The 109,344-nt window shown below is 51.6% G+C and overlaps 9 protein-coding genes and 1 long non-coding RNA gene across 17 annotated transcripts; 6 read left to right on the top strand and 4 right to left on the bottom strand.

The window, feature by feature from the left end:
• The first annotated feature begins 9,551 nt into the window (after positions 1–9,551).
• Positions 9,552–18,814, top strand: CDC37 (cell division cycle 37, HSP90 cochaperone). Its single transcript, XM_037505765.2, has 8 exons — positions 9,552–9,750; positions 14,466–14,747; positions 15,054–15,162; positions 15,269–15,384; positions 15,470–15,592; positions 16,103–16,285; positions 16,377–16,448; positions 18,243–18,814. Exons 1-8 carry the CDS (start codon positions 9,649–9,651, stop codon positions 18,396–18,398), a joined length of 1,143 nt encoding a protein of 380 aa, XP_037361662.1. The 5' UTR covers positions 9,552–9,648; the 3' UTR covers positions 18,399–18,814.
• Positions 18,815–21,469: 2,655 nt separating this feature from the next.
• LOC119240945 (uncharacterized) lies at positions 21,470–28,392 on the bottom strand. The gene is made up of 3 exons (XR_008551101.1): positions 28,215–28,392; positions 25,103–25,251; positions 21,470–22,378 (listed from the first exon to the last, which is right to left on the bottom strand). It is a non-coding gene; the product is annotated as an uncharacterized LOC119240945 (long non-coding RNA).
• A 6,764-nt stretch (positions 28,393–35,156) lies between these two features.
• On the top strand, positions 35,157–55,628 carry TYK2 (tyrosine kinase 2). Of its 6 annotated transcripts, XM_054693269.1 has the most exons (26): positions 35,157–35,382; positions 35,838–35,891; positions 36,104–36,262; positions 36,565–36,783; positions 39,691–39,814; positions 39,948–40,095; positions 40,443–40,606; positions 43,369–43,735; positions 44,163–44,354; positions 44,433–44,590; positions 46,555–46,663; positions 46,754–46,943; positions 47,030–47,133; positions 47,230–47,391; positions 47,474–47,561; positions 48,614–48,741; positions 49,593–49,728; positions 49,811–49,965; positions 50,634–50,784; positions 51,198–51,292; positions 51,565–51,757; positions 52,104–52,222; positions 52,584–52,756; positions 52,981–53,098; positions 53,922–54,032; positions 54,115–55,628. In XM_054693269.1, exons 4-26 carry the CDS (start codon positions 36,585–36,587, stop codon positions 54,247–54,249), a joined length of 3,519 nt encoding a protein of 1,172 aa, XP_054549244.1. In that variant the 5' UTR covers positions 35,157–35,382; positions 35,838–35,891; positions 36,104–36,262; positions 36,565–36,584; the 3' UTR covers positions 54,250–55,628. The 6 variants fall into 6 exon arrangements, with proteins under 6 accessions (XP_054549244.1, XP_037361660.1, XP_037361658.1 ...); XM_037505763.2 differs by lacking the exon at positions 35,838–35,891 and having other exon boundaries at positions 36,165–36,262; XM_037505761.2 differs by lacking the exon at positions 35,838–35,891.
• Positions 55,629–65,776: 10,148 nt separating this feature from the next.
• Positions 65,777–66,981, top strand: ICAM3 (intercellular adhesion molecule 3). Its single transcript, XM_037505757.2, has 2 exons — positions 65,777–66,579; positions 66,701–66,981. Exons 1-2 carry the CDS (start codon positions 66,288–66,290, stop codon positions 66,919–66,921), a joined length of 513 nt encoding a protein of 170 aa, XP_037361654.2. The 5' UTR covers positions 65,777–66,287; the 3' UTR covers positions 66,922–66,981.
• A 550-nt stretch (positions 66,982–67,531) lies between these two features.
• Positions 67,532–80,741, top strand: RAVER1 (ribonucleoprotein, PTB binding 1). Of its 3 annotated transcripts, XM_037505756.2 has the most exons (14): positions 67,532–67,787; positions 69,588–69,654; positions 70,438–70,907; positions 75,135–75,326; positions 75,512–75,641; positions 75,970–76,064; positions 76,533–76,620; positions 76,920–77,131; positions 77,228–77,321; positions 77,397–77,521; positions 78,218–78,292; positions 78,728–78,868; positions 79,202–79,285; positions 79,388–80,741. In XM_037505756.2, the coding sequence occupies exons 1-14, from the start codon at positions 67,569–67,571 to the stop codon at positions 79,532–79,534; spliced, it is 2,139 nt and encodes a 712-aa protein (XP_037361653.1). In that variant the 5' UTR covers positions 67,532–67,568; the 3' UTR covers positions 79,535–80,741. The 3 variants fall into 3 exon arrangements, with proteins under 3 accessions (XP_037361653.1, XP_037361652.1, XP_054549242.1); XM_037505755.2 differs by having other exon boundaries at positions 77,228–77,521; XM_054693267.1 differs by lacking the exon at positions 78,218–78,292 and having other exon boundaries at positions 77,228–77,521.
• Positions 80,742–80,926: 185 nt separating this feature from the next.
• Positions 80,927–85,032, top strand: FDX2 (ferredoxin 2). Its single transcript, XM_037505758.2, has 5 exons — positions 80,927–81,114; positions 81,200–81,254; positions 81,447–81,553; positions 84,354–84,441; positions 84,617–85,032. Exons 1-5 carry the CDS (start codon positions 80,973–80,975, stop codon positions 84,771–84,773), a joined length of 549 nt encoding a protein of 182 aa, XP_037361655.1. The 5' UTR covers positions 80,927–80,972; the 3' UTR covers positions 84,774–85,032.
• A 326-nt stretch (positions 85,033–85,358) lies between these two features.
• On the top strand, positions 85,359–88,237 carry ZGLP1 (zinc finger GATA like protein 1). The gene is made up of 6 exons (XM_037504363.2): positions 85,359–85,665; positions 85,908–86,273; positions 87,147–87,232; positions 87,537–87,630; positions 87,801–87,926; positions 88,066–88,237. The coding sequence occupies exons 1-6, from the start codon at positions 85,532–85,534 to the stop codon at positions 88,076–88,078; spliced, it is 819 nt and encodes a 272-aa protein (XP_037360260.1). The 5' UTR covers positions 85,359–85,531; the 3' UTR covers positions 88,079–88,237.
• A 2,564-nt stretch (positions 88,238–90,801) lies between these two features.
• ICAM5 (intercellular adhesion molecule 5) lies at positions 90,802–97,321 on the bottom strand. Its single transcript, XM_037507922.1, has 11 exons — positions 97,240–97,321; positions 96,034–96,303; positions 95,515–95,835; positions 95,015–95,302; positions 94,398–94,652; positions 94,024–94,272; positions 93,277–93,513; positions 92,909–93,187; positions 92,587–92,826; positions 91,917–92,183; positions 90,802–91,210 (listed from the first exon to the last, which is right to left on the bottom strand). The coding sequence occupies exons 1-11, from the start codon at positions 97,319–97,321 to the stop codon at positions 90,936–90,938; spliced, it is 2,763 nt and encodes a 920-aa protein (XP_037363819.1). The 3' UTR covers positions 90,802–90,935.
• Positions 97,322–98,118: 797 nt separating this feature from the next.
• On the bottom strand, positions 98,119–100,047 carry ICAM4 (intercellular adhesion molecule 4 (Landsteiner-Wiener blood group)). Its single transcript, XM_037505754.2, has 3 exons — positions 99,628–100,047; positions 99,205–99,510; positions 98,119–99,070 (listed from the first exon to the last, which is right to left on the bottom strand). Exons 1-3 carry the CDS (start codon positions 100,001–100,003, stop codon positions 98,946–98,948), a joined length of 807 nt encoding a protein of 268 aa, XP_037361651.1. The 5' UTR covers positions 100,004–100,047; the 3' UTR covers positions 98,119–98,945.
• A 132-nt stretch (positions 100,048–100,179) lies between these two features.
• On the bottom strand, positions 100,180–109,058 carry ICAM1 (intercellular adhesion molecule 1). The gene is made up of 7 exons (XM_037505753.2): positions 108,851–109,058; positions 106,966–107,217; positions 102,969–103,274; positions 102,400–102,681; positions 102,067–102,321; positions 101,645–101,893; positions 100,180–101,553 (listed from the first exon to the last, which is right to left on the bottom strand). Exons 1-7 carry the CDS (start codon positions 108,915–108,917, stop codon positions 101,378–101,380), a joined length of 1,587 nt encoding a protein of 528 aa, XP_037361650.1. The 5' UTR covers positions 108,918–109,058; the 3' UTR covers positions 100,180–101,377.
• Between the last annotated feature and the right edge of the window lie 286 nt (positions 109,059–109,344).

Raw genomic sequence — 109,344 nt, 5'->3', positions numbered from 1 at the left:
GGCCTCCGGTGTGCTAGCTCTGATTGTAGTGCCATGGTTGGGGGCTGGAGGGCTGAAACCCCTTTCCACAACTCTCCCTCTTACTGACTCAGATAGTTGCAAAATGAAGAAGGGGTGCCTAGAAGTTGCAAGGGGGATGCTTGGGGGAGGGCTGTCACACAGCCTGGCCGTCCAGACTCCAAAAGAAATTTCAGCAGGTTTTGCAAAACACATGCAGCCTGGAACATGGAACTGGCTGGTGGTTGGACCTGGTCCAGCTGGCCCTGTTCCTCCATCCCACCTCCCAGCCTTGTTCTCCCTCCTGCCTACCTGTCGGCTCTGGTGATGGAAATCCGAGGAGGGATCAGCAGTGGCAGCGTGGTGGGCCGTGGTGGAAGAGGGACCCCAGGGCCGGAGTGTTCAGGGTCAGCCCAGCCCAGCCCAAGACCGGTGGAGAGGTGACGTTGAGGGCGATGGAGTTCAGCCCCCAGCATACTGGCACCGCTGGGCTCCAGGTTCTCCCGTGGCCTCTGAGGAAGGACAGGGCCAGGATGCAGCAGGGTGGTCTGGCTGGGCAAACAATTCTGAGACCTTCCCCTCCAATAACACCAGTCCCTAGCCACCTGAGATTGTGTCCCCCTCACATCTGAGCCACCCGCTGATTCCTACCACAGAAAGTGCTCTCCCACCTGTTACATATGAGGGGTGCCCCTTATCAGCCATAACTTTGTGGGGCTCCCTCTGGGTGTCCCAGTCCTGGGACTCTGGGTCCTCATGCCTGTACACTCTTATCACTGTGAGGCCCTTATAATACATCTTTTAGGGTGTCTTCCTCCCTCCACTTCCAAGAGGTCTCTTCTGAATCTGGGGGTATCAGCTGCGTGCAATGTGCAGAGATAGAGCATCCACCAGCGAGGCACGGGAGCTCAGTACAGTACCCCCTCGCTATGGTGTTGCCCTTCTCATATATGAGAGTCAGAATCTCACCCCAGTATCCCTTTCTATCTCCAAATCCTCACCCCACTAGGAAAGCCCCTTGAAAGGCCCTGTCTTCTGCCTCTGATCAGGTAGCAGGGAAATAATGAAGTCAAGAAAGTAAACTGAGACCTGAGAGAGTCAGACGCCTCACGACTTCGAAGAGTACGCTGAGTGAACAGCTGTGGTCACTAGAGGGCGATCGTCGCCCCGCGGCTCAAGCCTGGCCCCCTGCCCGGGCCCCGCCCCTCGCACCTCGTCCCCAGTCCCCGCCACGACAGAGCCCTGCGACTCCTCTTCATCCCGCCAACTTAGCGTGCCTGGAGGCGGCGGGGTCCAGTCGGCCCGTGCCAGCACCTTCTGCAGGACCAAGCTAAAGGCATCCGCCATTAGTGCCCTGGGGCTCCCTCTACCGCCTGGACTGGAAGCCCCCCCCCACTAATTGCCTCTCCTAGGGCATGACGTCAGCAGGCGGTTGACGCACTGCCTGTTGGTGACGTCGTCCGTGCGTTGCCAGAGCGACAGCTGACGCACGGTTGGGCTCCAGAGAGAGTCAGTGCGGGAGTTGGCCACTGGGGGGCCGGGAGCCTGAGGGCCTGGGTCTTCCCAGCCCCCACCCCACCCCCGCCCTCCCGCGTGGGCTTCCCCGGCCTGGGGATCCCTCGGAGAAGACCCGGAGCTTCCCGCGCCGGCCGCGTGAGGCGCGTGGTCCGAACCGGGGGCCGCAGGAAGCGTCTCCTCCGAGTTGTTAGGCTTTTATTCCTAAACCCGAAATAGCTCCTGTGTGCGGGGGCCGGACGCAGAGAGACGGCGACTTGGGCACAGATGGGGGACGCACTGGCAGAGGCGCGCAGAGACAGACAGGGACGCGTGGAAATAGAAACAGACAGACAGGGACACAGACGCAGCTCCGGATGATGAGTGTGCTTGCTGAGGGAGATCCTCCTCTAAAAGCTTGGGGGAAGGAGAGGCTTGCTTCACCTTCACAGCCAAGCGCTGCAAATTATTGCTGTGTGACTGTGGCTCTGTCACTTAAAGTATCCGAGCCTCAGTTTCTCCTCTGTGAAATGGAAGGATAATCCCTACGGAGTCCCTGTGAGAATGACTTGATGTCAGACCATATTGCATGCTCATGGAACAGCGTCTGGTACTCAGTAAGTGCTTAATAAATGCTACTAACATCTGAACCTGTGGGGCCCTGTTAGAACCGAAGTGAGATTATGTTGTTCCGCTGCTCAGAGTCCCCAGTGGCTCTTACCTCACACAGAGGAAAAGTCAGTTCTCAACCATGTGCCCAGCCACCCCCCTGCTCTCACTTCCTCCTACTTTCCCTTGGATTCATTCAGTTCCTGCTACCCTGGCCTGTTGGCTATTTTTGGACACACCAGGCAAGCACCAGTCTCCAGGGCCTTTGCACTTGCTGTTCCCTATGCTGGAACTCTCTTCCTCCAAATATCAGGTCCTTCACATCTTTATCACTCCTGTATTACATCTACTATCTGTTTATTCCCACATTAGAATATCACCACAAGAGGGCAAGAATATTTTATCTATTTTATTCATTACCATATTTTCAGTGCCTAACACTGAGCATGGAACATAATATGCTCTTTATTTTGAGGACTTAATAGCATATTTATGAGGTTCCAAGCAGACTCCAGAAGCAAAGAAAATGGAGGAGAAGATAAACAGCTGAGACTAAATCAAACTAAATACCTTCTGTACAGCAAAGAGACAGTAGCCAAAACAATGAGACATCCTACTGAATGGGAGAAAATATTTGTGCACCATATAATCAATAAGGGACTGATATCAAAGATCTACAAAGAGCTCACACACTCAACAAAAAACAAACAAATCAGTCCAAAAATGGGGAGAAGAGCTAAAAAGACACTTCTCCAAAGAAGAAATACAAATGGCTAACAGGAGTATGAAAAAATGTTCAACATCATAATGAGGGAAATGCAAATCAAAACCACAATGAGGTACCACCTCACACTGATGAGAATGACCCATATTAAAAAACAAAACAGAACTAGCAACAACAAATACTGGCCAGGATGTGGAGCTCCTGCTGGGAATGCAAACTAGTCCAGCCACTATGGAAATCTCTGTGAAATTTCCTCAAAACACTAAAAATGGATTTATCATATGATCCAGTAATCCCACTCCTAGGAATCTACCCAAATGACACAAAAACTCTAATTCAAAGGAAACCTGCACCCCTGTGTTTATTGCAGCATTGGTTACAATAGATAAGATATGGAAACAACCTCAATACCCCGAAACAAATGAATGGATCAAGAAGATGTGGTTTGGGCCTCCCTGGTGACCCAAGGGATTAAGACACAACCTATGAAGCTATCCATAGCCACTGCAGCACAAGTTCGATCCAGGCCGGCCAGGGAGCTACCCACATGGTGCAGCAGACCTCTCCTGACTCACCCGCTGCTCCCCTCAGCAGTGTATATTTCAGTCAATCTGCCTGTACTGTTCCCCACTCTGTCTCTGGTGAATCCTTTCACCCCCCCCCCGCACCTCTGGCCTGTACCCCAGTTCTTGTCTGCATAAATAAATAAATCTTAAAAAAAAGGTGTGGTCTCTATACACAATGGAATACTACTTAGCGATCAAAACAGATAAATTCATGCCATTTGCAGCAACACAGATGGAGCTATAAGGGATTATGCTAAGCAAAATAAGTCAGAAGGAGAAAGAAATAGCTGATGGTTTCACTTATAGGTGGTATATAGGGAAACCAAACAAAGGGTCAGAAAAAAGACAAAACTAACAAGCTGACCATAGATCTGAAGCATACAGCAAGGTAGGGGGAAGAAGAGGGGTCAACATGGGCAAGGGAAGAGCCCAAGGGACTATGGTGATGGTTCATGGGTGTCATGGTGGTGGGAGAATGTTAGGGGAGAAATCAAGTATTGTACAAAATGAATAATGATGTAAAAAAAAATAAATTAAAAAAAATAACATTCCAAGCAGAATTACTATACTACTTTGGCTTATTCCTTTTTCTTGCCTTGTTACATTAGCTATTACTTCAGCTCAATAGCAACATCATCTCACCAACCTAGTACTTATCACCAGGTGAGTTGAAGATAGATAGTTTTTTTTAACAAACTAATGAATATATAAAGATAGCTTAAATATCAGCTCCCCTTCTCAACCAGATTGAATCAGTCCATGTTCTGGGTTCCCACTGCTGCTTATTCAGCTTTCATTAAAGTACTCATCATTCTGGGGTATAATTACCTGTGTTCCCCATTAGACAGAGCTCAGTGACGATAAGAAATGACACCCATTCATTATGGTCTGCCACACATAGACTCAATGAATGTCGAATGAATAAGATAGATACCAGAAGAGAGAAGCACCTTCTCTCCGTGTATGCAGACAGGCAGAGAAGGGCCTTACAGTCAGGGCCAAGCTCAGGTTCCATAATTACTCTGACAGACCTGCATGAAGTCCTGGTCCTGCCATGTAATAGTAGCACACCCTTGGGCAAGTTGCCTAGATTCTCAGAGTCTGTTTTCTTATCAGTAAAATGGGAATAATATTCATTCCTGCCTGAGGGGTTTGTCAATAAGGATGAAGTGGAGCAATAATGGGAAGTTCCAAGCCCAGGGCCTGGCACATTTTAAGTGCTCACAAAACAGTAGCCATTATCCTAGTAATAATAATATCACTCTTATTTTATTCTTCTTGTTGCTGACTTAGGATTATAGCAATATATTCACATGGACCGCAATTCCTTCAACCCTCTGTCTTGCCCCACTACCCTCCTGGATGTTTTTGAAATATTTCCAGCACATCAGACTTCAGGGCTTTTGCACTTGCTGTTCCCACCCTGGGAACTTAAACCTCACATATCTTGTGCTCCTTCCTCTACCTACTGCCGTAATCTCCTGGATTCTGCTCTCCTTTTGTTATTTTTGACTTATACCATTATAATAATATTCATAATTTTGAACAGAGGAATTGCATTTTCTTCTTGCTGATGTCTCCACAAATTCTGTAGTCGGTTCTGGCTATATCCTCAGGGCCTGGAATAGCATGGTAGGTATTTGAGGATTTGTGGAATGAAAGAAAGAAGGAAGAGTGGATGACCAGCAGAGCGCCACAGATCAGTGGGGGAGAGTGCCACTACTGTTTGAACATCCATGCACTTTTACAGAAATCAATCCTGGCAGAAACCAGGCGTTGGAGACAAGGTCTCCAGAACTGGACTGAGTGCCCAGGAGGAGAGGTGCTGCTAAGCCTTTGCCTTCCCCTCCCCTGGGCAGCAGGCTGGCTGGGGAGAAGGGTCCAGATGGTTGAGCAGGCACTCTGGACAGCTGGCACCAAGCTCAGATTGAGAGGCCTCTTCCCCCATCTAGTACGTCACTGTGATTGGCTGCCAGCCCAGCCTGGGAGCCCCTGGTCTGGTTTGACAGAGGTGTGCTGGCTCCCAATCTAACATCCTGCCCATCCCCCACCTCCCTCAGAAGAATATGGGGACAGGTGGCCAACAAAAGGGAAGGATAAATGCCCTTGTTCACATCTTGACCTGAACATCCAGGCCTCACAAGCTCTATGCCCAATGATGAGGCAGGCTGGGAAGAACTGTCAGGGGCTACACATGTGTGTATTGCATGCATATATGTGCATCAGACTTTGTATATATGTGTATACATGCAACTGGACAGTGCAACTTTCTGTAAGTCTGTTAGTTGAGATCAGACTATACCTGCAAGAGTATGTGTGATAGGGTGATACCACCTCAGTCACTGTGGGCGTGAGGTTGGATGTGACTCCATGTGATTTTAATATGAGTGTGTGTGTTGGGGGAGGCGTCCATGAATATGGAGAGAGCAGGAAATATTCTCAGTGGTTAGAAATGAGATTCCAGGGCCTCCCTGGTGGCACAGGGGGTTGAGCGCAGTGCTGTGAAGCTGTCCGCAGCCTCTGCAGCGTGGATTCGGTTCCCAGCCAGCCAGGGAGAGTCCCACATGGCGTGGCAGACCTCTCCAGTTGTGCCCACTGCTCCTCTCAGCGGTGCTTTCGGTCTGTCTGCCTGTTCTGCTCCCTGCTCTGTCTCTGGTGAATCCTTTCACCCTCCCGCACATCTGGCCTGTACCCCAGCTCTTGCATAAAAATAAATCTTTTTTTTAAGATTTATTTATTGATTGATTGATTGATACATATAAGCACTGGGTACAGTCACAAGCGCAGGAGAGTGAGAGAATTCACCAGAGCCAGAGCGGGGAGCAGAGCAGGCAGAAGGACTGAAGCACACTGCTGAGGGGAGCAGCAGGTGGGAGAGGTCTGCGCGCCATGTGGGACCCTCCTCCGGAGGCCAGGGAGCAGCCAGGGATCGGACTGGCCCTGCAGAGGCTGCGGGCAGCCTCTCAACCCAGTGCTCAACTGCTGAGCCACCCGGGAGGCCCATAAATCTTTTTTTTTTTTAATGAACATTCCAGGTTCGGATCTCTGCTCAGTCACTCACTAGTTATGTAGTCCATTTGTTTGAATTTAAATGTTTGAGTTTGAAAGTAATTAAGCTCCTCTGGGAGGTCTTCCTGGATACACAAGCTGTAGTGTACCCTTCCATTTTTCCGTCATCACAAGCTATTTCTATCACATTCCTCATCACGGTTTGTTGTTATATATTACTTGTTTGCTTATGCTGTTTCTTTTCTGTTTCCTCCACTAAATGTCAGTTCAATCAGGGCCAGATTTTGTTCTGTTCATTGCTGTGTCTCCAGCACCTGGTATATAGTAGCTACCTAATAGGTACTTGTTGGATGCATAAGTTAGGGCTGTATCTGTTCTATGAAGGAGAGATGGATGCCAGCTAGGTGTCATAGGTTACTAGAGGTGTCTACTCAAGTCTGGTCTGGTGTCTACTCCCTCCCATTCCCGGCTGTTTACAACCATTCCTTCAGCCATTCTCACTTTTATGGTTACAATGACACCTCATCAGTTCTCTGTGTGGCCACTGACAACATCTTTCCCCTTCTCTAGAGACTCACTTCCCACATCTATAAAATGGGAGTGGGGAAAAATTGGTTCATGGTAATCGCCTTCCTAATTTAAAGTGCTATGAAAATAGTCTTAATATAATCCTCTCTTTAATTCATTCAACATTTATTGAGCATGTATAGTGTGCTGAGCATTGTTCTAGACCCAGTTCTACCCTCATGATGTAGATAAACACCAAAAATCTCAGCTATCTTGAGTGCCCTACCCTCTTTACTCTCTATGCCTAGTGAAATTTTAGTCTTCGGTCTGAAATCACCGAAGGTATTTGTCCATTTACACACTGATCTTGCTCCTTTGCCTGTTTTGAGTGGCAGCAAAGCAGGTACCAGGCTGGGCTTGTTGGCTAACGCAGCCCCACAGCCTGGTCACCGTGCTCGACTTACAAATAGTGAGCGCTTGGGAAATATATGTGAAATGAGCTAAGAAAGAAACGATGGAGCAAAGTCAGGCTCACGTGCAAAACCTCTTGGAATCCTCAGTGTGTCATTACCCACTTTGCAGATGGGGAAATTAAGGCCCAGGAAGGCAAAGCCGCGACTGGGCACCCCCCCGCAGCTGAATAGTGAGTGTGGAGCTGTGGGATGCAGCAGAGGATGCTCAGGTAGTCCAGAGAAGCGGTCCCAACTCCCCACCCCCACCTCACTGCAACAGTAAAGGATGAGTGGCTGAGGCAGAGTAGGGAGGTGGGCGGTGAGAGACAGAGGGACAAGCGCAAAGCAACTCAGGGGTCTCTCTGTCTCGGTCCCCAGAGCTGGAGATGACGCGTTGGCAGATTAGAAAATGACTGGTGTTGCTGGGGAGCTTCTGGCTGGGACCAGGGAGCCGCAGTCTCCGAAGCCAGGGAGAGAGACCCCTTCCCCCGCGTTTATTAGGGAATCCCCGGCATTCCGGGTCCTCCCCACACGGCCCCCGGTCCGCAAGCGGGTCTGAAACCCTTAAAGGGTGTATGGGGGGACCCGGCTTTCTTGGGGAGCGGGGGCAGCTCCTACCAGGAGCTTCAGGTACCCTCCCTCCCGGGCACCGGGTCCCCTCCCCAACACCGCTCACCTCCCGAAGCTTACCTTGCAGAGGGGCTGGGGAGGGGATGCCCCGCCCTCTCCAGCCTAGGGGGCTGGAGGGCACAGGGGAGTCCAACCCTTTGTTTGCTCGTGTGTGTGTGTGTGTGTGTGTGTGTGTGTGCACGCGCGATTGAGAGACCCGCTGGGGTGTGGGTCCGTGCGCGCGCGTGCCCAGGCCGTGACCGCCGCCGAGAAGCCGGACAGCCCGGGCTGGAGGGGGAGGGGGAAAAGGGGGACTCCTCCACCCCCGCCCGCCCACTCACCCGCAGGTTTGAATGGAGGGGCGGGGGAGGGGCGGCAGCGGGCGGGCGCTTTTGTGGAGATAGCTCCGCCTCCTCCCGGGGCCGGGAGTTTCCCGCCTCCCCCACAACTGGAGACCTTTACTCGCTTCCCTCCAGCCCTTTCCCCGCCAGCACCCGCTCTGGGGGAGTCTAAAAAGAGACGTCCCTCACCCGAGTGGCTGAAGCTCCTCCCATCCCGCCGCCCCCCAAAAAGCGCCCATTAATCTGAGATAATCCTGGCCTTAGGCTGCAACACTGCTTTTATTCCTGCCTCAAAGCGTGGGTTGGGCTGTATCAAAGGGTACATTTGGGGTCTCCCCAACTCAAAGTAATGGTGTCCTTAGAGCCCTGGCGGAGGAAGGACCCCCAGACGGAAAAGGAGGGTCTGCGAGAAGTCCTAGAGTAAATCGACTAGGAAAACCCCCCTTCTCACCTCCACGACCCTCCCCATGGCTGTCCACGCTACGAAGCTGCGCGGGGCCAGGCGCAGCGGCCGCCGGCTGGACATTAGCGACACCCAGCGGCCGTCCAGGGAGTCGCTGCAGAGGGCGCCGGAGACGCGCTGGGGGAGGAGGTTTTGGCGATTCCAGGTGGGGCAGTTGTGCGCAAATCCCCGCGCAAAAGAGGCAGATGATGGGGGCGGGAGGGTAAGGGTACGGTCGGAACTGGAGAAACACCAGCCTGCAAGGCAGGGCCACACCGCCCCAACTTCCAACCCCCTCAAGGGCAGGCCCGGTACCCGTTTAGACCCTCCCAAGAGCAGGGCCTGGTACCACTTGGGCTGGAAAGATTCCCCCCAGATCAGACACCCCCCCTCCCCAGTGTAGAGTTAGGGCCCCCTTCTCAAGGGGCAGGGAGCAAGTCTTCTCGCCGAGGCCCCGCCCCTGCAGTGTGTTCAGGTGACGTCACTGCGGCGTGGCTAAGGGAACAATCATTTCCCTCAGTCTAGCCAACAGCCCCCAGTCGCGGTTGCTTCAAATGTTCACTGTGGGGTAGCGGGAGATGAGGGGAGCTCAAGGTTGGAGTGCCCATTTTTATAACCCTAGGAGGTGCCTAGCGGAGGTCCCCCGCGCGATGAGGTGGGTCTTGGCGGGGGACCGAGGGGGAAAATTCGGAGACCCGGAACACGTGAGCGGGGCCCTTTAAGGTCGCCAGTGCCGCTGCCGCGGTTACTAGGGATGTGACGTCACGTGAGGGCGGGAGCGGCCCCCCGGGACGGAAGCGGAAGGGGCGGGGCTCCGCGGGGCAAGTCTAAGCGCTGCTGCCGCTGCCGCCGCCGCCGCAGCCGTCTGAGCGGGAGCGGGCTGGGCCGCCTAGGCAAGATGGTGGACTATAGTGTGTGGGACCACATCGAGGTGTCTGACGATGAGGATGAGACGCACCCCAACATCGACACGGCCAGCCTCTTCCGCTGGCGGCACCAGGTACGCGCGTGCGTCCACCCCCTTCCCCCACTCCCGGGACTCTGCTCCAGAGTTCTGACCCCTGATACTGCGGGGGGCCTCGCCTTAACCTCCCGGGATTCCTGCTCTGCAATCTGGACTTTCCGGATCGCCTGGGGTTCCTCGATTCAGCTCCGGGACCCAAGAACTGCCCGGACCCAGACTCCCTGCCTTCGATCCAGGCCTACCCCCACCCCCTCGGATTTCTGCATGAAACTCCCAGTTGATTACCTAGGGCACCTTCTTAAGCGGCTAGACTTCCAAGACAAACTTTGGGGGTGCCCCCAGATCTGTCTGGGGAATTCCGTTTACACCCAAAACTCTACGTCAGTGTCTGTACCTGATTGTACCATGCCCACTTCTGTTCTTGGATTTCCCATGGCCTCCTCCCTGGTCCCTAGAATCTGGACCCCTAATACCTTGATCCTATTCTGGGATGTGACCCCCTGAATCTTGATGGGGGTTCCCATTCAGAAATCCCACTTCTTACCCAAACATAACAAAGAACTGTGTCCTCCCCTCAGATTTCTGTCCCTGATCTTGGGGCCCTTTTCTCATTCTCCTCAGCCCCATCTAGTACTAGTGTTTTAGAATCCTATTCCCTTCCAAACCGAACCACCAGCTCTACCCCGATATAATCTCAAATTCTAGTCCTGCTCCTTTCACTGACCTACTGTAGATCCCATTTTCCGTTCTACCAGGAAACCCTACCAACGTGGTTTGGGGCCTTGCCAGAGTGCCTGCTCTTTGTAAGCAGACCCAGACACCACCCCAAAACAGGCTACCTGTATGAACCTCTGACACATTGAAACAACTCGTCCAAACCCACTCCACCATCTTCCTGATCCCAGCCTAATCTGCTCTTCTTCAACCACAAATTGTCCTTGTTCACACCAGGGATCCTCCCAGTGTGATTCCATACTCACTGCCCCACTTTTATCTATTTGCCCCCAAATTCAGACCCCAGAATTCAAGTCTACATGTCTTTCTACCTCTTCCCCTGTCCAGCTATGCTCGTAACCCAATAAACCTAATATTCTAAAACCTAATATTCTAACCTCTCATAAAATCTAATATTCTAACCTCTTGCTCCCCCAGATCTGAACTTCTGTACCACATACTTATGTCTGTAATACTCTAATAAACCTAAGGGCTACACTTCCAAGAAACTTCCAGTTGGGAATTCCTCACTTTACTCTTTCACATGGCAGCTTATATACCCAGAAACTCCTAGAAGGAACTCTTTGTCTTGCCAAGACAGCATTAGTCCCTACATCTGGTTCCCAGTCCCATTTCCAATCCATTCCTTAAGGCAGCGGTCTCTTGGGTAGTGTACCTGCCAACAAGCCATTGCACTGTAAGAAGAAAGTTCTAGCACTTCTCTTCCTTCCTGTGTGTAACATTTTGTTATGGAATATTAAAGTTCTCTGTAGAGCTCTAAAGAACATTCTTGGCAATACCTATTTCTGTCACATTAAGAGGTTCATCTAAACCACTGTGTAGAGGATAGTTTGACTCTGCTGAGGCCGGTACCCCTTGTCCTGCAGCACCTTCTCCACCATACCTTCCTCCCTCCTAACCCTAAATGTTTTAGTGTCCTGCTGTGAAGAGCCCTTGTAGAGAGTGATGGAGGCAGGGGGCCTCAGCATCTCAAGCATCTGGTACAGCGACAAGCAAGTGTGAGTTCTAATCCGAGTCCTGCCACTTGCATTTTACTCTATGGGGTACTGAGACCCCTGCCTCCACAAGACCTTGTTTGAATGAAATGACATTAGGTCCAAAATGAATTTGACCTGTGGGGAAGGGAAGGGAGTATTTGTAGGGAAACTATTAGGAGGTATTAGTAAAGAGATAGAGAGATGTGCTTTGTACAGGGACCCTCCCACTTGGGTTCTCTGCAGGCTCCTTCTGAATCACTGACTTGCCACATTACCTACAGTGAATTTTTTTGATCTTTCCCTACTTGTTTCCCCAGCTGGGAATGTTAACAGTAACTATCTCATGGGGTTATTTTGAGGGTCAGCTTGTTTATTTAACATCTGTGATGTTCTTGGGACACATCTAATGTTTAACAAGCTTTCTAAACTTTTACCACTATTACTGGTATTGTTTAGGTAATTACAGTCGTGGTAAAAAAAAAAGATATTCTAGAAGTAGACATCCTCCAGCTTCCCCACTCTCTGACCCAGAGATAGCTGTCAGGACTATTTTTTTGTGGTTCCTTCCAGTAGACTGAGTAGCATCCAGATTCTGTAAGCCTCAGTTTCCCTTTCTGTAAGGCAGTGGGGAAGTGACAGCTATGGGTCCTTCTCACCACCCAAGTTTCTTGCCCTGCCAAGCCAGCTCCAGCCCCTCACAGTGGTATCCAGCCCAGAACAGGCAGGTTGCTGCCACCACCTGTTCTAAGAGACCTTTATTTAGCTTTAGCCTTCCTGGTGGCCCTGCAGGGGACACCAAGAAGAAATTGATGGCTGCCTAGCAGAAATAAGCATGGTAGGTGCCTGCTGTTCCCTGAGGCAGCTATGCTACTGAAACCCATCTGGAAAAGGGAAGTGGCAGAGGTCTTATTGGCCCCTTATCCACGGGGGAAAAGTGAGGCTCAGGATTGGCTGTGTCAGTCCCATGGACATTAGAGAGGGGCTCAGAACTCCTGCTTCTTGCTCACCATGTGCCTGATCCTATGACAGAACCTGGAACTATGACTTTGAATAAGACCCAGAAGCAGTTTAGCAGACCATTCTCAGTTGTCGAGCTTTTACTCTGGGCCAGAAATTCAACTCACTGCTTCACATACATTTTCTTGTTTGAGTCCAAGAGCTGTCTGCCAGAGAGAGAGAGATGGTCCCTTTGGACTGACAGTAATGACAGTCACTAGCATGGGTGTGGTGCTTGCTGAGTGTCTAGCATAGTTCTGGACCAGCTAATTTGTAATCTCCTTCACTTCCCCCAGCACAACCAGTGAAATTGGCATTGTTGTCTGCATTTGAGGAAACAAGTCCCAGAGATTAAGGGATTGGCCCCGGGGACCCAGCCAGAACACTGTGGCTGTGAAATATGTCCCAAGTCTGGAGCCTCAAGATTGTCCTCTAGCATTTTTATCCCATCTGATGATCACAGAGGGGCCTTTGGGATTCAGTAGCACTGGGATGGGCACTTGGGGAAGGTCCCGTCAAGGACTCGGGGGCAAGGCAGGTGGAATAAGGAGAACAGAGTTTCAGGTAGAAGGAACAGCATCTGCAGAGACCAAGAGACAGGTAAGGCCTGGTCCTTTCAGGGCACTGCCAGAGCCAGCATCTGTCTGGGACCCAGAGTTGGAGGAAGAGAGTAGAACCCAATCACCTCCGGGGCCTGGGTGACATCTAGGCAGCTTGGAACGAGGATCAGGGGTCCCATCTGAACCCAGACACCCCGTGTTGCATAGTAGGGATGCTTGCAGTCAACAACTCCTCTGACAGCCTGGAAAGGGGGAAAGCATACGAAGGAATTGGCACCTCTCAAGATTTGGTCAGTGGCACTGTTGGGAACCAGAGAAGGTGATGGTGGAGCCAGGCCACGGGCAGTTAAAGTGGGAGTAAGGACATGGGGTGCCATCACTGAGCCTGGAGTACAGTGGGAGAGGAGATTAGGGAGTGACATCTGGATAGAGTGGATACCAAGCCTGACTCAGGACAACGTGCTTACCTAGAGACAGAGCTGAGGGGCTCTCGGCAGTGATCCAGGGGTGGAATGGATTGGAGAAACATCTGGAATTAGAAACTGAGGACTCCGTGGCAGAGAGGATGAGAGATTGAGGGCCAGTGAGCAGGCCTTAGCCAGGGGCAGGAGGCAGTGTGGGAGAGGTGCTTCACTGAGGAAGGACAAAATAGAAAACCAGGTTTGTGGGGAGCTAAGATAGTGAAGTCAGTTTTGGACACAGAATTGGAGATGCCTGTGGGACACCTTGACCAGAGTGGTGCAGGGAGTTGGTGGGCAGGGTGGGTGCCTGAGTGTTGCTGAGGGTGACTCCAAAGAGGAGAGGGAGCATGAGGCCCCCATCCAGCGTCTGTTACTTTATTTTCCTGGTGCTAGAGGGAGAAATGTGAGCAGTTCCCCACCTTCTTAGAACCCAGTGTCCTTAAAGGGTGACAATGCCCAAAATGTGATAAATAATTGTCATGGGCTATCAGCAGATGACAAGTACTGGGGAGGAAGATAAAACAGAGTGAGAATAGGGGAAGGTTACCCTCTTCAGTAGGGTGGTTGGGGGTAGGCCTTGTCTGTAAGGTGGATTTTGAACAAAGATAATAAGGATGCAAGGAGGGTGGCGGGCATCTTGGAGAGAACCTTTCAGGCCTAAGAAACAGCCAGTGCAAAGGCTCTAAGATCTGAAGTGGGTTTAGGAAAAGGTGAGGCAGTCAGTGTGGCTGGAGGAAGGAGACAGACTGGAGGAGGGTGCAGCTGATGATACAGATCTCACAGGAACTTGTCAGCTGCAGGGAGGATGTAGGCTTTTGCCCTGAGTGAGGTGGGAGTCATGGAGGTTTCCAAGCAGGGCAGGGACCTGCCCTGTCTCAGGTGTGTGCAGGTACCTTGGGGGTAAGGGTGGAAGTTGGTGTAGGCGTTCCCTGGGTCTATCCCAGGTACAGTGGTTGGAAACCTTAGGCTCAGGATGGGACTGGATCAAGGAACAAAACATTCCTGACTGTCCCTGCCCGTAGGCCCGGGTGGAGCGCATGGAGCAGTTCCAGAAGGAGAAGGAGGAGCTGGACAGGGGCTGTCGCGAGTGCAAGCGCAAGGTAGCCGAATGCCAGCGGAAGCTAAAGGAGCTGGAGGTGGCTGAGAGTGAGGGCGGCAAGGCAGAGCTAGAGCGGCTGCAGGCCGAGGCACAGCAGCTGCGCAAGGAGGAGCGGAGCTGGGAGCAGAAGTTGGAGGAAATGCGCAAGAAGGAGAAAAGCATGCCCTGGAATGTGGACACTCTTAGCAAAGATGGCTTCAGCAAGGTGCGTGTACTTCCCCAAGTGGAAGCCCGCTCAGGTCAAGGGAGGCACACAAGGTGGGTGGGGTGGGGGACCCGGTGAGGGGCTGGATGGATAAAGCACCCCACCGGTCTACCCCCTCTGATCTGCCCCAAGGCCCTAGTCCGAGGCCACACCTGCCACGCCCACGCTCCCGCCACCTTGATGTTCACGGCGCTGTCATCACCTCCATCGTACATGGGATGGGCATTGCGGCCGCGGCCAGCCCGACCATGTTCAAGGCACTCTGCGGCCTTGCCCCAGCCCACTCCCCCTCTTGCCCCACCACAGAGCATGGTCAATACCAAGCCTGAGCAGGCAGAGGAGGAGTCGGAGGAGGTGAGGGAGCAGAAACACAAAACCTTCGTAGAAAAATATGAGAAACAGATCAAGCACTTTGGTGAGTTGGGCATGTGACCACTGGTAGGGGGCAGGGGGCGCATGTGACACAGACTGGCTCTCCCTCTCTAGAGCCCTCCTAGCACTTTGCCAATACATTCTCACAGGCATGCTCCGCCGCTGGGACGACAGCCAGAAGTACCTGTCGGACAATGTCCACCTGGTGTGCGAGGAGACGGCCAACTACCTGGTCATCTGGTGCATTGACCTGGAGGTGGAGGAGGTGAGTGGAGCCTGCCCCAGGGCTAGAGAGAGGCTTTGTCCTGAGGCTGCCTCTTGGTGAAGCTTTGCCGTTTCTCTCTTGGCAGAAATGTGCACTCATGGAGCAGGTGGCCCACCAGACCATCGTCATGCAGTTCATCCTGGAGCTGGCCAAGAGCCTGAAGGTGGATCCCCGTGCCTGCTTCCGGCAGTTCTTTACCAAGATCAAGGTAGGGGCCCTGAGCAGCCCTGGGTGGCGGTGGCAGCGGCTTTTCTCAGGGAACCAGCCTACAGTGGATATATGTCCACTTGGTGGTCAGAACCTTGTCCATCTGGAGATGGCTGAGCCCTGGTGGAGGTGAGCAGTGTCAGGTCCAGATTGATTTTGAAAGCAGAGCTAAACAGATTCGGGTCAAAACTCCTGGGTTTCGTGCCTGAGTACCTGGAAAGTAGAGCTTCTGCTTGCTGAGCTAAGGACGAGGGTAGAGAAGACGGGGGCGGAGAGAGGGGGGGACAATCCAGAGCTCCAATGTGGCTGTCGTGAGGTGCCTGTCAGAGTCCCACGGGCTGTGGAGGAAGATGGGAGTCAGGACCTGTGCTCCAGGGGCACGGACAGGCAATCATTAGCAAATAGGTTGTCAAGTTGAGCTTCGTAGAGGTCCAGGTCTGCAGGGAGATGCGCAGAGCAGAGGAGGGTCTCCGGTCCCCCAGTGCTGCCCAGTGAATGCCCTGCCCCCTAGACAGCGGACCGCCAGTACATGGAGGGCTTCAACGACGAACTGGAGGCCTTCAAGGAGCGTGTGCGGGGCCGTGCCAAGCTGCGCATCGAGAAGGCCATGAAGGAATATGAGGAGGAGGAGCGCAAGAAGCGGCTGGGCCCTGGTGGCCTGGACCCCGTTGAGGTCTACGAGTCCCTCCCCGAGGTTCGGCCCCAGCCCCCAGCGGGTGGCAGGTGGGGTGGCCAAGGGGACCCAGGTGTCAGGGACCTGAGCCCTGACCCCTCTGCACCTGTAGGAACTCCAGAAATGCTTTGATGTGAAGGACGTGCAGATGCTCCAGGATGCCATCAGCAAGATGGACCCCACCGTGAGTACCTGCCCCGCCCACCCGCTGGCCACCTGGGTCCCGGCTGGACATGCCCTCATGTCACCGTGCGGCTGGCACAGGCGGCAGCCAGGCTTGTGCCCACACACTCACTCACCTTTGTCGAGCACCTGCAGTGTGCCTCACGGTCCAGTGGTGAACATAGGCTTTCCACGTGGGTGGCCTGTGATCGCCTCTGTCACTGGCACACCTGGCTGAGCCCACCCTTGCCAGCCACTCAGTGCTCCCAACTAGAGGCTCCTGAGCCCCAATTGCAATTATCCCCATCAAACTAGTGTTGGTATTAACTTTCAAAATGCATGGGGAGGGCTGAGCACATAGTAGGTGCTAGTAAACATCAGCTGTTATCATTTGTTTTTCTTTTTTTAATTTTATTTATTTTTGCTTAGAAAAAGTGAGGTGTAGGCCAGAGGTAAGGGGTGAGAGGATTCACTGGAGACAGAGTGGGGAACAGAACAGGCAGATCTACTGAGATACACTGCTGAGGGGAGCAGCGGGTGAGACAGGAGAGGTCTCCTGCACCATATTGGTAGCTTCCTGGCCAGGGAGCAAACTCCTGCTGCGGTGGCTGCCAATCACTTCATAGTGCTGAGACTTAACCCCTTGGAGGCCCCTGTCGTCATTGTGTTTTGTTTTATTTTTTTTAAACATACCCTGAGGTTTTCTGATTATTTTATTTATTTATTTATTTAATTTTATTTATTTTTTTTTGTGGGACCCTCAGTGGTGGCCGGGGAATGAACTGGTTCTGCAGAGGCTGCGGACAGCCTCACAGCCCAGTGCTCAACTGCTGCGCCACCAGAGGAGGCCCTATTTTATTTTATTTTTTAAAGATTTATTTATTTATTTATACAAGAACCGGGGTACAGGCCAGATATGTGGGAGGGTGAGAGGCTTCACCAGAGACAGAGCGGGGAACAGAGCAGGCAGACTGACAAAGTACATTGCTGAGGGGAGCAGTGGGCACAACAGGAGAGGTCTGCCTCACTATGTGAGACCCTCGCTGGTTGGCCAGGATCGAACCAGCGCTGCAGAGGCTGCGGACAGCTTCATAGTGCGGCGCTCAACTGCCTGCACCACCGGGGAGGCCCTGTATCATCATTGTTAAGAGCAGTAATGGTGCCAGTAGACAAGGACTTCGAGTTTCATTTATTTATTTATTTATTTATTTATTTATTTATTTATTTATTTATTTATTTATTTATTACATCTTAAAAAGACAGGTTTATTAGAAAAAGGAGAAAGCAAAAAAGAGACACCTGAATATTATCAGGAGGGGAGGGAGGAGAGCTGCCAGGACTTTGAGTTTTAATAAACGTTGGCTTCACCCCATCCCTCCCATTGGCTCACTGGCCACACTGGTTTCCTCATCTGTAAAATGGATCTAGTCATAGAATCTGGACAGGGTTTCTAGAAGTTTCCCTGAGAATGAGCTTCTAAACCAAGGGTCTTCAAACTGTGGCTTGCAGGCTCACTGTATTGCTGTAAACCGAATTTAATGGAATGCAGTGGCTACGCACTAACTATGACTAAAGTTGAGATGGGACGAGTGGAGAGGTTGCACGTGACAGACCATATGGGTTATAAGCCAAGAATCTTTACTACCTTACCCTTTAGGAAGAGTTTGCTGACATTTATCCAAGACATAACACTGTTAAAATTTGAGTTCAATTTTCCAACTGTTACCTGCACTGGTGGAGGTTAAGGTTGTGCTGGGGACAGGCAGGCCGCTGGACGTGGTGGCCCAGGCTCACCTGCCCGCCCTTCTCCCTGCAGGATGCGAAGTACCACATGCAGCGCTGCATCGACTCCGGCCTCTGGGTCCCCAACTCCAAGTCCAGCGAGGCCAAGGAGGGGGAGGAGGCAGGCCCTGGGGATCCCTTGCTGGAAGCCGTCCCCAAGACAGGCGATGAAAAGGATGTCAGCGCGTGATTCGCCACCACCGCCTGCCTGCAGGCCCCTGTGCACCCCTTTTCAGAAAAAAAAAAATAGACGCCGTCTCCCCAGCTCCTGGCTTCCTCCACTTTCGCTGCTCCTCTCCCAGTTCAGGGGAGCCTACCCCCTTACTCTGCTCTCCCCCCAGCACTCATCCAAGTCTCTGCTTTGAGTCAGGGGGCTTCACTGCCTGCAGCCCCCTCATCAGCATTATGCCAAAGGCCCGGGGGTCCAGGGAAAGGCCTGGGGGTCCAGGGAGGGGCAGAGGTTGCCAGGCTGGTCCACAGGGTAAGGGGAGGGTTCCCAGCTGAGGGGCCTGCTCCAAACACTGGGCTGTTTTCACTGTTTGTCCACTGCTGAGTCTTCTATATGGTAAACAGCAAAGATCTTCCAATAAAGGATTTCAGATGTTCCACAGGGACGTAGTGAGGGCTGTTGAAACAGCTCTTCTCTTGGGGATGGGAAGGAAACCTGGAGTGGCAGCTGTGCCTGTGACCCTCCAGCTGTCTGTGTGACTCCATCCTCACACCAGACTAGCACATGCTGTTCCACTGCTTGGAACATGCTTCCTCAGGACACCTTTACCTCAGAGTTCACTCCCCAGGCCCTTCAGTCTTTGGCTTATTTTGTCCCTACCACTGTCAGCTTAGGAGCCTCATCCTCTGAGTCACTCCTACATGACCAGCTCTCCCTCCGAAACAGGCCTGAATCTGACCACTGCCCTTTTACTCCCACAGCCCTGGTGCAGGGCCTCATCACCTCTGGCCTGGATACCTTCCCCAGCTTCCTCCTTCTCTCCCCCTTCCTCACCGGACCCCAAAACACAGCAGCCAGAGGGTACCCATGAACGTGAGTCTGAGCACATGCCACCCCCACAGTAGAAGGTAACGCCCTCATAAGCTCACCTGGTCTTCTACCATCTGCCCCATCACCTCCCTACCCTCACATCTTGTTCCCCCTCTCCTACCTCCTTGTCCAGTCAGTGTGACCTTGGGCAACTACTACACCTCATCAGGCTCTCTCTACAGTGACCCTAGCATGAGGACCCTTCTCCCAGGCTTGTGACAAGAGACATGGCAATTCAGTGCTCAAATGTGAGCCTTGGTGTGTGGCCTGTACCTCTGCCTGAACAGCCTCACAGTACTTAAGTGGGGGCACCTTTAAAAAGAAGTGAAATATTTGGGGCACAGGAAAAGCTTAAAGGACAGTAAAACAAGGACGAGGCAGCCTAAAACATGAAATAATGATCCAGTGAAGCCCTCTGCCTACCCTTCCATAGAGACACCGCCCTCTGGACTGCTTGTCTCAGAACTGTGTTGCCCCTCCCAAAGACCTTCCCAGTCTCCCCTTCTGCCAGCCACAGCTTGCCTCACCTGCCCATATGCCCAGCTTTACCAATCTGTGTATTGGCACCTCCCTTAGGCTGTGGGTGCCACTAGGGTACTAAGCCTGTCTCCTGCACCTGAGAGTTCCAGCACTGCAGAGGGCCTGGCCCAGCCACCTGTAACTGCCAAAGCAGAGGCCCAGGATGTGGTTGTGCCCAATCCCAGCACCAGGGGGCGGTAGTGAGCTGCAAGAGGGAGTGCGTTACCTGACATTTGTGTAAGGATCAGGATGGCAGAGGGATTTGGAGAACATCCTAAGGCCCTGGATAAACCTTGCCCATATAGGATCCATCCGGGATTATCAATTTCTTAATTCTTTACTGTGAAAACTTTCAAAGATAGACTCCATACTAATTTTACCTTTCACCTCGGACTCCAGTATAACAGCACTGTTACTGATTCTTAAAAATTTCGCTATTTTGTTCACCATGGACTTTTTCCACATTAATTGTGGGTTTTGAAAAATATTACATTAAAATATTTATCTTGGTTACTGAGATTTTTGGTGCTCTCTTTCATACCTCCCTTGCCTCACCCTAGAGCGGGCCCTGGAAGAATAGGATTTAAATAATCAAATGCTATTAAGAGAGACAGAGAATTTCTCTTTGTTTATCCTCCACCTTGCCAGTTGCCTGCCCTCAACTCCAGTAGCCCATTGTCTATTGTTTCTTGTAACTTCATAGTTTCCTTTTGTAAAATCAAGTATATTCTTTCCCTCCCCCAAGTATTGGATTGTCGGAAGTCATGACATATTTCTTCTGTTTTTCAAGCAAAAATGCGTCATGACTTCTGACAGCCCAATATATTATTAGCCCTTCCCTTCCTTTATGCATAAGACATACCACACTCTACAATCTGTAACACATCTTGCTTTTTTCACTGAATGTGGCTATAGATTCTTATCAGTTCATTAGTACTTCCTCATTCTCTGCATAGAAAGCCACAGAAGAATCAGCATTTATTCACCAACCCTTTTTGATTAACACTTGGAGTTTCGCCAACCTCTACTTTGACAAGCAATGCTGCAGAAACACCCCAACCTCTACCCTGTAAGCCCCTGTTAACCTCTTGCTAACATCCAGAGCTTAGGGATATGGCAACGGAGCAGACTTTGCTGAGAATGGAGCCACGAAGAAGATGCTCCCTGCAGGATGTATGAGCTAGAGAAGCACAATCACTGCCTGAACTGTGGCCAAGCAGGGAGGGAGTGGGCTAACAAATACTTGTCCTTTGTTCATCCCCAACTTCCAGTCTTCCTTGTTTGCAGAACCTATCAGAAGCCAGGGACTTGAGAGCTGGGTAATGCAATTCACTTTCTTCAATGCTCCAGAAATACACTTGTGTACCCTTTGCCACAAGTACAGGCATCCACATGTAGGATAAATTCCCTGAAGTGGAATTGCTGGGTGTTTGCTGCAAATAATTCACTCAAAAGGGTTTATTTTATTTTTTTATATTATTTTTTAAGGATTTATTTTTTATTTATACAATAGCTGGGGTGCAGGCCAGAGGCGCGAGAGGGTAAGAAGATTCACCGGAGACAGAGTGAAGAGCAGAACAGGCAGACAGACCGAAAGCACTGCTGAGGGGAGCAGCAGGCGCGACAGGAGAGATCTGCCACGCCATGTGGGAATCTCCCTGGCCGTCCAGGAATTGAACCCTCACTGCAGAGGCTGTGGACAGCTTCACAGCACTGGCTCAACCCGCTGAGCCAATGGGGAGGCCCCAAAAGGATTTAACTAGACAAACTGTGAGCATGATTGGAGAACCAACAAAATGCATTCATTTTCTTGACTGCTGTAACCAATTATCACAAACGTAGTAACTTCTACACTGATGTATTTTCGTACAGCCGTGCAGGTCAGAAGTATGACACAGATCTCACCAGGCTAAAATCAAGGCATTGTTAGGGTTGCAATCCTGCTGGAAGCTCTGGGCAGTTTCCATTTCCTTGCCTTTTCTACCTTCTATAGGTGGCTCAAGACCCCTTCCTCCACCTTCAAGATGGCAAAGATGAGTGGTTGTATAATATCATTTCGACCTCTTTCTGCCTCCCCTCCCCGCTTATAAGTCCTCTGTGATTAACTTAAACACACCAGGATAACTTCCCTAACATAGTCAGTTGATTAGCATCCTCAGTTCCCTCTGCCACTTAGTTTTCCCCTTGGTCATGTGGCAAAATATAGTCATAAGTTCCAGGGCTTAAGACATGGGCATCTTGGCAGGGAGGTGTTATTCAGTAAGGCACCCCAGAACTAGTAGCCATGGGAAGCTGTTAACATCCAGAGCTTAGGGACATGGCAACGGAGCAGACTTTGCTGAGAATGGAGCCATGGAGAAGTTGCTCCCTGCAGGATGTATGAGCTAGAGAAACAGCCACTGCCTGAACTGTGGCCAGGCAGGGAGGGAGTGGGCTAACAAATACTTCTCCTTTGTTCATCTCCTACTTCCGGTCTTCCTCGTTTGCAGAACCTATCAGAAGCCAGGGACTTGAGAGCCGGGTAATGCAATTCACTTTCTTCATGGGCACAGGAGGAAGCTTCATCTACAGCTGCTCACAGGCAACAAATATTTGAGGCCTTTGCTGGGAACCTGGAATGGTGCTAGGTGTTAGGGACAGAACCTCAAACAAGAGATACCAACACCCAATAGCCTTATCTGCTCAGCCCCTTACTTCCTCCCTGGCACTTAACATCTTCCAACATACGCTCAAAACCACTTATTAGTATTTATCTGGTTTTTCAACTACTGGTTTCATCTGTATAACATAATGACTTAATATTTGCATGGATTGTCAAATGAACACAATAATTCCAGTTACCTTCTGTCACTATAATTAACTTAGTGATCCTCTTCACCCATTAAAACCAACCCCCCCCCCCCCCCCCCCCGCCCAGGGCCTCCCCGGTGGTGCAGCAGTTGAGCACTGGGTTGCGAAGCTGCCTGCAGCCTCTGCGGCGCCGGTTCGATCCCCGGCTGCTCCCCGGCCACTGGAGGAGGGTCCCGCATGGCGCGCAGACCTCTCCTGCCGCCCGCTGCTCCCCTCAGCAGTGTACTTCGGTCCTTCTGCCTGCTCTGCTCCCCGCTCTGGCTCTGGTGAATTCTCTCACCCTCCCACGCTTCTGACTGTACCCAGTGCTTGTATAAATAAATAAATAAATAAATAAATAAATAAATCTTTAAAAAAAAAAAAAGGGAGAGTAAAGTGTCAATGCTTAATTCATATCTCAAAAAAAAAAAAAGAGCTATGAAGAAAAAAAAAATTTTAAAACCAACCCCCCTGTATTTTTCTCTTAATTGTGATAAAATGTACATAACATGAAATTGACCATTTTTAGGTGTTTGATTCAGTGGCATGAAGTATAAGACATCCTGTACCCATTAAAACATGTAACTTCTCATTCATAAAATATTTGTAATTTTGTGACCAGTTTATTTCATTCAGAATAATGTTTTCAAGGTTCATCCATAATGGAGCACATGTCAGAATTTCATTTCTTTTCAAAGCTGAATAATAATTCTGTTGTGTGGATAGGCCATATTTGGTTTATCCATTCATTCACTCAATGACCACTTGAGTGGTTTCTATCTCTTGGTTATTGTGAATAATACTGCTGTGAACGCAAATGTACAAATATCTCTGAGTTCTGCTTTCCTGTGTATGTATACCCACAAGTGGAGTTGTTGGGTCCTATGGTTGCTCTACAGTTAACTTCAAGGAACCATCCAACCCTTAGTATGCTTTGAATTTAGTCATAAGCCCAAAAAGTAGAGTGGAGCGTGGTCCTCAAAACTCTTTTGTGCCTTTTCAATTAGGAACCATATAAATGAGTTACTTATTTGAAAAGAAATCGTTAAAAAAGTGTGAACAAAAAAAGTAAAATGGGGGGGAGGCATTAAAAAGAACAAATTGGTGGGATAAGGTTGATTCTTGGTGACACTGAAACCAGAAAGTCCATCCATGGGAGAAGGGACAAGTAAATTGTAACCTATGTTTACAAGGCTCCACGATGGAGCAGCAAACATCCACATGGATGAAATTCATGAACACAAATATAGACAGAGCAAGCAAGTTACAGGGACCAGCACACCAACAGAAATTACACTAAGTTCAGCAACAGCTTCCCTCCCTGGCCTTTTGCCTTGGCTGTTCCCCCTGCCTGGCCCACCCTATCCCTGACTTGCATGGGACCCTACATTAGCTCCCTCTCACCAGAAAGGCAGTCCCAGGTGACCAGATCACAAATGCATTTTATCTCCCTGTTTTGCTTTTTCCATATCGTGTCATCATCGGCCACACTATACATTCACTTGAATAAGTGAAACATTCTTTTTGTTGGCTGTCTTCCCGTCTAAAATGTCCACATAACAAAGGTAGAGTGTTTGATCCACTCTCTCTTGTGTCCGAGTATCAAGATGTATAGTGGCTATGTGAAAACCATCTTTCTTATCATTTAGGGAATGGGAATGAATTGCCTCCACTTCCAGACAGGCATTCCCTCCGGGGAGGGAATGACCAGCATGGAATGAGAGGCAGCAGAATTCCTCCAAGGTGTTCACGCCATTTTGTCCTCTACCTGAGTGGATGGCATACTGATGATTTTTGTTAATTATATCTCAAAAATATATATATATGTATATATACATAGCTTCATGTATATTGGGTATTTATTTAGATTATGAAAGGATCACAATTCTAGTTAAAATTTGTCACCCAGGGCCTCCCCAGTGGCGCAGCGGTTGAGCGCTGGGTTGCGAAGCTGCCCGCAGCCTCTGCAGCTCCAGTTCGATCCCCGGCTGCTCCCCGGCCGGCCACCGGAGGAGGGTCCCGCCTGGCGCGCAGACCTCTCCTGCCGCCCGCTGCTCCCCTCAGCAGTGTACTTCGGTCCTTCTGCCTGCTCTGCTCCCCGCTCTGGCTCTGGTGAATTCTCTCACCCTCCCGTGCTTCTGACTGTACCCAGTGCTTGTATAAATAAATAAACAAATAAATCTTTAAAAAAAATGTATTTTAAAAAAAATTGTCACACATACATAGTTACAAAATTTTATTTCTTGTGATGAGAACTTTTAAGATCTACTCTCTTAGCAACTGTCAACTCTACAAAACAGTATCATTCACTGTGCAGCTCATCCTCAGGACTTGTTTTATTTTTAGGACTTATTTGTTGTAAAACTGGAAGTTGGTATTTTTTGAACCCTTTCACTTATTTTGCCCACCCTTGGTTTAAAAAAAATTGTGGGGGTCCTCCCTGAAAGTCTCCGCCACACTGTAGCATGTGCCCAAACTCCCTGGTTTTGACTGAAATAATGTCTCACCTTAGGACTATACTGCAGTGTGTTCATTCCTTCCTCTGTTGATGGGCAGTTGGGTTGTTTCCACCTTTTGTCTAGGTGATATTTTTATTTATGTCCTGGTCTTTTGGAATAACTGAAATATTTCATAAGGCAAATTTCACATAGCAGCTCTATATGGAGAGGAGAGGTCACTGAGATTGCACATATCTTTCAATGAGAATGAAATAGTATTCACACTGCATGTGACTCTGTTCTAAACTTCTTACTCATTTTAACTCATTGGATGCTCCTGACATACCCAGTAATCCCATTTTACAGAAGACGAAACTGAGACATGGTGAGGTTAAAGGACAGCCCCAAATCCCACAACAGTTGAGTTGGGATATGAACCTAGACCTTCCGGCTCCAGCCATTATGTGTGTAACTCCTGTTGTTCCACTCTCAAGAAGCACCGAATGCCCTGCCTGAGACTGCTCATGGGAGTTTTCTAGAAGCCATGTGTTCACACACATGCCCAATGAGGGTCCTACTTCCTTGGACAAATTCCCAACTGACCTCATAGTTCTTTTGGAGAGGGGGCTGACTGTTCCCTGGACTTTCCCCTTCAAAACGATACAAAAGGAATTTGTTTTTAATGCTCTGGTCTTGGCTGTTCCCTGGTTTGGTGGGTGCACTGAGGAGGCCTCTCCTTGCAAACTTCATGGAATCTGGAAAATCCCCCATTTCTACTTCTTCCTGAAAATCCACTGGAGCAAGGTGAGCAGCAGGCCCAGTTTGCCCAAGACTATCCCAATTTTAACTCAGAAACTTCCCTGGGCCTCCCTGATGGTGCAGCGGTTGAGCGCTGGGCTGCAAAGCTGCCCGCCGCCTCTGCAGCGCCGGTTTGCTCCCTGGCCAGCCGCCTGGCGAGGGTCCCACATGGCTCGCAGACCTCTCCTGCCGCCCGCTGCTCCCCTCAGCAGTGTACTTTGTCACTCTGCCTGTTTTGCTCTCCGCTCTGGCTCTGGTGAATTCTCTCACCCTCCCGCGCTTCTGACTGTACCCAGTGCTTGTATAAATAAATTAAAAAAATAAATCTTAAAAAAAAAAAGTTTAAAAAAAAAAAAGAAAGAAACTTCCCTGTCTGGAAATTCCCCTCAGTCCTGGGTAAATCCCAAAAGGTGGTGGGGTGACCTGGAACCTCCTTGCTATGATGAAGAATTCAGTAAGGAGGCCTCTTGGCCCTGGGGGCAGCTCACAAACCTTCCTAACAGCCCCAAATCCTCTTTTTTCCTTTAGCCGTCAAGTGTGGGATGCTGGTCCCACTTTAAAAGAGCCTGATTATTCCAAGCACCCAGTCCCTGGGCTGAGTATTCAGACTGGGAAAATGTGAGCTGCTATAAATTATTATTGTAGCTGGGCTTATTACCATAGTTGGCTATTATTACTCATCTGCTCTGATACTTCCTCTGGTCCCCCTGGAACAGTACACACCAGACTCCAAGCCCGTCCCAACCGTTGTGGTTCAGTCTCTGGGCCCAGTGGAGATTGCCCCACATTACCCAGCCTGAATGTTGAAGAATCTGGCACCTTCAGCTTCCTGCTGCCACACTCCTGGTGGCAGAGAGGAAGCTGAGGTCAGAAGGCCACAGCCAGCCCTTCCACAGCAGGCAGGACGGCAGCCAGGACAGCAGCCAGGCCTAAACAACTCCCCAGGTCGTTCTTTCTACCAGCTTTTTTGTACCTACTGGGTGCCAGTCACACAACTCCAGACATTGACGACACAGGGGACAAACAGACCGCTCCTTCATGGAGCGGACATTCTAGAATGGCAGTCTGGCAATACAATCAATGCTCAAAGAAACTTCTAGTAAGGGCCTCCCTGGTGGCGCAGCGGTTGAGCCCTGGGTTGCGAAGCTGCCCGCGGCCTCTGCGACGCCGGTTCGATCCCCGGCTGCTCCCCGGCCACCGGAGGAGGGTCCCACATGGTGCGCAGTCCTCTCCTGTTGCCCGCTGCTCCCCTCAGCAGTGTACTTCGGTCCTTCTGCCTGCTCTGCTCCCTGCTGTAGCTCTGGTGAATTCTCTCACCTCCCGTGCTTCTGACTGTACCCAGTGCATGTATAAACAAAACGAACAAACAAATAAATAAATAAAATAAAACATGCCTCTAAAAAAAAAAAATCCTTTAAAAAAAAAAAAAAGAAAGAAACTTCTAATAAAATGTCAATTTGTTTTAAAATCCACAATGAAAAATACAGCAGGTGGGGCCTCCCTGGTGGCGCAAGGGGTTAAGCACCACACTATGAAGCAGTCCAAAGCCTCTGCAGCACGAGTTTGATCCCCAGCCAGCCAGAGAGAAACCCACATGGCGAAGCAGACCTCTCCTGACTCACCCGCTGCTCCTCTCAGCAGTGTGTTTCAGTCAGTCTGCCTGTTCTGTTCCCCACGCTGTCTCTGGTGAATCCTCTCACCCCCCACATCTCTGGCCTGTACCCTAGCTTTTATATGCATAAATAAATAAATCTTTTTAAAAATATAGCAGGTGAAGGAGACAGATGGGTTTACTGGTCCAGAATTGAGGAGGCCCAGTGGCAAGTTATTTCATGCATAGTAAGGAGAAACTTTCTCTACTCACAAGGCTTCTGACACTCAGTGTGTGAGTTTTCCACATCAAGCAATTCTCTAATTTTCTGTGGATAGCAGCTCAGTGTTCTACAGTTTAATTTTTTTTAAATTGAAGTAATATTGCATTACGTCATTATATTAGTTTCCGGTGTGCCTCATAGAAAATCAGCATGTGGACATATATATATTCAGGGCACCACCAAAAGTCCAATATGATCCTTTACCACACAATTGTCACAGTTATGTTCTGACACTAGTTCCTCCCAGTTAGCACAGATCTCACAGGTTAAGGACTCAGTCCAACAAAGACTGCTCCCCACTTCAGACACCAATCACAATTCCCAGGCTGTCCCCTGAACTTCTGACTGATCTGCTATAAATCAGTGTTTCTCACAACCCCCTTCTCCAGTTCACTAATCTGCTATAAAGACAAAACTTAGAGAAATAGTTACTTTTACCAGTTTATCGTAAAGGATATGATAAAGGAAACAGAAGAAAGTCAGATACAGAAATATGTAGAGAGAAGTACCTGTGGAGTTTGGAGTCTACCAACTTGAAAATTCTCTGAATCCTGTTGTTCTGGAGGCTCCATCATGCTGGCACAATTGAATAAATCATTGGCTGTTGGTAATTGGACTCAATCTCCAATTCCTCTCCCCTCCCCTCTTCAGATGTCAAGGGCTGTGGTGAAAGTTCCAACCCTCCAATCAGCGTTGATTTCCCTGGCAACCAGGCACTGGGGAAATTCCAGGGACAAAGGTTCTCTGAGTCAGGAACCAGTGATTAAACCCAAAGAGAACAAAACATTCTCCCACCACCCCTTTCACTCAGGAAGTTCCAAGGGTTCTAGTAACCATATCAGGAATCTGGGGTGAAGACAAAATGTATTTCTCTTTTTTTAAAAAATAGTATTTTTTATTGAGGTATGTTGAGGTATGTTGGTATACACAGGTTCTCACCTGTGCACTCAATTGCAAGACCACTCAGGCTCAGAGTTCAAGTACAACAGGGTTTATTTACAAAGGAAAGAGAAAGAGTTGGGAGAGAAGTTGAGAGAAAGGAGAGAGTTAGAGGCAGGGCCAGAGGCAGTAGCAATGGTTTGAAGGTCAGGAAGATCTTGAAGTTCTCAACAGAGGTGTGGCCACAGCAGTCAGCAGTTGGACCAGACAACACCAAAGGCAACAGCACCAGGAGCTGGGGCGGATGTGTCAGAGGCAGAGACCAGTGTTATAGTTCTCAGAGATGCTGGGTATAAAGCCAATAGCAACCAGATCTTTTAAGGACACCTAACACAGGGCCAACGGTGTCATTCAGCAAGCGATGTCAGAGGCAGTCAGAGGTCAGGTCTGTGAAGGTGTGGTGCCAGAGAACAGGGTTCCGTGTTACAGCTCAATGGTCTTCTGGGTGAATCTGACTACCTCTCCAACTGCTTCTTCAAGCTCCATAAACACACCCCTACACCAAGCTCATTAGGCTGTGGCTTAAATAACCTCCTGGGTGCCTGCCTTTCAAACCTGATTGGTCCTTTTAGTTGATTGGCACCCATGGGAGTGCCAATCAGGTTGGAAGGTTTTTTTCAATCCTATATTTGCATAACTGCCCAAAACGGGGTGGATGGGAAACTGTACCATATTTTACATAACTGCCAAGGGGGGTGGGCAGGGCTCCAATCCCAGCTGTTTGATTGGTGCTGGTTAAACTCCAATCATATTCGTCCATTCTCAAGTCCATTTCCAATATCCTGGAGCCTGATATAAAAGGTAAAAGTCTAACCCCTGCCCAGACCAGAACTGCACTGAGGTCAGGGCCAAGTTCCTGGGCTGGAGGGCTCCGAGGAGCTCAGTGGGGCCAGAAGCAAACTGCACCCCTGAGGGGGCACTGATTCAAGGGCCCTCCTTCAAAGCCAGTCAATAAGGAACCAGTGAGGTAATCTGCCTGATAGGTCCTAAAGAAAAGTCACCTTGCCGTAACCAGTTTTTGCCTATTTAACTTCCTGCTTTCTGGTTTCTTCTCCAACTCCAAGCTCCTTTCTGTCTGCTAGGCAGGGTGTATGACCAGATACGTGAATCCTTGTGTAAAGTCAATAAGATCTTTTAAGTGTACTTAGTTGAACTTTTTTTTTTTTTTTAACACATTACACAAAGGTATTTATGGGTTCAAAGTTCTCAAGCTCATCTGTGTCTGCCTTGTTCCAAACCTCAGGGATCTAGTCAGCGCCTTCACATTACTATAAGAGACCCTTAGGATTTTGTGTTGAAATGCTTGACAATTCTGACCCATACACTCAGGCTTTAGGCTAGATCACCTTGATTCATAAAGATTTCTGTTCAGGCTACCATACAACAAAAAAACCTGAGCTCAAATGTTCTCTAGAACATTTCTTGTGAAACAGGTCATACCCCGGGGGACTGGGGATGACCTGGTTGGTGGTGTGCTTAAGAATGCAGAACACACAGAGAAAACTAAAATAAAGAGTTTGTTTGCATAGGGAGTGAGAAAAAAGGGAGAGCTAAGAGAAAAGGAGAAGAAATTTATTGGCTGGGTATGTTACCCACAGATAGCATCAGCCAGCAAAGACCAGGGTGCAGTTGGAAGTCAGCCAGAAAAGAGACAGAGCACGCCTGTGTTTCTGTTTTAGGTCAAAGTGGCTGCTCAGCTCTGCCCCTGGCTCCCAGCAGCCTCCTTTCAAAGGCAGGGATCTCAGTCTGAGAAACTCCACCTTGGCTATGAGAGTCACCCACTGGCTTGGAGGTGGCTCCTCACCATTCCTCTAACACTTGCAACAACAATGGAAACCACTTCAAGGTCATAGACAGGAGAATGGACAGTCAAGTTTTGAGCTATCGATCTATACAGTTGGAAGATGATACTAGAGAGAAAAAGCATGTTCTAGAGCTACTTTCATCAAACTGGATGAAGTTCAAAAATTTGGCATGACCTCTCCTGCCGCCCGCTGCTCCCCTCAGCAGTGTACTTCGGTCCTTCTGCCTGCTCTGCTCCCCGCTCTGGCTCTGGTGACTTCTCTCACCCTCCCGCGCTTCTGACTGTACCCAGTGCTTGTATAAATAAGTAAACAAATCTTTAAAAAAAAAATTTGTCATGAGCAAACAATCAAGCAGTGGCAGGTCATGTATAGTGTCATATATATATATATATATATTTTAAAGTTTTTTTTTTTAACATTTATTTATTTATTTATTTATTTATTTATTTATTTATTTATTTATTCAAGCACTGGGTACAGTCAGAAGCACGGGAGGGTGAGAGAATTCACCAGAGCCAGAGCGGGGAGCAGAGCAGGCAGAAGGACCGAAGTACACTGCTGAGGGGAGCAGCGGGCGGCAGGAGAGGTCTGCGCGCCATGTGGGACCCTCCTCTGGTGGCCGGGGAGCAGCCGGGGATCGAACCGGCGCTGCAGAGGCTGCGGGCAGCTTCGCAACCCAGCGCTCAACCGCTGCGCCACCGGGGCGGCCCAGTGTCATATATTTTTATAAAGTTGAAATGTACACAAAACAGCAATTTAGTATTTGAAGATTATGAACATTAATATTCAGAACCCTATTTAAATGATGTTGGGAGGCTTGAAACAGTGCTTACACATGCCTCAATGAACAAATTACAGGGCCCAACATACCCTGCATCTCCTACTGTTTTCTCCTCCAGTGGAAACAGGGGGTGGTTCCTCAGAGGTTACATAGGGGGTTGTGAGACAAGAATTGGGGGGAAGTGTACATGTCTCTCTCCATGAATGCGATCGGTCTTCTCCTCTTTTATTTCTGAAAAATACCATTTGTTGTCAAAATAATTAATTGCTTGTGTTTGAGGTGATTCAGAGCTAAGTAAAGTGTGGGAAGAACAATACAAAAATTTGAAGAAGTCTACTCCAGGCAGAGGGAATAGTCTGGTATGTTAGGACTATCAAGGAGGCCTTTATGGCTGAAGCAGTGAGTGAGGGGGGACTGGGAGGAGGCAAGAAGGATATGACAGGGCAGGTCATACAGGGCCTGTGGCCACAGAGAAGAATTGGACTTTCTTCTGAGTGAGATGGGATCTAAGGAGGGTTTGAGCAGAGGAGGGACAAGACCTGATCAGGTGTTCACGGGCACCCTCTGGGCCATGCAGGAATGAGAAACTGGGGTAGGGGGGCAAAACAAGAACCTAGAACCAGGACAGAAGCAGCTGTGTCACTCAGGCTGGTGACGATGGGGACTGCAATAGGAAGGGTGAGAATCTGGCAGATTTTGCTGATAAAAGAGAGGTGTGTGAGAGAAATTGGGAGTCAAGGGAGCCCTAAGATCTCTCTCCCTGAGCTAACCAATATTTCTTTATTCTCTTGAGTTCTTCCATAAGTGGGTTGAGCAGGCTCAAGGAAATATAATACATTCTTTTTATTCCTTTCCTTTATTATGAAATATATCGACACCATGGTGATTTTTCCATACTGGTACAGAGCCTTATATTTAAATGCCCCCCACCCCGCCCCGCCGCATACTATTCCCTTGTTAGGACGAGTCATGTTGATTCCCATCCCCAGTTTCCTCAGTCATTACCCACCAGATGCCAGGTTAAATCTCCATCTTCAACCTCATAGTCGATCTCCATAGCTGCACTGAGGAATAGTCAGTGTTTCCCCATAGTTTCTCAGTGAGGAGAAGCTGCTTGCATATGGCCGTAGCAGTTATGGCTTTGCCACGGAGGCTTCTCCATGAAGTGCGGAGGTTCAGAGCTCCCTTCCCAACTAAAGGGCAGAACTGAACAGTGAGGGGGATGCTTGAGACACAGAAAACACCCAAGAAAGGGAGACACGAGAGGAGACACTTGGAACAGAAAGACGTTTGACGAGAAAGGGTCCACTTGCTTCTCAGCTTTGAAATTGCACCAGGGACTTGGGGAACTCAGAGGAGATATGAGGAGTCAAAGCTATTGTAGAGACACTTCGAATGAGACACGTGGCTGAGAGACACATGGGGAGGCTAAATGATACCGGAATTGTCAGGCCTAGTCTCCCAGCCAGGAACAGATCCCAGGCTGCAGGGCAGCGCTGAGCCCCAGCCACTAGATCCGCACGGGTTGGTGTCTCACGAAGCCACAGCAGGAACTTCGCAGACGCTCAGGCAAGCAAGCGAGAAGAGGCAGGTCCCAGGCCTGGGAGGGGCAAGGAAGCCAAAGTGGAGTTGTGTCTCAGGGAATATATACTTTTTTCCCCTGATTATTCTAAAGCTCTACCAGTCTCTTTGTGATTGGTCAGTTTTGGGCTGTCTCACTTAATTTGCTACTGAGTGGGGGATTTTCACATTCCTTATCTAACAGGTCTGTCTTTCTCCATTTGTTACATCTTTATCTTTATGGTCTAGCCCTCCCGGTGAGCATCTTTACACTTTACCTTATCATCTGAAGAAAACCAGGACCATCCTTAACAAGATTATCTGTGATGCTAGGATGTTTGTTTTTCCCAGTGGAATTGGTTTCATTTCCTTGCTTGTCCTTATCTCTGAAGCCTCCCTAAATTCTTCAGAGGTCCCCTCCTGCACTGTCCCTAAAACTGCCTAATAACCCTAGCTTGCCCTGTCTCATGATCATGGCAGTTGTTATCTTGATTTGTACTTTGATTTTATTCCTTTCATTCCAGGCTTGCCTGGTCCCTTTTGCCTGTTTCCTATAGTTCCCCACCAGAAGATGCCTTAGACTTGTGGCAAGCTTTCAGGGCTCAGTGGTCCCACTTCACTCCTTGCAGACCCCATCATGGAGATGGGGACTTTGAGTGTTTTGGTTTTGTTTTTTTTTTTTAAATAGAGGCATGTTTTATTTATTTATTTATTTGTTTGTTTGTTTTATTTATACAAGCACTGGGTACAGTCAGAAGCGCGGGAGGGTGAGAGAATTCACCAGAGCCAGAGCGGGGAGCAGAGTAGGCAGAAGGACCGAAGTACACTGCTGAGGGGAGCAGCGGGCGGCAGGAGAGGTCTGCGCGCCATGTGGGATCCTCCTCCGGTGGCCGGGGAGCAGCAGCCGGGGATCCAACCGGCACCGCAGACGCCGCGGGCAGCTTCGCAACCCAGCTCTCAACCGCTGCGCCACCGGGGAGGCCCGACTTTGAGTGTTTTGTTGGGAAACTATTACCTTTCTTCTCTTCGCTCTTTATGTCCACCAATTCTATTGTATTAAAGACATTTCACTCTGGGAGTATGCTTTGTCTTTTTGCAGCAGATTGCAGAAACCCTTTAAAGCATGCAAGTTTGGGGGTCCTAGGACACCGCTAGGTCTTTGGCTAACAGCTCCAACCCCACAAATAAACCTAGCTCTTTTAGGTACTTTGTGTTTGTCATCTGAGAAAATTACCCAAACTTTGTTAAAGAAAAAATTTTTCTGACACTTGTTAAAATGGTAAGGAAAACTTTATTTAGAACTATTGCAACAAGGGGACTCCAACAGGGGAGAGAAAACTGTTTCAACTCTGAATACAGCAAAGACAGACGGAAAATAAAAGAGCAGAGAGGAGGGGTCCATGATGAGAAATTACTAGTCTACCTTAAATGTGCTCAGAACACTTACATTAGCCTACAGTTGAGCAAAACCATCTAACACAAAGCCTGATTTATAATCAAGGGTTGAATATCTCAGACACAGGCACTTGTGAAACACAAAATAAAATGCCCACAAACCACTCTCAATATACTGTATCGTTATCTCCCCTCACGATGATGTGACTGGGCAAAGACAGGACCCTCCCTGGTCAAAGCTGAGGCCTAATAGAGAAGAGGGCTTAAGGACTACAGTTTCGTGAAGGAGAGGATTTGTCACCTCTCTGTGTCTCTCTCTTTCACTGGGAAACTTTCTTTGAGACATGGGTATAAGAGTGTCAAATGAGATAATGCATGTAAAACTTTCAGTACATAGCCCTCTATACAAAAGGCAGCAACTTAGTGTGTGGGGATTAAAACTCAGATCAGGTGGAACGTCCAAGCTGCGACACTGACAGTAAGGGGGCCTCTGAGGACAGAGCTGCAGAGATCAGGAAATAGACTTGAGCAGGCTGGCAATGCCGCCCGCAGCAGAGAAGTTGGGGGGTGGGGAGGTGGGGCTCAGCCGGACAAGTGGAGTTGGCCAGGGAGAAGCGAGACAAGAGTGGCAGGATGGAATAGGGGGGTCGCACGGTAGGGGTGAGAACCTGGGGCTGTGCTCCTGCGTCAGCTCCCGAAGCCTGGCTCGGCCCACGGCCAGCGAGCGTCGGTGACTTTAAGCGGCGCCGCGCCAGGAGACCCCCTTCTCGCGCCGGCGGGGGAACCGCGTCTCCCGCGTCTCCGCCCGGCTCCCAGCAGCCAATCGCTGCTCCTGGGGCGCATCCGGGAGCCGACTCAGCCAACCGCGGCTGCGCAGCGAGCGCCACCCGGGACCAACAGGGGAGGCACCTTGCTGAGAAAGGACCAATGGCCACGTTCGACCCGCGGGGAGGCGACCACGGGCCGCGTTTCAGGCGGCCTCCTGGGCAGAGCCGTGTCCCCGCGCGACTGCTCGGCCGCTGCTCCGCGGGCCGGGACTTGGGTCCGAACTTGGGGTGGTAGTCCCGCAGAAAGCGTGAGTCCGGAGCGGAAGGGGCACGGCCGGGAGGTCCCCCGGAAAGGTGGGGCCGGCTGGAGGCGCCCAGAGTAGCAGCGCTTCGCAGAAGGTGGATGGAATCACCCGCTGCCTCGGGACGGGTCTGTACCCCGTAGGTGCACACCGCGGCTCCTGCAGCTGCCCGGCGGCTTTGGCATGTTGGGTGGGTGCGGGGGTTTGTGTGTGGTGTGGTGTGGGTGATGTGTGTGTGTGTTTCCTTGTGTGCAGACTTACCCAGACCCCATTTTCAGAGCTGGGTCTGGCCCCAGTGGGGACGAGGAAGGAAGAGATGGGCACCCAAAGACGCACTGCGATACTGTTATCTCAAACATTAATAGATAATAATAGCGAATACTTTCCAAACGCTTGTGTGCCAGGCCTTGCCCGGGTCCTTTTCCTCTCTCATATCATTGAATCCTCCCAATGTACGTTTTAAGGGAGAGATTGTTAAATCCCCATTTTCCAGATGAGGAGCAGACTTAGAGGAACTGATTCCTGAGGAATCTCCAGTGTGCGATTACAACACTCCCCTTTTCTTCTCTCTGTTTTAAATTAGTAACCTCTCGGAGTCTCTGGCAGCCCTCCCGGGAGACATTGGAGACCTCTGAAGGTCTGAGCTGGGGACTTGGCTTTTGAAAAGTCCTGGAGCTAGACTGGGGAGAAAGAGCTGAACACAATCCTTCCTAGACTGGGGGTTCAGCAGAGTTAGGGATGTGGGAGGTGGGTATTTTAGTCTAAAGGAGAAAGATGATCAGGATTATGAAACCAATTATAATGATTTTATTCTTGTTCTTATAATTTTTTTTTCATGCCTGTATCAAGATCTGTGCCTAAACTGCGACATGCAGAGCTTTCTTGAAACATTCCGACCATCTTTCAACAGCAATACCCTCAGCATCCCCTTTTTCCAAGTGGGGAAACAGGCTCAGCATGGCTAAGTGACTTGCCTGGGTTGACACCGGTGACAGGATCTGTCCCCAGGTACCTTTCTGCCTGATTATTTTGGGAAGGTGCATTCAGAGCAGACTTATTTTGGTGCCAATTTGTCCAATAAAGGGGTTCAGTGTTGTAAATATAACAGATCTAATAATGAAGATACATACCCTAACTCCATCAAACAGATGTGGAAATTGAGGCTCAGCAAGGGGTATTGGATGTCTAACATTGCAAATCGAGAGGCATCCAGAATCTTCTCAGGCCTCTGGACAGGTGGAGGGTTACGGTGCTGAATGGGGCCTCCAGGTGGCAACCTGGGGACTCATGCATGGGCTGTCCCTTCCCAGCCAAGCCAGCTGACAAGAGCATGCCTCTGTGCCAGTGGGGTGCCATCAGCAAGGCCAGCAAACTGGACAGGGATGGAGCTCAGCCCCTGGCCACCACCAGAGGAGGCCTGAAAGTGCTTCTGCACTGGGCCGGCCCTGGAGGTGGTGACCCCTGGGTCATCTTCACCGAGGACACCCTGACAGCAGAGGAGATTTGCATCCACATCGCACACAAAGTTGGTGAGTCCATTGGTGGGGTTGGAGGTGCTGTCAGCCACTGAGCCCCATCCATCCATTCATCCACCCTCTGCCATTCACTTAGCAAACACTGACTGAACACCTACTGTGTGCTGTCCTCAAATTGCTCCCTTTGTTGAGCTAATTTTCTCATTGGGAAATCAGCCAGAAACATAATAAATAAGAAAACTCTGTAGGAGGATGGAGATAAATGATGGAGAAAAATGAAAAACTTGAGAGAAGGGGGAGCCATAGGGATATATGGGGGAAGATGGTACCAGTAAGAGGGAACGGCAAGTGCAAAGGCCCTAAGCTGGGAATTATCCAGTAATATTGAGGAGGCCAGTGACTGGAGCAGAAGGAATGAAGGGGAGAGGAGACACAGGGCAGAGATGGAGCAGGAGGTAACGGTATGAGTCATGCAGGACCTGTGCACCTCAGGGAGGTCTTTGGATTTTACTCCAAGTGGGTGGGAGCCACAGAAGACTGTGAGCAGAGGAAGGACATGACTAGACTCAGGTATCTCTGGCTGCTGTGGGACAACAGACTGTGGTGAATAAGGTGCGAACAGGGTAGAGGTACCCTTCAGTTGGGGCACAGTGGGGAAGAGATCACTGAGGGCCAGATCTTAGAATACCTTAAATGCCAGAAGGAAGAGTTCAGAATTTAGACTTCTCCTGAGCAAAGTAGAGAACTGTGGAATGGCTGCGAGAGCCCAAAGTTAATGTGCTGTGAAGTAAATTTCTTCTGCCGGAGGAGGAGGGCTCCTCAAGGCGACTTCACTTACGTGCCCCTTCTTCCAGAAGTCCTCTCCAGTCTCCTTCCTCACAATTGCATGGGGGCCTTTGGGTGCATTCTACAACCTCTTCTGTAAAATCAGTGATGGATTCTTAAAAAAAACTCATATGGGTATGCTGGGTGATGTGACACATGTCCCGCAGAGGGAACAAAGAACTGGATCTATTTGAGGAAGCAAAAGTTCTTAATAGTGACTACAAGAGTATGGAAGAAGAAATAGAAATGAAAAAAAAAACAAACCCAAAAAATCAGCATAACTGGCTGTGTTGAGGGTGTTGGACTTTCTCAGGGGGTCAATGGGAAGCCATGGAAGGTTTAAGCCAGAGATGGAAACAGTCAGATTGGTTGTTTAGGAAGTTGTCTTACAGGGAGGCTTTCTCCTTCTGTGGGAGACAGTGTTGAGTTTGGAGAAAAATTTGTCATCATCTAACACAGCTGAAACTTACATTCCTGGAAGCCCTACAATTCCACCCCTAGATATCCATCCTACAGATAGAGATTTTCCTCAATTTATGGTTGAGGAATAAATCCATTGTAAATTGAAAATATTTTAAGTAAAAAATGCGAGTAACTAACTGAACACTATGGCTTAGTTAACCTAGTCTACCTTAAATCTGCTCAGAATACTTATTTTAGCCTGCAGTTGAGTAGAACCATCTTACCAGAAAGCCTGTTATACAATAAAGTGTTGAATATCTCAGATACAGGCAGGCATTTGTAAAACACAAAATAAAATACCCCCTATAGGTACTATATAGGTACTATATAGGTGCACTATATAGGTATCTCCCCTCATGACCATATGACTGATTAGGAGCTGTGACTCTCAGTCACTGCCCAGCATCACACGAAAAGATTATAAAGTGGAAAACTTATACGTGGAACCATTTTAAGTTGGAGACCATCTGTATATAGCTCAGGTGTTCCAGAAGATGTATGTATGAAAATATTCAAAGCAGCCTCACTTTTCTTAAAGAGAAGTAGGAGACTATCTCAAAGTCCCTCTACAAAACAGTGTGCAAATAAGTTGCAGTGTGGTTTAGCATTGGAATACTATATAGCTGAAAAAAAGAAATTGAAATTACACATCATCAGAGCAAGAAGCTTTAAAACCTATTGTAGTCTGAAAAAAGCAAGTTGCGGAAGGACACCTATAATATAACACTGCATTTAGAGTTAAAATATTCAAGATTAGATCATAGAGGATATGAAAATGATAAACACCAGTTCAGGAGTGTGCTGTTACTTTTTTGTGGGAGGTGAAAGTAGGCCATTGTAGGCAGTGGATTCAATTGTACATACCCAGTTTCATTTCTTTATTTGGTGGCTGATATTTTGATGATTATAAATTATTCTGAATTGACTATTTTAGATAACATTTTAAAATGATGTATATAAAAAGAATTCCTTTGGTGGCCATTATGGGGAATGGCAATCAATCTTGAGGCTGGACTAGGGCTGGGTTTTAGGTTTGAAAAAAGTGGATAGATCCCAGAGATGCAGAAGATGCAGAAAAACATGCTGACCAATCTGATGTGGAGGGGGTGGGAGGAGTTAATGACAAAGGCCAAGTTTCTGGCCTAAAGAATAGAGTAGAAGAGAGACAGGTCCAGGGATCTGCTTGGAATGAGGCATATGAAGGGGCCTGTTGAATATTTCTTTAGATCTGGAACTCAGGGAGAAATTAGACAAAAGGCCAGCACTTTGTAGAATTGTGTTAGTCTAGAGTAGGTTTTGCTGTTGTAACAAGCACCTCCTAAAATTTTCTTACGTTAACAATCAAGGTTTACCTGAACTTTAATGCAGGTCTAGTGGTTCACTACTATCTTGTAGCTTTGCTACTGCCACAAGGGGCCTCCAATAATTCTCAGACAAGAAAGATGGTAAGAGGATTTATTTCTAGGCCAGGAAAAATGCACATCCATTTTGCCAATATTCTGTTGGCCAGAAACCAGTCCAGTGGCCCCAGGCTGGGAAATGTAGTCTTCCTATAAAGACTACATATATTGTATTGTCTTCTGTTAGCAAGGAAGGAGCACCAGAGGGCTTTGGGGGTCCACAGGGTGAATGGCAGCAGATACAAACTACTGACTCAGTTTCTCCTCTGTCCAGGCATCACTCCACCCTGCTTTAATCTCTTCGCCCTCTTTGATGCCCAGGCCCAAGTCTGGTTACCCCCAAACCACATACTGCAGGCCTGTAGAGACAGGAGCCTAATGTTGTACTTCCGTATGAGGTAGGTGAAGGACCCTTGGAAGGTTTGTCCCCTTTAGTGCTGGTCCCCTCTCTGCCACCTTTCCTTCCCTGTTGTTCTGGAGTTGGTCTGAGTCCATGCCAAGCCCCAGCTGTGCCTGGTCCCCTTCCTGCAGGTTTTATTTCCGGAACTGGCATGGCATGAATCCTCAGGAGCCGACTGTATACCGTTGTGGGCCCCCAGGGACTGAGGTTTCCTCAGGACGGGCAGAGCAGGGGGTGCAGCTCCTGGACCCAGCCTCCTTTGAGTATCTCTTTGAGCAGGTATAAACAGGGCTGAGAAGGAAGGATTATTTTTAGAGGGCTTAGTGGCATTTCAGGAGCCCCAACTTCTCTCCTCAATTCAGTATAGCCAATAGGTTTCAACTTGTGTCATGTGGTCTCCTTTGGGTACCTGAACCAAAAGTTCTAATATTCTTAGGGTTACATGGGAAAGAGTGCCATGATTGATTAATCATGTCTGCCATAGTCATAGGTTTGGCAGAGGAGGCATGCATGCTGTCTACTTGGCCTTTCCAGAATGTAGGGATCCTCACCTGCCCAATGTGGCCAGAATCTGGGAAGTGAGCAGATTCTTGTACCTCTCTTTTTATCCAATTCCTCCTTCCCAGGGCAAGTATGAGTTTGTGAATGACGTGGCATCGTTGGAGGAGCTGTGGAATGAGGAGGAGATCCACCACTTTAAGAATGAGAGTTTGGGCATGGCTTTTCTGCATCTCTGCCACCTTGCTCTCTGCCGCGGTGTCCCCCTGGAGGAAGTGGCGAAGAAGATCAGGTGTCTGGGAATGAAGCAGGGCTACTCCATAGATAAGTAGAAATCCCCTGGGGACCAAGGTAGACCTTGCATGCTCCTTTGCCTTCACCAAACATTTTTTGAGCACTTACTGTATCCTGGCATTAGTTCTGGATGTTGAAGACCCAACAGTGAACAAGTCACACGAAAACGCCCACCCTCTTGAAGCTCATGTCTAGTGGAGACAGGCAATAAACAAAATACAAAAGGAAAATTTAAATGATGACGAGTGGGGGTAAGTTAAGCAGCAAAAAAGGAAGCATCAGGGATTGAGGGCTGTACAATTTAAAACTGGGTAGTTGAGGAGTTAGCTGCTGATTGAGAAGGTGACATTCAAATTCAAAGATGTGAAGGAGGGAGCCATGTGGATATCTGGGAGAAGAGCATTTTATAAAGAGGAAACAGTTGGTGCAAAAGATCTGAGGCTGGACTATTCCTGAATTCTGGGAAAGTATGGCTGGAGCAGAGTGAGCCAGAGGTGATAGGGGAAAAGGTTAAAACAGAGTGGTGGAGACTAAGCAGCTCCTCAAAGCCCATTGGCTTGGAGAACTCCTTCAAATTCAAAAGAAGGAAGAATTCAGGAGTCAGGTTGTTGGCAGCCAGTTATGCTCACCTCTACTGCAGTGAGGGCTGCTCCTCCAGTCAGTAGTCATGATTCTCTTTTAAGCCCCATGGGTGCCTGCTCCTGCTGGAGTAGCCCTCACTGCCTGGAGGAGGTAGCAAAAGGGCTGTATTTTTCAGGATAGAGTTTGTTCTTAAAGCACATTTTTCTTTTTTCTTTTTTTTTAATTAAAGATTTATTTATTTATGCATACAAGAACTGGGGCACAGGCCAGAGGTGTCAGGGGTGGTGGGTTGTGAGAGGATTCACTAGAGATAGAGTAGGGAACAGAACAGGCAGACTGATCTAAATACACTTCTGAGGGGAGCAGCTGGCTAGTCAGGAGAGGCCTGCTGTGCCATGTGGGTCACCTCCCTTGCCGGGGAGCGAACTCTTGCTGCAGTGGCTGCGGACAGCCTCATAGTGCTGCGTCTTAACCCTTTACACCACTAGGGAGCCCCCTAAAGCCCATATTTCTTTTTTTTTTTAAAGATTTATTTATTCATGCATACAAGAACTGGGGTACAGGCCAGAGTTTTGGGGGGTGAGAGGATTCACCAGAGACAGAGCAGGGAACAGAACAGGCAGACTGACTGAAATACACTGCTGAGGGGAGCAGCAGGCGAGTCAGGAGAGGTCTGCTGCGCCATGTGGGTTGCTCCTTGGCTGGGGATCGAACTTGCACTGTAGTGACTGTGGTGAGCTTCATAGGTTGCATCTTAACCCCTAGCGCCACCAGGGAGGCCCTAAAGTACATATTTCTAACTGTTTTTGTCACTCTAGAGAACTGAGGCTGTGACAATGAAGCCCAGGAAACTGGGAAGCCCAGAGGAGTTATCCTATCTAGCCTAGAAATCAGAGGCATTTCTGCTAAGACTTTAAGGTTGAGTCAACTTTATCTACATACAGATTTTGCAGTGGCAAAACATTCTAGGCCTAGGAAACAGCTTATAAAAAGGTCCAGAGGGAGAAGGTGGCAAAGACTGGTTTCAAGAGGAACTGAACTTGGAATGTAATTGCCCAAGTATAGGAATTGACTGGGCGAGTGGGCACAGGGGGCTGCTAGGACCTCTAGCTTTAGGATCCGTCTGGTCCAGGGTGGGATGCAGAGACCTGGACTTGTAAAATTATAATCTAGGTTGTCACGTGCAAGGCAGGTGATGGAGGGCAATTGGATAGCGGATGGGACTTTGTGATCAACAGAGGGACCTCCCAGATCTGTGCCTTATATTGCTAATAATAATGTTAATGATAAAAGCAAAATGAGTTGGCCTCCCTGGTGGCCTGGAGGTAAAGTCTCAGCGCTATCACCCCTATGGCCTAAGTTCAATCCCCAGCCAGGGAACTAACCCACATATAGTGCAGCAGACCTCTCCTGTCTTGCCCAGTGCTCCCCTCAACAGTGTATTTTGGTAGATCCGTCTATTCTACTCCCCACTCTGTCTCTGGTGAATCCTCTCAAACTTCTCCTCCCACCGCCAGCACCTCTGGCCTACACCCCAGTTCTTCTATGCAAAAAAAGAAAAGCAAAATGACTTCTCCCATAATAATAATGCCTGACACTAGTAGTACTTGTTACATGCCAGTCAGTAGTCATGATTCTCTTCTAAACCCCATGGGTGGCTGCTGTTTGATTTCATTTTACAGAGGATAACTCTTTAGACTATAAAGAAGTTGCCCAAAGCTAGAATTTTAGCCCAGTAGTCTCCAGAGGTCCATGCCTGGGACCCGATACCACCTGGCTTTCCTCTCCTGGCCCTTTACCATCTTCTCTCCACCTTCACAAGAGCCTTTTTTTTAAAGATTTATTTATTTATGTATACAAGAGCTGGGGTATAAGCCAGAGATGTGGGGGTGGTGGTGAGTGGATTCACCAGAGACAGAGTGGGGAGCAGAACAGGCAGACTGACTGAAATACACTGCTGAGGGGAGCAGCAGGTGAGGCAGGAGATGTCTGCTGCGCCATGTGCGTAGCTCCCTGCCTGCAGATTGCTTCACAGTGCTGTGCTTAACCCCTTGTACCACCAGGGAGGCCCCACAAGAGCCTGTTTTTTAGATAAGGAAGCAGAGGTTCAGAGAGGTCAAGCCACTGCCACTGAGCCAGACCTACCAGTCCCCTGACAATCCCTCCTGGTCCCCACAGTTTCAAGGATTGCATCCCACGTTCCTTCCGTCGGCAGATCCGGCAGCACGATGTGTTGACAAGGCTGCGCCTGCGGACCATCTTCCACCGGTTCCTGCGGGACTTCCAGCCAGGCCGCCTCTCCCAGCAGGTCGTCATGGTCAAGTACCTGGCCACTCTCGAGTGCTTGGCACCCCGCTTCGGCACAGAGCGCATGCCAGTGTACCAGTTGGAGCTGCTGACCCAGACTGCAGGAGCACCCTGCTACATTCGGGACAGTGGGCAGGCCCTTCTAGAGCCCACACCAGCATCCGCTGCCAGACCCCCCACCCATGAGGTGCTAGTGACCGGCACTGGCGGCATCCAGTGGCGGCCATTACTAGCAGTGGTGAGCTTCCATCTAAGGGTCCAGGTAGGGTGAGGATAGAGGGCTCCTGCTCAATGTTGGCCTTGGCCTCTGAGGGTGGCCATGGTAAGCCCTTTATCTACATGGCTCTGGGATGTGTCCGTCCATCCTCTGGCATCTGTTTGTTGGGGTCTTCCACCTGGGAATCTGATTTCTGGGATCTGCACCTCTGAGAACCCATTTTCTAGCATCTGGGCATGAGAGAGTTAGGATTCTCTTCTCTGTCCTCACCTAGGTTCTGACTTGTGTATCCCTTGGGGGTGGGTCCCCTGTTCTGTCTGTAATACCAGCACTTAGGGGGATGCACAAGGGAGCTATCTGGCCCCCTCCAGTTGCTGCCTGTCCCTAGGGGAATATGGAGCAGGTATAGCCCTGCTCCAGCTACCTGCTCCATGTGCTGGGTTTCCAGGGTCCCAGCAGCAGTGTCAGGAATCGCCCTGCTGGCCCAGCTGGAAAGAAAGCTAAGGCGCATGAGGGGAGCAACCAGCCAGCAGACAAGCCACGGGAGGCACAGTGGACCTACTTCTGTGACTTCCGAGACATCACCCACATGGTGCTGAAAGAGTGCCACGTCAGCATCCGCTGCCAGGACAAGTTCTTGGTGGGACCCCAGGGCTCGGGACCTGACTGAGGGGTGCCTTTGCCAGTGATGCCTGCCTGACATCCCTCTGACCCTCAGGAGTTGGCCCTGCCTTCCCGGGCTGCTGCCCTGTCCTTAGTGTCGCTGCTAGATGGCTATTTCCGCCTGACATCTGACTCAAGCCATTATCTGTGCCATGAAGTGGCTCCCCCGCGGCTTGTGATGAGCATCCAGGAGGGTATCCACGGACCCCTGCTGTGAGTGCCTGGGGGGCAGGCAGGTGGTTAGGGTGGTGGGGGCAGCAGCTGCCAACTAGACTTTGAATTCTTGAGGGATAGTGGGGCTTGAGCAAGGTGTATGCATTCTGTCTTAGTACACGTGAAATATATGTGTGTGCATGCATGTTCACCCGTGTGTACATATTATGTCTTGGTGTTCACCTCTGTGTGTGAATACACAGGTGTGTGCAGGCACCCAAGTCGTAATGTGCCTGTGTAAAGCATGGGCAGGTGTGTGTGTGCATGTGTGAGCTCATGTATGTACACAGTGTGGTGTGAATGCGTGAGTGTGAGCCTCTTTGCTTATGTGTATGTGCATGTGTTTGGGGGGTGTTCACTCATACCACATTTTGCAGGCATCTGTCGTGTGTGTGTGTGTGTGTGTGTGTGTGAATTCATGTGTGTTTATGTGTGTGCATGTGTTGAAGCTCCACTGCCTGTATATGTTCATGTGAGCAAGTGTGCTTACCACAGACTAAGGAGAGGGGAGGGACCTGCGGTGGGATGGATGGTGAGTCATGGTGAGCCTGCGTGGGCTTGGGATCATCACTGCGCATGCCTGGATGTTTAGCAGTCTGTGTGACGTGTAGCTGTGTCTGTGCTCTGGTGACCATTCTAGATTGTCATGACATGTTTTCCTATGTGACCCTCAGGTGTTTTTTTGTGGGGCTATGTGTTACATACACACTGGTGGCCATTCAGTTGTCTTTGTCGGTGCTTACATCCCTGCAGGGGTATGTGTGTCCTGGTAATTTTAGGTCCCTGAGCAATTCTGTTTCCACTTCCGAGGCCGAGAGTGTTAGGCGTCAGCGCTTCTGTGGCTGTCGGATGTGCACGTGGCCATCCTCCAGCCAGCAGGCCAGGGTTTGTGACTGTCAGTTTGTCTGATCATTGGTCCTGTGCCCTGGTGGCCCTTGTCATACCTGTGACATTGGGATGGACCATGGGTATCCCTGAGGTGTCTGAGCTCTGAGCCTAGTCTCTCCCCCAGAGTGGGGCAATGTGGCCATTCCCCTTGCAAGGGCTGTGGCTGTGCTGTGTCACCTGTATGGGGTCACCTGTAATGTGTGCCACCTGTATGGGGTCCCAGCTGCTATCACAGAATACTGTAGACTTGAGGGTTAGGAACAACAGTCGGGCTCACACTTCTGGAGATGGGAAGTCCCAAGTTCAAGATGCTGGCAATAGACCAGCATTTGGTGTCAGTTGAGGGCCTGCTTCCTATTTCACAGATGGCATCTCCCTGTGACCTCACATGGCAAAAGCAGCAAAAGAGCTCTGAGGGGTCTCTTTATAAGGGTGCTAATCCCACTTGTATGGGTTCCACTGTCTTGACCTGATTACTGCTAACCCCCCTCCTGAGACCATCACAAAAGAGTTAGGTATCAGCATGTGACTTTCAGGGCAACAGACATTCAGTCTGTAGCAGCATATGAGCCACCATGTATGTAGCTGTCTGGGCCTGTGACTTTGTCACCTTGCAGCATGTCTGTGCTGATGGTTGTCACCTCCAGTCTGTGATCAGCCCCTGTGCTACCTCATGGCAGTGGGTAAGCGGCTGTGTCCATGGTCACTGCTCGCTGGGTGTGTGGTGGACTGCCCACTGTGCACCGTGCCTGGGAGCAGCCGTGCATGTGACTGGGAGTGCAGCCATCCAGCATCTCATGGCTGGCTCCTGTCCATGTGTCGTCATGCTGGCGGCTGTGTCTAGCAGTTGTCACACATGAGCATGTACCTGTTCTTGTCCCTGCGTCTCTGTGTTTTTTGGGTATGTGACAGTCTTATATTTCTGTGTGTCTCTGTCCAGACTCAGAGTCATTACTGTGTGGACATCTGTCCCAGCTGGGAGTGCGCCCCTTCGGGCAGGTTTATGTGTCCCAATTGCCCAGCATGGGCCCAGCAACGCCCCAGTGCTCTGATGGTGCTGACCTTGTCTCCCTCAGGGAGCCATTTGTGCTAGCCAAGCTGCGCCCGGAGGATGGCCTCTACCTCATCCACTGGAGCACCACCCACTTCAACCGCCTTATCCTCACGGTGGCCCAGCATGACCAGGTGGGCTCGGGGTGGGGGTCCTGGGTTAGGGCTGGCTATACTCCCTGCCTGGACCCCTGCTCACCTCCCCACCTCTGCCACATACCCCAGGCGTCCAGTGCCAAGAGTTGGCGCCTACGCAAGTTCCCCATTGAGCTGCAGGCTGGGGCCTTTACACTGGAGGGCTGGGACCGGTCCTTCCCCAGTGTGCGGGATCTGCGGGCTGCCCTGCAGGGCTGTTCACTGCGGTCTGGCCAAGACTGCTTCTCCCTGCACCGCTGCTGTCTGCCACAGCCAGGAGGTATGATGATGGGGGGGTCACAGGGAGCGTGGGAATAACATCTCCCCACCCCCACCAACCCTCGATGACCTTGTTCCTACCCCCAGAGTTCTCCAATCTTGTTATCCTGCGGGGGTCTTGCGCCAGCACCAGGCCACCCAACCTCAGCCATCTCAGCTTCCACCGAGTCAGCTGGGACAAGATCACCCGGGTGTGTGCAAATGGGGACCTCCAAGGGTCTGGGGACACTGGGAGGGGCAGCCAAGAGCTGTTGTCAATGGAAATGTTCTGTGCCACATTCTACCAGCTATCCCACTTGGGCCAGGGAACCAGGACCAATGTGTATGAGGGCCTCTTACTAGTCACAGACAGAGGCCCCGAGGAGGACAAGGCAGATGATGGGGGCCCTGGGCAGGACCTGCGAGTGGTACTCAAGGTGCTGGACCCCAGCCACCACAACATTGCCCTGGTGAGTGAGCACAGCCAGGAGCAGAGGGTGGGGTGAGGGGGTCAGCGTCTATGCCCTCCTCTGACTTGTCCCATCCCCACAGGCCTTCTATGAGACTGCCAGCCTCATGAGCCAGGTCTCCCATGTACACCTGGCCTTTGTACATGGCGTCTGTGTGCATGGCTCAGAGAGTGAGTAGGCGCTGTCACACCTACCCATGAACCACTTATATATCTACTCTTTGGCCCCTACCCTGACCCTCAACCTAAGTCCTGACCTCACGGTGGCCCAGCGTGACCAGGTGGGCTCGGGCATGGGTCCTGGGTTGGGGCTGGCTATACTCCCTGCCTGGACCCCTGCTCACCTCCCCACCTCTGCCACATATCCCAGGTGTCCAGTGCCAAGAGTTGGCATTTACTTCCCCAGAACCACTCCAAGCTCCCCCTCTACACCCTCAACCTAAGTCCTGCATACTGACCTTGATCCCTGACTATATTCCTATCTGTGAGTACTCAACTCTCACCTATATCCCAACCCCTGGCTGTACCTTGACCTTCAACGCATACCCTGACCCCTAACTATATGCCAACCCTCACTTTGCATTCTCACCCTGCCTTTGACTCTTACCTGTACCCCAATATCCCTTGTTACAACCTAAACCTCAACCTACACTCTGACTCCCAACTGCATCCTAAGGTCTACCTACTACTCAAACACCTCTACAGCACAGCCCCTATGTACCCTCTGACCTCATCAGTACTAGGACCCCTGTGCCCTGCTGGGTACCCTAACCGTCCCAGACCTCAACGCCTACTCCATATGTACCTCAAAACTCTGGTATAGGGCAACCCTAGCCAGCCCCCAGACCTGCTGACCTCAGACCCACCTTTCCGTCTCTCCCCCCAAAATGGTCTAAACCCTGAACCCTGCATATCTTCCTCCTACAAGTACCCCAACCCTGTGGGATCCTGATGCCTCAACCTGGAGTTCTTGTGTGCTTCCTCCCCCATTTCCCCAGTTCCATCTGCACCTTTGTCCCTTACATGTCAGTCTCCTCTGTGCCCCAGTCCATCCTCGACCTCTGCCTTACTCTGTACCCACCTCAGCCAGCATTTATTTCCCCAGAACCACTCCAAGCTCCCCCTCTACAAACCTTCCTTCCCACAATCCCAACTTCTCTACCCTTCCCACCCTGGAGGGTAGAGGCAGGTGGGTGACCCCTATAGTGTCTGGCCCTTTACAGACATCATGGTGACTGAGTATGTGGAACACGGGCCCTTGGATGTCTGCCTGCGGCGGGAAAGGGGCCATGTGCCTGTGGCCTGGAAGGTGGTGGTAGCCCAGCAGCTGGCCAGTGCCCTCAGCTACCTGGTGCGTAGCCTGGGGGGAGGGTGCTCACATCCCTCAGGCCCCAGAAGCTCTGTCCATGAACCTGCTCTGCTCACATAACCCTGTGGCTCCCATCTCCCCCCAAGAGAACACCCAACTCGTCTGCCTGGGACATGTGGGGCCTGGCCTCAGCCACCTATGTCATTTGTTGCCTTTCATCGCCAGTCCCATGTGGTCCAATCACCCTACTTTCTAGAACTCCCCCTTCATTCAGGAATTACTGGGCACCCTCTATGTACTAGGCTGTGTCTTAGGCCTGGGGACAGAGAGAACACAAAACAGACAAAAGGCTGTCCTCAAGGTGCTGGCCTTTTAGTTAGGAGGGACAAACAAGAAATTATATTTCTATAATAATATGTTAAAAAATAGTAAGAACTATGGAAAAAAGTGGGGATGGAGATAGGGGTTACTGAATTTTGGGGAAGAGGTGAAGTTGAAATTGGCAGGTTGAGAAGGACTCTTTAAGTTACCTGGAGGTGAAGGAGGGAACCAAAGGGCCTCTGGGGGAAATGCATTCCAGACATGCAACAGCTAGTCCAAGGGCCCTAGGGGAGTAGCTGCCTGGCGAGGGTTTGAGGGTAGCTCTGGGGTCCTCTGGCCTCTGTCCCTAAGCAAGAGCCGTGAACACCAGCCCTGGGAGAGTAGGAAGGACCTAGTTAGCACCTGAGCTGCCCGGTCATGACAGTATATTGGGTGCCCCAAAATGACCACAGTTTTATTTTTCACATGGGCTTTTCCTGTGGGCCTGCATGGACTAGAGTGCAGGCAGGGTCCACCAACCCCCAGTAACCATACCCCATTTCTGCTCCTCTCCCGCCCCCCGACCCCCACAGGAAGACAAGAGCCTAGTTCATGGAAATGTGTGTGGCCGGAACATTCTTCTGGCGCGTTTGGGGCTGGTAGAGGGCACCAGCCCTTTCATCAAGCTGAGCGACCCCGGTGTGGGCCTGGGGGCCCTCTCCAGGGAGGGTGAGGACCCAGGCAGGGTTGGGCACAGGGATGGGCTTTCCCCCTTCCTTTTTCCTCAGTGACCTCTGACCCTCGCCCTCAGAGCGGGTAGAGAGGATCCCCTGGATAGCTCCCGAGTGTTTGTCTGGTGTGGACAGCAGCCTCAGTACTGCAGCTGACAAGTGGGGCTTTGGTGCCACCCTCCTGGAGATCTGCTTCGATGGGGAGATCCTCCTGCAGGGCCGTGGCCCCTCTGAGGTATGAACAAGGGACCCCTGCGCCCTTCCTACAAAAGGCACACATACAAGCTCCAAAGTTGCTTCCCTTTCCTCTGGCTGTACAGCCTCACATATTATCACTTGTCTTTGAGGTTCTGTCAGGTCATCTATTGGTTGGGGTTAATTATAGTCCTGAACGTAAAAGGTCATTGCAGCAGAATGCAAATAAGTAATATGCTTCAATTTTGGGGAGAGACCAGGGCAGTGATGGGGCAAGCTTCTGACCTAGCTAAGGGGTCAAAAGTTTTCCAGGAGAGGTTTTAATCTAAGTGAAGAAATACTGCAGTAACCTGGGCTAGGACGGGTAGCCTAGGCCGAGAGCATGGCATGTGCAAAGGCCTGGTGGCTTTGGTATATTCAGGCAGCTGCAGTCTGCAAGTGCTTCCTATAGGTGATGTAAGAAAGGATGGAGAGCAGAGGCTGGTGGAAGTCAGGGCAGAAGGGCCGAGTGTGGGATGCTCCAGTACAGCAGAATCATGGGCAAGGCCTCTTCCTTTGCCAAGCCTCACTTGCCTTATGTGTAAAATAGGAACAGTAAGACCAAGGACCTTGCTGGTGCAGCCCTGCTGCTTGGGAGCTTGACTCTGCCTCTTGTAAAAGGGCCAGGGACTCGGGACACTTGACTTCGGTGGGCTTCCTTCCTCACAGAAAGAGCACTTCTACCAGAAGCAGCACCAGCTGCCCCAGCCTTCCTCCCCAGAACTGGCGGTGCTTACCAGCCAATGCCTGAACTATGAGCCAGGCCAGCGGCCATCCTTCCGCACCATCCTGCGGGACCTCACTCGACTGCAGCCCCAAAGTGAGTCCCACCCCAATGCTGGGACCCTGGGAGAAGGGAGCAGGGCTGGGATTCCTGCGCAGTGCACACAAGGTCTCTACATAGTGGCTCAGGGCATGTGCCAGTTTATAACTCACTTAAGGGTATGGGGATGCCATACCCTTTTTGTTTGGGAGAACCACAACTTCTTTGAATAAATTTTTTTGTTTGTGTTCCTATGGAAGAAAAGTTTGCATCCAGGTATCAATTTTGAAATGGCCAACTGTGCATTTTGAACAAGAAGTGGAATTTTCTAGCTGTTGCAAAAATAATTTTTTTTCCTTATCTATGAATCGGTTCTGGGAGAAGCAATGGCCACTTTTTCTGTGCTCACAAGTATAGGCCTGTTGGGAGAGGAAGGGGCTGCACAGCCTAACCCACTGTGGCTCTTTTAGATCTCGATGTTTCTGCGGTGAATCCGGACTCACCAACTTCAGATTCCACCGTTTTCCACAAGCGCTATTTGAAAAAAATCAGGGACCTGGGCGAGGTGAGAACTGCGGGGCGGGCCCGGGTTGTTAGACGCACTTCCTAGTGGGAGAGAGTGGGACTTACAGGAAGTACTACCTGCCAGCTGTTCTCCTGATATGTGGGTGGGGCCTGGCCTAAAATCCCTCCCTCTCAAGGGAGAAGTGGGGGCTAGGCCCCCTAAGAGATCCTCTAATACCGATTAGGTATGGCCAAGGGCTTTCCTAACAGGTGCCCCTGGAGGCGGCACCAAGGGAACCCGGGATGAGGCTCACCCTTGTGCACTCTGGCCAGGGTCACTTTGGCAAGGTCAGCCTGTATTGCTACGACCCGAACAACGATGGGACTGGCGAGATGGTGGCCGTGAAGGCCCTCAAAGCAGGTTGCAGCCCCCAGCTCCTCCCCGGCTGGACACGAGAGATTGACATATTGCGCACGTTGTACCACAAGCACATCGTCAAGTACAAGGGCTGCTGCGGGGATCAAGGTGGGTGGGGTAGGATTGGAACTTGGGTGTGGCTTTGTGGGCGGGACCAGCAGGGCCTGGCCAATTAGAATCTCTGAATCCAGACTGGACGGCGCAGTCTATAGGCACCATAGTGGTATATCGACTAGCTGCCTCCTCTTCTGGGCCAGAGTGGGCGCAACTCAGAGTCTGCTCTCCTACCTGACTAAGGGATTCTGAATGGGCCCATCTCACCTGATGCCTAGTGTAGGCGGGCTTTTGTCTTCCCTCTCCCACGTTGGGGCAGGACTGGCAAGGAGGTACAGAGTACTGGGCGGGCTGTCCCTGCCTCTGTGGCCAGCATGTGGCCCTCCTTCTCCTTCATCAGGGGAGAAGTCAGTGCAGCTTGTCATGGAGTATGTGCCTCTGGGCAGCCTCCGAGACTACCTACCCCGGCACAGTGTTGGGCTGGCCCAGCTGTTGCTCTTCGCTCTGCAGATCTGTGAGGTAGGCCATTCCCATCCCTATTCCTGGAATCTGCCCCCTCCTCTTTGACCTGTTTTTAGGGTCCCATCCCAGCTGCTCACCTGACCCTAACCCTGGGCTGGTCACCTGGCCTCAACCTTATCAGTCTGGCCCCCAACCCACCCTGACACTCTCTACTTACTTGTCACCCCTCCCCCTATGGGGTCACCTTGTAGTCCCACCCTTGATTTCCAGGCTCTGCTCCCTTTGGCCTGGCTCCACTTGTCATCCTGCCAGTTCTATCCCAGTATGATCCTCCAAAGCCTGACCTAACTCCCCCAGACATCCTAGTCACTCCTCAGGCTCTGTCCTGCCCCACTGACTTAGCCTTCCTGGACTCCAGGGCATGGCCTACCTGCACTCGCAGCACTACATCCACCGAGACCTGGCTGCCCGCAATGTGCTGTTGGACAATGACAAGCTGGTCAAGATTGGGGACTTTGGCCTAGCCAAGGCCGTGCCTGAAGGCCACGAATACTACCGCGTCCACGAGGATGGGGATAGCCCCGTGTTCTGGTGACCAGGCGGGATTCAGTGGGGGCGGGGGGGGATGCCTTGGTCACCTGGAACAGATAGGGTGGAGGAGATAATGCTGGGGTCCCAGATGACAAGACCTAGTCTCGGTGTAACTGCCCTCCCCCTTAAGGGTGGGACCCTAACTGGGGCCAGAGGAGTCCTTACATTCCAGGTAAGAACTTCAGCCTGGTGTGGCCCCAAGACCTGAGTGCCCCCTCTTACAGGTATGCCCCAGAGTGTCTGAAGGAATGTAAATTCTACTATGCATCTGATGTCTGGTCCTTTGGGGTCACCATGTATGAGCTGCTGACCCACTGTGACTCCAGCCAGAGCCCTCCATCGGTGAGAATCCATCTACCACTCCACCCCATGCTATAGGAGTTCAAAAGTCATGCATTCAATTCTCAGCTCCCTACCTAAGCAAGCACTTAATCCAACTGAGCCTTACAGTCCCAATCTATAAAATGGACAACTTATAGCATGAGGGGCTTTGATTAAACAGAAGCCCCACTCAATTGGACTTAAACAAGACAGTAACAGATCATTCTGCCGTTTGCAAACTCCAGAGGCGCCTGGGGACATGGCTTGCTCTATACCCTCAGATATCAGGAAACCCTTCTTCATCTCTTGTTTTCTGTTCTTTGTGGTAGTATCTCTCAGGGAAGGGCTCCCTCTGTTGTGGCAACTGTGTCCCTCACTCCCCTCCACAGAGGACCAGGGATCCTCTTTCCAACGTAATTCTCAGGACTCTGATTGGCCCAACTTGTGTCACATGTGGCTGTAATCAACTCTGTAGCCACAGGCCACAGTGCTTGGCCAGGCCTGGGCTGGTGGAAGGGGATATTCCCAAAGGGAGGGAGGGAATGATTCTACAGAGGCAAAAACAACCTGCTGGGAGGTTGTTTTATAATATAATAATAGCTGCAACCCCCTGATACAGACTTTCTCCATGTTAGTTTATGTAACTAATAACCCCACAATAACCCCAAGTGGTGGCATTTGATAGATGAGAAAACTGAGGCCCATAGAGGTGAAGTCATAATTCTAAAGCCATACAACCAAGAGTGGTAGAAATGAGTCTTGCACCCTTAGTCCTGCTTCAAGTCTCTGACCTCTACTAGACCTCCCTCCCTCTTGAAAAGGATTTGTTTTGTTTCTTTTATAGAAATTCATTGAACTCATAGGCCTCAACCAGGGCCAGAGGACAGTGCTGAGGCTTACTGAACTGTTGGAACAAGGGGAACGGCTGCCTCAGCCAGACAAATGTCCCTGTGAGGTGAGAACCACCCCCAGACCTCTTGCCCCCACCTGGGGAGTAGGGAGAACATCAACCACAGATCCAAGTTTTCCTTCCCTAGATCTATCTCCTCATGAAGAACTGCTGGGAGGCAGAGGCCTCATTTCGCCCGACCTTCCAAAATCTCATCCCCATCCTCAAGACAGTCCACGAGAAATACCAAGGTCAGGCCCCTTCGGTGTTCAGTGTATGCTGAAGCCCACTGGCAGCTCTGCTTGGAGAGATTGGAACAGATGGTGCCCACAGAGAGACTCCCACTGCCCCATCCAGGAGAAATGCAACATGGGAACATGGCCTCATCCACCTGCTGTGTGTGGCTCCTGTTGGAGACCTCACTTCTGTGAGATGACTTTACTTCTGTCTTAATCCCTCTGGGTGCCATGAGACCATGGACAGGATGGCTTACAAACAACAGACATTCATTTCTGCCAGTTCTGAAGTCTGGGGATCCAAAATCAGTGCCAACATAGTCACATTCTAGCGAAGGTGCTCTTCCTGGTTCCTGCTGGTTCATAGCTATTCATGCCTGCCTGTGCTCTCAGCGGATAGAAGAGGATAGGATTCTTTCTGAAGTCACTTTTGTATAAGACATTAACCCTGTTTGTGTGGATTCCTCCCTCATAACCTAAGCACCTCTCAAAGGCCCCACCTTCTAATGTAACATTGAGGAATTTCAACATGAATTGCAAGGGGCATAAACATTCAGACTGTAACGCCGTCCATGGGTGAGCTTGACCCAGACCTTTGAGGGACTCAGGACAAGCAAGAAGCCAACCAGGCTCTTGAATCTGATCTTTTACCTTCTTCCAGCTCTCACTTTCTCCACTAGCCAGTAATAAACTCATTATTCCCGCAGTTGGAGAATGTTACTTTGACTGATCCACAGCTAGGGTTTGCTGTCCTGGAGGACTGCACTTAGAGCCAGAATAAACTGTTAAACCTTTGCTCACCTCTGAACAACCAACTAGCAGAATGGTTTCAGGGATTACAGAAAGCACTCAAAGCACTGCACAGATAATACTGCCAATTTCACCCTCTCTTCCCTGTGTGACCATAGGCAAGTGGTTTCCTGGGCCTCCCTTCTCAGCAATGAACTGGGAATGTTCATACTTGCCACCTCATAGGAATAATGCAAAGACCTAACGAGATCATGTATGTCAGATTCTCAGCAGAGACATGTAAACAAAGGCTTAATAAACATTCAGTGATGGTGGTGGTAGATGCCAAAGTGTTTCTACCTATTGTACTTACCAGCCATACTAGAGATACTAGTCACACATTTTGTGAAAGGCAGTTAAATATTTTCCTTCCCATAGGATTTCTTAAGACTTTGTGCATTGGGCCTAGCACAGTGCAGTGAAGCTGTCTGCAGCCTCTGCAGTGCTGGTTCAGTCCCTGCTGGCCGCGGAGCAACCCACATGGCGAGCAGACCTCTCCTGTCTCACCTGCTGCTCCCCTCAGCAGTGTATTTCGGTCATTCTGCCTCTTCTGTTCCCCACTCTGTCTCTGGTGAATCCTCTCACCCTCCTGCACATCTGGCCTGTACCCCGGTTCTTGTATAAATTAAAAAATAAATCTTTTAAAAAAAAAGATTTTGTGCATTACAACTCTCCCAACCAAATAATCCCACACTCTCCTAATGATATTTGCTGGTTATAAGTTTTCAAAGTAAAATATTCATTATAATTCCTTTTTTCAGATAGGTAATACTGACATAGGCAGTGAAATATTTTCTGTCCATCAGCACCAGTATCACCTTGCTGGAGGCAGCTAATGTCATCTGGTTTCCTGTTGTTGCTTCCAAAAACATTTTATTCCGATACAAGGAAATCTGTGCACATATTATGTTCCCATCTTCCACAAAAATAGTAGCATCTGGTACTCTATAGAGCTGTAGCCTGTGTCCTTGCTGTTCCCTCCGACATGATAGGTCTTGGAGATGGTTCCCCATAGCAGCATACACTGTCTCTGTTCCAATATTGTGGTTTTGTTGAAACCCATCATTTAAAAGTTAGCAGCATTTGTTCTCTGTTGGAGTTCATGTTGTCCTCTCTAACCCCCTGCCATCCCTGTGTTGCTACTGCAGTGAGTAACCATGTGTGCACATGGTGCCAACCATGTTCAAGGGTATGTGTAGGACAAACACCCAAAGGGAACAGAGCCTGGCAATTGGGAAAGACCTTGCCACTAGAGTATTGACAGGCTAGCCTTATTTTTTTTACAAATTATCAAGACTTACTCTTGTTTTTTTTTTTAAAAGATTTATTTTATTTATACCAGAGCTAGGGTACAGGCCAGATGCGCCAGAGGGTGAGAGGGTTCACCAGAGACAGAGCAGGAAACAGAACAGGCAGACTGACTGAAATACACTGCTGAGGGGAACAGTGGGAGAGACAGGAGAGGTCTGCCGCACAATGTGGGATTCTCACCTGCCAGCTGGGATTGAACCCGTGCTGCAGAGGCTGTGGACATCTTCACAGTGCAGCACTCAACCACCTGTGCCACCAGGAGGCCCAAGACTTACTGTTGTTTAAACTTTTATTATGGGAGTCTACCTGGTGGTGCAAGGGGTTAGTCTCAGCACTATGAAGCTATCAGCAGCCACTGCAGCATGAGTCCAATCCCTGGTCAGGGAGGTGACCTACATGGCACAGCAGATCTCTCCTGTCTCGCCCACTGCTCCCCTAAGCAGTGTATTTCAGTCGGTCTGCCTGTTCTACTCCCCACTCTGTCTCTGGTGAATCTTCACACCCCCCACACCCCTCCCACACCTCTGGCTAACACCCAGCTCTTGCGTGCATAAATAAGTAAACATTTAAAAAAAAAAACCACAACTTTTATTATGGACAATTTAAAGCATATGGAAAAATGGAGAATAATGTAATTACCTTGCACTTAAGCAGGCCAGCATCAACAGTTCTCAACCCCCATGGCAAGTCTTGTTTCAACTCTACTTCTACCACTGCAATTGGATGATTTTGAAGCAAATCCCAATCATTTATTTCACCCTAAAAACTTGGAAAGATAGAACTGAACATAACTACAATATCATTATCACAACTAAAAAGTTTAACAATAAAACCTCAGTATCATTGTATATGTGCTGCCGAAGCAAACACAAAACCTCAGTATCATTGTATACTCTGTTTAGATTTTCCCAACCATCTCAAACATTCGGTGTGTGTTTGCAGCTTGTTCAGATAAAAATCCAAATGAGGTCCCTGCATATTTTTTGAGGACAGGATCCTTTGGTTTGAGGTTCTTTTTCCTTTTTTTTTTTTTTTTTTCTCTTATGACACTTACTGAAGAAATTAGGTTGTTTGTTCTGTAGATTTTACCAGTCTGATATCATCCTTGCAGTGTGGTTTAGTGCATCTTTCTGTCCTTTGACAGACCAATGGTCAAATTCAGCTTCCGTTTTTTGGCAAGAATTTCACAGAGGGCGTGGCACCCTCTCAGCTAGAGCTCTGCTGGTCCTTCTTTTGTGACCCAAATAGCCAAATAGCCACCCAGATCCATCAGGAGGACTTTTCATTCTAGAAAATTGCAAATACACTGAAAAGCTGGAAGAAGAGTACAGTGAAAACCCCTAGTTTCTACAATGAATTTGCTAAATTCATTGGGTACATCGTACTATATCCATCTATCCATTCCTTTGCTCATTCATCAAGCCGAGCCATCTCATTTTAGATACAAATTAAAATAGGTGGATGTCATTTTTTAAATTATCATTATATTACACAAAATACAATTTTTAACATTTTAACCACCTTTTTAAAAGAATTGCTTTTATTATGCATACAAAAACTGGGGTGTAGGCCTGAGGTGGGAGGGTAAGAGGATTCACCAGAGACAGAGTGGGGAGCAGACCAGGCGGATCCACTGAAATACACTGCTGAGGGGAGCATTGGGGGAGACAGGAGACGACTGCAGTGCCATGTGGGTTAGCTCCCTAGCTGGGGATTGAACTTATGCTCATGCCACAGTGGCTGCTGATAACTTGATAGCCCTGTGACTCCAGGGAGACCCCATTTATACCACTTTTTACGTGTTTGATTTCGTGACCTTAAATATATGTCATGTCATCAATACCATTATCCCTTTATAGAATTCTAACATCTTCCCAAACATAAACTAACTCCCCATTCCCTTCCATGCCCTACCCCTACGTTCTCTGTGATGTATCTGTTCTAAGTGTTTTATGTAAGTGGTAGATTTGTCATTTTGTGTCTGGCTGATTTCACCTAGCATAATGTTTTCAAGGTTCATCCATGATGTAACATGTCAGAATTTTATTTTTAAGAAAGAAATAAGCCAGTTTGTTTATTCATTAATTTGTCGAAGGACCCTTGGCTTGCTTCCATCTTTTTGTAATCCCTGGCTGAAGTCAAAAGACTGTTATGGGTGGTGCCCCCTGGAGGGGGTTGCTGGTAAGGATAGAGAGCCCCAGGGAAAATGCTAAAAAGTATCACATTTGGATGGGTGTCTGATATGAAATATTAGGGACTGAAGAAGGGGGCGTGGATTCATTCAGTATTTGGAATTAAGTGTTTTTGGATCTTCAGTGTTTAAGGTCAGTGATTTTCAGCTCCCATTGTGCTGATCTTCCAGAAGGCTGTTGTGGGCCTCTGGAGATGGAGGCCTCCAGCAGCCAACCTCAGAGAGGAAAAGTTCTGAGGCTTTGAAATTAGCCGAGCAACTGAAACTGTTCTCGGTTTTGCTGCTGTTACGGCCTGGCAGGGAAGGTAAAGACCTGGAGCAGGGCACCTAGCTTTACTGCATGTGTGTCCGTTTGTCAGGTCGTTCAGCTGCTGCAGCTGCTGCCCTGAGTGTCGCTTGTCTGGTGCTGCACTGGGGCATTTCAGAAGCTCCAGGAGCATCTCCTGTTGTGTCTTCTGTTGTCTTGGTAAGTTGGAACCTGGCCTGAAGTCTGGCTGCCACGTGCTCCAGGTCGGCAGAGGCCGGAAGACGCCATCTTGGACATGTGGCCTATGGTTTGGGAGAGGAACTCTGCATCCTTAATGACGCCATCTTAGCTGCTTTTGTTTTGGACTGAAAACACTGGCTACTGCTTTGGGTGAGGTAAAGGCTATTTTTGGCTTCAGTAACTTTTTTTTCCCCCTGGTTTGTTAAATAAATCCCATTGTTGTTGTTCCCTTAGCCTGAGTAGTCTTGCAATTGTGCACACAGGTGAAGCACTCAGACAGTGACCGGTAAACTATTTGCGCAGTGTCCTTGGCCAGTTTTAGCGCCTCTTGCTGCCCTGTATCATTTTGACTACTGTGAATAATGCTCTTAGAATTGGTATGCAAGCATCTGAGTCCTGCTTTCAGATACCTAGGAGTCAAATTGCTGGATAATTTATAATCTTTTTTGAGAGGCTGCTAAACCTTTCCATGGTAACCATACCATTTTATATTCCCACCAACAGAGCATGAGGGTTCCAGATTCTCCACATCCTCACCAATACTTGCTGTTTTCTGTTTCATTTGGTTTCTTTGATAGTAGCCATCCCAATAGGTGTGAAGTGGGATCTCACTGTGGTTTTTCACAATACCCTGATGGCTAGTGGTATTGAACAATTTTTGTATTTATTGACCATTTGTATAGCTTCTTTGGCAGAATGTCTTTCTAAGTGCTTTGCCCATTTTTGAATTGGGCGTTTTTGTTGTAAGCTATAGGAATTCTTTATTATCTGGATATAACCCCTTATGAGGTATACTTACAAATACTTTTGATTTGGGTTTTAGTTGCTCTCTCAACTCCATGTGGAAAATAGATTCTTTGCTAGGTGGGCAGGGCAGCAGAGGAGAGGCCTTTGTGGGAGGGAGAGAAGGGGTGTGGCCTCAGAGATGGGGACAGTGCAGCAGCGTTGGGTGCCCTCAAAGTCCTTAACAAGGTCTCTCTCTAGAGCTCAGGTCAGAGGTATAGGTGGCAGGGGAGTCCTGGGAGATTGAATAGTGATAATGGGATTGACTACATGGCCATGGGCCCTTCTCTTGGAACAAAAAGACCTGATGCCTGGAGCAGGCAAGGAGTAAAGAGAAAAGGAGTAAGGATCAATTACAAGTAGTGTTATAAACTATAAATTTGGGGTTTTAGGTCACACCCAGAAAGTCAAACTCTGAACTGCAGGAATGTCTTTACTTGGAGTTTGAGATGGCCAGCAAGGGAGTTGGGGGACAGACATCACCCCAAAAAATAAAACCTAGGACCTCCCCAGTGGTGCAGTGGTTTGAGCGCAGCACTGTGAAGCTGTCTGCAGCTTCTACAGTGCAGGTTCGATTCCCGGCTGACCAGGGAGATACCCACATGGTGTGGCAGACCTCTCCTATCTCGCCCGCTGCTCCCCTCAGCAGTGTTTTCAGTCCATCTGCCTGTTCTGCTCCCCATTCTGTCTCTGGTGAATCATCTCACCCTTCTGTGCCTCTGGTCTGTACCCCAGTTCTTGTATAAATAAATAAATCTTAAAAAAAAAAAAACCCAGCTCCCCAGTTGGTGGGAGTGTTGTGATTATCTAAGGGGAAGGAATGTGAGGGGAGTGTCTAGGTGACATGAGTCACGGTGTGTGACCTTCCCAGCAGGGTGTTTTCTCAGCAACTAGGAGATTTTTGTTACTGATACCACTAGAAACTCAGAGAGACAGAATTTTACTAGGGACGTAACACAATCCAAGTTCTTAGGACTGCAGCACGGCCAGTTGTTTAATCACCAGGAGGTGGGGAGCGGGGGGAGAGAACAAAGAGCAAGTACAGTTTAATTCCACTTAGTCCTAATTTTCAGTGTAGGACACTTTTTGTTGCAAATTGGAGAGGATCCAGCTACAGTGTCCTTGACAGATAGTGGCTCAGGGCTTAGCTGTTCCCCAACTCCCCTGACCCAGCGCCATATATGGGGAATGGAGGGACTGCCCCCCCCCCCAGCAGTGACACTCCCAAGACCTTAAAAGTCCCATAGGAGCCACTGCGGTGGCCAACACAAAGCTTGGCACAAGTGCCCAATATATGTGGACTTCTCATTTTCATGGCTTCACTAATCTTAGGGGCCCCTCATTATCACACCTAAATCTCTTATTTGCCCCCAAGGACTGTTTAAGATCTCATGTTTACCCCTTGAGGCCCTACCTAGAAGTCCCCCCACCTTTCTGTCCCTTTGAAAAATCTTACCTTATCACTTTTAGGACAGTGCCTATGGGTCCCTCATCAACTTCCTCTCTGGGAACTGGACACTTCCCTTCATCTAAATTCTACAGGCAGCCTCCCTTGTGGCAGAAGGGGTTAAGACGCAACCTATGAAGCTGTTCACAGCCACTGCAGCACGGGTTCGATCCCCGGCCAGGGAGCTACCCACATGGCGCAGCAGACCTCTGCAGGCTCGCCGCTGCTCCCCTCAGCAGTGTATTTCAGTCAGTCTGCCTGTTCTGTTCCCCACCCTGTCTCTGGTGAGTCCTCTCACCCCCCACACCTCTGGCCTACACCCCAGTTCTTGTGTGCATAAATAAATCTTTAAAAAAAATAAATTCTACAGGAAAGAAGTGGCTCATCTTCCTCCACCCCCAAATCTACCCAGTGTTGAGCAGAAAGGAAGACAGTTGCATCAGCCAGCAGTATTACAGCTGGGAGGAAGGAGGGGCAGCACTATAATTGAAGTCTGCCCTGTGGGAGACTCACCAGCACACTTTGCCTTACCGAGCCCTACCTGGGCTTCCCATGTAGGACCTCAGAGAAACAGAGTGACAACCCGCCCCCCTCTCCCCAGGCCTGGGCAAGGTGCAGTCCTGACTTCTGCAATCTTAACCGTGGCAACTTCCCCTGAGTCACCGTCCCTGCTTCCCTCTGCTCTGGCCACAAACTTCTTCCTGCAAGCTGGCCCCATGGTACCTTCAGCACCACTGTCTGGGGTCTGCTGGACTCTGCTGGTCTCTCTGCTTCTGGTCTGCTATAGGCTGCCCTCAGGTGAGGCATGGCAAGCTGGGGTGGGCTGGAGCTGAAGGATTGGTAGGGATAGGGGACTGGAAAAAGCAAAAGTCCCCACATTCTGCTGCCCTGGAAGCTGCCAACACTTCTTATACTCAGTTCTGGCAGAGGGCTCACCACTGTCCTTGAAAGAAAATAGTGGACTCTTTAATATAGTCTCTAGGGCTCCCAGATGTCTCTCCAATATGCTCTCTCTCTCCCTACTCCATCTGGATATGAGACCTCTGCCTATGCTCTTCTCTCTGCCAGGGTCACACATCTCCTTCTAACTCCTCCTACTTATCCTTCAAAACTGACCATAATTTCACCCTCCTCCAGGAAGTCTTCCCTGACTTGCTTCCTTCTACAGGCTCTTTGGGCCTGTCCTGGCCTCTTTCTTAGCTCTCCCCAGTCCTGGATTGATCATTTGCCTCTCCACTAGACAGGAAGCACCAGCAATGCAGAGACTATTATAGCTCTACAGGAAGAGATGTTTAACAGTAGAGCCTACAGAGGGATGGATTGAAGGATGTTGGAACAACCTCTTTCCTCACAGGTGCCCAGAGGTGGGAGGTCCTGCTGGAGGTGGAGCTGAAGGACCAGGTGGTGCCTGCTGGATGGTCCCTCTTGGTAAACTGCACTACGAAGAGACCTTCTTCTCCAAGGAGCAGGTGGGTGAAGGCCAAGGCTGGGTAGCCTTCCAGCTCAGCAATGTGACTGGTGACAGCCAGATCCATTGCTCCGGCTTCTGCAGTGGCTTCCAGATGGCATGCTCCTCCAACATCACAGTGTATCGTGAGTGGATGTACCCAACCTGGAGGTGGGACTGGTTTAGACAGTGGTGGGAATAGATAGCCAATGGCACTGGGCAACAGGACTTGAGTCTATAAAAATGGGCCATTGCTCAGATTCGTTTGTGTGTGTGTAGGGGGGTGGATGGGGCAGGGCAGGTATCTCAACTCTATGTCAGGGCAACAGTTGTGAAATCAATTTATTTGGGTCCCAACAAGCATTTAAAAAATGCTATTTCATGTCTCTTATTTATTACTTTTGTTTTTATGGCAGTAAATTCATGCAGTCTCAAAAACAAAAAGTATAAAAAGGTGTAAATGTCAAATCTCCATTTGCCTAGTCTGGCTACCATTGGCCCTGCTATTAAGTGTCAAAACTAGGTGCTCATTCATCCTTACAGAAGCTGGGGTACTTCTGAGCCTCACCTCACAGATAAGGAAACTGAGTCACAGTTTGGAAAAGTTAATTGCCAGGGCTCAGAGCCCCTGCTCAGAGGAGTCAGCTCCCTGGTTCCCATGTCCCTGCTCCTAAAGATGACATTTTCCTCCCTGCACCTCTGTGTCCTTTATGGGTTTCTCACAAATCTTTCCAGAGCCTCTGCATTTAAAAGGACAGAAGACAGCAAAGTGGGGCCTCCCAGTTGGCACAAGGGGTTAAGTCTCAGCACTATTAAGCTATTGGCAGCCCTGTAGCACAAGTTCGATCCCTGGCCAGGGAGCTACCCACAAGGCACAGCAGACCTCTCCTGTCTCTCCTGCTGCTTCCTTCAGCAGTGTATTCCAGATCTGCCTGTTATGTCCCCACTCTGTCTTTGGTGAATCCTCTCACCCCTTGCACTTCTGGCCTGTACCCCAGTTCTTGTATGCTAAATAAATAAAGCTTAAAAAGAAAGATCATAAAGTGCATCATTCATGGAGACTACTGTTTAGTGAAGACATAAATATAGTGCAGGTGGGTAAGGGTGTGTATGCTCCTGTGTGTGCTGGTGTCTGTTTATGTACCTATGTATATGCCCATAAGTATATATGTCATTATTTCTGCGCGCTAAATTGTACATGTGCTCTATATGTGTGTTTGTCTGTGTATATGTCCGTCTGTGTGTATATGTTTCTATTTGGGTATAGCTCCTTGGGAATGTGTGTGGATGTCTGTGTCCTGGCTGGTGTATGTGTGATGATGTGTGACTGTGTCTGTGTGTCCATGTGTATTTCTGTGTAACATGTATATCTGAGTGTGGTTTCTGCATGTCCCTCTTTCTGTGAGATGCCTTTATGCAGTGTTGTGAGGGAGCCTGTTGGTTGTGGCTCATATCTTTACAGTTCTGTGTCATGTTGGATAGCTTGAAATTGTCTCAAATATTCACACAGCAAATATTGACAGAGGCTCCATCAGGCTCCCTCACCCCAGCTCCCAGAACTCAAGCATCACCAGCACTTGCCAGGTTACTACTCTCCCTGACTGGTGGTACCCAAGATTAGGATGGAGGCCTCCTTGTTAAATATTCCAAAATTCTAATTATTGAGATGCTAAATATTTTTTTGTAGCACAGTCTGTGGTCCTGTATGATAGCTTGAGATTTAGGCTTTAGCTCTTGAGAGGTCAGTGAGGTGTTTCCATAGGAGGTACAGGGTACCAGAGGTTTGTGAGCCACTGAGGGGCAGCTGCAGCAGCTTCAGGTACCCTAAGACTGTGTCAGAGTGACACAAGAAGTTGCCCCAGGTAGGTGGATCATGAAAACATTGAGTGTCTGGGACTGACTGGGGAGGGCTGGGCCAAGATCTGGGAGATGCCAAGATCAGAGTCCAGGCCAGGGCTGAGAGAAAGGGCCAAGGGAGTCGCTTGGCAGGTGGGCACATGGGTGTGACATTTGGGAACAGATATTAACTCTGGCTCTGTCCCTTCCTGGCTGTGCTTCCTTGAGCAAATCACCTCACCTCTACACTCTCTGGACCTTGATTTCTCTATCCATAAAAAGGAAGCATAAGTAGAGGCTATTTCACACAGCTGGAGTGTGAATGAAGATAAATGACATCTGGAAAGTCCAAGGAAAGCTCTAAATAAACCGGAACTCTAATTTTTATTATTAACATCAAGCATTACTCCCCTTCCTGCTTTTTTTTCCCCTGGCGTACTTGGGAAGAGATAATCTGAGTTTCATTTTCATGCCTGGCAAGGTGTCTAACAAAGCAGGAAATAATAATCATGAAGCTAATGACAATAGCAAACACAATGACACACTTCTAAGTTCCCTAGATTTATTAACTCAAAGTTCACACTTCTGCACCCAGCCCCCTCTGCCTCTTCTCCACACCCTGAGATGGGTTTTGCAGGACTGGCTAATAAGTGTTATTATCCCCTCTCTCCCCTCCATCCCAGGTTTGCCAGAGCATGTGAACCTGGCACCTCTGTCTTCCTGGCAGCCTGTGGGCAAGAACCTCACCCTGCACTGCAAGGTGGTAGGAGGGGCGCCCAGGCCCTCCTCACTGTGGTGCTGCTGTGAGGGGAGAAGGAGCTAAGGCAGCAGCCAGCAGTGGGGGAAACCACTGAGGTCCCCTTCACCATGCTGGCGAGCAGAGAGGACCATGGCGCCAGTTTCTCTTGCCGCACAGAACTGGACCTGCGTTCCCACAACTTGGGACTATTGGAGAACAGCTCAGCCCCCAGAAAGCTCTGAAAGTTTGGTGAGGGAAGGGACTCATCCAGTGGTTGTATGTAGGGGTACCCTGACTGTGGGACTCCTGAGAATGGGATATCTGGAACTCAAAGTTTTAGGAAAACATGCCCTGGCCATTGGGCAGTGACCTCATATGGGAGGCCAGGGGCGAGGAGAACTTTTGGCTGTGCGGGTGTGTCCTGGGGGAAGGGGAGCCCCAGGCAGCAAAGTATCCTGGAAAAGAGGGCCCCAGATTGGTGGGAGTTGGGGGTTGGAGAAGAGCATGCTAAGGGAAGAGCTGCATCCACAACTATGATGTTCACCCTTCTTCCCAGTCCTGCCCGTGACCTCCCCATACCTTGTTGTTCCTCGGTTCCTGGAAGTGGGAAAGTGGTGGCCTATGGGCTGATCCCTGGATGAGCTGTTCCCAGTCTCCAAGGCCTAGGTCCAGCTGACCCTGGGGGACCAGATGCTGAATGCCTCAGGACATGCTCAAGGGCACAGCCATTGTGAGATCTGAGGAGGGCGTCCAGGAGGTTATCTGCAATGTGGCCCTGGGTGATGAGAGTCGGGAGCAATGGGAGAATTTTACCTTTTACAGTAAGGGGGGCCGGGTCGATGTTACAGGAGTGGTTAGTGGCCATGACACAGGGAGATTAAGGCAAAGGGGTGAAGCCTTACAGGCTCAGTAGGAGGAGATGGGAAGAGTGTGGGTGGGAAGAGTGAATAGCAGATGAAGCAGAGCGTGAGTGGCCAGGGTGTCAGGTTAGAGAAGCTAGGATACTCCATAGGCAAAGAGGTGGGTGGAGGACGAGCCTTGATCAATAGGGGGGCATGGTCAGCAAACTACTGGACAGTGGTCCATCTTTAGGCTTCCCGGGGCTCAACCTGTCTCTGAGCCAGTTCAGCGTCCCTGAAGGGACTACCGTGAATGTGACTTGTGCAGCCGGGGCCCGAGTCCAGGTCATGCTGGATGGTGTTCCGGCCACAGCACCAGGACAGCCAGTCCAGCTTCAGCTAAATGCCACCGAGAATGATGACAGGCACAGTTTCTTCTGCAGTGCCATCCTGGAAGTGGATGGGGAGTTCTTGCACAAGAATACCAGCGTCCAGCTGCATGTCCTGTGTGAGTAGATCACTCTGATATTTAATCCCTTATCCTCCTGATCTCGTAAGACTTGATTCTCCTTTGCCCTCATTGTGCCTTGAATGTGCTGGATGTGTCTGATCATCTGATGGTCCCACAGATGGTCCCAAGATTGACACAGCCAAACGTCCTCAGAGCTTGATGTGGAAAGAGAGGCCTATCTATGTCCTGCAATGCCAGGCCCGGGGCAACCCGGACCCCCAGTGTTTGCAGGAAGGCTCCAGCCAACAGGTACCCGTCGGGACCCCATTCCTCGTCAAGTTAAACCATAGAGGTACCTATTACCTCCAGGCGACTACTCTCCGAATACACACAACCTGACTGTGGTGATTAACGTTCAAGGTGAGCCAACGCAAGGCCTTGGGTCAAGATGGGAAAATTCAGAAGGGGTTAGTGTGTGCTTATTTACTTTTCGCTTCCTTGTACAGATCGGAACCCCCTTACTATCACCATCGTCCTAGCGGTGTTAGTGATCTTGGGCCTGGTGATTAGTGCAGCAGCTATTGTTTATGTCTTCAGGTTGCAGAAGCGGAGTGAGAGTTATCATGTGAAACAGGAGAACACTTGGCTGCCCCTCACGTCTGAACAGCTCAACGAATCTTTGAGGAAGGTGCAATCCTGAACTTCTGGCCACCGGGATACTGGGCCGACGACGACGGGGTTTGGCTGTATCTCCGGGTTCCGCACCATTAAAGCCTTAAAAATCCGGAGTCTGTGACTTGATTCTACCTGCGCTGAGGGATTCTTCCACTGCGTTGGGCATCCAATGTAAGACAGCGCGGGGGGTGGAAAGGGGCGGAGCCTATGGCTTGCAGACTTGGCTAGAACTGAGAGGCGCGAGCCAATGGGCTGAGAGGGCTCAGAAGAAGGCGGGGCTTCCCCCGACCAATCGACTGACGCGTCCTAGTTGCCGCTCTATGCCGCTCCGCCCCGGCTCGCTAGTCCCAGTAGGCGCCGGGTTTCCCAAGATGGCGGCCGACGTGTCCGTTACTCACCGGCCCCGGCTGAGCCCGGAGGCTGGGGCCGAGGTTGAAGCGGATGATGCCACCGAGCGCCGGGCTCCCGAAGAGGAACTGCCGCCTCTAGATCCAGAAGAGATCCGGAAACGCCTGGAACACACGGAGCGCCAATTTCGTAACCGCCGCAAGATACTGATCCGGGGCCTCCCGGGGGACGTGACCAACCAGGTATGGGGGGGGGGGGGGTGGGAGCGTGGCGGGAACTACCACCGTGCGCGTGCGCGGGGGGACCGGAGGACACCAACCCTAGCGTGCGACGGGGGCGTCGTCGGGAGGGTCCGAGTGCTGGGCCCTAGCGGGGTCGGGAGAGACCAAGAGCGAGATTGGGGGGGGACGGTGCAGGGAAGAACCAACTTTGTACGGAAGGGGGACGTTGCTAGGGGCGACCACAGGCTTGGACCCGGTCGAGAGATTGAATGGGGCGGGGAATGGAAGGGGACGTGCAACTTTGACCACGTTTGGCGATTGTGAATGGGCATTTTAAGTGGGACTGCAGAAATAGCTAGTTGCGGGGCCTCCCTGGTGGCGCAAGGGGTTAAGGCACAACCTATGAGGCTGTCCGCAGCCACTGTAGCAGGAGTTCGATCCCCGGCCAGGGAGGTGACCCACATGGCGCAGCAGACCTCTCCTGACTCGCCCGCTGCTCCCCTCAGCAGTGTATTTCAGTCAGTCTGCCTGTTCTGTTGCCCACTGTCTCTGGTGAATCCTTTCCCCCCCCACACACCTCTGGCCTGTATCCCAGCGCTTATATGCATAAAGAAATAAATCTTAAAAAAAATAGCTAGTTGCTCCCTTCTCTTTTTAGGGTCTTCCCCACCCTCTGTACTGTCGGATGGCAGAACCTTATATGCAGAGGTTTCAGGGTTGGCTAAAGTATGCCTTTCCATTGTACGGGTTTAACTCCTCCCAGAGAGCCCTCCGGAAGTTGTAGCTGCCCCTGGGGTCATTCTTCTCCCCACAGTGCCAGGATTAATTTGGAAAAATGCTGTCTGCTGCTTCCAGCCCATACACCTACGGGAAAAGGGGGTCAGTGTTCTGTAGGGCCTCCCTTGATTGATCTTCTGGCCAGGGCTGTCCGTCTGTTGGTGCCTACATTGCACCTGGCTTCCCAGTGCTCTTTGGACCCAGCGAGATTGCTTCTAGCCTGCCCTGCCCTACTTTGGTGGATTGAATTTCCTGTTCTCTGTCCCACCAGCACTCTTGCCCTCCACTGGCTCTCCTAGCCCATGGGAGGGTACATGACTAGTGGGGCCCCAGCAGTGGAGGCCTGAAATGGAAGGGGTGTGACTTTGAGACAGACCTGTGGCAGGTGCCACTAAGCATATGATTTGTTTCTAGAGCCAGTCCTCCCAGTGCCCACCATCTCCTACCTGGGAACACGCATTCTCTCCTTAGAGTACACAGTGTGTCTGGCACAGTGTGAGGCCCCAGGCCTTACCCCTACCACTGGCTTGCAAGAATGCAATCCTGTCAATAGGATGGAATAGGGAGGCATGTCAAGCCACATGATGTGGCCTTATTAAGTAAATAGGATCCCCGGTCAGGTCCCCCTGGATGGCATTCCTGCTGCTGTCTCGACCAACAGGGTCTTTTAACAGGTGCTTTCACCTCCCTGAGTCTTAGTTTTCTCGTCTCTAAAATGGGTTTACTACCTCACTTGTAGGGTTGTGAAACAGTCTTTCTTGTAAACCAAGGTTCAGATGGATTAAGGGACTTTTCTAAGGGACTATGCTATAGACTTGAATTCAGACCCACCTGCCTTTCCAAGAGTGAGTTGGCTAACAGCTTGGTGTCTGCAGTTATAACCCAGTGGCCTCGGGAACGCAACCGCTTGGAACCCCAGTGTCCTTATTTATAAAACAGGGGTGATAATTGACCTGCCTTTGTAGCTGGTTCACATGAAGGTGGCAGTGGGTTGCTGCATTTAGCCTCTGATAACTCCCTGTCCTTTGGTTTCTGTCTTTGCAGGAAGTGCATGACCTGCTCAGCGACTATGAGCTCAAGTACTGTTTTGTGGACAAATACAAAGGGACAGGTTTGTGGAATTGTGGGGTGGGCTGGCAGCAGGGAGTGACCACCCCTGAAGTTGGTAAGGTCCTGGTACAGTGACTCCTCTCCTGACCTTTGGGCCCAGAATCATCTCCTAGGCCAGCACAGGACATGCTTTTGTCCCAATCTGTCCCTCATCCTGGGCGTTTCTCCTCTGACTACCTACCCAGATCCCTTGGCATTGGTCTTCCCCCTTCCTGTGCCCCCCCACAGCCAGCCAGTCACCCAGGCCTGTCTGGTCTTCTCCTGTAAGGCCTCCTCTAAGGAGTGGTGGTGCCCCTCTTTCCGTTTGCTTCCACCAGGTACATGCTTCCATCTTTACCTTCCTCTCACCTCCATGATTTCGTGCTTCTGCTTGGTTCCTGGCATCCAGCTCCAATCTGATTGTGAACCTGATCCTAACCCTGGCCTGTCTTTTCCTTAAATCTTGTCTAAGGCTCAGCCTTGCCATTTCCTCAGGTACCCTTTGGGCAGTCTCCTCTTCCATCCAGATCCCACCCAGGGTGGGTCAAGTAACTCCTCATAGAGCCCTGGATATCCCACCTCCACCCCTAAATCATAGTGCTGAGCATTCTGGGGGTTATGGCTCACCTACCTGCCTCCTCCATTGGGTGGTCAGGGATAGGAACAGGTCTCATCAGCCTTGGTCCCTAAGGAATTAGTCATATTCTGAGGGCACCACTTGTATAGAAGGAGGTAGGGACAATCAGCTGTGGGTGGGGGTAGCAGGCCTTGGGCCCCTCTGACCCTTTTCCCCCTCCTACTGCAGCTTTTGTGACTCTGCTGAATGGGGAGCAGGCCGAAGCCGCCATCAGCGCCTTCCACCAGAGCTGCTTACGGGAGCGCGAGCTGTCAGTTCAGCTGCAACCCACAGATGCTCTGTTGTGTGTGGCCAACCTGCCCCCCAGCCTCACACAGCAGCAATTTGAGGAGCTGGTGCGGCCTTTCGGCAGCCTGGAACGCTGCTTCCTGGTCTATAGCGAGCACACTGGCCACTCTAAGGGCTATGGCTTTGCAGAGTACATGAAGAAGGACTCAGCTGCCCGCGCCAAGTCAGACCTGCTGGGCAAGCTGCTGGGTCTGCGCACCCTCTATGTGCACTGGACGGATGCTGGGCAGCTGACGCCTGCCCTGCTCCATTCCCGCTGCCTCTGTGTTGATCGCCTGCCTCCTGGCTTCAGTGATGTGGATGCCCTGCGCCGGGCGTTGTCGGCTGTCCACACTCCCACCTTCTGCCAGGTGAGCCCTGTGCCCTGTGCCCTATATGGGGTTTAAGAGAGTAAATCCCAAGCCCAGAGGACCTCAGAGGGGCCAGGATCACCTGCCCTGTCTAATCTCCTGGGCTTCTTTTCAGTAAAGGGGTTTCTTGTTCGAGAGGCCACATGGTCAGTGGATGACTCCCTACAAGTGTAGGTGAGGCTGGTTTTATAGAAATTGGTTGTGAATCTTGCCCACTGCCTCGTTCACCCCTTCACTCATCACATGTATTTTGAGTACCCACTGGCTTCCGGGCCCCAGGCCTGGTGTTGAGAGACGGCTCAAAAGAGCCCACCATCCATTTAAGCCTCAAGGTCAGAAAGTCAAACTTGGCCGAATCCCAATCCTGCTTTGTGCCTCCAGCAAGGCACTGGTTCCCTGAATGTTGGTTTCCTCCTCCATAAAAAGGGATTCAGCACCCAGCATTGGGTTGCAAAGAGATCCCTGTTGTTGAATACTTCTGTGTGTACACACCTAGCCTTGTGACAGGTACTGAGGAATGAAAAAAATCCAGACCCAGCACTTGTAGAGCCCCCAGATGGCCTTGTTCACAGATCCCCAAGGGGACCATTCCTTCCGTATTCAACTGGGTTCTGATCATGGTACCTGCAGTCATTTCATCCTGTAACAACCCAGAAGGTAGGTCTTATTTCCATTTTTAGGACAGTAAACTTGGAGAGGTCAAGCAATGTTCCCTGGGTCATACAGCTAGGGTAAAGTAGAGCTGACAACCTGGTTCTGGAGACTGAGAACAGCGTAGATGAGGCTGATGCAGGACTCACTAGCTCAGTGGCCCTGGGTATGGCCTGCCCCCATCATGTAAATGAATGTTACTGCCTGGGAAGTCAGGTGTCCATCCTTGCCCTCTCAGCAGTTCTTCATTCTGATTGGAAGTGTTTTGTGATTGATTAGGGATAACTGCCCCTTTTGTTCCTCCGCTTAATTCATCAAACATTTGTTGATCGCCTACTGATACCAGACATCCCAGTTGAAAGGAAGCCAGACTCAGGAGTCAGGCAGGTCGAGGTTTGGAGCAGGGGATTTAGGAGCCCTGTGGTTTTGACTGCACTTTGACCCCTGTGAGATCTCTATTCATCTGTAAGATGGATGTGTTTGTGAGAAGATGTGTGTTGGGCCTTGACATGGGACCTTGGCTAGAGGTGAAGTTCTTACTAAGGGGGCTGCTGGCCAGAGCTTATTCTGCCTGGGGGCAGTCAGGGCACACTGAGCCCAGGCCACCAGCCTCCCTCCGCTGCTCCTGGAGTGTGACTCTTCCCCACCCCTGCTGAGAATCCTCGTAGCCACCCTGTGCGTCCCATTAGCCAAGTCATCTTACAGATGAAGAAACTGAGGTCAGAACATAGGCATATGCATGACCTGTCAGAGTCTGGGAGTCATGGTCAGGCAGCTCACCCTGGGGCTGGTGGTCCTAACTGGGAGCCCTCACCTCCCAGGAAGGCCTGATGCCAAGCTGGGAGTTTGCTGTCCTTGGTGGGAGGTGTTTATTTTCAACATAACCTAGGTGAGAACACCAGAGGAATCCCATAGCAACCCATTCGCTTGCCACTTACAGGCCAATTTACGGATCCTCATTGGTTCATCACAAAGTTGCTTTAAAATATTTTAGTGCTATAGCCATGTATAAAAGCAGCTATCATAAGACCACGGGTGTTGTAAAAAAGTCAAAAAGTTTTATTTAAAACTTCAGCATGTTCAGAAGGGTCAGCATGAAGGATCCTTCCAGCACCCCAGCACCTTTGCCTGCAGTCCCTGCACAAATATTTTGTCTTCTCCACCAACGTTTTATTAGCATTTCAAACAATGCACATGTGCTTATGCACTCACCTTTTTTTTTTTGACCTAACTGTTGCCATGCCTGCATTTGTTTGGTTTTTCCATTTTGTCTTGGGCAACTTTCCACATTCAGACAAAAGAGCTTTTGCCTTCCTTTTGTGACTGCTGTATTCCACTTTATGAACTCCATGTCATCCCTGATGGAGCACATTGCACACCACACCGTAGCTGTGTGAGCATCACTCAGGGCCAGGAGGAGTGTGAACTGGGCTTGAGACAGTGCCCAGGGTCCACCTTCTCAGCGACTGGGGGAGGGAGGTTATCATAATGAGGATTCTTTTTTTTTTTTTTTAAGATTTATTTATTTATACAAGAATTGGGGTACAGGCCAGATGTGCGGGAGGGTGAGAGGATTCACCAGAGCCAGAGCGGGGAACAGAACAGGCAGACTGACGAAATACACTGCTGAGGGGAGCAGCAGGCGCAACAGGAGAGGTCTGCTGCACCATGTGGGATTCTCGCCAGCTGGCCGGGATCGAACTGGCACTGCAGAGGCTGCGGACAGCTTCACAGCGTGACACTCAACCGCCTGCGCCACCAGGGGAGGCCCAGGATTCTTTTTTTAAGATTTATTTATTTTCATACAAGAAGTGGGGTACAGGCCAGAGTTGTGGGAGGGGGGTGAGAGGATTCACCAGAGACAGAGTAGGGAACAGAACAGGCAGATTGACTGAAGCACTGCTGAGGGGAGCAGCGGGTGAGGCAGAAGAGGTCTGCTGCGCCATGTGGGTTGCTCCCTGGCCGGGGATCGAACTCTTACAGCAGTGGCTGCGGATAGCTTCATAGGTTGCGTCTTAACCCCTTGAGCCACCAAGGAGGCCCCATAATCAGAATTCTTGATCACTGTTGTCACTTCACATGAGGACAGTCATTGCTCCCTCTTTCACCTCTCTGACACCAAGGTGGCCAGTTGCTTTAAGGCATCTGCCTGGCTTTGGGCACCCAGCTGCAGCTCTGCAGCCTGGGTGGAGTCTCTCCAGGCCTCAGTTTCCTCATGCAAAACAAGCATGGTAACAGCACCTGCCTCTGTGACCAGTGAAACAGTGCCTGCAAACCCAGAGAGTACAGGGCCCAGCTGTGTGTTTCCACCATGTCTGCTGCCCTGGGACAGCCCTGTCCACAGTTCCAGTACGGTGGGTGCCCTGAAAACCAAGAAGCTTACTCCATGAGTTTGTGGCAGACTCACCTGTTACCAGAGTCAGACCTGAACTGCTGTGGGGCTGTCTGTAGCCTTTGCTGCTGCTGCTTTTTTTTTTTTTTTTTTTTAAATTTAAAGAACAGGTTTATTAGGGAAAGGAACAGAAGAATAAAAGACACTTGCATAGACACAAGCGGGCAGGAAGAGCTCCCCAAAGGAACAGGTTTGCTAAGAGAGGTCTGCATGGTTGCAGGTGGGTGGCCTTGAGAGTGGCCTTCGCTAAGGGAAGTCAGTGAAGAGAAGCCTGGGCATGGTACAGGTCACAGGCAGCCAGGAAAGCTGCTGCCCTGCAGAGGAGAGAGTTGTTGAAAAGAAGCACCTGCATAGGCACAGGTGGGCAGAGGGATTGCTCCTGGCCTTTGCTTCTTACTGCAGAGCTATTCATGGGTTTGATTATAGGCCCCTGGGGGTGACTCATAGACAGTATAAAGGATGTGCGACTCCTTCTCTTTCTCATCTTTGAAAAATTCTCAGTCCTGGGACACATCTGGCCCCTGGGTCTAGATGAGGGGCCATAGGCCTGAAATACCAAATTGCTGTAGTCAGAGGGGGATAGAGGGGCTTCTGTGGCCTGCCTGTTCCCACCTCTCACTGACAGTGGCCTTTGCTTGCTTTTTTTTTTTTAAATTTAAGACTGTCTATCTCTAGCCCTGAACCCAAGCTCAGGCCACCTGCCTGACCCCCAGGCTGTATGCCCTTGCTGGCCCCAGCTGCAGCCTCAGTCTGAGGCTAGTGGTCTGTGGTGGTCTGGAGCCACTCTTCTGCCTGTCCCTCCTGGTCTGAGCCACGCCACATGAGGATACTGTTCTCGATCTGTGCCTTGATGCTTTATCAGAGTCGCAAAGTGGCATTGGCGTGAAAACAGGGAGGTTTACTTGTGTGAGTAGCATCCCTGCTGCGCCCTCCCACCACCTTGGGCACTGACTCTCTGAGCCTCAGTTGTCCTCTCTAAAAGGTGGGTAGGATACAGTCTTAAGGCCATTGAGAATATCTGATGCGCTAACACAGAGAACTGGACTTGGGACAGAGCTCTTCCAGAATCCATCCTCTGGGGGAAGGGGGTATATTGTCATTACTGGGATTCTTACCTGGTCACTGTTGTCACTGCTTTTCCCTCCTCGTCTCCTGCGCTTTCACATCTGTCTTTTCCTCTGCAGCTGGCGTATGGTCAGGATGGACAGCTGAAAGGCTTTGCAGTGTTGGAATATGAGACGGCAGAAATGGCTGAAGAGGCGCAACAGCGGGCAGATGGCTTGGCTCTGGCGGGCAGCCATCTGCGTGTCTCCTTCTGCGCCCCAGGGCCTCCTGGTCGTAGCATGTTGGCTGCACTCATTGCTGCCCAGGCCACAGTGAGTGCATGCTAGAGGAGGCTGCTGGAGTGGGGTGTGGATAGAGATCAAGGGGACCAGGCCCTCCTCTCAAGAAATCAGGGCCCTTGAGGGGACACCTGCTCAGTTCTGCGGATGTCAGGGAGCACTGAGGCCCCAGGGACTGTGGCAGATAGGCTGAGTCTCCCTTCTGCTCTTTTCTGCAGGCCCTCAATCGGGGCAAAGGGCTTCTGCCTGAGCCCAACATCTTGCAGCTGCTCAACAACCTTGGGTCCTCTGCCTCCCTCCAGCTGCTGCTTAACCCCCTGCTCCATGGCAATGCGGGAGGCAAGCAGGGTAAGGCGGGTCTCCCCTGAGAACTGGGCACCTTCCTGAAACTTGCTCATTTGAGCTTTGAATAATCCATATCCATGAGCAGGGACTGGAATGAGACTTGTGGCTGGTGAAGCTAGCTGGGGCCTCTTGCGGAGAAGCTTTGCAGCCTGAAACTAAGCCGGGTGGTGGAAAGAGGAACTGTCCTCCCCTGGGGTGGATTCTCTCCTTCTGGAGCGTTCCTTGAGCACGTTCATTGGCTTCTCAAAGCTTCAGTTTCCCAGGGTTATGTTTAATTGGGAAGTGGGTCTGCTACTCAAGGCTGCCACCCATTTCATGATTCTCTCCCCAGGCCTCCTGGGCGCACCCCCCACCATGCCACTGCTCAATGGACCTGCCCTGTCCACGGCACTGCTGCAGCTTGCCCTGCAGACCCAGAGCCAAAAGGTAACTGTGCTTGGGACCCCAGTGCATGCTGTCCCACAGCCTCAGCCCTTTCGGTTTCAAACACGACTTGTGCCTGCCAACGAATTGCTGTCAGTGGGCTCTTGAGCCATTTGACGGTCTCTGGAGCCTCCCTGTGACTGACCCAGCACTGTGTGGTAGACACTGCTTTCATGATAATCAGCAAGGGGGCTGGGTGTGGGTATGTGTGACTGTGGGGTGACAGGCCTGGCATGGTGAGTGTATGGTCTGGGTTCCCTGGGGCCTCCAATGGGCCTTGGCAAACAGGATGCCCTTGGTCATCACTGACTAGTTGGATGGGTAATAGCCCATTGAGGGGACACTGCATGTCTGCCTGTGACTAGCTGCAGGCTTGGGTTTGGGTAGACTAGGTGTGGTGATAGCCTAGACCTTGGGCAACACCTGCCCAGGCCATCCTACCCCATCTCCAGCTGACTGATCTGTCCCTAGAAACCTGGGATCCTGGGAGACTCTCCCCTGGGCACCCACCAGCCTGGGGCCCAGCCAGCCAACCCACTCCTTGGGGAGCTTTCTGCAGGTAACTTCCCATCTCTCTACATCCCCCCTTCCCTGCTTCCTCTTACCAAGCCCTTTTGCTCACTGGGAATGTAAATTCCCAGCTGTGTGGCCTTGGGCAAGTGACCTAATCTCTCTGGGTCTCAGGTCCTTGTTAGTTCCCATGGTGAGATGAACCGCCTGGGGTTGATGCTGGGTTCTCAGTACCCAGCACATAGTTGCCCCTAAGCTGTTAGCCCTGATCCAACTGGAGGTTGTAAAGCCCCAGGAGGAGGGGGTCTTTATGTGGCTGGGCTGTTGACACCCTCCTTCTCTCTATAGCAGGAGGACTGCCCCCGGAGTTGCCGCCCCGGCGAGGGAAACCACCACCCCTGCTGCCACCACTGCTTGGCCCTTCTGGGGGTGACCGGGAAGCCATGGGTCTGGGTCCCCCAGCTGCCCAGCTCACTCCACCCCCTGCCCCTATGGGGCTCCGAGGCACTGGCCTCAGAGGCCTCCAGAAAGACAGTGGGCCTCTACCTACACCCCCTGGGGTAAGGCACTATCCTTTACACAGCACCATCCCCACCTCCTGCCCCGTGAGGATCCCCTTGCCAGGGGCCCTCATGAATCAGGCCCTTCTACCATAGGTCTCACTGCTGGGGGAGCCCCCCAAGGACTTCCGGATCCCCCTTAATCCTTACCTGAACCTACACAGCCTGCTTCCAGCCAGCAACCTGGCGGGTAAGGAGGCCCGGGCCTGGGGAGGCGCTGGGAGAAGCCGCCGCCCAGCTGAGGGCCCCCTGCCTAACCCTCCAGCCCCCGGAGGTGGTAGCAGCAACAAAGCCTTCCAGCTCAAGTCCCGCCTACTCAGCCCCCTCACCAGTGCTCGCTTGCCCTCTGACCCAGGGCTGCCTGACAGCTATGGTTTCGATTACCCCTCGGTGAGTATCTGGCTGTCCTGTGGCATTTGTCTCCTGAGCACAAATCATTCTCTAGTTCTGACCATGCCAGGCCAGGTGTTGGGGAGACAGTGGGGAATATGTAAGACATGGGCCCTGCCTTCAAGTCTGTCTGTCTGTCTGCATATTAGACGCAGCATCGTGTCTGTGTGTCTATTGGTGTGTCTCTCCTGCAGGCCTTGGCCATGCTTCTACTTCTTAGAAATAGGACCCAGCATCCTGTCTGTCCTTCTCTCCCTTTTGATGCCTGTTTCTGTCCCTGAGGAGCTATTCCTAATACGGTTCTAAGCTCCTCTGGGTCAGATGTTGCAAAGGGGCTGCCCAGGCCATCTGTGTTGTGTTTGGTGCATGCTGGGTTTAAAAAAAAACAACCAAAACTGAAATGCCAACACTAACATCTGAGAATTGATGAGAGTTCACACAACCTGGATGCCCAGCTTGCCTTGAAAACTCTGAACACCTGTCCCATTGGACCACCCACCTTCATCACAACTGTCTCCCAAGCCCTGGTGCAGCCACCCTCTGGGTCAGGCACACATTCTGTCTCAGCCCACCCTGTAGGCTCTTTTGCTTTTCTCTAATGAAACTGTCATCTTCCTTGATAAAATGGTGCTATGAATTCAGCCAGGAGTGATATCCATATAGACCCCAACCCAAATTGCTTTTCTTCTACTTCAGGATGTGGGACCTCGGCGGCTCTTGTCCCACCCTCGAGAGCCAGCGCTCGGGCCTCACGGACCTAGCCGACACAGAGTAAGAGATGCCTGTTTTGCTCTCCCTTCTGGGTGCATCAGTTAGCTCTTGCTGCACAGCAAACAGGCCTAATGTTTCATAGCTTAGACTAGCAAATGTCACTTATTTCTCCTTATCGTGTGTGTGTGTGCAAGTGCAGGGTTGTGGATGCTGGTTCTCTACAGTCAGCAGACTGGTAGAGGTACTTGCATTGCCATGGTGGTCTCTGCTCCACATGGAGCTCATCTCCTAGCAGACAGCGTGTACCCATGCTTGTGGTGCTAGTCCCAGAGCTCAGAGGAAGAGGAGGGGGCAGGCAGCTCTGCTTCTGTCATCTTGCTGTTCTCATTGGCCAAATCTTAGTGATGTGGCAAAGCCCAGACATGGGGGGTGGGTCTGCAAAGGCAGGTGAATACTTCAGTAATCTGCCTCACTCAGCTGTTCCCCTCTCTGCAGATGTCTCCCCCACCCAGTGGCTTCAGTGAGCGGAGTGGCGGGGGCAGTGGAGGTCACCTCTCCCACTTCTATTCGGGCTCACCCACTTCCTACTTCACCAGTGGCCTACAAGCTGGCCTCAAGCAGAGTCACCTGAACAAGGTGAGGTGGCTCCCTGGCCAAGGACAGGTCCGCAGGGGGCCCTTGTGACCCTTTGTGCCTAAACCAAGGTTGGGTGGTGGCAGGGATAAGGCTTATTTGGAATCAAGCTGAAGTGGATCATCTTCCCTGTCTCTATGTGTGCAACACTCATTACTGCCCAGCCTTCCGGGTGCCCTCACTTCCTCCCACAAGAGCCCAGGGTGTAGGTGATATTCACCCCAGTTGACAAATGAAGAAGCTGGCCTTAAGTGGCAGGGGCAGGATTTATATCTGAAACCCTTCTCCTTGGCTTGAGGCTGCTTCCCCTCTACCCACCTTTCTCAATTCTCCCAGGTGGTTGGCTCCTCCCCACTGGGCTCTGGAGAAGGCCTCCTGGGCCTCAACCCTGGGCCCAACGGCCACAGCCATCTGCTGAAGGTACAAGCGAGGGCTGGGGACACACAGGGCTGGGGAGTGGTGGACCCTGGGTGGTAAGGCACTATCCTTTACACAGCACCATCCTCTCCCCTTTGTCTCCAGACCCCACTGAGTGGCCAGAAGCGCAACTTCGCTCACCTACTGCCTTCACCTGAGCCCAGCCCAGAAGGCAGCTACGTGGGCCAGCACTCACAGGGCCTGGGCGGCCACTATGCGGATTCCTACCTGAAGCGCAAGAGGATTTTCTAAGGGGCCAGTGCCAGAGATTCTCAAGGGCCTGCACCAAATCGCTTTTGGGTTTTCTGGTGTTTTGTTTTGTGGGTCCCCCCTTCTTTGATAATAGGAAAATCTCTGAAAGACTTCGCTGACCAACCAGCCGGAGCCCGAGGCATGTGGGGGAGTCTGGGGCCACTCTGCACCTCTGGCCTGCTCCTGGCCTGGAAACCCTGCAGCCTTAAGAGAGAGGCCCTGGCCTGCTCTCCCCTCCCTGTGTCTGCCTGTGTCCACCTTTTTGGGAGTCCTCTCCTGCCTCATCACTCCTGTATCTTGGCCTTTCGAGTGCCTTGGAGGTTTCCCTGACCTCCCGTGAGGATCAGAGACTGACCCCCTTTTTTAACTTTGACAATTGACTTTTTTTTGTTTCCTTTTCTAATTTTTATTTTTTTAACAATCCAGGATGTTCCCCAGCTCTGAATCCTTCAAGATCCAGTGTGGCTGGGTCTCCATTCCATACTTTTCAGTTTGAGACAGTTCAGCCCTTTTCTCTTTCTCCCATGTCTGCTGCAGGCATGGGTCTCTCCAGCTCCTGCCGGCCTACTCTAACTTGTGCTTCACCTCCGGGTTCCTGGCTCCCTGCCACAGTCCCCTGGCCTTCTGATGCCTTAAAGCTGGGCCCCAGGCCCTGCTGGCCAGAGCCTCTCAGATGCCAAGCTCTGGAAGCTTGACTCAGGACCAAATAGCTCTGGCCTAGGACCTTTCTACCCAGGGTCCCCACCCTAGGGACAGAAGGCCAAAGCCTTGGTCTTGGCCCAGCAACCCTACCATTCCTTACCCTCCTCCTCCCTTCCTCACCCCGCCCCCCCTGCAGGTTTGGGTGCTTTTCTCTACCAGCTTAAACTAGTCCTCTGCTGTCTGGTAGTCATGCATCTCACTGAGCCTCTGCTCTTTCCCCCATGTTGAAGATTATCTCCACCTCATCATTCCTAGGCCATATCATCTGGAGCTGGCCTCCCTTTGGTCCAGTGCCGGCAACCAACAACTCCAGGCAGATCAGCTCTGTCCCTGCCCACCAGCAGGACCTATACACCTGTGGTGACCCTGGGTCCTGTGCCAAGCCAGCTGGGTCACCAGCTTCCCTCCCCTGATAATGGGGGTCCTTGTCCACTCCAGGAGGTGGGAGGGTGTCCACCCCCAATCCTCTCACACAGACCTTTGCTGAATTAAAGTTTGTAAGTAAATGGTTTTAAAACTGCTGGCTGGTTCTTGGAACACACAGTGGGCCTGGGTGGGTGGTCTGAGAGGGCCCTGCAGATCTTCGCGACCCGACCCTACTCGCCTATGGTGATCGCTGCTTGGACTCCTCCCGGGCTGGATCCAAAGATAGGCGCTTATATTGCGGTGATTATGGGCGCTTTGCCCGCGTAAATATCACGGCGCATGCTCAGCGTTCTGTCACGTGACGCCTGTCATGGCCGCCTCCTTGGCCCGCGGAGGTGTGAATGCTGGTTTCCTGCTGCGGGCTGCTACAGGCACCTGGTGTAACAGACCCGGGGGCTTTTGGGGGTCCGGGGAGGCAGCGGCGGCGACAGCCAGGAGATTACGGGCGACAGGTACCTGGTTATCTCGGGCAGGCAGCGTTAACCCGTTGAACACCGCAGGGTGTGGCGCGGCCACTCACCCAACCGTGTTTTCCAGGCTCGCGCCAGGCGGGGAAGGAGGAAGCCGGCGCCCTGGAGCGCCCCGGGGACGTGTGAGTGTGGGGGCCAAATTTGTTTCTCATCCCACTAAGTTCCTCTACAGCCCTTGCCCTACAACCGCATTCCTGTGCCCCTCTTTACTTCGCCCCATTTCCCTGCCCTTCAAACCCTAACCTAACCCTAGGTTCCATCTGTCCCTTGGGCCCATCTTCCAGTTGGGCATCCTCACTCCCATCTGTCCTTAGGGTGAACGTGGTATTCGTAGACCGATCAGGCCAGCGGATTCCGGTGAGCGGCAGAGTCGGGGACAATGTTCTCCACCTGGCCCAGCGCCATGGGGTGGACCTGGAAGGTGGGAACCCGGCTCGGGGAATTGGGGAGGCCCTCGTTCATGCGTTCAAAAAAAAAAAAAAATTTCACAAGTTAGATATGATTTCACCACGCAGTGGAGAACAGAACACTTCCATGGTTTGCCACCAAATCCAGACTTCTCAGCCCCTACTCACCTCTTAACCTTTGTTCAGTCAACACTTGTTTATTGAGTTTACATTAGAAATTACTAAAACCACTACCCTCTGGGGAGCTCTTATTCTCTTCCTCCTTCCCTCTTTTCTAGCCACACTGGTTTTCTTACTGGTCCCCAAACAGCCAGGTTTATTTCTGCCTCAGGGCCTTCGCATCTGCTGCTCTTTCCATCTGAAGTATTTTCCCACCAGATCTTCTGTTTCCTTCTCATCCTTCAGGTCTCAGTGTAAATGTCCTCTTCCTAATGATCTCATCCCCTCTCAGCCCAGCTAAATTGCCCATGCCCCAGCAACACCATCATATCAGTGTTTTATTGTCCTCTTAGCCCTTCTGTGTTTTGTTCCCTTCTGTGTCATCTCCCGAGAATGTTTACTTTTTCACCCTTACTTGTTGCCTATCATGGTATTTAGATGTAAGAGTTATTAAACCAGTATTTGAAGAAAAGAGAATAACAGACATTAATCGTGTTAATATGTATTAGCTGACTGAATATTCATGACAACTTTATGCAATAGGGGAGATTACTGTATCTCATTTTATGCCTTGGGAAGCTGGGCCCCAGGTTAAGTAGACCTGGTGCAAGGTCCTATCAGTGGCAACGCTAGATTCTGTTTTATCTGCTACTGTTTTATCTGTTTTATCTGCTACTCACCTACGAAAATTGTGCCAGGCAGCAGTGTACAAAAACAGATAAGACTCCTGTCACGTCACAAAACTTTCATCCTAATAGTTATAGTAATTCCATGAGTAAACATGTAATGATATTGTGAGCAACTGGAAAGTGTGTTCTGAAAAATAATGAGTTCATTTGTTGGGTGGGTGTAATAAAGACCCTGATTTACTCTTAACATGGGTGAGTTGTGTGTTGGTAGAGGGAGGGGAGAATCAGGGTAGGCCTACCGCAAGTTCTGTTACGGAATCCAGTCACCAGCCATCCAGAAAAGAGATAAAAGCATACATTTTAAAGGCAAATAAATACCCTGTGTTCAAATGTTGCCTCTTCCCATCTGTGTGACCCTGAGCAAGGTGCTTAGTTTCTCTGGGCCTCAGTTTTCTCATCTATAGAATGGAATAATTTAATTCCTCTCTCATGATTTGCTATGGAGGGTTAAATTTGTCTTATGTATAGAGCTTAATACCTGTACATGTTTAATGTGCAGTGAATAATTAGGACAATTATATTGTACAATCTCCATCTCCTGTGATTAGGATGCTAACAAAGTGGAAAACAGGGCTGAGAAAGAGATGTTCAGGGAATACTACAAGTTTCTCCACAGGAGATAGGACGGGTGCACTGAATCCCTCAGGGAGGGTCTCCTGGGTCAGGAGACTGCTTTGCAGCTCCATCCTCACTAACAGACCTGTCGACAAGAGAAAGAAGTTTTTCCAGCTCACTTATAACAAATGTTTTTGAGCATCTAAAACATGCCAGATTCAGGGCCTCCCTGGTGGCGCAAGGGGTTAAGTCTCAGCGCCATGAAGCTATCGGCAGCACGAGTTCAATCCCTTCCAGGGAGCTGATCCACATGGCGCAGCAGACCTCTCTGCCTCACCTGCTGCTTCTTTCAGTCAATCTGCCTGTTCTGCTCCCCACTCCATCTCTGGTGAATCCTCTCCCTCCCCCGCCATCTCCTGCCTATACCCCAGCTCTTGAATGCATAAGTAAATAAATCTTAAAAACATGCCTCGTTCAATGCCAAGTGTAGAGAGGAGAAGGCAAATTGGCCTGGCACAGGTAAACCTGGAGATTAAGAAAGCAATGGCTTTACAGAAATTAAAGAGAGCTAACGAGAGAGGGGCAGAACAAGAAGCAGGAGATAGCCCATTGGAGGACAAGCGAGTTGAATTCCCAAAGACAAGAAGAATCTAGCCATGGAAAGAGTGGAGAGATCATTCCAGGCTGAGAGTACTGAAAGCGCAAAGGTCCTGTGGTGAGGATGAGCTTGGTTTGTTGGAGTTGAGCAAGGGGGCCAGTGTGGCTGAAGTGAAGTGAGTGAGGGGGTTGGTGGATCTCAAGGACTGATTTGGATTTTGTTCTAGTATGAAAACCCTTTGGGAGGTTTTAGGCCAGGAAGGACATTATCCCCATGCACAGTTGTCGATGATCACACAGAAGGTTGGGAGCATGTCCAAGGGCAAACAGAAAAACCCAGGTTCTGCATCTTTCAATCCTATTTCATGACCCCTTCTTCTGCTGCATTGGATGCTCGGTAAGCCTGCCCCTCCTTCGGGAGACAGGAATACATTTGCCCAGCAGTGACAGGATTGCAGCAAGGGCTCACAGACTACAGGGAACCTGTATGGCCTTTACCCTTTGTTATACTGAAGTCAAGTCCATGCTCATTAACGGTTCTGTATATAGGCAATCTGGTTCTTAGCCTGCTGGGGAGCCCTTGGGAAATGAAACACCCCAGACATCCCTTTATCAAACTTATATGCAGCTTGCTGAATAAACAGCTAGTTGAGTAAATGACAGGGTGGAGGGGGCACACATGTGGGTGTGCAAGCCGGGGAGGGACAAATGAGGGCATGTGGTGAAACAAGAGGCTTCTCCCTTATACTGGTCACGGAATGGCACCTGTCTGACCCTGTCCCTCACTGACACCCTCCTCACTTAATGCCCTCAGGGGCCTGTGAAGCCTCCCTGGCCTGCTCCACCTGCCATGTGTATGTGAGTGAGAAGCACCTGGACCTTCTGCCGCCTCCTGATGAGAGGTGAGCAGAGCAGCCCCTCCCAGCTCCCAGCTGCAAGACTTGCCACCAAACCACTATGTCCAGTGGGCCACCTGAGAAGCAGTGGGGGGCAGCTCCAGCTTTTCTCCCCCTCCAACCTCTGTTGCTAGCAGGGCACTGCCCATCTGACCGCTAACCGCTGTCCTCCTTACTCCAGAGAAGACGACATGCTAGATATGGCCCCCCTCCTCCAGGAGAACTCCAGGCTGGGCTGCCAGATCGTGCTGACCCCTGAGCTGGAAGGGGCTGAATTCACCCTGCCCAAGATCACCAGGAACTTCTACGTGGATGGCCATGTTCCCAAGCCCCACTGACACCGGCAACCAGACCATCCCGAAATCCGTGGCTTCGGAGCCAGGATTGGAGGAATCGCCAAGCTGCCAGCCCCGCCCAGAGCACAGACAAGCCCGAGAGTAATGTCGGAAGGACCCAGAAGGCGAAAGCCCCTACGTCAGAGATCCCATGTCCAGGCTCTGGTGGACGCCAGGTGGAGCGGGCGCTCCTAGACCCCCAGAGAATCGGGGTGTGGAGAGTAGTGGAATCTAATTGAAACTACAATAAAACTGTCTTACAGGCCTCCAGTATTTTGAGTTTTTGTTGGGGGCAACTCCACTCCCGCCTTGATCTCCTGGCCTACAATTGCATCTTCTAGGCCCTCAACTCTTTGCTCCCATGGCAGTGATGGGACCCTATGGTGAAGCCAAGGCCTCCGCTTGGGATCCCCCCCTTCCGGGAGGGGAGGACCCACGTGGGTCAGCGTGGCAAGGCCCCGCCCCCACAGCCGCGGAGGGATTTGGAGGGGCTCTAGCGGTCCTTATCCAGGAGAGGTGTGCAAGCCGGAAGGGGAAGGGGAAGGGGACCAAGGCTGACCTGTGGGTGGGGGCTTGGAGGTGGTTTCCAGCCCCTCCTGCTAAGGCGCCCGCCCCGCCCCACGCAGGTGGAGTTCATTGCACCCTCCACCAGAAGCGCCCCCCACCTCAGGCCCTGCCCCACCCAGGTGGGACCCATCGGGTGGGCCTGGTGGGGGTGGGGCCAGGCGAAATTAGGGAAGGGGGAGCTAGGCTGGGGCACCATGGAGGCCGAACCAGCCCCAGACTTCATGCTGCGAGAGCTACAGGCGCCGCCCTGCCTGGACCCTAAGTCATCCCCGGAGCCCCGGGCCCAGCAGACATCAAGAACCTCGGGATTCCGCAGACCCAATGGCAGGTGCGTTGAGGAGCCCCTCCCCCAACCTGGCCCAGTGGTCAGGCAGTCGTGACCTCTGGTTCCCGGGGTTATCTAGAGGTCACGATGTTAGTTACCGGTACTTACAAAGATGAAGTTCTGGTCCCGGGGGATACTTGGGGTTATAAGAAGGTCAAAGGCCACACAGTTTCTCCTGCCAGTGTCTCTCAGGCCAGTGCAGGTGCTACCCAGTGAGGGAGGTGACCACACTGCCCCATTTCCAGGTCCTTCTGGCCTGCACGCCAGGACTCGGTCACCACCCTGTGCTTCCTCCAAGAGACGCCAGAGTTGTCCCTGGCGCGGGACAAGCAGGCTCTGGAGTCCTGCTGGGAGCCGAAGACCCTGGGAACACTGGGACCACTGCCCCTGGCCAGGGATGCCAAGAATATGTGGACCCCCATCAACCAGCAGTGCTGCAACCTGGGGCCCCCAGGATCTCCCATCATCTCTTCAGCTCCACCCCAGAGGAAGCCCCGGAAGCAGTCCAGCCCCCAAAGGGGAACTGAGAAAGTGGACCCCCAGTTCGAGGGGGTGACCCTGAGGTTTCAGATAAAGCCGGATTCCAGCCTACAGATCATACCCAGCTACAGGTATGGGCTGGTTGGGGCAAGTGGTGTCGTTTATGCAAATGGTAATGGTGAGGGCTGAGGCCTGGGGGCAGGCACCCCCAGGCATCTGTCATGGACTTCCCTAGCGCCAGCCCTGAATTACAGATGGCACAGTGCCAACAAGACCTCGGGCTGATTTCAGACCCAGCCCCATTGCCATGACCAGTCACACCCAGGTTTGAGCCAGGATCTCCTTTTCATGAGATGTTGTCTCTGATAATGATAATAGTTACTGTCCCGCGAAAAAAACAAAAATATGAGGTAACAGTTAGCACTTGATATACATGGGCTCATTGAAACCCATTTTACAGATGTGGAAACTGAGGTACAGAGGGTGAAATCACTTGTTCAGGGTCGCATGGTGAGGATGTGGATGAACTTGGACTTCATCCTGGCAAGCTGGCCGCAGGCTTACCATCTCTTTAATAGTAATCATTTTTTTTAATTGAGGTATAGTTGAAGACAAGCCACGTATACTCAAATGTATATTTTAATTATGTATCTCTATACTTGTTATGTCATTATAGTTTAGAATTGAATTTTTTGAGTTTTATATAAATCAAATCATAAAGTATGTACTTTTTGTGTCTGGCTTCTTTCACACAGTTGAATTGTTTTGAGATTGACCCAGGTGGTAGCATGTATCGGTAGCTCCTTGCTTTCCATTCGGAGTAGTGTTTCATTGTATGGATGGTGACAATGATGCTGACTGTAATGAGCGATCACGCTAGACCTTTCAGACATCAGATGCTTCCTTGGGGGATGCCTGTTACCTTCATAGTTAATGTTCACTTTAAGGGCGCTGTCTGGACTGGATGCAGATACCTCAATGCTAACACCTTGTCTATTCCCTAGCCTGGCCTGCAGCACCCGCTCTCAGGGTCCACCTGCAGTGGCCCCTGGGAGCCCTGAGGCCAGCCCAGGAGGCAGTGAAGCCCTGGGTGAGTCTGGAGACTGTAGAGCTATAAATAGTGGGGTGGGGGAAATTTTTTTTCTTTCTTCTCTTCTTCCCCATCCTGTTTCCCCATTTAGACCTATCCAGGAGGAATGGGGGTGCCCCCCTCCACTCAGGCTGAGTCACCCCCACCCCCAGCTTCCTTCTCTGCTGAGCTTTGCCATCTGTCTCCCCTCCTGGCTTTCCCTCTGTCTTAAATCTGGCAATATCCAGTGCTGGCCCAGACTCAGAGGGTGGGCCTTCGCAGAGACCCTCCACAAGATCCTATCTTTTGGCCTCTGCTTCTTCAGGGCCCCGGCGCTGTGCTTCCTGTAGGACCCAGAGGACGCCTCTCTGGAGAGATGCAGAAGATGGGACTCCTCTCTGCAATGCCTGTGGTATCAGGTCCTCAGAATGGAGGAGGGAGTTGGGGTGGGTTTCCAAATCAGTCTGCTTAGCCAGTGTGGGGTAGTGGGAAGAGAAATTGCCCATCTCTTGGGGAAAGTGGATCCCTCCTGGTGGTTTCTGGGTTCTTGCTACATCCTGAATGTTGGTTTCTTATACCCCTACCCCAGGTACAAGAAATATGGCACCCGATGTTCCAGCTGCTGGCTGGTGCCCCGGAAAAATGTCCAGTCCAAGAGGCTATGTGGCAGATGCGGGATGTCCCTGGGCCCTCACCAAGGCCCAACGCAGGAAGGGTAAGTCCTTCCTCACCCAGCCAAACCTTTCCTGCCTCAGTTTCTCCAGAGGAGAAACTTTCTTCTAGGAGGAAAGGGAAAAGAACTTGGGTCTTAAGGGATCTAGTCTACCTCTTCTCTGCCTCTCTCCCCCATTCAGGGATCCCAGGTGAAGACCAAGGCCTCAGGCTCCAGAGCCCATGCCTCAGGTGGTCACTGCTCCTCAACTTGGCCCCTTCTCCTGTAGGCTTGGATGAGCACCCCCCTCACGAAATGCTCTCAGCAGTGATATCCAGTGTTAATAGCAATCACAATAAAGAGCAGAACTACTCAGAAAGAGCAGTGTGACTTGGGGATCCTACCTCATGCACTCTCACCCGCCTCTCCCTGAACCTGGGAATGTGGAGGCAGGTGCTTTCTCATTGGGGTTCTGAAGGGGACACACACATACACAGACAGTAGACATAGTCGTGTACAGGTACCAGCACCCCACAGGGAACTAGCCACATTCACCACAATGTCTCCTACAGGGAAACAGTCACCACACACAGAGAGATAACACATGTTGACAGACACTATTGTCAGTGGAGACACATGTGAAACTCAGATGTCACACACTGGCACACAGTGATACATAGACAAGTGGGCCATTGACCTGTCAGCTCCACCCCTGTGTGCAGAATGTCACCTTCCTGCATTCTCATACACACACACCAGGCCCTGCTGTGTCTCCTCCCTCCCTCCTTGCCTTTCCAGGCTCTTCCTAACCCTGGAAAAGTGTGTCCTGAGCCTAAGCCAAAAGCCACATGTGAGCAGCAGGCTCTGAGCAGAGCTCAGCCCTGCCACTGTCACTGGGACACACAGGCTACCAGTGCTCACTAGGGGGGCATTTGAGGATGGACAGGATGCAGTGAGGGTGGGGGTGGTCCCTCCTATAGGGGTGATGGAGATCGTCTGACCACAGGTCCAGAGAATGCAAGTCTTGGGAGCCCCTCTTTATCCTTCCTGGGTGAGCTTTCACCCAGATTCCTCAGCCCTCAGATTCCTGACTCATTGGGTCTCACCCTTCCTCAGCTCAGAACACCTTTCCCCCGCATCTCCCCATAGCTGCTGCTTCCTCATCACTTGCTGGGGAGAGAAGCTTAGCCCAATTTCCAGTCTTCAGAGAAGCCTTCCTTGACCACTCAGTCTAAAATAGACATTCCCCCACACGCACTGCTTTCACCCCACGTGAGGCACCAGTTCAGTTCCTTGCTGAGAATTAGGTCTCTCTCTTAGAACCTATCAGAATTTTCAGTGATTTACTGGTCCAGGGTTAATTTAATTCACATGCTTCTCCCCCACTAAATGATGACTTTGGAGGTCCAAGGTCACCACAGTGTCATGACAGGCCTAACCAGAAGCTCCTTAGGGATACACAAAGGTTGAGACAGTGTGTCTGCAAATGCATAGCTGCTTTTATCCACTAAGTCAGCATCTATTAAGCAAGAACTATACACCACACTCCAGTGGGGCCACTGGGTGGAAAACAGAACAAAGACACCCATTCTTTCAGAGATAGTATTCCAGAGTGACAGTAAAGAAATATTCAATTAAATTTCCAATAGAATGTCAAGTGGTGATTGGTACTACAGAGAAAATAAAGTATTAATAAGGAAACTGTATTATAATATATGTACACCTACATATATATGTACCAACCACATACATATATATGTGGTAATATATAACAAATAACTATATATTTATATATAATGTAGTATAATATATACATGTAATATATAATATGTTATAATATAACTGTACTATAAGTAAAAGTATTATTATAAGGAAAAACTGGGAAGCAACCTTGGCCACGGTTCTCAGGGATGCTTCTCTGAGGAGGTAATGTTTGCATAGACCTGAGGATAAGGGACTAACACAGGGACTATTTGAGGTGAGGACACTCCAGGTAGACACAGTGGGAAGAGTAAAGACCATGTGGCAGGCAGGACTTTGTGGAGTTCAGAAAATCTGGAGGAGGCTGGGGGGAGTGGAGGGAGGTGATTAGAGGTGGGACAGCAGGGGTTGCCCCAAGCTTGTGACTTGTCTTGAGTACCTGGAGGCCCTCACTGGCTTGCCCTTTCCTCCTGATGTTTGCGTAGGTGGCTGGCTGATGGTGCTTGAGCTGTCCAGGTGGCTTCCTCTTTCCTGGGCTCTGTGTTCCTGATTTTGAGGGGGTGGGGATGGAGATAGGAGGCCCAGCTGTTCTCTCCTTATGCTCTATATGCTGTGAGAAGGGGATGAGGGGGATGGGGGTGTGCAAGGGGTTGTGGCTGTTCTGAATCATGACACACTAAGTCGAATGGCAGGTTGTGGGTAAACAGACACAATGATGGACACAGGTTGGAGGAGACATTGAGAGTGGGACAGGGGTGCAACCTTTAATAGGAATGTGCTGGAGGCTGATACCCAAAGCTGCAGCCACTGCCTTGGTGTATCCATCTTAGGGGAGGCTTTAGGGGAGGAGCCCAAGACCCAGACCCCTGGGAAGGGAGTTCCTCCCTTCCTGGGAAAACAGCTTCAGCTCTTCCAGGAATCAGGAACTGAGGAAAACACAGAGCTCCCACCCACAATGTTAGCCTGAGTGCAGTGCTGGGCGGAAGAGATAAAGGGCAGGGAGAGGGAGGAAGAATCCAATTGTCCCCACACCCAGCTCAAGGTCCGGTGAGAGCAGGAAACCTAGCCTGGCACAGAGACATGCTCCAGTGAAAAGATAGTTCAGACAGACTGGCTGACACACAGTAGGCCCTCAAAAATAAAACAAATTTTGAATGAATGACCGGTGGCAATGGGATTTGATTCCTGGACTTCTTCCACATAGCACAGGCTGAAGCAGACAGACCCTGAGTCCTTTATAAAAATTTTATTGGGGTGGGTAGAAAATTGGGGTGAGCCCCTGGAGTTGAATAAATAAATGAATAAATAAACAATAAGCCCCCATGTGCGTCTTGGGGGCATGCCCCGGCCTGCGGGGAGAGGGGATTGGGCTCACGCGGATGTCAGCTGGATGGTGAAGACCTCGCCCCCTGAAGGCGCCTCTGTGTTGCCGGCTGCCTCGGTTACACTTTCGGTTCCTGTGCCCCCGCCGGCGCCACCCCCCGCGCCATTGAGACACACGGCTTCGCCGGAGCTCTCGGCCTCCTGCACGTTATACTCGCCCTTCTTGCAGGCTGTAGACTGCACGTAGAAGGCCAGGCCGGCCCCCGCGGCCAGCAGCACAGCGCCCCCTGCCGCGCCGCCCACTGCGACCCACAGCCACGGACCTGCGGGGTGGAGACCCTCAAAAAAGTTGGAGCTCAGGGTTCCCCTAATCCCGATTGATGATGCCACACCTGAGCCACTTCCGTACCTCTCCCATAAGCATGAGGTCCGTCTGCCCTGCCTGGCTGGAAGCCCCAAGGGAACTCACAGCCCCACTTTAGGGGACAGGAGAAATCCCAGTAAAGCCTGCCCATGCTGATGCGACTCCAGACATGCTTTGCATGTCACCTCAGCACATGCGGATATAAGCCCACAAGTCAAACAAGGCAACCCCAAAAGGATGAGTGTTGGAGGAATGGATCATTCCTCTACCCCGGAAATACTCCAACCTTCTACGCGAAGTAGACCCGCATGCTCTTCCCTGGTCCCTCGCCAACCCCCCTTTCCTATGGCGACACAGAAGGTGAACTGGTTCAAAACTCCATCATGCAGCGCCCACTCCAAGTATGTCCTCCCCGCAGCAGTCACAGCCCTGAAGGGCCCCGCCCCTTGAGTTCCAGACATCTCCCTGCACCTCCTACCCCCAACCGCCCAGCAACAGCCATACACCCCTGCCCCCAAGTCAAGGCTCCCTGGATTCTACCCTGACCTACCTCAGTCTCTTGGGTGGGGGCTGAGAAGGAGGTAGGGGGCGGGTCAAGCCCCCAAGCGTCAAGGTCACGCCCCTCTACAGATCCCTCGCCCCGCCCTCCTCTGGCTGCCACTTACCAGCCACGCGTACGGTAATGCGCCGCGCATGGCGCCCGTGTGCGTTGGTGGCTGCGCACTCATACTCGCCGCCATGGCTGCCCAGGGCTCCCGCCACGCTCAACGTGCTATTGTTGCTGGACAGGCCGATGTTGGGTGCCCCCGGGGGGGCGCGCCAGCTGATCTGGGCTGGGGGCCATGCCTCTGCACGGCAGGTTAACGTGAAGTTCCCTCCTGGCCGCACTCCTCCCGGGGGAGAGGCGGCCAGCTCAGCCACCACAGGCCGGTCTGCAGGGATAGGAAATTGGAGGAGTGCGCCCAACCGCTGACCACGTGTCCTCCTGCCCACAACAATCTGAGGCTGTCCCTCCTCTCAGAAGGGTAGGTGAGGATTCTCCCCGCTCCCCATCAGGACCAGTACCCCCTGCAACCTGTGTCGTAGGGACTAAACCCTGAGCTCTGCTCCCTGAATGGGATGTAGGCATCTGTAGCAATGCCCTTCTGACCCCGCATTTGCGGGGGGCATGAATTCTGTTTCCTAAAGTTTCCATCGTCCTCAGGTTTAGGCTGGAATTCCCTAGCCCCAGAATTGGACTGAGGGAGGTGCCCTCGAACTCCCGCGGACAATCCCACCGCTGAAGTCACTGTTCTGGGGACTAAGTGCCCTCAATCTGGTACTGCTCCCACTCACATTCCACGCCCACGGTGACGGTCCGGGCGTCTGTGCCATGGGCATTGGTGGCCAAGCAGCGGTAGGTGCCCGCATCCTCTCGGGACACTCGCAGTTGCTGAGGCCCGGATGCTCCCTCTCGGGAGCAGAGCACTTGTGGGGAGGGGCGACCCCGGGCTGTGCAGGTCAGCCTTGCAGACTCGGTTCCTTCTAGCCACGTCTGGTGACTTGGGCAAGTGGACTCATCCATTTGCGGTGGCGCTGCAAAGCAGCCATGGGAAAAGGTCAGGGAGAGACCTGGAACCCGAACCCCCTACTCCGCACCCGCCTGGGCCCCGCTCACACTCCGAGCTCACGGCTACCATCTTGACCATGGAGCCATGCAGATTGGTGGCGTTGCAGATGTAGATACCAGGTGCCAGATCACTAGAGATGCTGGGGGCTCTGGAACTAGGGTCTGGGGATGCAAGTGGCAGGAGCACCCCCTCACTGATGCCCCCAGAGCCGATGCACTCCACAATTGGTTCCGGTTTCCCATCCACCTCACAGGAAAACAGCTGTCCAGACCCTTCTACCCATGTCCAGTTGCTGGGGCAACTCGGTTCCTCAAAACTGGGTCCATCTGGGAAGCAGGGGGGGGGTCACACAGGGACTGGAAGTCAGTCTAGGGTTCTGATATATTGCATCTTGCCCCGTATTTTCCCCACTCACATTCCACTGTGACAGCTACATTTTTGACTGCAGAGCCTTGAGCATTGGTCGCTTCGCAGCGGTAAATGCCCGCGTGCTGTCGGGCCACACGCAGCAGACCCTCGATGACCTCCCCAGAGCGCGTACAGCTCACATTGGGCGGCGGGAAGCCCTGCGCTACACAGCTCAGCGAGGCCTCTGTTCCTTCCAGCCACGTAATGCGTTCTGGGCAGCCCACGCTGTCCAGCGCTGGCGCGTCTGGAGGGGAGAGTGTTGTTGGGTTCAGGACTTGGGGGCTGGTCTAATGTCCCCAAATCCGTTTTTCAGTCCCAGGGGAAAGAAAAAAAAAAACAAACAAACTTTCCCCGGGAAGGGTAGGACAGGCTCTGCCCAGCAGTGGGACGTGAAACCAAAGATGTTTCATGCAGTCAAGCCGTGGGCATTGTTTGGGGCTTTATAAGCCCCGAAGGACGCTTTTTTTTTTTTTTCTTGATTCCTACTAAGCGTCCACAGGTCCCTTCCCAGTCTGACCTGAAAATTATTAGATGACTTAGAATTCCCCGCCCAAAGCCACGCCCCTGACCCATAGGGAAACGCCTACCTCTTCCCCGCCTTCTCCAAGCTCTCGGAATCCCGCTCACCGGGCTCTTCCCTTTCCCAAAATCCCTCCAAAAGAGACACCTCAGACCCTGTTCCTACTCTCCCCACGAAGCTAACCACTCCTAGACCCTAAGACCCAAACAGATGCGCCGGGCGCAATCCACTCACATTCCACCGTAAGCGTCACCTCCTTTACAGTTTCGCCCTGGATGTTGGCGGCTGTGCACTGGTAAGTGCCAGCAAGCGCGCGAGTAACCGGGCCCAGCAGGCCCAGAGCCAGCACAGCCCCGCCGTCAGGCCGAGCGCAGTGCACCGACGGCGCTGGGTTTCCGCGGGCCTCACAGTGCAGCGTCTGCTCTGGGCCCTCTGGCCATGTCCAGCTCCTGGGACAATCCGAATCGTCCAGCCGAGGGGCGTCTACGGATAGAGGTATAGGATAAAGAGAGGGTAAACGTGAACTGGAAGGAAAGGCCCTACCTCCACGACATGCCAGCAACAGAATAAGTCCTGGAATTCACGAGAAAGGTTAAAGGTCAACTCACACAGCACGTGCAGCTCGGCACTCTTATTCTTGCTCAGGGTCTCCCCGTCCACCTCGAGGGTGGCATCACAGAAGAAGCTGCGCCTGTCGTCGTGCTCTGTGGCGTTTAGCTGGAGCTGGACGGGCTGCCCGAGGGCCGCGGCTGGAACTCCGTCCAGTGTGACCAGGGCTCCAGCCCCTGCTGCGCACGTTACTGTCACCGTTTTCCCCTCGGGGACGCTGGGGTCGCTCAGGGTCAAGTACGGGGCTGGAAAGCCTGGGGGTGGGGCATTGGCCAGGAGTCCACTGACCGCGCCCCTCCTGCGAGTCAAGCCTGCCCTCTACGGCTCGAACCCTCAGGCCGCCGCCCAACGGGGCTCTGCACGCCGCTCCTCCAGTCCCTCAGCCCCGCCCTGCTAGTCCCGCCCCCCACGGCGGTCGTCTCTAGGGGTCCTCTGGGTCTGTGACTCTTTCCCTTAGGGAGTCTCAGACTCTGCCCCTCCAGGTGCTCCGTCCCAGTCCTTCAGGCCTCGCGGGCCCCGCCTGTTCCTTCCGAGGCCCCGCCCGCCACCTGCCCCGCCCCCGCGCGCCGCCGCCCCGGGCCCCGAGCCGCGGCGGTCCCGCTTCGCTCCTTCTTACTATAGACAGTCAGGTTCTCTCGGGCCTCGCGGCTCTTGCCCCCCAGGGTCACGCTGCAGACCAGGTCCCTGGGGCCCTCTTGCGCTGCGCTCGCCCTCGCTGTGGCCGTGGCCGTCAAGACATCCCCATCGACGGTGACATCGGGACGCAACCTCTGGCCCCCCAGCGCCAGGTAGACCTGAGCCTCCGAGGCTGGAAACAGCCCATCCAGAGTGCAGCTCACGGGTCTCTCGAGGTCCACTTCCAAGAGCCGGGGGACCGAGAGGCGCGGAGGATCCGGAGACAGGGCTGGGAGTTGCACAGAGCTTGAGTTGATTTATTGAACACTCAATGTGTACTGCGCACTTTACATGCAACATCTTATCTCCGAAAGGCAGAGAGGAAAACAAATTTCAGCTGGTGACCATTGGAGGAAGGATTCGAATTCGGATTTCTCTGCCTCCAAACTTCTTAAACACCAACCCGACCTTTCTTGATCCTCTTCCCCCGCACCCACTTACCGAAGGTTCGGAGCTCTCTGGGAGCCGAGCTATTTTCAAACAGTCCCAGACCATGAGGCCGCAGGTCCAGCTCCGCGCGGCATGAGAAATTGGCCTTATGATCCTCCCTCCGCGCCAATACCGTGGCTGTGAGCACTGCGCCCCGCGCTCGGGGTGGCTCTCCTGCAAAGCTGCGGCGGATCAGCTCCTGGCCCCCCCGAAGTAAGGTCAGTGTGAGGCTCCCACGAGGCCCAGCGCCAGGTACCCTACAACTGAGGGTGAAGTTCTCGCCCACAGGCTGCCAGGTAGGCAGCGGCACCAGCTCTACGCGATCCGGACGCTCTGCAAGGGAGTGAGGGAGGTACCATGGCTCTTGGAAACTACCGGATTCAGGGGGATGTGGTGTGGACTCCAGGGGTCAAGGGGAAAGGATGTGGGGATTCAGAGGGTGGGCTTTGAAGAGGTGGACTGTCACCCAGGGGGCGGTGTCTGGAAGGGAGGGAAAATAGTGGACTATGAGCGTGGCCTCAGAGAACTCACGAAAAGTGCGGATGAGCCCACGCGCCTGCAGTGTTCGCCGCGCGCAGCGGAAGAAGCAGACGGGCTGGGTCTCTGGCTCGCGGATGTCCACCAGCTGCCGTGCCAGCCAGCGCAAACCCCTCTGTGTTCCATTCCGGCGCAGCGAGGTCTCCAGGCCACCGCGCTCTGGCCGTGGGCAGTTGGTGCTGCAATTCAGCCACAGAGAGCCCCCGCGCTCCACGAGCGCCACGCGGGGCTGCAGGTCCGCCCAGAAGGGTTCCTGCGCCACTGCTGCCCAGGGAAACAAGGGCTCAGCCTGGGATGCTACCTCCCTGCGCTATTAGGGCCCCTATGCCGAGTCAGGGATCCCGGGGAATGAGCAGAGGCGCAGCCAGGAAAGAACTCAAGAAGTCCCTCGTCCTGTTCAGGCCTCAGGTTTGGGAGGCACACTCCCAGGGTCCAAGCCTCCAGGTGTCCCTCGGACATAACAGTAAAAAAGCCCTGATCTCCAAAGTGCCAATGGAGCCACGAGAAAGGATGGGGAGGGAGGGATGGGGTGATGAGAGGAAAGATGGGGTCTTCGACGCACACAGCAATGTTGGGAGGAGACACCAGGTAGGGGGATGGGAAACGAACTGGATCTCAGGGTTCTCGCGGGGAGAGGGGGAGACTGAGGTTGAAGAGAAGGCAAAGAGATGGGGCTGAAGCAAGGATATAGGAGGACCCCAAATCCGAGTAAAGAACACAGAAAGAGAACACGAGGCTGGGCTCACGGAAAGAACCGCGCGAATAGCCGAGGGACTCGGTTGCCAGGGTTCCGGGTGGAGCGGGAACAGCGCCTCTGAGTCACTGCAGTTGGGGAGGTTGGGTCTTCGCGGACCGTGAGTGGGGAAGATGCCAGTCCATGGACCATGGTGCATATCAGAGCGTGAGGCGGTACCCCAGGAGGAGACAAGAGAGACTTGGGGTTTCCAGGACGCGAGGTTGGGTGAGGAAGAGCACCCAGGATCTCGAAGGGGGTAGGGTAGAGACCTGGGCGAGTGAGGAGTCGAAGCTGGGTCTCCAGTGTATGTTGGGAGGAAGAGGAATAGCGAAGGCTCCGGACTCAAGGTGGGGGCAAAAGCGTGGGAGAGAGGCGAGGGCGGAGCCGGGCGACGCCGTGACCGCTTCTCAGGTCCGGGAACTCCGCCCCCGCCCTGTCCATCCCGAGCCAGGACGGGCTCTTACCTGAGAAGCCGAAGAGCCCCAGACCCAGGGCAGCCCAGAGGCCGGGCAGCGCCCGACGCAGCCCTGGAGAGGGCCCTGGCATCGCTGCCGCCGGGGAAGCGCAGGAGGCGAGGGGAACGCGAGCACCGAGGGGCTAGAGGACCGCGCGACGCGGCGGGTGGGGTGTGGAGGAGGCAGAGTTGCGCTCAGGGATTGGTTTAACGTTGGTAACTTGGTTTCCAAGGAGGGGGCGGTGGCAGAGGCGGCGGGTGGGGGGAGGGTGGCAGGGCGAGCGTGAGCCAGGCTCTCGGCCTTGAGGCTGCCGGCTGGAGCGGGAGACCCTCGGGGCTACGCGGAGGGCGCACCGACCACCCAGGCCCCTGGGGGCTGCCGCGAGCTCCCGTGTCACACCGTGGGCGGCGCGGAGGTCGGGGAGGCTGTTTGCCCTTCTCAAGCCCCCTCCACGCTTAGCTTATTTGCTATGAAGAGCTGAGGTCCGAGCTCCTCCCACCATCGCCCCTTGGGGCGGGGGTTGATGTGGGGTGGGAAACTGCAGGATAGGGAAGGGACAGTTCTAGGGGAGAGGGTGACGCTGCCTCCTCCACTGATTCTCTCCCGTCTGCGGTCAAAGCTCCAGCGCCAGAGGCTTTCCCTCTTGAACCCCAGTCGCGGAGGGTTACAGGCACCCCCGAGTTCCCCGCCGGCTCCGCCCCCGCACGCGACGGAGGGGGCGGGGACTAAATAAAGTGTCTGCTGGCCCGAGACACGTGTGCTGCGCGCCGCGTTCCCGGGCGTCTAAATTAGGGTCGGATCGTCTCGGGGTCTGTATTTATCCAGCCTGTAGCGGGCACGTGTCTACTTGGCGTGTGTGAGCACCAGCCGCCGAAGAGCGCCCCTGGAGTCTCTTTTCGAGCGACAGGCGTGGCCCGGTGCTGCTCGAGCCTTGCCAGGGTACCGTGCGGGGCCGGGGTTTTGTGTCCACGCCAGACCAAGGCACAAGCTGTGACCCTTTGGACCACGCATTCGGGCTTCAGGCTTTTACAGGTCGGACACTGTCAGGACGTTACCAAGACACGAGTCTGTGACACACTACGTGGACCATCCGATTGCGCCTTCCTCACTATCACCACACGCATACCTTTTTTGTATATGCAAATCTCCCAATATGCCCATGTGACCTCATTCATTTGTGCTCTCAACCCAAGCGCTAAAGGTGAACTCTGGGGTCACTTCTCGCCCCACCCGGCCCTCCAGGATGGTGCAGGGGCTAAAGTGGAGGTGGGGGATGGGAAAGGAAGCTTACCATCCAATCAGAGCTGCTGCGTGGTACAGGAGGAGCCAATAGGAAAAGCCATAAACTCATCCTCCCATAAACCCAAAGCTCTCAGGGCCCATGCTTTCTTTGCCCTACTGCATCGCACTGATAGTGAGCGCAGAAGACGTTTCACTACACCGGCTGGGAATGCAGAGGGATCGGTGCTCTGGGCTCCCCAGGTAGACTACAGTGAGAAAACCTCAGGTGCCCTCAGTGAGACAAGGAACTGGGAGAAAGTGATTGCAGAGAGTCCATTAAGGAAACCACTATCTCTGAGAAGGTGCATTAGTGGGGAACCATTAGGCTGTGGGATACAGGCTGGCTGTGGAAGGCTTTATTGAACTGGGCAGGGTCCCCCGACCTGTTCCAGATTTCTTTTTTCTTCCTGCTCAGCTGGCTCGGATCACCCTATCTATGCCTGGGACTGAGTCAACAGGCACTTTCGAAGGTAGGCGGCTCCCACAGCGAGAAGGATCCCCAAAAGGGCTGCGATGGAGGTGAAAGCCAAGGCTTTGGATGCGGGGTGCCAAGCTGCAGCTGCGGGCAGGAGGTGAGAATTAGGAGCCGAGCACGTTAAGATGTGACGACCCGCATAGAGCTCACACTCGGCCCACAAGATGGTCTCGGGTGTCTCCCACCCTCCAGCCCCCAGGGTTGCAGGGATACCTTACCGAAGGCTGTCAGGGTCATGGGTGCTGAGCTGCTGCGTATCACCAGGCCGTCGAGGTTGAGGCGCGCGTGGCAGGTCACAGGCAGCCAGAAATCGCGGGGTTTGGTGGATAACACGTAAGTCAGCGTTACGTTGGCCAGATCCAGGCCCGTGAAGCGCTCCAGGCTCTCGGAGTAGATGACTCTGCCACCGCGCCTCAGAGTCACGACCAACAGGCCCACAGGGAACACGTGCGTCACGTGGCAGCGCAGAGTGTACTCACTGCCCACTAGGACCGGAGGCTCCAGGATCACGCTGCGCGGCACCTCTAAAGCAAGAAGGGGGTGCTGGGCAAGGTCCGCGGGCGCCCCCTAGCGCGACGGTCAGCAAACCCCTTCCGTCTCCCTCCCCTCACCGGAACCCAGCCTGAGGCCCTGGCCCTCACTGTAGGTGGTAATCCTGGCCGTGGCCCCCAGCGTTGCTCCCGCGCAGGTGACGAAGCAGTGCACGTCGGAACTCCAGGCTTTCACGTCCAGCAGCTGGTAGGCGACCCAGCCCTGCCCGCTGAGCGTTTTGCCCCTCTGCAGCAGGGTGTGGAGGCTGGAAACCTCCGGAAGGGGGCAGCTGCTGCTGCAGTTGAGCCACACTGAGCCCCCTGGAGGCACTGCTGTGAGCTCCGGGCTTAGACGCACCCAGAAGGGAGCCGGGGAGCTGCCGCCGAGATCCTGTGCTCCCGCTGCCCGGCGCCTCCGCACTCTTCCGCCTTCGGGGTAGGCGGCCGCTAGCAAAATCAACAGCAAGAGGGAAAGCAGAGACCCCATGGCAGAAAGCCCGGACTGAGGGGCCCAGCTCCAGAAAGCAGAGACTGGCTCTGGAGATAAGGAGGGCCGCAGGACCGCCTCCTCAGCCCCACCCGCAGAGACTGAGGCCCCTGGAGGGCCCAGATGTCCTGCATTATATCCCTTCCTCAAGAATTAGAGTCCAGATCCCAGTAGAAACCAAACGGCACATTTTCTGGGGAGAGCTCTTTATTTTCGCTAGTTTCAAAATGTCTTGACAAGCCCCAGATTTGGATTAGAGCCTCAGGACCAGCAGCATTTTCTTGGGACAGGAAGTGGGAGGACAGGGTTGTAGCAGGGCAGCTAGAAGGGTTCCAGCTGGACGAGACACCACCTCTCAACTCACACAAGGCTGGGGGAGATGAAGAAGCTTTCTTAGCACAAGGGAGAGGCTTTCAGAGTTGGGAAAGGGTCCTCTGAAGCCTCTCCTCATTGCCAGGAAGGCCCTCATCACTGCGGGAATTTGGAGCTGCCAGTGTTCTGTTCTTGCATGGTCCCACTGAACTAGAAACAGGACAGGCAGGGGCACACAGGGATTGGGCATAGTTTCATGACACTCCATGATACTGCCAAGGAGTGTTTACTCACAGATAGGTATGACACCAAAGCTCATCGTGAGTACCAGCAGATGTGGGTGGAGAGGTGGCTAACTGGTGTCAGGGCTGGAGGGTAAGGGCTCAACAGTTCATCCCTGGGGATGTCACCAGCTGAGGGAAAGTCCCATTCGATCTTTTTGCCAGGTACTCTTGTGCAATGAAGTCAATACAACTGTACCTGGCAACCCTGAATAAGATCAGACTGAGAGCTTCCTATGTCTGTCTTTAGTATTCTAGTCCACATAAAAGGCACTCAATAAATAGTAAAAAAGAAATGAATAAATATATATCAACATCAAGAGTTGGGGACAGAGAGCAGCAGTCCTGCAGCGAGCATCTACCAGGCAAAAGCAGGGGAGGGGTTGTGTCTTGCTGCTGCACGGGTTTGCACAGGGCCACGTCTTCAGGACTAGGGCTGCAGCACACACTACAGGGGTGGTTGCTAATGTTTCCCACTGGGGAGAACCCATGCTAGAGGTATGTATCTTCCTTACGCCATCACTGGCCAGGTCAGACTTTGACATCCCTTACAGTCCTGTCCCCTCCTCTTGGTTCAGTCCTGTTGCTGTGGGTCAGGTGTGAGGCCTGGGGATCCTAGGCATGCAGGTACCATAACCCCAAATGCCATCTGTATCCTGACTGAGGCCTGTCATCTGGTATCCTTGGTGGGTATAGCTGAATGGCATATATCCACCACTGTTCATGTGGCACCTCTACCTCCAAGTAGGGGCTGAGGAGGAAGTCCTGTCCTGGGACAGGCTCAGGGTGGTGGGGTTGACATGTTCAGCTTAATGGCAGCCTCCTCCTGAGCCTTCTGTAGCTTGTATTTCCGGATCTTCCGCTGGCGGTTATAGATGTACGCAGTTATGCCCACAGCAGCTATGGAGGCTATGACTACTACCACCACAATGATCATCGTCCAGTCATTCCGCGGGTCTGTGAGGAGATTAGAGGGGGTGGTGAGGGTTGAGTTGGGCTCCCTATCCCTGCCTCCGTCCTGCCCAGCCCCAACCACTGGCACACTCACAGATCACGTGCACAAACACTTCACGGGTAACCTCGCCCTGAGAATTCTCAGCCCGACACAGGTAGGTGCCCTCAATCTCCTGCTTCACAGGCCTCAGTTCTCCAATGGGCAGCAATGCTTTATCCCCTTTCCGACGACAGTCCAGCTTAGGGGCTGGATTCCCCCAGGGCTGGCACAACAGGGTCTGATGAGAACCTTCCTGCCATGTCCAGTTGCCCAGGCAATCCCTGTCATCCAGTCGTGGGCCATCTGCAGAAATACAGCAAGAGGGACAAAGTCAGGAACCATCCAGAACTGGAAGACTTAGGTAGGAATACTGGGAAGGGTTGGGAGTAGGGATGGGCCTTGGAGGGCAGGAGTTCATAGGATCTTAGGGTTTGGATCTTGGATATTAGGGGTCATTGTCCAGTGGTGCCACTCACACAGAACACGGAGTGCCTGGGTCTGGTTCTTGTATAGCACTTGCCCAGCTACATCCAGGACAGCAGAACAGAAGAATTTACGCATGTCGTCCTCAGCTCTGGCCTCCAGTGTGAACGAGGCCCTTGAGGCCAGAGGGCCATCTGGGGCCCCACTCAGCCTCACCAGGATTCCAGCCTGGGCCTTGCATTCCACAGTCACCATAGTCCCTTCTGAGACCTCTACTTCACTCAGGGTCAGGCTGGGCGCAGGGAAGCCTGGAGTCAAGGCACACAGTGAGCCCAGTCCTGGTTATTGGCTCTACCCCTCAAAAGCCCCTCCCTGTCTCTACTTACTGTAGAAGGTCACAGTCTCTGGCTTCTCCAGGCTCTGGCTTCCCAGCACCACACTGCACCTCAGTTGCCGCACACCCGCCTCCTCCACCTTCACCTGAACCCAGGCCAAGAGTGAGTCTGTATTGCGTGTGATTGTGGGACTCAACCGCTGGTTGCCCAGCACCAGGTGGACTTCGGCCTCTGAGGCTGGAAATAGCCCTTCCAGGCTGCAGTTCACAAGCCACTCTGTGCCGACTTCCACAACTTTGGGGGTAGCAAGGCTTGGGAGGGTCTCTGGCATGTCTGGTAAGAGAGGATGGGTGTGGGGGGGGGGCACACACATCCTGCAGTGTTTTCATTTCCCCACCTACCTGGGTCTCCCTGTCCCAGGACAGACATACCCCTTATCACAGGTCACAGTTCACAAAATATTCTGTACCCCATCCCAGTGGCCAAGAACATGCTTTTTCTAGAAGCCTTACAATTTGGGTCACCACCAGAGGTGATGATCTTTTATAGGAATTGTACACCCCAAATGTGATCACAGCTTCCCCAACCCCGTTCTTTCTGCAGACTCCCCAATGCCTCACCAAAAGTTCGGAGCTGCCTGGGGGCTGAGCTGTTCTCCAATAGTCCCAAGTTGTGGGAACGCAGGTCCAGTTCCGTGCGGCAAGAGAAACTGGCGCCATGGTCCTCTCTGCTCGCCAGCATGGTGAAGGGGACCTCAGTGGTTTCCCCCACCACTGGCTGCCGGCTTAGCTCCTCTTCCCCTCGCAGCAGCACCACAGTGAGGAGGGCCCTGGGCGCCCCGCCTACCACCTTGCAGTGCAGGGTGAGCTTCTTGCCCACAGGCTGCCAGGGAGGCAGGGGTGCCAGGTCCACATGCTCTGGGAAAGCTAGAGGGTCAGGTGGGGGAGGAAAGTGTTGTGTGAGCTGGACAGGCTGCCCGCCTGCAGGGGGCCTGGGGCACCAGCCATACCTGCCCAGGGAGGTTATCATTCCCCTCTCCACAAAATGCCCGCCAGTGCCCCCTAAACCAGACCCAAGTGTTAAGAGCTTCAGAGGACACCCATGAGAAGGCCCCCAAGTTGTTGAGACAGGGACAAAACAATTCTTTATTTGTAGCATCATCTAAGAGTGAAAAAGAACCTTAAGGTCTATCCCTAGGTGTCCTGTTAAATTAATGCAGTAAGTTTTGCGACCCTAAGGGCTAATTGCTTTAAAAAGAACCCTGGGGCCTCCCTGGTGGTGCAAGGGGTTAAGACACAACCTATGAAGCTATCCACAGCCACTGCACAAGTTCGATCCCTGGCCAGGGGAGCTACCCACATGGCACAGCAGACCCCTCCTGACTCACCTGCTGCTCCCCTCAGCAGTGTATCTCAGTCAGTCTGCCTGTTCTGTTCCCCACTCTGTCTCTGGTGAATCCTTGCACCCTCCACACCTCTGGCCTGTACCCCAGTTCTTGTATGCATAAATAAATCTTTTTTTTAAAAAAAGAACTCTGCTCCCCTTCCCCTCGGCTTTATTTTTTTCCAAAGCACCTCTCCACCCCTCGACACATAGAACCACATATTAAATTGTTTCTCCTCTATCCCCGCAATGGAAGGTCATTTCAAAAGGGCAGGGGTCTTGGCTCTGTTCCCTTAGTGTGGCTGGTACACAGTAGGCACTCTATATTTGGAGAAAGAGAAAGACTGAGTCACCCATATTGATGCCAGGCTTTTCAGGTATCTTCTTTTAAGGGAAAAAATGTTTCAGAATATGCATAATCCTCTGAAATGTTAAAAATGTAAGAACGACTCACAGATGCTCAAAACACAACTTAAATTTCCCCTGAAAACACAACCCTCGGGCTTGGTTTTCTTAGGCAAGCATCTCCATTCTGCACCAGGTAGTAGAATTCCAAGCCTGGATAGCTTGTGAAAATTTATAGCAGAGCCCAGGTGAGCTATGCCTTAGCACTGAGACTCCCCATGGAGGAGTCTTTAGGACACCTGTTCCTTATTGCCATTTCAAGAGACCCTGAAAGGTCACTCAGAGATGCTGTTAAAGTGTCAACAGCCTGATGGATCTACAGTTTGATTCTCAGTTTTGTTGCTTCTTTGCTATGGGCTGTGGGCAGAACAGTGTCAGCCCTTAGGGTTGCAAAAATTGACCCTCAGTTTTTTTAGCTGTAAAATGGGTTATTAGGGCTAGGACTATTATTTTTTAAAAAATATTTATTTATTTATGCATACAAGAACTGGGGTACAGGCAGAGGTGCGGGGGTGAGAGGATTCACCAGAGACATGGGGAACAGAACAGGCAGACTGACTGAAATACACTGCTGAGGGGGGCAGCGGGTGAGACAGGAGAGGTCTGCTGTGCCATGTGGGTATCTCCGCAGCTGGCTGGGATCGAACCCGCGCTGCAGAGGCTGTGGACAGCCCCACAGTGCTGCACTCAACCACCTGCATCACCAGGGAGGCCCCGGTGATGGAAATGTTCTAAAGTTAGATCGTGGTGAAGGTTGTACGGCTCTATAAATACACTAAAATTCACTGAATTGTACACTTAAAAGGGGTGAATTTAATGGCATGTAAATATTTCAATAAAACTGTTAAAAAAAAAAAAAGCCAGTGGGGCTCCCTGGTGGCACAGGGGTTAAAGTTTCAGCTCTATCAAGCTAACGCCAGCCACTTTGACCTGAGTTCTGTTCTGACCAGGGAGCTAACCCACATGGTGCAGCAGACCTCTTCTGTCTTGTATTTCAGTCAGTCTGCCTGTTCTGCTCCAAACCTTTGCCTAGAATGTTCCCTCTGCCCAGAATGCCTATCTACTAACTCCTATGCAACATCCTTCGAGGCCCAGTAAAAGGTTATCTCCTATAGGAATAACAACTCTAACCTTTCTGAGAAAGCTCAGCCACACAGGGTTGCTTCCTGGGTGGGGCAGAACCATGCAAAGTTCAATGTCCAAAAATCATAGATGAAGAAATGTGGCAAAGACCAGACTCAAATATAGAGCATTGGACTTTCAACTATTAAGTCCAGATACAGAATGTCCCTCAGAGAGTTTCCCCTGGGGTTTTCAGAGGCCACCAGGAAAGTTTGGGGATTTTCCTCATCTGTCAAGCATCTGCTCAAACAGCCTCTAAGTGAGAAACAAAGCTAATCTTTCCCCAAAGTGTTCCCTGCTAGGCACCATGAAGGTGGAATGTCTTTCATGCTGCAGTGCATTATTATACCCTCCGAGGCAGTCCACTGTGAAAGGCAGTGGAGAAGCCATGTCCCCAACAGTCACCCGGCTGACAAAGGCTAAGGTAGAACTAGAACTAGAACTAGGAACTCAGGAGTGTGTAATCTCAGGTGGTCGGTTCTCTTTCTTCCTTGTTTTTTGTTTGTTTTGTTTTAATTTGCATTTTATTTATTTATTTTTATCGCCCATGTTAATGCAACTCATTCTCACAGTTCAGAGTGCCCAAGATTAAAAAAAAAAAAAAAGCACACAGAAAAAACCCTGGCCACTTCCAGGGTTCCCCTGCTTCTTTCCTTACACCCAACTAATATTGTAATTTCTTACATTTCCTTTCAGGCTTCCTGTATGAAAACAGCCTCCCTCACCCTATCCTGCTGCTCCTTAACACAAAGGCTGACCAGCTGCACATTCTGAGGACATCCTACTTCTTTTAGGACAAAGGAGCTTCCTCAGTCATTTACACAGTTGCATACTACTCCATCAGAACTAGTGTTTACCTCCTCTTTGCATATGAATAACTAAAATTTTCTGCCTTTCCAAATAAAGCCACAGGGAGAAATCCTGAATCTTCATTGGTTCTCCCATGGGTATGGACAAATATAAGACCAATTCCCTAAAGTGGGGTGTCTGTGTCAAAAGCACATGCATGTGTCATTTTGAGACCCAATGCCTGAGCTGTGCTTCTTTATGATCCCCCAGTGTGGGCAGTGTCTCCAGACTAATGGTATCCCACAATCTTGCCAGCACAACTGTTACCAATTCTTTTGATTAGTACCAATATGTGAGAAATGTGATCTCAGTTTTCATTTACATCTTTTTTAAGAGTTAGACCTAGGTTTTTGTCACTTGCTTCAAGACAGATCTGAGGGCCTCCCTGGTGGTGCAGGGGTTAAAGACAGCGCTGTGAAGCTCTCCCCAGCCACTGCAGCATGAGTTCGATCCCCAGCTGGTCAGGGAGCAACCCACGTGGTATAGCAGACCTCTCCCGTCTCCCTACTGCTCCCCTCAGCTGTGCATTTCAGGCAATCCACCTGTTCTGCTCCCCCCTCTGTCTCTAGTGAGTCCTCTCACTCCCTGCATCTCTGGCCTACACCCCAGCATAAATAAATAAATCTTTTAAATAATAAAAAAAAAAAAAGATCTGAGAGCCAGCATTCTTGAAAGTGCTGAATCCCTGTGAATATTCTAAATACACCCAAGGAAGTTCAAAGAGGGGTTTCCAAATGACAGGGGTTTCCAAATGACCCTCCCTGACCACACCACCAAGTGACAAAAGTTGTCCCGACTGCCGGAGATGCCCTGACCATCTCCCCACCCAGTATGCCTAGTCTATGCCAAGCTACTCACAGTACACAGTAAGGGACATTGAAGCCGTCAACTGGCCACTGTCACAGTTTGAGAAACATATCGGATTGCTATCTTCTTGCACATCACTCAGTAGAAAGACTTTCCAATTATCCCCATAGGTCAATTCCGTCTTAGTCAATTGAGTCTCCAGGCCCAAGGAATCACAGGAGCCACTGCAGTTCACCTCCACGGAGCCTCCTTGGGGTATGACAACATTTTGTGGGTGCACAGATACCTCAGCACCTCCAGCTCCTAGAACAAAAGGGTGAGGAGGGGACAGGTATTACCAATTGGGTTCTTCAATGTTACCGTGGACCCAGTCTGTGCTGGCTGCTGGGCCATAGCCTTGAACGAGACAAAACTCTCTGCCGTCCGTGTGGAAGACAGAAAAATTCATGAACAAGTAAGATAATTAATAACTGAAGTTAGTAAGAAATTTGACAATATCAAAACAGGGTGATAAAACAGACAGTGCTTTGGTGACAGGGTAATGTGCGAGCAGAACTCTGAATGTTAGGAAGCGGCCCGGCCACATAGAGAAAAGGGAAGTGAATTCCAGGCCAAAGAAACAAGTATGGGTCCTGAGGCAGAAGCAGAATGAGCAAGGAGGAAAGTTCGGGAAAATGAGACCAGAAGTCAGAAACTCAGGCAGTATAGACCATGCCAACAGTGTGTTCAGAGGGGAAGCCATGGAAGATTTTAGCAAAGGAGGGACATAAAGCCAATGTGCTTCTCCCTTTCAAGAGGTCACGTGAAGGGGTGATAGAGGTGAGGTATTCCAGAGATAGAGGTGTTCCAATCAGTCTGGCTTCTCATTCTCTTGGACAAACGTTCTCTCCTCTCTGCACCTCAGTTTCCCTATCTGTAAGCTGGGTGAATATAGACACCATTGCTAATGCAAGTAACTTTTAGCACAGGGAAGGTAGAAAGGTAGCTACAGGTACAAAGGAGGGAGGTTGTTCTGACTAGCTCTTTCAGACCTTGGTGCCTCCAAAGCTGAAAAATATGTGCTGCAGAGCACCCTTATTTATTATAAGCACCACCCCTCCCCCACAATATCTCCCCACCCTCCAGCAAGGTTTCTTGCAGGGAGAGCCCTTCCAGTTTACTCTATCTGGGATGGGAGTATTCTGAAAAAAAAAAAAAAAAAAAAAAAAAAAAAAACAGAGCTGCTCGATGGAATCTCCCAGGATGACTCTGAAATCATTCCCATTTCACAGGGGGAAATGATGAGTGGAGAGGGGAGGGAAGGTTACTCAGCTAGAAAGCAACAGATTCCAAAGCGAAGTTGAGATCGGAGCCCTTCATTGGTATCAATTCTGCTTCCCAACAATGACCACCACTTTAAACCCTCTGTCCCCCTACTTGCCTCCCTGCAGGCTGGAGTTGGTGCATGGGTGGGTGCTAGGCCATAATCACTTCTTAACTGCTAGTTCTTGGTCAGCCCTGGAATTCCCCTAGTCAAGCAATGCTGGACTTCCCCAGGGGCAGGGTATAAGGAACAGAATGTGTGTGTGGTGGGCGTGGGGGTTGGTGGGGGGGGGGAAGGGAGGGCCCTCCAGCTTACTCTGCTTGGCCCAGGGCCATGTACCCACACCATCTGACCACCTCGTGGGGTCAGCTCCCGCTGAACCAGGCCACAAACATTACAAGGTGGCCGCTACTGCGTTCCCCTCTTTACATTTGAGAAACTAAGGCTGCAGAATTCAGGGTCTGGATTCGAATCTATCACTGTTGACTTTTAGTCTGTGCCTCTAACTCGACTTTCCGAGCAGTTACCAAAGTACGAATAACCTTATTCTCAGGTGGCCGGGCCCTCCCCCCGCGCCCAGCGCTTAGCCGCATCCGGAGCTGACCCGATGTCTTGCCGCCACCCTTGACTCACCTGCGAGCAGAGCCCGGAGCAGGACCAGGAGCGCCGGCAGCGCGAGACGAGTGCCTCCCGGGGCCATAGTGGGTCAAGGCAGGAACGGGGCGCTGGGAACGGGGCGGTGGGAACGAGGCGCAGAAGGGACAGGAGCGAACTGGGCAAGACTCGGCGCAAGTCTCCTTTTTATAGTCGGCCGCCGAGCGTGGCCTGGAGCGGGGGCGGTGCCGTGTTCCCGGAAACCCCGCGCTTTCCCCTCCCGAGCCAGGGCTTGGCATTTCCGGATTGGGAGGGTCCCGGGATGGTGCCAGGTGGTCCCGCGTGCTCTCTGCCCTAGCGCCGGAATTTCCCAACTGAAGCAACGAACCCGGCGGTATCGGCCGCTGCTGGGTGACGACCTGAGCGCTGCTCCCAGCCCCCAGGGTCCCGTCCCCAGCCGGGCCAACCTTGATTGTGCACTCACACCATACTAGGCGCCTCAGTGGAGACTGCCAACTACTCGGGGCAGTAAA

This window comes from Talpa occidentalis, unplaced genomic scaffold (genome assembly GCF_014898055.3).
Source record: "Talpa occidentalis isolate TD23 unplaced genomic scaffold, MPIMG_talOcc4v2.1 talOcc4.12, whole genome shotgun sequence".
Lineage (NCBI taxonomy): Eukaryota > Metazoa > Chordata > Mammalia > Eulipotyphla > Talpidae > Talpa > Talpa occidentalis.
Note: the sequence above shows the minus strand (reverse complement) of the source record. Positions and strands in the feature narration are given on the sequence as shown.

Coding starts and splice junctions, on each gene's coding strand:
- CDC37 (XM_037505765.2), top strand. CDS start 9,649: ATGGTGGACTATAGTGTGTGGGACCACATCGAGGTGTCTGACGATGAG. Junction 15,385..15,469: donor TTGACCTGGAGGTGGAGGAG/GTGAGTGGAGCC, acceptor CTCTCTTGGCAG/AAATGTGCACTCATGGAGCA. Junction 16,286..16,376: donor TCTACGAGTCCCTCCCCGAG/GTTCGGCCCCAG, acceptor CTGCACCTGTAG/GAACTCCAGAAATGCTTTGA.
- TYK2 (XM_037505763.2), top strand. CDS start 36,585: ATGCCTCTGTGCCAGTGGGGTGCCATCAGCAAGGCCAGCAAACTGGAC. Junction 40,096..40,442: donor TTGAGTATCTCTTTGAGCAG/GTATAAACAGGG, acceptor CCTCCTTCCCAG/GGCAAGTATGAGTTTGTGAA. Junction 52,757..52,980: donor GGGGATAGCCCCGTGTTCTG/GTGACCAGGCGG, acceptor CCCCTCTTACAG/GTATGCCCCAGAGTGTCTGA.
- ICAM3 (XM_037505757.2), top strand. CDS start 66,288: ATGGTCAGCAAACTACTGGACAGTGGTCCATCTTTAGGCTTCCCGGGG. Junction 66,580..66,700: donor CGTCCAGCTGCATGTCCTGT/GTGAGTAGATCA, acceptor ATGGTCCCACAG/ATGGTCCCAAGATTGACACA.
- RAVER1 (XM_037505755.2), top strand. CDS start 67,569: ATGGCGGCCGACGTGTCCGTTACTCACCGGCCCCGGCTGAGCCCGGAG. Junction 67,788..69,587: donor CGGGGGACGTGACCAACCAG/GTATGGGGGGGG, acceptor CTGTCTTTGCAG/GAAGTGCATGACCTGCTCAG. Junction 78,293..78,727: donor ACGGACCTAGCCGACACAGA/GTAAGAGATGCC, acceptor CCCTCTCTGCAG/ATGTCTCCCCCACCCAGTGG.
- FDX2 (XM_037505758.2), top strand. CDS start 80,973: ATGGCCGCCTCCTTGGCCCGCGGAGGTGTGAATGCTGGTTTCCTGCTG. Junction 81,255..81,446: donor CTGGAGCGCCCCGGGGACGT/GTGAGTGTGGGG, acceptor ATCTGTCCTTAG/GGTGAACGTGGTATTCGTAG. Junction 84,442..84,616: donor CTGCCGCCTCCTGATGAGAG/GTGAGCAGAGCA, acceptor TCCTTACTCCAG/AGAAGACGACATGCTAGATA.
- ZGLP1 (XM_037504363.2), top strand. CDS start 85,532: ATGGAGGCCGAACCAGCCCCAGACTTCATGCTGCGAGAGCTACAGGCG. Junction 87,233..87,536: donor AGGAGGCAGTGAAGCCCTGG/GTGAGTCTGGAG, acceptor CTGCTTCTTCAG/GGCCCCGGCGCTGTGCTTCC. Junction 87,631..87,800: donor TGCAATGCCTGTGGTATCAG/GTCCTCAGAATG, acceptor CCCCTACCCCAG/GTACAAGAAATATGGCACCC.
- ICAM5 (XM_037507922.1), bottom strand. CDS start 97,321: ATGCCAGGGCCCTCTCCAGGGCTGCGTCGGGCGCTGCCCGGCCTCTGG. Junction 96,304..97,239: donor GGGGCTCTTCGGCTTCTCAG/GTAAGAGCCCGT, acceptor TTCCCTGGGCAG/CAGTGGCGCAGGAACCCTTC. Junction 91,211..91,916: donor CATTACCGTACGCGTGGCTG/GTAAGTGGCAGC, acceptor TCCACCCCGCAG/GTCCGTGGCTGTGGGTCGCA.
- ICAM4 (XM_037505754.2), bottom strand. CDS start 100,003: ATGGGGTCTCTGCTTTCCCTCTTGCTGTTGATTTTGCTAGCGGCCGCC. Junction 99,511..99,627: donor GGCCAGGATTACCACCTACA/GTGAGGGCCAGG, acceptor TTCTTGCTTTAG/AGGTGCCGCGCAGCGTGATC. Junction 99,071..99,204: donor CATGACCCTGACAGCCTTCG/GTAAGGTATCCC, acceptor TCCTGCCCGCAG/CTGCAGCTTGGCACCCCGCA.
- ICAM1 (XM_037505753.2), bottom strand. CDS start 108,917: ATGGCCCCGGGAGGCACTCGTCTCGCGCTGCCGGCGCTCCTGGTCCTG. Junction 102,682..102,968: donor CAGGCAGCTCCGAACTTTTG/GTGAGGCATTGG, acceptor CTCTCTTACCAG/ACATGCCAGAGACCCTCCCA. Junction 101,894..102,066: donor CCAGGCACTCCGTGTTCTGT/GTGAGTGGCACC, acceptor GTATTTCTGCAG/ATGGCCCACGACTGGATGAC.